At 44.6% G+C, this 141,928-nt stretch overlaps 2 protein-coding genes across 4 annotated transcripts; both read left to right on the top strand.

Moving 5' to 3' along the window:
- Nucleotides 1–11,841: 11,841 nt before the first annotated feature.
- Nucleotides 11,842–15,706, top strand: LOC139071742 (uncharacterized). The gene is made up of 2 exons (XM_070554707.1): nucleotides 11,842–13,521; nucleotides 13,606–15,706. The coding sequence occupies exon 2, from the start codon at nucleotides 14,357–14,359 to the stop codon at nucleotides 15,704–15,706; it is 1,350 nt and encodes a 449-aa protein (XP_070410808.1). The 5' UTR covers nucleotides 11,842–13,521; nucleotides 13,606–14,356.
- A 7,379-nt stretch (nucleotides 15,707–23,085) lies between these two features.
- On the top strand, nucleotides 23,086–129,070 carry lto1 (LTO1 maturation factor of ABCE1). 3 transcript variants are annotated; one of them, XM_054738455.2, is made up of 5 exons: nucleotides 23,086–23,345; nucleotides 59,016–59,121; nucleotides 59,215–59,285; nucleotides 119,897–120,014; nucleotides 128,721–129,070. In XM_054738455.2, the coding sequence occupies exons 1-5, from the start codon at nucleotides 23,161–23,163 to the stop codon at nucleotides 128,790–128,792; spliced, it is 552 nt and encodes a 183-aa protein (XP_054594430.2). In that variant the 5' UTR covers nucleotides 23,086–23,160; the 3' UTR covers nucleotides 128,793–129,070. The 3 variants fall into 3 exon arrangements, with proteins under 3 accessions (XP_054594430.2, XP_054594431.1, XP_070410811.1); XM_070554710.1 differs by lacking the exon at nucleotides 59,215–59,285 and adding an exon at nucleotides 25,415–25,574 and having other exon boundaries at nucleotides 23,246–23,345; XM_054738456.2 differs by lacking the exon at nucleotides 59,215–59,285 and having other exon boundaries at nucleotides 23,118–23,345.
- Nucleotides 129,071–141,928: the final 12,858 nt, after the last annotated feature.

Genomic DNA, 141,928 nt, shown 5'->3' with positions numbered 1-141,928 from the left:
ACCATGGTGTCCCTGTGGATCAGACATTACTGTTGCTGAATCAGGGTTTCCCACAACAACAGTAACCTGGGGTCTGTCTATAGTTTTGGATTCATCTCCACTCGTCCTTGTACACTCACAGCCAGGGTTGAATATTACAACAGAAGCAAGCTGGACCCGGGGCAGGTTTTCTCTGTCTAAAGAGCAAAACATAAATATTCACCGGCTTGTCAGAAACACAACCCGGACTTTAAACAACTCCTGGTAAAACCCCCAGACCCAGAATGCCAGGGCTGGATTCTGGTGAGCAGTAAGGCCATCTCACATGTTGACCAATGAGGGTTTCCATTGGTATGGACCAGGTGGGTTCTATGTGGCTCAAGCCTAATGGAAATAATATTATCTTTCTTTGAGAGTGAGAGAGAAGGAGGGAGGGCTTAACCCCTCCTCTGTGTCTGTTTATAGCTCAGCTAGCGTGAACCCTGGCCTCTCCTGCTGTCAGATGCACATGGCAACATTAGAGAGAGGAAACCTCTGTTACAAGATTTAAGTTTAGTATTTTGGAGTCTAGAGGAAGGTCAAAGGTCTGTAACAACCAACTTGGCTAAAGACTGGGCCTGCAAGTAAATCATCTAAACTCATTTGAGTTCAATTCAGTTTATTTATATAGTGCCAAATCTTGACGAGAGTCGTCATCACATAGTAAACATTCCAGTACAGTTCAGTCCATTTAAGCTGGTCAGTAAAAAGGTTCCTTTATAAGGAACCCTTTCACACCAAATTCGGTACGAGGCGGTCCGTTTGGCTTGTGACTGCCATTCACACTGACTACTGAACACTGTGAACCGCTATCTCCATCATTAACAATAAAACAACAGCTGGCAACAATAATGCACATTTTATTTTGAAATCAACTGGATGCACCTCGCTGTCTGACTCATGGAATTTCTTTAACTTCATGACAATCTGCAATGCAGCATCCAGAAAAAAATAGACACCATTCAGCAACTCTATGGAGCTTCACATCCATAACTGCACCGCAGCTGGTGTGAATGTACTGGTTGGACTCAATGATTTTAATTTATGCAGAAGGCATAAGAAACTTAACCTGGACTCCAGCATCTCTGACTGGCACTTTGGCCTGTGGTGAGCCAGAGTGGTGTTAGGTGGTGACATCAGAAGGAAGGGTCGCCCTGATGGTCCGTCACAGCCTGAATGCCTCTCAGCTACAGTGTCAGCCGGTGTCGGGTAGAGGTGTGTGTGTGTGTGTGTGTGTGTGTGGGGGGGGGGGTCAGCCAGTGTCGGGTGGAGGTGTGTGTGTGTGTGTGGGGGGGGGGGGTTCAGCCGGTGTCGGGGGGGTCAGCCGGTGTCGGGTGGAGGGTGTGTGTGTGTGTGTGTGTGTGTGTGTGTGTGGAGGTGGTGGTAGTCAGTAAAATCAAGGAGTACCGTCCCCAAGGTGAATCTTATGAAAGCGACATGGCGTAGCAGGAATTTTACTTCCACTCGTACCGCCATTCTTTGTAGGAATATTACCACAACGGCGTACTTGTGAATGCATTTTACAGCTGGGCGCAACAGAGGGAGGTGTCATGATCACATAGGCAGTTACTGCTGAGCTCCGGCCAGCAACTATATTGAAAATGAAAAGAAAAACAGGCTGTAAATTTAGCGTTTGTAAACAGAACCAGCTGATATGATAAACTGGAGCAATGCAGAGCTCCAGGAGCTTCTCTCCGTTACAGCTGGAGGTCGGATCACCAGAGACTGCACAGGGACTGTGGGGGACAGACACCTTTAGGAGCAGCTTGTTAAAAATTATAATGAGCGCGGCTTCGATCGCAATAAAAAGCAAGTTAAGTCCAAGATAAACAGAAGTCCGCGGCAGTGCAAAGACCACCCCCATACCCCCTTTATACCGCCATCGCATAATCTTTTGTAAAAAGAAAATGCATCAAGACATTTTCATCTTTTGCTCTATTGATTTAATGGTTTGTCCCATTCTCACTGCCTGCGATGTCCCTACCTGTCCAGGCTGTCATTGTCTTTCTGAGTTCTGTAGGGAACTACAGCTTGGCTCTGGTGGTCATGTCCCGATGCCTTACTCCTTTAATCTTGAAGGAATCGAAAATAAGGAGAAAGTATTTACTGACAACTCTACGTTAGAGCAAGTAACCCCATATTTTCTTTATATATTTACCAAATATAACCTCTTGGTAACTGAAGATGCCGGTATTCCTCTTGAGGGAGGGGAGTGAGGCTTCCTCCACAACCAACAGTCCTTCAGTTCAGCCTGTGAGGGTGTGTGTGAGGGTGAGTAACCAGCTCCTCTCTGACTGGAGTTTCTCTGGAAAATCAGGAGGCTGCACATGCTAGCTATGTAATTGCTAATGGCTTGAACAAATACCATGCAAAATGTTTTTCTTGTTGCTTAAAACCATGAATCCTGCAAACCAACATGGATACCCAGAATGGCCCAAGCTGTAAAGGCTGACTGCAGCAAACATGTTCAGCTGTCAAAGCTAGTGCAAAAGTTACTGTGTGCTGGCCCTGAAGCATCTCCTGTTACAGCCCGGCTGTCTGGGATTTCCTCTGCAGGGTGACTCATCCTTACTACAGTCGCATGCATGAGCTGCATGGCTTTACATAGGGCTCACAGTGGGGCTGTAGGGCTAGTTCCCTCCATTGACCCAGCGCCAGGCTCATTACCCAAATGCTCATTTGATTATTCCGCTGTAGTCTAATCATGGCATTAGCCGCCTCCAGAACCACAGCAGCATTGTGCCACGAACACAGTTGGTTCCCAATAGGCTGATGACACGTAGCTGCTGCACACTGACCTAAACCTAGGATTTTCAACATTTGACCTAGCTGAAGGAAGAAGGACCCTCATCTTCTGGAGTCTGAGGGTCAACACACACATAAGAATATGAAACCTGATATTGGGCCACAGTGGTTACAGTTAACTAAGAAAAGTTATGTTTTTTTTTTCTTTATCTTATAATCTTCCCTTGAACTCCTATTTTGTGGTCCAGCATCAGGTGTGCCTGTTTTTATTTTTGGACATGACTGATCGTCATGATGTTTCTCTGCTGTTGTCATTTAATCTGTTTCCTGGAAATCTGCATTCAGGGAGATAAACCTGAGTCCTGTGGTCTTACATGTTATCCTGTAGTTGTATACAGGTATTAAAACCCCTTATCAAGTCGAGTCACATGGCTGTAATTTGTTATGTCCCATGGGTGGGATGCTGGAATGCTAAAGGGTTATAAATTGTGACTGTATGTGCTGTGCACACGGCTGAAGCCTACCTTAATAAAACTCTCATTCCTGTCAGTGTGTGTGTGTTTTACTCGTGGGAATGTTTTTAGATAAAAAAGGACTAAATCTCACTAACAGTAATACCAGAAAGAAACATCATCGTCTCAACGATAACATGCTTTATTGGAAGATTTTATTGAAGTTATGGATGGATCTCACACAATGTTCAGGGCTTTTGTCGACATTTTCATGCAACAAAAACAAAGAAAGCAAACAAACGTTGGTATTCCACCTGAGGAGCTCGTGAAGGAGGCTATGAGTAGTTCCCTTGGGCCAGCTGCCTGCATACAGCTACTAGACGTCTGTGAAGAGTAGGTAGTCATTCAGCCTGGGCCCAATCTGTGAGGAAGACTTTCAACAAACAGAGCTAATAGTACCATGATGTTTCCCAAAGCCTGATATTCTGAAACTGGTCTATCAGAGTATACAGGTCCTTCTAAAAAAATTTGCATATTGTGATAAAGTTCATTATTTTCTGTAATGTACTGATAAATATTAGACTTTCATATATGTTAGATTCATTCCACACAACTGACGTAGTTCAAGCCTTTTATTGTTTCCAATATTGATGATTTTGGCATACAGCTCATGAAAACCCAAAATTCCTATCTCAAAAAATTAGCATATCATGAAAAGATTCTCTAAACGAGCTCTCGTCTCTCGTCTCTCGTCTTCCTCCGCTTATCCGGGTCCGGGTCGCGGGGGCAGCATCCCAACTAGGGAGCTCCAGGCCGTCCTCTCCCCGGCCTTGTCCACCAGCTCCTCCGGCAGGACCCCAAGGCGTTCCCGGACCAGATTGGAGATGTAACCTCTCCAACGTGTCCTGGGTCGACCCGGGGGCCTTCTGCCGGCAGGACATGCCCGAAACACCTCCCCGGGGAGGCGTCCAGGAGGCATCCTGACCAGATGCCCAAACCACCTCAACTGGCTCCTTTCGATCCGGAGGAGCAGCGGTTCTACTCCGAGTCCCTCCCGAATGTCCGAGCTCCTCACCCTATCTCTAAGGCTGAGCCCGGCCACCCTACGGAGGAAACTCATTTCGGCCGCTTGTATCCGCGATCTCGTTCTTTCGGTCATTACCCAAAGCTCATGACCATAGGTGAGGATAGGGACGTAGATCGACCGGTAAATCGAGAGCCTGGCTTTCTGGCTCAGCTCCCTCTTCCCCACGACAGATCGGCTCAGCGTCCACATCACTGCAGACGCCGAACCAATCCGCCTGTCGATCTCCCGATCCCTCCTACCCTCACTCGTGAACAAGACCCCGAGATACTTAAACTCCTCCACTTGAGGTAGGACCTCTCCCCCGACCCGGAGGTGGCAAGCCACCCTTTTCCGGTCGAGAACCAAACTAAACGAGCTATCAACCTAATTATCTGAATCAACTAATTAACTCTAAACACCTGCAAAAAATTCCTGAGGCTTTTAAAAACTCCCAGCCTGGTTTATAGACCCTTTTACTACCTACGTCATCAAAAGTTGCGCGTGCAGCCTGGCAGAAGACTGTGGGTAGCTTTTGGGCAGATACTACTGTAGGGTGCCCACAGAAATAAACACAGGTAACATTTCACAATGACTATGAGTCCCACTGTGGGCAACCCTTCATGGGCCACATTGTTGCCCAGAGAAATCTCACATGCACCCCCAAACAGGAATATTTGCTGGGCTGGCACACAGTAAAGCACACAAGTAAACCCTTCTGCTGCTGTTCTGCGCCGCTGCTGCCTCCAGCGTGAAGGAGGTGTAAAACCAGCAGTTTGTTTCAGGTCGTAGAGGATCTGAACTGGCTGGGGTTGTTCCTTTACCATATCTAGCAAGGGGAGCTTGTCAGCCATGGTAAATGTTAAATGGTCTGAATGTATGTAGCATCTTCAACAACAGGCTCTCCAACACTTTGCTCACGAGTGTAACGTGATGAAGGAGCCATTTCTCCCCTCTAACAGCTGTTCTTTTTGACACAGTGTCAGTGTGCATGAAACAGCCTCAAGGTCATGCATTCACTTCTAATTTGTTACATTGCAGCAGTGAAGACAAAAGAACGAAGAATGAATTCTTTTCTTTTAATTAATCAAAGATCTCTATTTTAATAAAGCTAATTAAAACAACTGTTAGTCAATAATAACCACGTGACCAATCTTTGAAATCACAATGTTATCATTAAGGTTTAATAAGTAAATGACGTATTCTAGCCACTAGTCACCTGATACACAAAGATAAACAATCATGACAGATTCCGGTCGCATATCCAATCAGAACCTTCACTCTGAAGTGTGGCAGAGTCTCTGTGGTGTTTATTTAATCTGTCAGCTGTGATTCGTCCAGAATCGTAAACATCAAGATTAATAAAACAGAACAACGCCATTTTGAGTTCAGTATTCAGCCAGCTCTCAAGATCCCCTGAAGTTCATCGCTAAGTGAAGTATGGACCGGCCACCTGTACTTTTTACTTTTAAGCTGAGAACTGCCAAGCTGGGAAATCCTGTCGTTGTTATCAACAAAACAACGGTTCCTTCAGAATAAAAGCTGAACTCGCTGACCAAAAGGGGGGTCCCTTTGACGCTGTGAAACACCTGCCGCTTTTTACCTGGAGACTATCCAAAGACTGGTTTGTCGTGCTGAGGACGCTGTTTCATCGGCTCCAGTACCAGAGGAGGGTCCGTGGACCTGGCAGCCTGATCTGTACGGGAGTCTCACTGACGAGTAATGTAGAGTGACACAGAATGGCATCTCATGTTGTTTTCTAACGACGGTTCAAACGTTGATCAGTTAGGAGCAAAACATCATCTCCCACTCAGACTCGCTTCTCCAGAACGGAGGTTCTGAACTGACATCGTACCAACACACACTCCATCTCACATTCCATTCCATGAGCATCCATCACTAGAGAGTTAGTCCTGTTAAACGTTTAAAATCATTTAGATAATACATTTTTCTTAAACGTTTGGAGGTCTCTCTCTCTTCTCTTGTTTCTCAGTTTATGCAAAGTGTTTATTTAATTTCCATGTAATAAAAAGAACCACTCTTCTGATTTAAAAGCCTAGTGTCCAGAGATGGGGTCCATACTAGATATGGATCATTAATATCTCTGGTCCTTAATTAAAATGTAACTCTTTAACATCCATTGCACGAGCTACCAGTAGTTCCCGACGCACAAGTTGCTTGCCTGGAAGCAGTAGCCTGAGACAGCTCAAATTTAAGCCTAAATTTAATGGCAAGCCATTCCCATTTTCTGTAATGTCTAACCTAAAATTTGCTTTTTGTTGAAGTAAAATAAAAATATAATTATTGCACAAATCATTTATCAAACTTATTCAAATCAGTACTACTGGTAATATGCAGATTCATTGCAGGAGTTGTAGCATGGATCCCCGTTTTCGTCAACTTTGAACACTGTGGTAAACTTGGGTTGGCTTTAAGAAGTCTGATGTTGAGCTGAAAACCATCCTCAGTAATATATATTGGGCGACTGTAAAGTTCTATCTGTGTTAAGAGCTCGTTTACGTAGATTAAATGTAGTTTATTAACACATGATGAACACACATTTACAAACTCTCAGGACACTTCTTGTGATTTAGTTTCAGCAAATATCCCTTTACAGTTTCAGCTGATTTCCCCATTTAGTAATAAAACATGATTGTGAACTCTCTCAATCTCTCATAGAGCAAGCATGAAATGATCATGAAAAGATCGTGAAAATGGCGGTAAGGGGTGGAGCCGAACCCGAATACGGTATTCGGAAAGACACAAATAACGTGTTTTTTTACAAATACTTATTTTGAACAAATACTTGAAAAAATATTTGTTCTCGGGAGCAAGAAAAACGTTCTATCAAAAAGTTGCATTTCTTCATGAGAACGCAGTGCTTCCCCGAATGAGTGAGTGACGTTCAGGAGTCGGCGGGGGGGTGTTACATAAGGTTGCGCTGGCTGACACAGCTTGACTGAGCGAGAAAAGACTTAACTGCATCACTATTTTTGTTGAGAAGATTTTTGTACTGTAACTGGGTTCGGGAGGCAGTTTATAACTTTCGGGAAGCGGAGTTTGATCCAGGGATTATTCTATTGTGCTGCATTATTGACGTCTGCAGTCGAGTGCTCTCATGTTCGCTCTGTTTACGTAGCTCTGTTAGCTCGGTAATTTAGACACCACAGAGTAATGTTAACGTTTAGTTATAAAGGTTAAAACAAAGCTTGTAGTTGTGCAAAACTGACTGGACTTGTGGGAGTTTTTTTGATAGATTTAAGATACTCTGTCTTGCAGACAGCAAGATGTAAGTTGTAGGCTAGTTAGCCTTAGCATAGCTTCGCGTCACTCATTAACTTAGCTGAAACTCTCCACATGGATTTGGGCAACCCAATAGAAACAAGCGTGGCTGCTGCTGAGCCATCACTTGGTCCTCCACCAGCCAAAAAAACGTGCTCAAGTTCTGTGTGGAAGCATTTCGCAGTCAGTGCTGCAGATAAAACCAAAGTCATATGTAATGTGTGCAAAAGTCAAATCAGCAGAGGCAGAGATATCAAACATCTGTCAACATCTGCTATGCATAATCACATGAGCTTAAAGCATCCTCTCCTGGTACTGTCTGCCAACATGAACCTTACGGAATTATGTAATCACGTTACGTTGTTATCACATTACGTTGGTCCAGGCAAATCTTTCTGTTGGAAAGATGGACAACTTTTACAAAGAAATCCATCATTACCTCTTTGAAAATACACTTTTAGCATAAAGCTGCATGTATATAAGGGCTGAACGATTAACTGCATGTGCAATTAAATTGTGATGTGACAAAAGGAGATTTTCTAATCGCAAAGGCTGCAATTTGGCAGCGAGTGGTTAGCGCAATGCTAATATACATGGAAAAACCCATAGAAATGCTAATGCTAACATCACTGATTACATTATTACAAATTATGAATTAGAAACGTGCCAAATGATTACATTTGGAGTCTAATAGCAAGTAAAACTACCATCAATCAAATAAGTACAGACAGGTATTTCAGTAAAGCCAGAAAACTTTTAACTCCAGAGTTTTGGCTAGCAGCTATGAGTGTAACTGAACTAGGCATGGACAAAACGTCAAAAACTAAATAGAAATTACTTCAATAAACGGGACACACTTCTTTCCTGCAAATACAATTTCACAGGTGTTGCTAATACCTATGATCCTTCAAGGTATGTGCTCAAAGAGGAGTTCAACATTATGAATACAATATAGTGTTTTATTTTACAAATACAATTATGAACACAAACTTACGTCTTAAGAAACATTATTTTAATAACGAAACTGCTAAATTCTTTCCAACAGTATAGATGTGTAGTGTATTTTGTCCGAGTGGGTTTGCCGTACTTTGACGTCATCGGCAGTCGAAGGACCCCGAGCCGATCTTGCACCCGAGCAGACCTTGTACCGGAGGGAGGCCAAGATGGCGCCACTGTAAGACGCTTTTTTACGGCGCTGGTGGAACTTTTCGTTCAAAGCTTGAATTCGCTTGCTTTAACCCCTAAAAAACTTTAACTAGTATCTTAGCTCTTGTGGGGGACTGTGAAGGGAACCTTTTGACCCACATTATTCCTTCCATTAACTTTTTGTTTTTCTCTCTTTGACTCCCGCTGTATTTATTGCTAGCTTACGAGCATGACGTGGCTTGCTAACTGAAAAAAGAGAAACTCCAACTGCCAAAGTTTCGATTTTTTTTTTTTGACGATACTAATACAGGTGAGGACATGGACACAATGGAGGTGACAACGGAGAGGAGCTTTAAACGATGCCATTCATATGCTAAACAGCAACCTGTGGATGACGACTCTCCCACCAGGAGCCCACAGAAAAAAAAGTCGCCTCGCAGCGAGTCGGAACCCTCAAACGCCGTCCTCCTGGCGGCAATTAACAAACTTACAGAGTCGCAGCTCGGGTTCAGAGAGAAGTTGGAATCCATAGAGGCATCCATTGCGAACAATTTAACGAGTATCCAAGCACTCTTTTCCTCAGTCCAAGCAGCAGAGAAGAACGTCGGGGAGCTCTCAGCCAGAGTGGACCCCCTGGAGCTTCAGATTAAAACGCTGACCGTGGAAAACAAGAAGCTGGTGGACAGGATGAACGACATGGATGCGTACTCCAGACGCTGGAATCTGAAGATCTCCGGGGTCCCAGAGTCCGACAGTGAAAACGTAAAGATGACGGTGATCAACATCTTCTCCCGGGTGTCACCGGGTCTGGCCGACTCTCTTCAGAAGACCGTGGGCGTCGCTCACAGGCTGGGTCCGCGTCCAAAGCTGGAAGATCAACGCCCCCCGCGCCGCATCCTAGTCCGGTTCTCGCTCCGGGCTCACCGTGATCAGGTCTGGGCGGATGCTAAAATTTCTCAGGTCCTCAAGCAGAAAAACATCAAAATATCGGAGAACCTAACTCAGCAGGTGAGGGATGCAAGAGCGAAACTGTGGCCGATGGTGGACGAGGCGAGACGGCAAAACAAGAGAGCAGGCTTCAGCGGTCCGTTTGCCATCATTGCTGGTAAGAAGTTCTCTGCTGAGGACTTGCCATAAAGGATTCCCCAAAAACAGATATTCTCATCTTTGGATGAACAGTGTTTAAAGTTGGTGTTTGTCAACCAAGCAATAAGCTTCGGATGTTCTATTCCTCTGGCTTTATCTTCTAAATAGACAAAATTAAAGAAACAACGTATGTGTTTTGTTTGGCACCTGTTTATACTGATTGGTTCCAATTCTTGAGTTTTGAGAGATAATAATAATAAATAAATAAAAAGTAATTAAAAAAATTAAAAACATTTTAAAAGGGAGAGAGGGAGAAATGTATGCTATTTAAAAATAGTTACATACCTACTATGGGTTTTTGAATTTGTAGTATGATCCTGCTTTATAGTTTACATGGGTCTGGTCCAATTTTGATCACTCAGTGTTAGGTTTTGGCTTGTGAGTTCAAGATTGGCACATTTCTCAACTTTTCGCATAACTTAATACAACTACTGTTCAAGTAGTTTTGTTCTTCTGTGTTCTATATGTCTGATTTTTGTTTGTCGTGTTTTTCTCTAAATGTACGGGGTGTTCGAGATTTAACCAAAAGAAAAGCTTTATTTTTATTTTGTATGCAGCAAAATAAGGATGTCTATTTTTTACAGGAGACTCATTCCTCTTCAAAAGATGTTACATTGTGGCATAATCAATGGGGGGGGGGGGGGGGTATTTTTTTCTCATGGTACTAATTTTTCAGGGGGTGTTTTAATTTTATTTAATCCTAAATTTAATGGTGAAGTCATATACACCGAGGTTTCAGAAGACGGCAGATGGATTCTGTTGGTCCTTAGATGTGGAGATAATTTTTTTATTTTAGTAAATGTTTATGGCTTTAATTCTAGGGTTTCTAACACCACGCTTCTCAACTCTTTATCTGATAAAATCCTCATGGAATTGGAACAAATTTCCTTCAGCATTTGTGGTTGTTGGCGGTGATTTTAACAAAGCTCCAAATTTATTTTCAGATAGATTTCCTGCAAAAGGTAGTCCAGATAATTTTAACCCTGTTATTTATGATTTCTGTGGTAAACTTTCCTTACTAGATGCCCTGAGAATTTTACACCCTTTGGAAAATAACCTCTTTACTTGGTTTAAAACCGACCTATCTCAAAAATCGCGTATGGATTTGTGGCTAATCTCTGATAATTTAGCTCCCTGGGTTCGAAGTTGTAATATTGCTATTGCTCCCTTAACTGATCATGCTGGGATAGATATATCTATATCAAGTTTATGATCCACTAATTGTAGCAAACCTGGATATTGGAAATTAAACTCTTCCTTGCTACAAAAAAATGATTACTGCTTGGGCATTAAAAAAATTGCTACTAAATTCAATTCAATGTCTGAAATTACACCTACCCTAAAATGGGAGCTTTTCAAATTTGAATGTCAGCGCTTCTCAATGTGCTTTGGAAAGCAACAAATAAGAGATCAGAATAAAGCTTATACTAATTATTTAAAAGAGTTTAATGAAATTTTAAGTATACCTGTTCTCAGTAAGGAAGATAAAGTGCGTTTGCACTCATTAAGGGGAAAATTAGACCTTTATTTCCAGAAAAAGGCAAGGGGAGCTTTTATAAGGTCTCGGGAGAGATGGTTGGAACACGGAGAGAAAAACTCATCCTTCTTTTTTAATCTGGAGAAAAAATGTGGAGAGGCAAGAAAAATATCTACTTTATTTATTAATGACAATCTCTCAAAAGATGAAAATGAAATTTCTTCCTTTATCTCTAACTTTTATCAGAAGCTGTACTCATCCTTGTTTGTGCCTCAAGCCTCTCAGGATTTTTTTGATTGTGTCTCCCCATTCATTCCTAAAATCTCCCGGGAGAATTGTGAGCTTTGTGAAAGTCCAATTACGCTTGATGAACTGAAGAAGACTATTACAAAAATGCCATCTAATAAAAGTCCAGGCCCCGATGGGTTGCCTTATGAATTTTTCCAAACCTTTTGGGATGACTTAATGTATGTTGTTAGAAGCCTTCATGGATTGTGCCAAAAATATGGAACTGACTGTCTCTATGAAGCATTGTGTAATATCCTTAATTCCTAAACCTGATAAATATCTACATTATTTGGATAATTGGCGTTACTAAATTCAGACTATAAAATACTTGCATCACTATATGCAAATAGATTAAAATTTTGCTTGGAAGAAATGATCTCTGTAACGCAGTCAGGATTTATGAAAGGTCGACACATCTCTAACAATATCAGGCTTGTTTTAGATATTTTAGATTATGGACATTTGTTTGATGAAAAGTCATTGATTTTATTTTTGGACTTCTACAAAGCTTTTGATACTGTGGAGCACTCATTTATTTTTGAGGCTTTACATTATTTTGGGTTCAAAGAAAACTTCAGAAACATAATAATCACTCTTTACACTAATATTAATAGCTGTGTATCCCTGGCACATGGTACCTCTCCTCGCTTTGATGTGAAGTGTGGAATAAGACAAGGGTGTCCTATTTCCCCTTTCTTATTCTTGATAGCTGCTGAACTTCTTAATCTTTACATTGTTAACTGTGTGAATGTAAAAGGTATTAAAATAGGTCAAGATGTTTTAACCATCAGTCAGCTGGCCGATGATACCTACCTTTTTCTTCAAAATGATCTTCAAGTCCCTGTTATTATTAAAGCTTTAAACAGGTTCTCGGATGCTTCTGGTCTCACAGTTAATAAGAGAAAATGTGAAATATTAGCCATACATGATTTAGACACCGTATCAATAGATGGCATAGAGGTAAAAAAAAAAAGAAGTTAAATATTTGGGTATCACATTAAGCAAATCCTCTAGTGAAAGAATTTCAAAAAACTTCAACCCAAAAATAGAAAAATCTAAATCTGTCTTTAATTGCTGGCTACAGAGGGATCTTACCATTATAGGTCGTGTTTTACTCTCCAAGGCTGAAGGATTATCCAGGTTAGTATACCCAGCTTTATCTTTATATGTTGATAGCAAAACCTGTGCAGCTATTGATTCACTCTTATTTAAGTTTATTTGGAAACATAAAAATGAATACGGAAAGAGGAAAACACTTATTAGACAGATTTCAGAGGGGGGGTCTTAATGTATTGGATTTCCAGACAATCAACAATAGATTCAAAATTAATTGGTTAAAACATTGTCTTTCACATAATAATGAACCATGGTTTTTTATTCCCAATTTTTTGTTTAACAAATGTGGCGGCTTAAAGTTCTTGCTTTCATGCAACTTTACCTCAGGTAAACTGCCTATTAAACAGGCCAACTTTCACAAACAAGCCCTGGACACTTGGAAAATGGCTTTCAAACACAACTTTTCCCCTCACACATGTACTTTATGGAACAATCAACATATTGCTCATGTAACAGAGTAAATAGTGTCATTCCACTTGCCATCAGTAAAACAGTTGAAACCGTTTACGTGCATTACGTACTAACGTGTCCAGCTGCGCTGGCGGTTAGTCAGTTTTAAGACGGAGCCGATCGAGGTAGGTCGGGTTCTATCAGCGCACGTATGTGAGGAAAACTTTCAAAGTTATTTAATACTTATGTCAGTATTTTTATTCCAACAGAGTGTGCTGTTTGATCCTACCAATCCTACCAAAAGCTAGGTTTCTGACCAGCATTCCTGTGTTGACAGGTAATTGTTAAAGTTATGTGTTTAACGGACGTTAGTCAGTTTTAAGACGGAGCCGATCGAGGTAGGTCGGGTTCTATCAGCGCACGTATGTGAGGAAAACTTTCAAAGTTATTTAATACTTATGTCAGTATTTTTATTCCAACAGAGTGTGCTGTTTGATCCTACCAATCCTACCAAAAGCTAGGTTTCTGACCAGCATTCCTGTGTTGACAGATTAAATGCTGGTGTCAGCTAAAACTTCGTCTCAAGACTCTTTGTACAACACAACGCAGAGTTAATAAAGAACTGAACCTACCAGTACCAGGGCTGGTATGGTTACACTGGCGCCGTGACCCGGATCCTTCGTCCATCGCCGGAGTGGGACGCGTCTATTGCCTGGTGCTGTCGCCGTGGTAACGGAGCTACGCTGCAGGAGGGGGGGCATCCGCTACGGGCGCAGTGGGGACCTTCATCAGAGCCTCGTCTGCCTGCTGCTTTGGACGGTGGCGGTGACGCAGCGGCCGTGTGGTGAACTGCAGCCTGCAGCTATTTGTGACTGAATACGGACGCCATCTTGGATGGGTGACCGGGACCTTGGTAGAGCTCTGGTTGCTAAGTGACGCAATATCCTTCTTGATGGCTGAGCTGACCTGTTTCTGAATGTGTTTTGACTGAAATGATCAGAAAGATTTGATTTGTCTTTTTATTTTATTTTTTTTGTTGTTGGGTGGCTAAAAAAAAAAAAACTATATGGTATGAAAGATTTATAAAAATTAGAAAGTGGCTTAATAAGATAAATAATTTATTTTTATTTTTCATCAGCCACTTCAATTTTCTTGCTGGGGAATTTTCAGATCTTTCATTGTATGTAGTAGTTGGGTGTTCATTTTTATTTTTATTTTTTTTTTTGGGTGCTCATGATGGACATTACCAGAGTTTTGGGACGTGGGAGGGGGACAGCAACATCTACTCCTCTCCCAGGGTTTGGCAGGGGCAGGGCCATGTTTTTGCCCTTTCAAGAGTCATCCACTCCAGGACCTGCAGTTAGGGATCTGGTGGAGGGTGTTGATACATCGGGGTGTGCTAGTCATGATGTGTGTCAAGCTCAGGTTTCACAAGAGGGAGGGGCTTCAGAAAGTTACATGGCTGATATGGCTGCCCGAATCGGCTTGTCCATTGGCGAGTCCATTGCCTCGTGTCTGGAATCTCGTTTAAGTACTGGGCTAGGGTCTATCTCCAGAAATCCTGCTGTTAACACAGTTGTAGATCCATCTCTACTAAATGTAGTGGTACGCTCTGAAGCTAAAGAGCCCACTGGGTTTAAAGGGGATGGGCAAGATGGTCTCACTGTGCAGGAGTGGGAGGAGCTGATGTTGGCATTTCTAAAAAGAAAAGGGGTTCCAGTTACTGAACAGGCTGAGGAAGTGCTGGTTAAACTTGGGGGGAGGGCAAGGGAAGTGGTTAAAGTGGGAATTCGTAGTAAACCAATGATATCTCTGTCTAGTGGCCCAGGTCCCATCTTTGAGATTTTAAAGCAGCACTTCAGTGATACAGTCTCTTCTGGCATGCCCTTGGCTGATTTTTATGCAACTTTACCAAAGGAAGGGGAGGACCCCTTTGATTATTGGCTGCGACTGAACAGAGCAATGGACATGACTGAGGATGGCCTTAAGAGACAAAGTAAGGCATTTGAGTACCTGTCACGCGACCTGACAGCCATGTTTATCAGACACTGCCCTGACCCAGAACTGTCATTGATTTTTAAATGCAAACCTTTGGCTCAGTGGTCGGTGACGGAGGTTCATGACCGACTAGTGGAGCACCGTGGGAGTGGTGCAAGGTTTCTTCAAGCGAAAACGTGTGCCCCACACACTGCCCAACAACCAAATGTGAAGTTGTGTATGCAGCAGGTGCCGTCGATGGTGGCCTCAGCGCAACTGCAAGAAGCACGGCCTGCTGATGTCTCTGCTGACCGGCTTGAGCGCATCATGTGCTTGTTGGAGCGGATGCTGGACCAGCAGCCATGGAGAGATGTGACATCAGGAAGAGGTGGAGCACATCCTCGCCAGACGCAAGCAATGAGAGGCAGGACTGTTACCCCCTGCGTCATCTGTGGTGATAAAGAACACACGACCCATTACCACTGTAAAATGAACCGGCTGTGCTTTGGATGCCACTCACCTGATCATACACGTGCTGCCTGTCCGGGAGCCCTGCAAAGTACCCAGACGACCACGGGTTCCGCGGCTCGGCAGATGGAAAACTAAACGGCCGACATTCAGAGGGGGACAGTGTTGGGCCGAAAAGTGATCCCCCAGTGTGCACTGAGAATGATGAGGATTTAGAATCGGTCTACCGGACTGTATGCGAAGAGAAAAATCTGGGACATAGACCGGCTCTCCAATACACGCAAAGGTTGAAATCACAAGATGAACTGTTTTATGAAACTGTATTGGTGGGGGGCAAATTACCGGTGAGAGCAATGATAGATAGTGGTTCCATGGTCTGCACATTAAGCTCTGTAGTTTTCTCCCAACTGTGTAACTGTAATGTTCTACCAGAAAATGTGTTGAGCCCCACTGATGTGGTACTTGTGGGCTGCGGTGGTTCCAAGACAGTTCCAGCTGGCATGTGTGAGTTGGAGGTGGAACTCTATGGGTGCAGGATGATTGTCCCGACTCTAGTGGTTGACAACCAGAATGATGACATCATCCTGGGGAGTAACATGCTGCGCCATTTAGTTCACCAGTTGAAAGCAAAGGGGAGTGTACGGACTGAGTGTCTCTCTAACCAAGCGGACAAATGCAGCAGAGAGGAAAAGCTTTTCTGTCTGTTGGCTGGTGTGGAGAAATGTGCAGAGGAACCATCACACTGAGTAGGAACTGTCAGAACAAAAAGAGCTGTGACGCTGGAGCCACTCACTGAACACCTGGTGTGGGGTAAACTGCAAGGGGCAAATGACACAATTGTCGGCAGCACAGTAATGACTGAACCAACCAGCACAAGAGGGGGTCCAAGATCAGTAATGGTGGGCAGGACAGTGACTGTACTGAGGAGTGACGGGTGGCTGCCGGTAAAAGTAGTCAACCCATTTAATAAATGCATGACCCTGAAAAGAAATGCCATACTTGCCGACGCATGTGTATGTGCAGCGCTAGAGAGCCTGAGCGATCCAGAAAAGTTGAGTGATACTACCTTCAGACAAAATGTGCAGATGCCAGTTGCAAGTTCAGAGGTGGATGTGGATGATCAGAGTCTGGTGTCGGATGCCTCCACTCTCCCTGATCGTCATGTCTCAAGAGGACTGGATAAACACACTGATCCATTGCATGTGTCCCTTCATGCACTTGGTCTGTCAGACATTGACATTGAATCGTGTGAGGCATCACAAGCTGGCCGTGAGGAGCTAGTTGGTCTCATCACAAAGTACCAAGCAATCTTTTCAAAAGACAAGCTCGACTGTGGGAAAGCTGCTGGCTATCTTCACCGGATCCGAGTGGTGGATGGAAAGCCGTTTAGGCTCCCATGCAGGCGTGTACCGCCCACACAGTATGAAAAGCTGCGGCAGGTGTTGGATGAAATGGAGGAGAAAGATATCATCCAGAAGTCCAGTAGCGAGTTTGCTTCTCCGCTCGTGCTGGTCTGGAAAAAGTCAGGGGAGCTAAGAGTTTGCAATGACTTTCGTTGGCTCAATGCAAGGACAGTCAAAGACGCACACCCACTACCTCATCCTGCAGATGCCCTCGCAGCACTGGGTGGCAACGCCTTTTTCTCAACTATGGATCTCACGTCAGGATATTACAACATTGAGGTGCATGAGGATGACAGGAAATACACCGCGTTCACGTCTCCTTTCGGGCTGTATGAGTACAACAGGATGCCGCAGGGTTTATGCAACAGCCCGGCGACGTTTATGAGGATGATGCTGAGCGTAGAACTTCCTTAGTCTCCTGTGCTACCTGGATGACGTGTTGGTGTTTGCCCCCACTGAGACTCTGGCGCTGGAAAGACTTGAGATGGTCTTCAGACGGCTCAGTATAAACAACTTAAAACTAGCCCCAAAGAAATGTCATTTTCTGAGGCGATCGGTGAAATTTCTGGGGCACGTTGTGACTGCAGATGGCATCACCTCAGATCCAGAGAAAGTAGCTGCGATCACATCGTTGACTGAAGCCGATGTGATGGAGGGCCAATCAAGCATCCCATCGCCACAAAAGATCAGGTCCTTTTTGGGAATGGTAGTGTTCTACCAGCAGTTTATTGAGGGGTGCTCTTCCCTGGCCAAGCCGCTCTTTGGGTTGGTTTCTGGTGTGAAAGGTCCCCGTGGAAGAGGAAGGAAACGTTGCAAAGAGCGGAAAGCACTACAAGCAAGTGACTGGACAGAGGAGTGTCGGCAGTCATTCGTTAAGCTGAAGCAGACTTTGTTGGACCAAGTCATTTTGGCGCATCCAGACTTCGAGAAGCCCTTCTTGTTGTCTGTAGATGCATCGACGAACGGTCTTGGGGCTGTATTATCACAAGTACCAGAAGAGGGCTCGACTGCCAGACCCATTGCTTTCGCAAGCAAGTCCCTCAGTCACGCACAGTCTAAATACCCAGCGCACAGGCTGGAGTTTTTTGCACTAAAGTGGGCGGTGTGTGATAAATTCCACCATTGGCTGAGAGGGCATCCCTTCACAGTCTGGACAGATAATAATCCCCTGACATATATCCTGTCTAAGCCCCGTCTAGATGCCTGTGAACAGCGGTGGATTGCAAAGCTGGCGCCTTTCAGTTTTGACATCAGGTACATCCCCGGTCCCCAAAACATTGTGGCTGATGCCCTCAGCCGGGAACCATTTGTTCACAGAACAATGTCTCGGAAGTTGATTAGGGTGGCATACAAAGATCTCTTGGCGGAAGCGGCAGCGGTGTGTGCTTATGGGGTGCAGGAAGCCTTTCGTTGTTCAGCCCATCCTGGAGACAATGGCATGGGGAAGGGCGACCCAGCAACATCAGGGAGTGTAGCTGCTGTGGTGACGGGATCGCTAGCAGCTGAGGAAGTCTCTGCAGTCCTCCAGGCATGTGAGCAGCAGGAGCCAAGGCTGTGCCGGCAAGCACTTCTCTTGCCCCATTTTCCACAAACAGTGCAGTTGCCAGATTGTTCAGGACAGACAGTAATCCCTCGTGAGGAGCTGCTGGAGAAGCAAGGTGCTGACAGTGTGTTGTGTAGACTGCTATATTATGTGCAGAGGGGACGGAGACCCTCTCGGAGAGAACGAGCCAAGGAACCAGCAGAGATCAGCAAACTTCTTAAGGATTGGGACAAACTGACCGTCAGGGACGGCATACTGTATCGGGTGGCGAAGAGTGGAATAACAAAGAACAAAACATTCCTGTATGTGGTGCCATCGTCGTTGCGACTGAGAGTCCTGAAAGGAGTTCATGATGAGGCGGGACACCAGGGCCAACAACGAACAGTGTATCTCGCACGCCAGAGGTTCTACTGGCTTGGACTGTACAGGGATGTGGTGGAGTATGTGCGCCGCTGTAAGCGATGTGTTGTGGCTAAGTCACCGGATCCAGAAGCCAAAGCTCCATTGGAGAGCATAAGGACATCTGAGCCACTGGAGTTGGTTTGTGTAGACTTCTGGTCCGCAGAAGACTCTTCCAATAGGTCACTGGATGTGTTGGTGGTCACCGATCACTTTACTAAGATGGCTCATGCATTTCTATGCCCCAATCAGTCAGCAAAAGCAGTGGCGTACCAGCTGTGGAACAACTTTTTCTCCATCTATGGGTTCCCCAAGAGGCTTCATTCAGACCAGGGAGCCAATTTTGAAAGTTCCCTCATTGCTGAACTATTGGAAGTTGCTGGGGTTGAGAAGTCACACACAACGCCTTATCACCCCATGGGCAATGGTTCCTGCGAAAGGATGAATCGAACTCTGGGGAATTTGATTCGAACCTTACCACCAAAGTCCAAGCAGAGATGGCCCACTGCGCTGAAGTCCCTCACATTCGCCTACAACTGTACAGTTCACGAGACCACAGGTTACCCACCCTTTCTGCTGATGTTCGGACGGGTCCCCAGGCTACCTGTGGATCTGATCTTTGGCTCTGTTCTGGATGTCCCAGATGTCAAAGATTATGACCGCTACATCCAGTCGTTGCGGTCAGACCTGAAAGAGGCCATTGACGTGGTACAGACAACGGCGTCAAAGCAATTACAGCGTCATGCTGAGCTGTACAATAGAAAAATAAGGGGCGCTCCCGTTGAGACTGGTGACAGAGTGTTGCTGGCAAACAAAGGAGAACGTGGTAAAAGAAAACTCGCTGACCGCTGGGAGGATGTGGTCTATGTGGTGACTGGAGTACAAGAGGAAAGCCACACGTTCAGGATCCAGGACCCATCCACTGGCCGAGAGAAGGTGGTCCACCGCAATTTGATCATGCCAGTAAACTTTCTCCCGTTGGATGTTCCGGTCCCAGAGGACGAGGTTGAGAACTTGTCTGTTACTGATCTGGATGAGGTATCTGTGGACATGTCAGTGGATTCGTCTGATTATAGGACCAGAATGTGGGTGTCTGGATTGCCATCTGTATCAACTGGACAGTCTGTAGCCGAAGAGCTGCACCCAGTCACTGCTAAGGTTCCATTGGGAGTTGGTGGTGACGTCCCCCAGCTTGATACGCCATCTGCGTCTGATGGCTTGGAGTCCATGGAGGAACCTGGACAGAGTCATGGATCTGTTGGATCTGCAGAGGAGGGGTCAGGTGGACCCAGAATGGAGGATAAGGATGCTGTTGGGATGGGCTTGGAGGCTGTGACTGTTCAAGAGACTAGGGGTCATGTGATGTCTCGAGCGGGCAGGTTGTTTAAGCCAGTCAATCGTTTGATAGAAATGATGCATCAGAGGTTGGAAATAGCATCATAAGATATATTTATGTATGTTATGTGAAATGATTTCAGTTGAAATGCTGTTTTGAACTAAAAAAAAAAAAAAAAAAAAAGCTTTAATTGTATTTTTTTTTTTTTTTTTTTTGGGAGGATGTTTTCATTTTTTTTGTTATATGTATGTCTTGCACGCTGGTTGTGTAGTTGTGCTGAGGTATCTTATGGGACATGGTATATGTTATATGTGTTCGGCATTTTTCGGCTCAATGTGTGGGTTGGGGTTTGGCCATCCTCTTCTTCATGCTATCCCTTGGGGGGTCTTTTTGACTGAGCAGCTGTGCCCATCTGTGTGTTACCTCAGTGATAAAAAGGTGCAAGGTTCTATGTAAAAAAAAATAAAAATTTTACATTGTTGGTTTTCTGTCTTGGTTATGTGAAAGGATGCTGGTCATGTTTGATTTTTTTTCTTTTTTTCTTTCTCCTCTTTTTGTTTTCATGGGCAAGTGGAATTTGGCAGGGGGGAATGTAACAGAGTAAATAGTGTCATTCCACTTGCCATCAGTAAAACAGTTGAAACCGTTTACGTGCATTACGTACTAACGTGTCCAGCTGCGCTGGCGGTTAGTCAGTTTTAAGACGGAGCCGATCGAGGTAGGTCGGGTTCTATCAGCGCACGTATGTGAGGAAAACTTTCAAAGTTATTTAATACTTATGTCAGTATTTTTATTCCAACAGAGTGTGCTGTTTGATCCTACCAATCCTACCAAAAGCTAGGTTTCTGACCAGCATTCCTGTGTTGACAGGTAATTGTTAAAGTTATGTGTTTAACGGACGTTAGTCAGTTTTAAGACGGAGCCGATCGAGAGTGTGCTGTTTGATCCTACCAATCCTACCAAAAGCTAGGTTTCTGACCAGCATTCCTGTGTTGACAGATTAAATGCTGGTGTCAGCTAAAACTTCGTCTCAAGACTCTTTGTACAACACAACGCAGAGTTAATAAAGAACTGAACCTACCAGTACCAGGGCTGGTATGGTTACACTCACAAGAACAAGACTCTGTTTTACAAAGACTGGTATGATCAAGGTGTTATGTTTGTGTTTGATCTTTTGAATGATAACGGGGACCTAGCTACCTATGATGAATTCATCCAACGAAAAGGGTTAAACACATCTCTCGCTATGCACTCTAGAATTCTCCAAAGTATTCCTGTTCATTTACTGTCTCTTGTCAGAGCTCCTGGTCAGTATACACCTTACACAGGAAGGATTACTGCACTGTGTCTTGGTGGAAAGCTTCTTGAAGAGCGCTCATGTAACAATGCTCACATTAGAGCAGTTTTCACCTCTCTATATAGTCAGGTTCCAAATTCATTACATCATTGGAGGGTAATGTTTCCTGACATCAGTAGCAATGCCTTTTCTGAGGTTCAGAAATTTTTTGTCCCCAATAAAGTTAAAGAAATACACTTGAAAATCTAACATAGATATTATCCGTGTAATGAATTTATTAATAGATTTAGACCTAATGTGTCCCCTTTATGTTCCTTTTGCAAAACAGGTGTTGAGTCTCTTACTCATTTGTTTTATGGTTGTCCTTTAGTTGTACAGTTTTGGAATCAATTGTCTTCATTAGTTTGGGATTCTCATAAAATATTGATTACTTTTAATGAAAGTATGGTCTTATTCTTAAACATTAAATGTAACAAGGAAGTTAACGATGTAATAAAATTGCTGTGTCTGTTGGGTAAATTTCACATTCATAAAGTCAGATTTCTACAGGCTATACCAAATGTAACTTTATTTTATATTGATCTTAATTTTTTTTATGACTCTGTAAGTAGAATTAGTAAAAACAAGAAAGCTGCGAAAATGTGCAACTTGATGAATTCTATTATGCCCCATATTACAAGGTAATGTATTAGTGGAATTTTATTTTATTTGTGTATAATTATTTGTTTATTTTTATTAACATTTTTTTCTCTTTCTTCTATGTTTGTCAATGTATCACACCCTGTACATTTGTCAATATGTTATGTCTTGTCTGCTGCAAATGTGTCAATAAAGATTGTAAAAAAAATCTTTCTGTTGGAAAGATGGAAAACTTTTACAAAGAAATCCATCATTACCTCTTTGAAAATTCACTTTTAGCATAGAGCTGCATGTATATTAGGGCTGAACTATTAACTGCATGTGCAATTAAATTGTGATGTGACAAAAGGAGATTTTCAAATCGCAAAGGCTGCAATTTGGCAGCGAGTGGTTAGCGCAATGCTAATATACGCAGAAAAACCCATAGAAATGCTAATGCTAACATCACCGATTACATTATTACAAATTATGAATTAGAAACGTGCCAAATGATTACATTTGGAGTCTAATAGCAAGTAAAACTACCATCAATCAAATAAGTACAGACATATATTTTAGTAAAGCCAGAAAACATTTAACTCCAGAGTTTTGGCTAGCAGCTATGAGTGTAACTGAACTAGGCATGGACAAGACGTCAACAACTAAACAGAAAACACTTCAATAAACGGGACAGACTTCTTTCCTGCAAATACAATTTCACAGGTGTTGCTAATACCTATGATCCTTCAAGGTATGTGCTCAAAGAGGAGTTCAACATTATGAATACAATATAGTGTTTTATTTTACAAATACCATTATAAACACAAACTTACGTCTTAAGAAACATTATTGTAATAACGAAACTGCTAAATTCTTTCCAACAGTATAGATGTGTAGTGTATTTTGTCCGAGTGGGTTTGCCGTACTTTGACGTCATCGGCAGTCGATGGACCCCGAGCCGATCTTGCACCCGAGCAGACTGCGGGAAGGTACCGTATGCATACCGCCAATAAACAAGCAGAAGTGATTCCGAACTTAAGCGGAACCACTCGCTCTCGTCGGTGTTTCACCTCGGATTTCCAGTGCAGTGGAACTGTCCCGGTACCGTTCGGTCAAGGGAGAGCGATGTCAGGAGGAGCAGACGAGGACCTGTTTGACAACATTTTGTTAGCGGATGAAAGGTGGGTTTTCCGGTCGGTTCCGGTTTGGATTATCTGCTCAGACTTTCAGATCTTTACTTTTCATTCAGCCATAACCCAGAGAGAACCGAGCCTGAACATCACATGGTGGTCTGTACCTCCATTCTGGAGGATTCTGGAACGTTTAGCTCATTTTAACTCATGTTTTCATTTGATTGTGTGGAAATGGTAAAATAACACTGTTCAGACATCCGAGTCACCAGGACACAAAGGTCCAGGTCGTGACTGAACGGAGAAGTGTGCTGTTTCAGAACCCACAGGGTTCCTCTGTTTGGACCTTTGAATAGTGTTTCTCTCAGATGGGACTCTGTTGTCCCCTATAAGATCATCCATTTGGCCTGATCTCCAACAATGAATTCACGTTGTACGGACGAACCGCCAGTGGCTCATCGGAGAAGCTGTGTAGATGCTGAAACATCTTAAATACTTGGACCATCACATCCGACCTTACATGGACTACTGACAACCAGCATCATTGAAGCTCCTAAAGATGGAACTTTTAAGGATAAAAAAATGCTGTCTCATTGCGGTTGAACCGCTTTTGACGAGAGAGAGAGAGAGAGAGAGAGAGAGAGAGAGAGAGAGAGAGAGAGAGAGAGAGAGAGAGAGAGAGAGAGAGAGAGAGAGAGAGAGAGAGAGAGAGAGAGAGAGAGAGAGAGAGAGAGAGAGAGAGAGAGAGTTCTGCACAGAGAAACCCTCTTTCTCTGGCAGGTCAGGCTACTGTAGAAGAGCTGCAGATGGCCTGGGTCTGCTGAAACCAATATCATACGGCCAGCCGCTAAAAGGGTCGTTTTGGTTTGTAAACGGGAACGCCTCTTTCTTCTTATTCGCTCCTGAAATGTTACTTCACCTCTGATATTTCAAAATAAGATAGTTTCTCTGCTCCTCTGTCTGTTGTCCGTTTTTAAATACAGTTATTGGTCATTTGTGCTCACCCTGCCCTACAAGTGCAGGCCGGCTGCACATGATTAGTGTTTTTATATTCAAATGACAGACCGCAACAGCTGATTTCCAGAGAAAAGGAACAAATACAGTTTGCTGTGGGTATGTCATGTTTTAGCTCATTAACAACAGCCCATGTCTTGTATAGCTCCATTTCATGTCGCTGTCTCTACATCTGACTACACACAAAAATCAGCTGACACATGTCAGTGTTCCAGACTAGGGGTTGATCGATTTATTGGGCCGATATTTAGCATTTTTTCATAATCGGCATCGGTCAATAAGCCTCTATAGTACAGCCAATTTAAAGTCAGGCACCTACACTGGCAGCCCGCTGCTGCTGGAAGCCGGTGTCTGTACAGGAACTTCTCGGGTGCAAGATCAGCTCGGGGTCCTTCGACTGCCGATGACGTCAAAGTACGGCAAACCCACTCGGACAAAATACACTACACATCTATACTGTTGGAAAGAATTTAGCAGTTTCATTATTAAAATAATGTTTCTTACGACGTAAGTTTGTGTTTATAATGGTATTTGTAAAATAAAACACTATATTGTATTCATAATGTTGAACTCCTCTTTGAGCACATACCTTGAAGGATCATAGGTATTAGCAACACCTGTGAAATTGTATTTGCAGGAAAGAAGTGTGTCCCGTTTATTGAAGTAATTTCTATTTAGTTTTTGACGTCTTGTCCATGCGTAGTTCAGGTACGCTCATAGCTGCTAGCCAAAACTCTGGAGTTAAAAGTTTTCTGGCTTTAATAAAATACCTGTCTGTACTTATTTGATTGATGGTAGTTTTACTTTATATTAGACTCCAAATGTAATAATTTGGCACGTTTCTAATTCATAATTTGTAATAATGTAATCGATGATATTAGCATTAGCATTTCTATGGGTTTTTCCACATATATTAGCATTGCGCTAACCACTCGCTACCAAATTGCAGCCTTTGCGATTAGAAAATCTCCTTTTGTCACATCACAATTTAATTGCACATGCAGTTAATCGTTCAGCCCTAATATACATGTAGCTCTATGCTAAAAGTGTATTTTCAAAGAGGTAATGATGGATTTCTTTGTAAAAGTTGTCCATCTTTCCAACAGAAAGATTTGCCTGGACCAATGTAACGTGATAACAACGTAACATGATTACGTAATTCCGTAAGGTTCATGTTCAGCCAATCAACTACTTTGACGTCATCGACAGTTGACGGACCCCGAGCCGATCTTGTACCGACACCGGTGAAGGACCCCAATCAAAAAGGTAAGGCTTCTCTTTGTTGTTTCAAACCCCTACAGCTGTGTATTTAGTGTGAATTAAAAGTAAAATAATAAAACTTAGCTTAGTGAAAGAAAAAACGAGCCGTAAGAACCACCGCTTACCGGCAGCAAGATGCTAATGCTAGGCTAGTTTGTTGTCAACTTTAGTGACCTTAAACGCTCAGCTGCTTTGCTGCTCAACGTGTTAGCTCCAGTTTTATAAGTTAAATTATTTTCCTGTATGGGAGTCGGAGAATTTCACTCTTGTGTACAGAAGAGGGGAGAGGAGACTCCAGCAGCGTCTGTCTGTACCCCCTCTCCCGGCCGTGTTTTGTGTTCAGAACTTTTCCTCCTGGTGGGAGGAGCTGAAGAACGTCACACGCATCTCCAAGTCTTACTTGGATGACACGGTGAATAGAAACACAGAAAAAGATCTGTGTATAAATGCAGCTCTTGTTTTTCTGTTTAGCGTGTAATCTGTGATCAGAAACAGCAGAGACGTGTTCTGACTTTTAATTTGTATGTAAAATCTAACATCCGCAGTCAGTAACACTAGTGAATAGTTAGGATTATTAATAAATGAGTGTGTCTCTAATATTTCTCATATACACTCTTACAGCAATCCTCATACTAAGCAAGCATTTAGCGACAGTGGAGAGGAAAACTCCCTTTTAACAGCCATCCACCACGACTCACTGGGGATGGAGAAGACAGAGCAGACACACACACACACACACACACACACACACACACACACACACACACACACACACACACACACACACACACACACACACACACACACACACACACACACACACACACACAACATATATACCAAGTAGTGTTTATGTAGTTACATTGTGATTTCTTAGTAAATATTCTATTTTGCGAGAGATAAACTTTATTGTATTTAACCTAGTGGATCTATAATTAAATGGGTAAACTAGTTGTAGCACATTCAGTGTCAAAGAAAGTAAAATGTTATCAGGTGAGGGAGAATGTTTAAGTGGGTATTGATATAGGCAGGTGTATGTTATGGACACTGGTGCATTTTATTGATGGAACAGGATTGGTGACAAGGGGCAGCCTTGGCGGAGTCCAACTCTCAATGGGATCGAGCCCGACTTACTGCCGGCAATGCGGACCGAGCTCTGACACCGGTCATTTAGGGACCTAACATCCCGTATCAGAGGGCCTGGTACCCCATACTCACGGAGTACCCCCCACTGGGCTCTCCGAGGGACACGGTCAAACGCCTTCTCCAAATCCACAAAACACATGTAGACTGGTTGGGCAAATTCCCACGAACCCTCCAGGATCCCCCTAAGGGTATAGAGCTGGTCCAGTGTTCCACGGCCAGGACAAACACCACATTGCTCCTCCTGAATCTGAGGTTCAACAATCCAACTAGGGTTGTCACGGTAACCGGTATAGCGGTAAACCCTGGTAAAAAAAGTTGACAATAAAAATAACCGTCCAGTTTTTAAAAAACTAAACTATCTCGGTGGGTTTACTGTGGCCGCGGTTTAGGCGCGGTGACCCTTACCAGCCACCATTGCTTCTGCTGAAGTTCCCGCGCACACGCACTTTTTACTTTGCAACCAAAACTTTGAAGCTGAAATAATGGCCGAAGGAGGAGACGGCAGCGCCCAGGACATCCACCAGCCCTCAAAGAAGACTAAATCGGAAGTATGGGCATACTTTGGATTTCTGAAAAATGCTGAGGGACAGTTAATAGAAGACTGCTATCTCGTTTGCAGAACGTGCAGGAAAAAAGTGTCTGCAAAAGGCAGAAACACTTCGAATCTAATGGCACATCTGCGTGACCATCATCCACGTCTCTACAGCCAGTGCAAGGTAAGTTAACATTAGCATTTTAGCTTAAATGCATGACGTGAGGACTTTTGGTTGAGGCAGAATGCAACGAGTCACTATATACTGCAGCCGCAGCGTCCTCTGCCAGCATTTAAACCGTGTCACGGACACCCTGTTGCTGGATGAAGCATCTTATTTGTTGATGATGAAGAGAAATATATGTAACCCACATATAAATGTGCCTGAGATATTTTAGAGTTCAGTCTCTTAAAACAATAAAAGAAGCAGCTACATTTTATTTTAATCTTTAAAAACAAGAAATAAGTTATTAGCTTAAGAGCTACGTTTAGTTTAATTTAATAACCCACGGTTCTAGTGTAAAAAGGGTTAAATCCGGGTGAGCTGAAGGCATCACTCTCAGCCAATGAGCTGCGGCTAAACGCTGCATGTCCCGCCCATCTTCTCTGTCTCGGACTGCAGGCCCTCGTTAGTTCTATTTCGTCTAGTCTTAGCCCTTAAGCTAGCTGCTATTGGAAGGATGATCTCCGCATCAGCCAATCATGAAGAGCTTAAATGTACGCCCACCAATAGTGGGCCCCCTCGTGGTATATAACCGCAGTGACCCCACTGCTCACCTCCTTTTTCTCTTCATGCCAAGCTTGAGAGCTTTATTAAAGAGCAAATATTATCTCAAAAGAGCAAATTATCCGAAGACGACTTACCAGCCATGTCCAGCGACACCAGACCCTGCCCGACCTGCCAGACGGGCTCCATTTCCAGCGGCGACCTGCACGCTAAGTGTGAGGTCTGTCTCGGGGCTCACCACGCTGGCCTGGCCTTGACCCCGCAGGCCTCGTGCCCGTTCTGTGCCGCTCTGCCCGTGGCGGAGAAGATTCGCCGGGTCGAGTACTTCACTCCCGCCGCCGACGAAGAATTTCCGGTGGCTGACTCCTACCCGCTGGACAAGGCTTTGGTTTTCTTCGACGCCGGTCAGGAGCCGGCTGGCTTCAACCGGCTGGATGACGTCACTGACAGCGAAAACTACGATGAGGCGGCGTCCCTCCTAGACATAACGGAGGTCGACGAGCTTCGCTCAGCGGGTCCTTCTGCCCCAGTGGCTTCTCGCTCCTCCCTGCCAGCAGTAAGAGCACTGCTCCAGGAGCTGCCCGCCATCATTTCTGCGTCAGCAGCCTGCAAGGGGCTAGCTGTGCCAGAACCGGCCCTGCCTGAAGCGGATGATTTGGCGGGAATTTTCGGGGCAACTCAGACACGCTGTCCAGACCCTGTCTGGCCGCGCTTCCCCGCTGCTATGAGCTGCTGGTCTGCCGCCTTCTCCGAGCCTGCCAAGCTCAAGGCGCCAGTCTCCACATATGCGCCCATCACCAAGGTCGAGGGGTTTTCCTACCAAGGCTGGCCGTCCGTTCCTCCACTAGAGCCGGATTTGGCCTCGCTGCTCGGCGCCAAGAACCACCTCGCTGGCCCGCAAGCTGTTCCCGCTTCAAAACATGACCAGCTGCTGACGCGGCTCACCGACCGCGCACATCAGTGTGCCTTTCAGACCGGCGCTGCAGGGAATAACATCGCCCTTCTTGCCTTCGGCGTCTCCAAGATGATGGAGGAGCTGGAAGCTCCCGAGGAGCCGTCATAACTAAGACTGCTGATGCCATAATCTGTGTGCTGCTGTGCTCACCGGTTCTGCTCGCATCGCTGCCTGGCAGACCCTCATCCAGCGAGCGATCTGGCTGAAGGCCCTGCCCTCCATTCCGGAACATCTGCAAAGGGAGATGCTGGATGGCCCCATCACCGCCGATGTTCTGTTTGGTCCCCATCTTAGGAGCGTCATTGAGAGGGCTCAGAAGACGGCCGAACTATCGGCTACGGTGCGAGACCTGGTCCACCCTCGGTCAGCCTCGCACTCCGGCCGTTCAGCCAGAGGATGGGACGAACGGCGCGGAAGCTTCAGACGTCCAGCTGCACCGCCCGCTCCACGGAGCCGGCCTCCCGCTTCGGCTCCACATCAGCGGGACCAGCGAGATGGCGGACAACGGTTCCGGCGGGGCCAGCAGACGCCGTCTTGGCAGTCCCAGGTGCAGGAGCCTCGCCGAAAGCAGCCACGGAAGTGACTCTTTGGGGGGAATGTGTGTGTTACTGATTGTTCTGATGTTGTTGGTTTTGAAATAAAACCCAAAAAACGTCACTCAAAGAGCTCAATCCTACAGTCCTCCGCAGAATCCTCTGCCGAGTTTTCACACATGTTCCCCACACCAAGCACTGCTGCACGCACACATGTTCCTGCAGGTAGTCATAATACACGGCCAGCCGTAAGGGTGCGCTCCATTTGCGCTCTGGCCCCAGCATCCGGCCAGGCCCGACTCGTCCCGCTCTCCCCACGCCATTGGGTGGGGCGGGATGTCATGTCGCTGTCTCGACCACGCGCGGCGGCACAGTGCGCGGCTCCATCCGCTAGCACTCTGTCGCCCCCGTGCACAGGTCCGGCTCCCACTCGTCCTTCACTCTCGGACTCCACGCTCCGCGGTGTGGACCAGCCTGTTCCAGCTGTTTCGCACTTGCCCTTTCGAGCGCAGCCCTCCATGGGTCGCCCCCAGTTCTCTGGTACGGGCGACGGCGGTAAGGGCGCATGCACAACCCTCAGAGGTTGTTCACGTGACCGCGCACACGCGTCCATTGTCGGAACGCGCGCACGAGTGGCGCCGCCTTTGCATCATGAGCAAATGGATTTCGGACACCATTCATTGCGGTCACACACTTCATTTTCAGGCCACTCCACCTCCCTTCAACGGGATCGTGGAGACGACGTTCACATCGCAAGTACAGTCTCAGGCGCTAGAGCTGGAGCTGCGGGAACTTCTGTCCAAAGACGCTATTTCCCGAGTCCCTCGCGGACAAGAACTCTCGGGTTTCTACTCCCGCTACTTCGTAGTACCGAAGAAGTCGGGAGGAATGAGGCCGATTCTCGACCTGTCCCTGTTCAACTGCTCCATAGCAGTAATGCATTTCCGCATGTTAACGATGAGACAAGTCCTGGAATATGTGCGCCCCGGGGATTGGTTCACATCAATCGACCTGAAAGATGCATACTTCCACATACCAGTAGTTCCAAACCACCGGAAGTTTCTGCGTTTTTCGTTCAAGGGAGTTCAATATCAGTTCAATCGCCTCCCTTTCGGCTACTCGCTAGCCCCGCGCACTTTCTCCAAATGTCTGGAGACCGCGCTGCAGCCACTGCGCACGGAGGGAATGAGGGTCTTATTTTACCTGGACGATCTTCTCCTGTGCGCTCGGTCCGAGGACGAGGCGTCACAGCAAACCAGGAGGTTGACAGAGCATCTGTCAACCCTAGGGTTTTCTATAAACTGGGAAAAGAGCTCCATCCTTCCATCCCAGTCGATTGTGTATCTCGGGGTGGAGTTGCACGCCTCCCTAATGAGAGCACGTTTGTCGCCTGCAAGAGCGGCAGATCTCTCCACGGTGATCTCCCGTGTTCAACCCCGCAAGATCGTGAGAGCCCGGTTAGTCATGAAACTCCTGGGCATGATGTCCGCAGCCCATTCAGTAGTGCCGAGGCTTCTGGGCTGCCGCATGATGTGGTGGCCACGATTCAGAGTGCGCGGGCGCCCTCTACCATTGCCTCTTACGCTGCTAAATGGGCAGCTTTCCAGAACTGGTGCGCAGAACGGAATGTTCAAGCGCTCTCCTGCCAGCTGGCGGATGTTCTATCGTTTTTGCAGATACTGATGGACAGGGGCCTCGCATTCAGCACTGTTAAGACATATGCTGCAGCTATCTCATCATGTCATCAGGGTTTTGGAGATAGATCTGTTTTCAATCATCCCCTCACAAAACGTTTTCTAAAAGGTGTCAGAAGGAACAGACCTGTGTCCCGCCCGCTTTTTCCCCAATGGGATCTAACGGTGGTTCTGCACGGCTTATCTGAAGCTCCATTTGAACCCTTGGACCAGGTCTCACTCAAGTTCCTGTCGCTTAAAACTGCATTGCTGCTGGCGCTAGCATCAGTTAAGAGAGTGAGTGACCTAACCGCCCTCTCAGTGGCTCCCGCATGCCTCAGGATCCGGGAGGATGGCGGGTCTGCTGTTTTATGCCCCAACCCAGCCTTTGTGCCCAAAAGCATTAATGCTTCCTTCAAATCCAGGTCAATTTCATTGGCTGGACTTTTTCCTCCTCCCCATAATTCTGAGGAGGAGGCGGCTTCTCACCTTCTCTGCCCGGTGCGCGCGCTTGCACGATATGTGTCACGCACTTCAGGGATTCGTCGCTCACAAAACCTGTTTGTGCACTACAGGGAGTCTTCCCTTGGTCAGGCGCTGTCGGCCCAGCGCCTTTCACGCTGGCTGTGTGACGCCATTTCCCTCGCTTACACATCATCAGGGCGGGATCCCCCTGAGGCACTCAGGGCTCACTCGGCCAGAGGGATTTCCTCTTCGATGGCGCTGCTCAGTGGTGTGTCAATGGAAGACATTTGTCAGGCTGCTTCATGGGCTTCACCCTGTTCCTTTACTCGTTATTATTTACGAGATGTGTCTTCAGGTTCCATCACTCGTTCAGTGCTTGGACCCCAGCAGGCTAAATGAATGCTTATGGCACCTCATTGGCCTTGCTGAGATGGATTTTATCCTCTTGTGGATGATGTTTTTTAGTGGGGGCCCCTCTCTTATCGTGCCTGCCTCAGTCTTTAGGCCTGGTCTGAGGCTGAACGTCCCCCACTAGAGGAGATTTGATTGGGTGTGTCCATTGGTTGTGTTAACCAGTGGGGCGTAAACCCATCCAGCTGCGCCTTATTCCAATAGCAGCTAGCTTAAGGGCTAAGACTAGACGAAATAGAACGTTGGTTACGTATTGTAACCCCAGATTCTATGAGTCTAGTCGCAGCCCTTAAGCCACTGGCCCCACTGGTTATGATGGGAATAAGAGCCATTGGAGGTGAGCAGTGGGGTCACTGCGGTTATATACCACGAGGGGGCCCACTATTGGTGGGCGTACATTTAAGCTCTTCATGATTGGCTGATGCGGAGATCATCCTTCCAATAGCAGCTAGCTTAAGGGCTGCGACTAGACTCATAGAATCTGGGGTTACAATACGTAACCAACGTTCTTTTCGGCTGCAGAACACGATCAGAACACCAGCGGAGAAAGTAGGCACGGCGTTTCGGGAAAAAAAGAGGTACAAAATGAAGTGTTAGATGTCTTTGCGAATGTTAAACATAATTTTATGCATGTTTACTCCTAAAGAGCCATAGGTTAAAAGATATTTATTAGTTTCGGTTCTTTTTACACTTCTAGTTGTAGAAGGCCAGAGCTTAGAGGCAGCGCCATTTTATGCTGTTGTGCTGCCCATTCGTGGAATCGGTGAGCTACTCATTCCATCTGTTAAAGGTTATTTGCACTTTTTATAGGTTTACTAAGAGTAATGGTTACTACAAGCAAGTGTTGAAGTTCTGTATGGAAAGAAATTGTATTTTATTATTCTGAAACTTTTGTTGTTTTTTTTAAGAAATTGATTACAAATGTGACTGTTTTAAAGGAAAACTGAAGAAACATTAGAAAGAAATGTAAAAAAAAATGTTCATTTCACCAATTCTGTTTATAGTAAACATGGTTAATGTTACAGGAAGCACTGGTATGTGTGAACAGACTGTGAATTGAATTGTAGTCAACAATTCATTTTGTTCATTGACGCTGTCGTTGACAGGTCAGGTTTTTTGTGACATATGAACATTCTGATGTTGATGGCGAGCCAGTCCCGTGGATGAACCAGATCAGCAGCGACTTCCTCCATCCTTGCTGCACGGTGGAGTGTGGTAGGAGTGAAAAAAAAAGAAAAAAACCAAAGGGATCCCACCACGCCAATTCCCTCTCCTTGCATCTTTTACGTACACCTACATATTCCCTTGGACTCTTGGACATCCCGCCTTATTATTTAGGACTATTTTCTTTTTGTTTTGGACTATCCACATCGTTACACGAGGACTGATTTGGTGTGTTTCAGGTCGGAGCCATTCCAACAAAAGTTGAGGTTTTGTTGCAGGAAGCTGAAAATTTTACCCTGTCAGACAGACATTGTATGTTGAACTGGTACTGATCCAATCTGAAAGATTGAGTTACTAAAAAGGGTGCACCCAGAGAAAAAAAAAAACAATTGTTGCGATTGTGAAAAGATATTGCCACTCCAAAATTGTTGGTATCAAAGGAAAAGACATATTTCGGACCGAAATAGTTTTATTTAATTTTTCTTTTAAATTTGCTTCATTAAATTTGTCCAGCTGGCATTTCTAAAATATTGGAAGTACTGTCCTGAGTCTCATTCCTTTTTCACCTCTTCTGTGAGTAGCCGAACCTACTGGTCCGAACCCTTTTTGAGTATAATTACTTTAGTGAGGTAAATCTGAAATCGAGTCACAAGTAATTCTGAGAGAGTGTTACAGGTGGCGAGCCGCCAGCCAGGAGATACTGTGAAACTGCATGAGACTCATTTATAGGGCTGCAGCTATCGAATATTTTTGTAATCGAGTACTCTATCGAATCTTTTTTTCGATTAATCGAGTACTCTAATAAATTACCCTTTTGTGTTTGTAAACCTTTATATCATATATTGATGAGCCAAGATGGCGCCGAGTATGGCTGCCTCGTCGCGAGCTCCACCAAGTTCCAACATTACACGCTCCATACTGTACATTAATGCCACTGTTTTGCACATACCAACCTCTGTACATTTTATATCTCTTATCCTATTGTTTACTTTATTCATTTGTATACTTAGATTAGCCATTTTTATATTTTACTTGTTTTTACATTACTGTATTTTTGCACAACTCTGTTGCTGTGAAGCTCGCACACAAGAATTTCACTCGCATGTACTGTGTACCTGCACATGTGACGTGACAATAAAAGTGATTTGATTTGATATCAAATAGCATGTTATAATTATGAAAGACCTCTTAAAATGAGCAAGCAATTGCCAGTTATTCAAGTTTTATTCAAAATTAGTTTGCATAACTTCAGCACTTCAACTTTACTTCACAGTAAACAAATGCCTGTGCAAAAAATAAGCAAACCTGAGCCGATTTTCCCCTCGTGCGAGAATCTGCTAGCCTGCAAGTCAGACAAAAACTAGGAGGATAACGCTGCGAGCGGCTGCGGCCCAAACAGAACCAGAACCGCTCACGGCGCAAACAGCTCGCCGGCTGTTTCCCTATTAACACACGTCCGTTTTAATTTCCACACTTTTTTTCTCACAATAACAAGGATTGTCGAGAGCATGTTTGCTGTGGTTTTGTCAAATTATACTGATCACAAAACATTTATTTACTTTCTTTCGTTTTCCTCCGCCACTCATAAATACCCGTGTCCTCCTGCAGAAACCCCGAGGGACAACAGACATCAATAACGCAATAAAAAGTCCAACGTGTTGTGTAAAAACTGCTATTTTTAGCACATTTTAAGTCCGACGTGTTGCTACCAGACGTACGGTGTGAGCTGAAACTGAGTGCTACAAACGAAAAAGTCGCAGAGTCCGCAGAATATATAGAAAAACAGGCTAAAATGCATTATCTTGTAGAGGCTCCGAGTCCGAGTCCGCTTGCAGAAGTGACATTTACAGGTGCTGCAGCACGGAGGATGTGGTGTTGTGCTAGGCTAAATCCGTTTTACAGTATTTACACTGGACTACGTTTTCCACCTTACGACGTGAAAAATGGTTCCACAACTTTGACATTTTCTGTCTTTTTCGCACTCCACCGGGGTTCAAGTTGTCCGCCATGGCTTAAGAGAAAGTTAAGTTATATTCGCTACTCGCGTGTGCATTCAGTCCAGTGGGCATGTGCGTCACTTATTTCGGTCCGGGTGAAACATGACCCCGGGCGATTGCAAAGCCATGAATTAATTAAATATGAATTAAATGAATCCTCGAGGCAGAGAATTTGACTCGAGGATTTTTTGTACTCGAATTATTCGAGGTACTCGAGGAATCGTTTCAGCTCTACTCATTTAATTTAACACGACAAAAGTAGAGCATAAAGCCAATTTTCAGCAAAATGGATATTGTAATTAAAGAATCAGTTATCATTCCAAATTCAGTAATTATAAATGGACTTACCAACACAAATCTTGATGAAGAAGTAGCAGCTTACCTTGGGAAACATGGCTCAGTAAACCGCCATATACGTATAGATGACCCCCATTCAGAGTTTCACAGGCAGATGATAGTGGAGTTCAGTCAGGCGAGTGCGATGCAGACTTTAAATCCCCTTTTGCCACTCACCATTCAAAGCTCTGCTCAGCCTGAAGTTTCATTCGAAATAAAAAGTTTAGGTGAGGTCTATGCAGAAAATGCACGGCATGTCACTAGAACATACATGAAACAACTTTCAGAACTGGTAAACCCGAGTGGATACTCACTAGAGGATATGCTAAAAGAGGAGCTAGCCAAGTTAACGGTGTCTCAGCCTTCAGTCTCCGCCCCTGATATTAGTGGTGAGACAGGCTCACATGCACAGGGTGGAAACTCCCCTGATCAGCCTTGCGTCGATTCTTCTCAGCCTAACGATCCGAACCCGATCATAAATCCAAACCTGACCGATCTAAATGTACCGATACAACGCTATCCCTCGCTCGATCTTAACCCACCAAGTGTCCAGCGAGTAGTAGTTGAACATGTGGTGCGAAGTGGTGAAATGCCTTCACACTCACTCATGCCGAGTAGATTTAGAGCATTCTCTGGGCGTGCTCCACGTCCAAACAATGAAGCCGACTATGATACATGGCGCACAAGCATTGAAGTGCTCATAAACGACCCCGTCGTTTCTGACTTAAGCTGCACACAAAGAATACTTGACAGCCTTTTACCACCAGCTACAGTCATCGCAAAGCATTTAGGCTCAGATGCTAAACCTTCGGAATACCTGAAAGTGCTAGACTCTGCTTATGGTGCTGTCGAAGATGGTGACGAGCTCTTCGCACGGTTTATGAACACACTTCAGAATGAAGGAGAAAACCCATCGGATTATTTGCAAAGATTACATGTTTGCCTGACAAAAGCTACGCGACGTGGTGGTGTTAGGGCGTCAGAGTTTGACAAGCAGTTGTTAAGACAGTTCCTTCGCGGGTGCTGGGAGAATAGTCTTATCACCAACCTCCAGTTAGGACAAAAAAAAGAGAGTCTGCCTTCTTTTCCAGAGTTACTCTTGCTATTACGAACTGAGGAAGACAAACAAGCATCAAAAGCAAGCCGGATGAGACAACACTTTGGTCAGAGCAAACTTGGTCCAAATAATCCAAAGCAACGGGCCATTTCTAACGTGCAAACGGTAAGCAGCAATGAGTCCGAGTTTGATGCGTTAAAAAGACAAATAGCTGAATTAAGTACACAACTTAACAGTTGGAAAACAGAAACTAAAAAACCAACCCAGCCCAGTCAGTCAAAGTCTAAAGCAGTCAATGCCAGAGTTGAAGCTCATCCCATGAGAAAAAAGCCTCCAACCACCACGCGGAGTCAACCCAAAATTAATGCAAAACCTCGCCCATGGTATTGCTTTCACTGTGGTGAGGACGGCCATATTGTCGCCTCATGCGAGAATGAACCCAATCCGTCCTTAGTCGCAGCTAAGAAAAAACAACTTAAAGAGCGACAAACCAGTTGGGAAGCTTCAGCCCGAGCCAATGACGAGCCCCATTTAAACTGATCCCAGCCTCCAGTGTGGGACAGGTGGGGGCTTCGGGTTATGATTCTCGTCCCAAAACACGTAGCGTCTCTTTAAAGAAGGCTAAGTCAAAAACACAGTCTTTAAATCTGCCAAAAGGTTTAGTTGGAACCAGAACTTCTGCTACTGTCATTATTGCTGGAAAAGAAACAAACTGTCTTTTGGACACAGGGTCACAAGTGACAACAGTGCCCCAGAGGTTTTATGAGCAGTACCTGTCAGACTTGTCTATAAATCCGCTGGGTGATCTTCTTGATGTGGAAGGCGCAAATGGCCAATCCGTTCCTTATCTAGGCTATGTGGAACTCTCCATCACTTTCCCAAACGAGTTTGTTGGCTCAGATATTAATGTCAACACTTTGGCATTAGTTATCCCTCCCCTGCGATCTGAAACACAAGAGCAGGTTTTGATAGGCACAAATACCTTAGACGCTCTTTATGCTGACTTTCATGAATCCAGTGCAAACTTTCAGCCAACCCCCTATGGCTATCGAGCGGTCCTCAAAATCCTTGGAATGCGTCAGAAATCGTCTAGTAGTGGCAGTATTGGTTGTGCAAAACTCACAGACAAACATCCAACAGTGGTGGGAGCAGGACAGACAACAGTTTTAGAAGCATCAGTTTACATCCCTAAGTGTGTTGATAACTGTGCAATAATTGAGCCATCATCAGCCTCTCCCTTGCCCAGTGGTCTGCTTGTGTTAACTGGTCTTGTTAGCCTGCCAGCAAAACAACCTTGTAAACTACCAGTTGTCATAAAAAATGAAACCAATCATGACATTATCGTTCCCTCAGGCCGTGTAATAGCCGACATTAATGCTATAACCCGAGTTCTACAAAAGAACAAACAGAGAAAGTCTCAAATCCAACAGATCGGCCTAAGGAGTCTACTCAGTCTAAAAACCTTAGTTTTGACTTTGGAAATACTTTACCTGAGGAATGGAAGGCACGTGCCTCAGAAATGCTTAACTCTATGCCAGAAGTGTTTTCACAGCATGAGTTGGATTTTGGGCACACAGATAAAGTGCAACACCACATCAAGCTCAGCGATGAAACCCCATTCAAATCCAGACCCCGACCAATACACCCTCTTGATGTCGAGGCGGTGAGAAAACACCTCCAAGAGCTTCTTGACACGGGAGTAATACGGGAATCTGAGTCGCCGTTCGCTTCTCCAATCGTAGTTGTCAGGAAGAAAGATGGTTCAGTTCGGTTGTGCATTGACTACAGGAGGCTCAACCTCCAAACCATTAAAGATGCTTATGCACTCCCCAATTTAGAAGAAGCGTTTTCAGCTCTCGCGGGGTCAAAATGGTTCTCGGTCCTGGACCTCAAGTCGGGATATTATCAAATAGAAATGTCGGAAGCAGACAAACAGAAAACAGCCTTCGTTTGCCCGTTGGGATTCTGGGAATTTAATAGAATGCCCCAGGGAATCACCAACGCACCCTCCACATTTCAGAGGCTTATGGAGCGGTGTATGGGTTCGATGAATCTGAAAGAGGTCCTTGTCTTTATTGACGATCTCATTATTTTTTCGTCATCCCTCGAGGAACATGAGCAGCGTCTGAAAAGAGTCCTGTTGCGGTTAAAAGAGTTTGGGTTGAAACTGGCACCCGAGAAATGCAAATTTTTTCAGAACACAGTTAAATATCTTGGCCACGTGGTATCAGAGCATGGCGTTGAAACAGATACCGAGAAAATAAAAGCCTTAACATCTTGGCCTGTCCCCACCACCCTTAAGGAATTAAGGTCGTTTTTGGGCTTTGCAGGGTATTACCGCCGATTCATTCAGGGTTACTCTAACATCGTGAAGCCATTAAATGAGTTAACTGCTGGTTACCCACCGCAAAACAAAGGCAAGAAAGCACCAACAAAGCAACAAAGCTCATTATACCACCACCCAAAAGATCCATTTGGCCAGAGATGGACTCAAAAATGTCAGGAAGCATTCGAAGAAATCATTGGTAAGCTTACCTCGGCTCCAGTGCTGGGTTTTGCAGACCCCAGACTACCGTACCTCCTTCATACGGACACGAGCACTGTTGGTCTTGGTGCAGCTTTGTACCAACTTCAGGATGGACATTTGAGGGCCATAGCATTTGCCAGCAGAGGACTTTCAAAAAGTGAGATGAGATATCCTGCCCACAAACTGGAATTCTTGGCCCTCAAGTGGGCTGTCACCGAGAAGTTCTCAGACTATTTGTATGGGACCCATTTTACAGTAGTGACGGACAGTAATCCGCTAACCTACATTCTAACAACTGCTAAGTTGGATGCAACAAGTTACCGTTGGCTCTCAGCCTTGTCCACATTTTCGTTCCAACTACAGTACAGGGCAGGTAGGCAAAATATAGATGCGGATGCATTATCCCGTCGTCCACATGTCCGTCCGGCTGCCGATCCTATATCGCAGAAAGAAAGTGAAAGAATCACAAAGTTTGCTCTAACTCACCTTAGCAGCGATGACACAGAAACCGTCCCTAGAGAAGTCATACAGGCCATCTGTGACAGGCATACAGTTACTACTGAAGACGTGGATCCAGACTCCATTTCTTTTCCATGCCTGGCCTTAGTTGAGTCTCTAGCCTTACATCCCACAGCTGTTCCCGACAGCTTTGAGGAAGAACAGTTAAGTGGTTTTCCTCTTGTTCCACCTATAACAGAGGACGAGTTGAGACAGAAACAGAGGTTGGATCCCACTCTTAATGCTGTAATTACTCAGCTAGAGACTGGTCAGACTCCATCCCCCAGACTTAGAGCAGAACTGTCAGAGCTTCCGCTATTACTACGTGAATTCAGTCGATTAGAACTTCAGAATGGAGTTTTGTATCGCAAAAGACAAACCGGTCCAGAGATCTCCTTGCAACTCGTGTTACCAGAGGAGTTGAGGTCCTTGGTTTTCCAACATCTCCACAATAACATGGGACATCTAGGAATTGACCGTACCATTGATTTGGTCCGAACCAGGTTTTATTGGCCGAAAATGTATGTGTCCGTTGAGAAAATGATCAGCACATGTGAACGCTGTGTTCGTCGGAAGAGTAAGCCTGAGAGGGCAGCCCCTCTAATGAACATACAGACGAATAGGCCCCTGGAGTTAGTCTGTATAGACTACTTATCTATTGAGCCAGACCAGTCTAACACAAAAGATGTATTAGTCATGACTGATCACTTTACAAAGTTTGCGGTAGCCATTCCTACACCTAATCAAAGAGCTCGAACCGTCGCAAAAGCTCTCTGGGAAAACTTTATAGTTCCTTATGGTGTCCCAGAGAGACTTTTAAGTGATCAAGGCACCGATTTTGAATCAAAAACCATTCGTGAGCTATGTGAAATTACTGGCATGAAGAAGATACGAACAACACCATATCACCCTAGAGCCAATCCAGTTGAGAGGTTTAATAGGACACTCCTCCAAATGCTTGGTACTCTGAGTGACGGTGAAAAGTTGCATTGGAAAGACCATGTAAAACCTTTAGTACATGCGTATAATTGTACTAAGAATGACGTAACCGGCTATTCACCCTATGAGCTAATGTTTGGAAGGCGGCCGAGACTCCCTATCGACTTAACATTTGGGTTGCCTGTTAATGCTGAAAAGAAGTCACACTCTCAGTATGTCAGTGACCTGAAACACAGATTGGAGGAAAGTTTTAAACTCGCAACTTCAAGCGCACAAAAGAACGCTGAGCGCAATAAAGTACGCTTTGACAAAAAAGTGGTTGACTCAACTCTCGACATAGGCGATAAGGTTCTCGTGCGTAATGTTAAACTCAGAGGAAAGCATAAGCTGGCAAACAGATGGGAGGATGATGTTTATGTAGTTCTGAGGAAAGCAGGCGATCTACCGGTTTATACAGTTAAGCCGGAAGGCAAAGAGAGACCAGTCCGAACACTCCACCGAGACTTACTTCTCCCCTGTAGTTTTATACATACCTCGGGTTCAAGAGAAAGCAGTGTTCAAAAGCCTCAGACTCGCCAGACGACCAGGCTGACCGTGGTGCAGGAGGATGAGGAGGATTGTGGCTCAGAGCCAGATTATGACTCAATACCTACCTTGTACCTACCTGTTCCCATGTCATTTTCCGCCTCTACCAAACCGCCTGAAATGTCATCAGCTTTTGCTGTGCCCAGCACTGAAAGTGTCCAAAGACAGGTTGTTACCGGTGATGAACTAGAATGTGGCAGTCAAACCGAACAAGTCCAGAAACCCGAACAAGACAATTCTGCTGAATGTTCAGATCCAACTGAACGTGACAATCCAACAAGCAGAGACGAACGAGAAAAACCGGAAACCAAGGGAAGTAAGAACTTACCTGAACCCGGTTTGTCGGAGCCCGACATTCAGCTAGATGAACCAGTGGAAACTAATTATCAAACTAGGGAACCAATGGTGCCTAGGGAAAAAGTGATATCATCAGCATCGCAAAATGAGCAAGAAGCCATTGTCACTGAGCAGCCTAGTTCACCTAATGTGCGGAGTAGTCTTCAAGAAGGTCAAGACATCCTTCGTCGATCCCAGAGGTCACATCCGAGACCAGAAAGGTTGCAATATTCAACATTAGGTAACCCGTTACTATATGTTGTTAATGCAGTATTTACTAGCCTAAATGAAGCTATCTCCAGTTCAATGCAGTTTAGCCATTTAGATGCACAGGGACGTGCATACCTTCGAAGTGGGGAGGGTGTAACCCACATATAAATGTGCCTGAGATATTTTAGAGTTCAGTCTCTTAAAACAATAAAAGAAGCAGCTACATTTTATTTTAATCTTTAAAAACAAGAAATAAGTTATTAGCTTAAGAGCTACGTTTAGTTTAATTTAATAACCCACGGTTCTAGTGTAAAAAGGGTTAAATCCCGGGTGAGCTGAAGGCATCACTCTCAGCCAATGAGCTGCGGCTAAACGCTGCATGTCCCGCCCATCTTCTCTGTCTCGGACTGCAGGCCCTTGTTAGTTCTTTTCGGCTGCAGAACACGATCAGAACACCAGCGGAGAAAGTAGGCACGGCGTTTCGGAAAAAAAAGAGGTACAAAATGAAGTGTTAGATGTCTTTGCGAATGTTAAACATAATTTTATGCATGTTTACTCCTAAAGAGCCATAGGTTAAAAGATATTTATTAGTTTCGGTTCTTTTTACACTTCTAGTTGTAGAAGGCCAGAGCTTAGAGGCGGCGCCATTTTATGCTGTTGTGCTGCCCATTCGTGGAATCGGTGAGCTACTCATTCCATCTGTTAAAGGTTATTTGCACTTTTTATAGGTTTACTAAGAGTAATGGTTACTACAAGCAAGTGTTGAAGTTCTGTATGGAAAGAAATTGTATTTTATTATTCTGAAACTTTTGTTGTTTTTTTTAAGAAATTGATTACAAATGTGACTGTTTGTTTTAAAGGAAAACTGAAGAAACATTAGAAAGAAATGTAAAAAAAAATGTTCATTTCACCAATTCTGTTTATAGTAAACATGGTTAATGTTACAGGAAGCACTGGTATGTGTGAACAGACTGTGAATTGAATTGTAGTCAACAATTCATTTTGTTCATTGACGCTGTCGTTGACAGGTCAGGTTTTTTGTGACATATGAACATTCTGATGTTGATGGCGAGCCAGTCCCGTGGATGAACCAGATCGGCAGCGACTTCCTCCATCCTTTCTGCACGGTGGAGTGTGGTAGGAGTGAAAAAAAAAGAAAAAAACCAAAGGGATCCCACCACGCCAATTCCCTCTCCTTGCATCTTTTACGTACACCTACATATTCCCTTGGACTCTTGGACATCCCGCCTTATTATTTAGGACTATTTTCTTTTTGTTTTGGACTATCCACATCGTTACACGAGGACTGATTTGGTGTGTTTCAGGTCGGAGCCATTCCAACAAAAGTTGAGGTTTTGTTGCAGGAAGCTGAAAATTTTACCCTGTCAGACAGACATTGTATGTTGAACTGGTACTGATCCAATCTGAAAGATTGAGTTACTAAAAAGGGTGCACCCAGAGGAAAAAAAAAAACAATTGTTGCGATTGTGAAAAGATATTGCCACTCCGAAATTGTTGGTATCAAAGGAAAAGACATATTTCGGACCGAAATAGTTTTATTTAATTTTTCTTTTAAATTTGCTTCATTAAATTTGTCCAGCTGGCATTTCTAAAATATTGGAAGTACTGTCCTGAGTCTCATTCCTTTTTCACCTCTTCTGTGAGTAGCCGAACCTACTGGTCCGAACCCTTTTTGAGTATAATTACTTTAGTGAGGTAAATCTGAAATCGAGTCACAAGTAATTCTGAGAGAGTGTTACATATACAATTAGTTCCTTGTCATTGATTTGTTTACTTATTCAATGCCATTTATACTTGAACATTTGGATTTGATTACATAGTCGTCGTCGTCTTCCTCCGCTTATCCGGGTCCGGGTCGCGGGGGCAGCATCCCAACTAGGGAGCTCCAGGCCGTCCTCTCCCCGGCCTTGTCCACCAGCTCCTCCGGCAGGACCCCAAGGCGTTCCCGGACCAGATTGGAGATGTAACCTCTCCAACGTGTCCTGGGTCGACCCGGGGGCCTTCTGCCGGCAGGACATGCCCGAAACACCTCCCCGGGGAGGCGTCCAGGAGGCATCCTGACCAGATGCCCAAACCACCTCAACTGGCTCCTTTCGATCCGGAGGAGCAGCGGTTCTACTCCGAGTCCCTCCCGAATGTCCGAGCTCCTCACCCTATCTCTAAGGCTGAGCCCGGCCACCCTACGGAGGAAACTCATTTCGGCCGCTTGTATCCGCGATCTCGTTCTTTCGGTCATTACCCAAGTTATTTTAGTAATTTGTTTAAAGTGGCTATTTATTTTAAATACATATTTTTTAAGGTTGACTTGTACAGTGCTCAAGTCAAGTGTGGACTGGAGTTTTAGATTTTCATTTTGATAATGAAGAAAACAAGTATATGAGAAAACAAGTGGTGTTTCTTTGATTTGTTTACATATTGTTTATGTTTTGAATGTTTGGATTTGTATAATTTAAACCTGCACTGACTACTATAACATGTTCCAGAAAAAGAAGCTATTTGTTCCTTTACTTGTGAAAAGTTGCACTTTTGCTAAGGCTTTGTGTTATTTAAAGTTTAATAAACACTGTTAAACCTTTTCAAAACTATTTCAGTTTGTGTAGAACAGGACTATCAATGCTTTCTGAACATATGCAACACCGTTTAAAAAATACCGCGATAATACCGAAAACCGTGATAATTTTGGCCACAATAACCGTGAGGTTAAATTTTCATACCGTGACAACCCTAAATCCAACGGACCCTCCTTTCCAGAACTCCTGAATAGACCTTACCAGGAAGGCTCAGGAGTGTGATCCCCCTGTAGTTGGAACACACCCTGCGGTCCCCCTTTTTAAATAAGGGGACCACCACCCCAGTCTGCCAGTCCAGTGGGACTGCCCCCGATGTCCATGCGATATTGCAGAGCCGCGTCAGCCAACACAGCCCCACAACATCCAGAGCCTTAAGGAACTCCGGGCGTATCTCATCCACCCCTGGAGCCTTGCCACAGAGGAGCTTTTTAACCACCTCAGTGACCTCAGCACCAGAGATCCAAAGTCCCCAGACTCTGCTCCCCCACTGGAAGATGTGTCGGTGGGATTGAGGAGGTCTTCAAAGTATTCTGCCCACCGATCCTAAGTAGAGGTCAGCAGCACACGTCCCCACTATTGTTAGTGTTGGTAGCGCACTGCTTTTCCCCCCCCGAGGCGCCGGATAGTGGACCAGAATCTCCTCAAAGCCGTATGGAAGTCTTGCTCCATGGTCTCACCAAACTCCTCCCATGCCTGGGCTTTTGCCTTGGCGACCACCCGAGCTGCGTTCCGCTTAGATTGCCGGTACCCGTCAGCTGCCTCTGGAGTCCCACAGGCCAAATAGACCTGATAGGACTCTTTCTTCTGCTTGACAGCATCCCTAACTGCATGTGTCCACCAGCGGGTTTGGGGGTTGCCACCATGACAGGCATGGAACAGGGTCCATTCAGACTCAATGTCCCCCGCCTCCCCCGGAACATTTTGGAAGTTCTGTCGGAGGTGGGAATTGAAGCTCCTTCTGACAGGAGACTCTGCCAGACGTTCCCAGCAGACCCTCGCGATACGTTTGGGCCTGCCTGGTCTGACCGGCATCCTCCCCCACCATCTGAGCCAACTTATCACCAGGTTGTGGTCAGTTGACAGCTCCGCCCCTCTTTTCACCCGAGTGTCCAAGACATGCGGCCACAGGTCAGACGAAACAACAACAAAGTCGATCATCGAGCTGCGGCCATATGGTGTCCTGGTGCCAAGAGCACATATGGACACCTTTATGTCTGAACATGGTGTTCATTATGGACAATCCTTGACTGACACAGAAGTCCAATAACAAAACACCACTAGAATTCAGATCAGGGGGCCGTTCTTCCCAACCACACCTCTCCAGGTCTCACTGTCGTTGCTCATGTGAGCGTTAAAGTCCCCCAGCAGAACGAGGGAGTCACCGGAAGGAGAACTTTCCAGTACCCCCTCCAAGGTCTCCAAAAAGGGTGGGTAGTCTGAACTTTGGTGCATAAGCACAGACCACAGTCATAACCCTACCCCCCCACACGTAGGCGGAGGGAGGCTACCCTCTCATTCACTGGGGTTAACCCCAACGTACAGGCACCAAGATGGGGGCAACTAGTATGCCCACCCCTGCTCGACGCCTCTCAGTGGGAGCAACTCCAGAGTAGTAGAAAGTCCAACCCCTCTCAAGGTAACTGGTTCCAGAGCCAGAGCCATGCATTGAGGTGAGTCCGGCTATATCTAGTTGGACCTCACACACCAACTCAGGCTCCTTCCCCACCAGAGAGATGACATTCCATGTGCCAAGAGCCAGCATCTGTGGCCGAGGATCAGACCGCCAAGGGCCTCACCCTCGACTACCACCCGTCACACACTTCACCCGACCCCTTTGGATATCTTAAGTCTTTTTTTGTAGGGCTGCACTTACAGCACATTTTTTCTTGCTGAAAAACCATTGGATAGCGGTTGCGTTCTTTCTTTTCGACATGGTCGACGGACACCTACTTTTCACCTACTCCAGCTTCTTAACTTTTTTTTTTTTAAATCAATGAATCCGGTAGTTCACGGACAACTAGGCTGTTGGAGTGTGGAGTTGTACAGAGAGTGGTGCCTGATATAAATATGAGTATTTTTCTCTGAAAATCTTATTATTTGACAGTCACAAATAATATAACAAGGATATACAATATACATTATTATTATTATTATTATTATTATAACAAAGATCTTTTTACAAGGCTAGCTATGATATGGATGTAATGATTCCATTACCAACTGATGAATACTTAAACATGCTAGCCTATTAAATTATTGTCCCCATCAATTTTTAAACCCCACTCAAGTGTATGGTTATTGTCCCCAGCAATTCTAAAAACAAACTGACGCCCTTGCTCGCTGTATTAGCCCAACATCTGGTCAGACATTTATAATTCTTATCAGGACTCACTGGGTTTGAGCACGTCATGATAAAATAGCTGCTAGATCTGTGTTCTAGATGATGAGATCACCTGTTCTTAACCATCTCACACCCCTATCACCTTTTCATTTTAGTTCTTTCTTCTTCTTTAACCTTCATAATTCTTTCCTTTCCTCTTTTTATCTGCTCGTGGACCTTTACTTCTGTATGGCACAACCACGCAACTTTCCAACACTGCGTCAGACTCAGCACGCACGTGTGTGTGCACACCATCGACATTAATATTATGGCCATCTTCTTTCTATAGGCTCCAATATCAGTTTTTTGAGGCCAAATGGGAGGTGGCCACCACCGCCATTTTGACCGTGTCACAGGTTCCATCAAGCCCAGACAATTCCAAAAAAGGGAAGAGAAGAGGAGCTGAGGGTGGCGCTGTAAGGCTGGGACCGACTGACGACACTCGGTCGAACTAGCTACAAGCTAACCTGAAGCTAACCCAAAGCTAATGCGGAGGTGGGAGCTAAGCTAACGGAGGTAGCAACCTAGCTACAACCAGAGTTAACTGTGCACAACACCAGAGCTTCTGAGTCAGAGATACGCCGGGCTGACCGCTGGGTAAAACCGGGTGGAACACAGAGGTCTCCCGAGACCTGGTCTCGGAGACCTCCATAACCCGGCAGCCGCACAGCACACAGAAGCCGCGATCAGACAGCGATGCGCCGAGCTGCTGGGAGAACCAGCCGTCAGCCCGCCCAGCTAAGGAGCCGCGATCAGACAGAGATGGACCGGGCTGCAGGGAGGGGAGAACCGAGTGGAAAACATCTGTGTCCCGAGAGCTCCACAAGCCGATCGTCGGAACCCAGCTCCACCAACATGTTATATTTCAACCCATTTTCTGAAGTGCAGCATTATGTTAAATGCACTGGGTTTTACCCTATTACATTTAAATTTCATGGTTAAACAGTACATTTTAAAATCAAAGCTCAGCTCGGCAGTGACCTAAAATGCATAAATATAATTTTACTTACCGAAAAAAATGAAGTGGAGACTCTTTGGACGCTCTATTAGTGCAATTAATGCCACAGCAAGTCATTTTGTCAAACAATTGCACAAAAAATATCCAAAAAAGAATACACAAACACAGAGACTCAAAATCCCAGAGCAGTTTCCAAGCCAGACCGAGGCTCTACTGAGGCCTTTCCACGGAGCTAGCTCTGCGGTCACGTGGGTCGGATGCTCATTAATTATACAGAATTTTAGGCTTTTAATACACTTAAACAGAAGAGTGAGAAAAAAATTCACCCCCCCCCTCAGAGTTGTCATGAGTGTAAACTAGATAATTTAAACAAAAAACATGTTCTGGTACCAGGCTGTAAACATGTTTATTTCTGCTGTGAAATTGGCATTTTTAACATGGGAGTCAATGAGGATTTGCGCGCTTCTGATACCAACCCCCAGCGGATGAGAGTGGAACTGCAATTTTTGGTACTTCCAGGTTTGACTGAATTTTAAAGCCGCATTGTGGGGGCCTGGTGCACACACAGGCACACATGCACACACGCACACACACACACAGGCACACACACACAAGCACACACACACAAGCGCACACACACACTCACACACGCAAACACATTAAATCTACAGCACAATATCACAATTTATGTGTCTCATAATACAACCACAAACACTGTTGGGTCTTTATTATTATTATTATTATTTAATATTTTCTGTTCTTTATTAACATATTATTTTATACATTTAGATACTTATTCCATCTTATTTACAGGAAGGCGTCATATTGTAGCTACTCACACACACATCTATGGGTGCACTAAAGTTTGTCTCATGGAACGTACATGGAGCTGGCTCCAGAGAGAAGAGATTAAAAATTTTTGATCAGTTAAAGAGAGTGCAAGCGGACGTAATATTGTTACAAGAGACTCATAGATCTGCCACATCTGCAAATGAACTTAAAACACCTGAGTTTCCCAGCATGTTCTCTGCCTGCTATAACTCTAGGCAAAGAGGTGTAGCTATTTTAATACACAAAAACATCAATTTCACAGTATTGGACACATCCAGAGGGTAGATTTATAATGTTAAAAATATCTCTACTGAACCAAATATTATGTATCGTCAGCATATACTGTCCAAATACTGATGACCCTTCATTCTTTCATAATGTTTTCTCTGCACTCTCTGAACACTTGGACTGTCCACTTATACTTGGAGGGGATTTTAATTTTTTGGATGGATACTTTAAAAGGTATCCACCAAGGTTAAACAGTACATGAGTGATTATGGGCTTTGTGATGCATGGCGATCTCTTCATCCTAACCGTAGAGAGTAAACTTTTTGCTCACACGTCCATCACGTTTGGATTATTTTCTAGTCAGCAGCTCATTGTTGGCTGACATTTCAGACTCTGAGATACACCCCATAGTTGTTAGCGACCATGCTCCGCTTTCTTTAACTCTGGTAAATAAGAAGACAATCCCACCAAGTAAAAACTGGAGGTTTAATACATCTCTGCTTAAAGATGAAGGTTTTATAGAATTTTTTTAAAAGGAGTGTGCTTTATATTTAGAACATCCTGACCTGCCTGGAACATCAGCTACTGTTCTCTGGGAGGCAGGGAAAGCAGTGATGAGAGGTAAAATAATCTCTTTATCATCACATAAGAAACAAAAAAAAACAACAACCAGAAAACAAGCAAATTTAGGAGTTAGAAGAAATCATTAAGCCTTTAGAGCAGGGATTCCCAAAGTGTGGTGCGCGCACCCCTGGGGGTGCGCGAGCTGCCGCTAAGGGGTGCGCGAGGTGAAAAGTGTAATGGCTGCGGAGCTCAGAGAAGTCTGTCATATGTCACCATTAGCGTAGAAACTCATTTGTGGGTGGGCCAAAGAAAAAGTAAGTGGGCACAATAAATGTAATTGAAAACAAGTATTTTTTTGCGCGCGTGTCCTCCGCATGTGCCCTAGCTTCATAATAACAATGCGCCGAGCTTCAGCACTCTGGCCTGCGCACGCTGATATGTTCCATATTTGATCATTTTTAACGGTGTTGGAGGAATCTGAAGGTGGCGAGTCATTCTGGCAGATTGTAATTAACACCCTGTCTCATGCAGGTGTTCTGACATTGTAAACCTCACACACAGAACATTGTGGATGTAACTAAATAACAAGAAATTATTCCCATTCAGGCTATTAACAGCGCGCTGACGATCTGAAGTTCAGGGTGCATCTGTCAGAGGTCAGACGCGTTCCGACTGAACCACGGCTCACGGGTGCACAAGTGAGCACATCTGGGCTGGGCAGAAGTCATTTTACAACATTGGTTTAAATAGCGCGAGACGCGGTGACTTGAGCGGCTGTGCCGCGCGCGTGCGCGCGCACACATGCACAGATTCAATAAGCGCACACGCTGCTTTAACTCCGGCGTGCAGTCAGACTGAAGGCAGAAATGAACGCTGCCTCCACCACGATAAAAACTTTTAAGAGGTTATTTTTCATTCAAGGTCAAATTAAGATATTAGCTTCTGGGATGAGTCGGGTCCGCTCCAGCCAGTGACTCCTCATGAACCTGACCACATCTCATGTTACTGCAGCATTTGTTATTCCAGTCAGTGTGACAGCGGATCACAGATTCAGCCACACCATAAAACAGCAATAAGTCGGTCTGAGGTAAAAGTGAACATCATGGCTATATCTTGTCCCCTATTGACATTTGATTACGCACAAGTAGGTGATCAGCTCAGGTTTACGCAGAGCAGAAGGAAGGAGAGCGCTCTGGCCGCACAGGTTAAACGTTCCTACTTTAAGAAAACCGTTAAATTGCATTGTTTATGTGCTACCCTGGCATATATATATATATATATATATATATATATATATATATATTTTTTTTTATAGAGCCATGCCCCGATGTGGGGGCTGGGGGGGGGTGCGTCGACATGGTCGGGACATAGAAGGGGGTGCGCGGCTAAATAAGTTTGGGAACCACTGCTTTAGAGGCATCCACAGAAGAAGAGTTACTGAGCAAATTACGTAAAGCTAAACTAGAACTTCATGGAATTATCGACAAAAAGACACAATTTTTAGCACAAAGACTACGAATAGAAAACTTTGAACATAGTAATAAATCAGGTAATTTTTAGCTAACCAATTAAGAATAAATAAAGAGAAAGCAACCATATCTGCAGTTAAAGACTCAACTGGGAATATAGTTTATGACCCTGAAAGCATAAACAACACCTTCAGAGACTTTTACCAAACTTTGTACTCACCACAGATAAACCCATCAGATAATGAGATCAATGAGTTCCTTGACAGGATAACACTTCGTAAATTATCAGACAGCCAAGTTACAGTCCTGGACTCGCTACTAACATCAGCGGAGCTCCAGGAAGCCCTTAAATCTATGCCTAATAGGGTAGCTCCAGGTCCAGATGGGTTCCCAGCAGAAATCTACAAAGAATTCTGGACCATTCTGGCTTCAACATTCTTCAGAATGGTGAGGGAAATCAAAGAGAGCAGCAGATTACAGCCAAACATGAATTCAGCCAATATTAGTCTCTTGTTAAAACCAGGCAAAGACCTTGCATTTCCTACCAGCTATCGCCCAATTTTTCTTAATAATGGTGATCTCAAAATAATTTGTAAAGCCCTGGCAAAAAGATTAGAAAAGGTAACCCCTTTCATAATACACCCTGACCAAACGGGTTTCATTAAGGGTAGACAGTCGTCCACAAACTCACGTAGATTACTTAATTTGATAGATTTCTCTCACAGTAGAAACATAGAAACTAGTATATCATCTCTAGATGCAGAAAAAGCTTTTGATAGAGTTAACTGGAAGTTCTTATTTGCAACTTTATATAAATTTGGTTTTGGGAACTTCTTCATAAACTGGCTACAAACATTATACAATTCACCAACAGCACGAGTCAGGACAAACGACCGAATATCAGCTAGCTTCTGTCTTCAGAGGGGGACCAGGCAGGGGTGCCCACTCTCCCCCTCACCGTTTGCTATCTTTATCGAACCACTAGCGGCAGCAATTAGGCAAACAACCGATATTAAAGGGATAAAGTGTAAGAAAATAGAACATAAGATCAGTGTTTATGCAGATGATGTTTTACTCTTTCTCCAGAATTCGCAATCCTCTCTCCCAAGCAATAGAATTCATGAAATCTTTTTCAAGAGTTTCAGATTACTCTATCCACAGTTCTACCGATTAATTTCTCTTTTGTCAATTTGCGTAATACACAATTGGAGTCAAGGAATATCACATACTTAATGTCTCTCCCAAGTTAGCAGATCTGACCAAACTAAACTACATCCCACTTTTAAAGAAAGTGGAAGATAATCTTGCAAGATGGAAATCCTTACCGATATCACTCATGGGGAGGGTTGCTACAATTAAAGTGATGGTCTTACCCAGAATAAATTACATATTTTCAATGATCCCAAACAAGCCACTAGCTGACTGGTTTAGATCTCTGGACTCCTCAATCAGTAAATTCCTTTGGCACGATAAACCTCCATGAATTAGCTTCAAAATGCTTCAGAAGACCAAAGACAGAGGATTGGATCTACCCATTTTTTATTATTATTTCTTAGCCAACAGGCTGCAATATATAACAAGATGGTTGCAAGATAACCCACTAGATAAGTCCTGGTTAGATATAGAACAGACACTTTGCATTACGATTGAGCTTTCAGACTTACCATTTATTAGCTCAAGCATAAGAAAACATGAAGGCTTCAAAAGTATTAGTATCAGCACCTCTCTGACAGCATGGTGGGAGTATCTTAAAATGACAGAGTCTTCACTAGTACCATGCAGACGCACACCTATCTGGATTAATCCTGATATTTTGCAAAATAACAAAATGATTAACTTTCCGGACTGGAAAAGTAAAGGAATCCTATACCTGGAACACATACATGAAGGATTGGACTTCATCCCATATTATAGAATATTCTCCTAATTTGGAATGGATAAGAATAGCTTTTTAGAATATCACCAAATTAAATCCGTAGTCAAACAAAAATGTAAGCTCAATAAAATAGAATTACAAACACCACCAAGGGTATCAGACTTCTATAATCTCAAACCCCCCAAACTACTGTCTAGAGTATATAAGACACAGTCCAAAATAGACGATAGAATAGCTATCCCTATTGAAAAATGGGAGGTGGACTATCAGTTAGCTTTGACCAGAACTTCTGGTCCCAAACTTGTTTTAAAAACTTTTAAAATGATCAGACACCCTAATTTACAATTAATTCAGTACACAATTCTACACAGAGTACACTATACAGGTCATCGGATGTTCAAGATGGGGTTTGTGTCATCTGACACATGTACACACTGCACAAACAACATTCCTGACAATTACATCCACACAATGTGGTCCTGTCCACCTGTCCAGGAATTTTGGGGTAGAGTGTGTGAAGACCTGTCAAAGTGTCTGAAATGTCATATCCCAACTTCCCCCTCTCTTTGTTTACTGGGAAACCTGGACGATGTCCCTATTGAAACATCTTTGGTTCACGTGGTTCTGACTGTCATATGCATTGCTAAGAAAACTATCCTCATGAGTTGGAAAAAGAGATACTCTGTGCATTAACCAGTATAGAAATCTTTTGTTAGATCATATTACACTTGATACAGCCTCTGCTTCCACTTCAAATCAATCTCGCAGGGCTCCTTTGATCGGTTCCATCACATAGCGATGATGAGGGATCATTGATATTGTCCTGCGGGATGATGTGGGTGATGGGGTGGAGGGTCTGAGTTTGGAGTATCCGGACGTTCCCTGGAGGTGGGTTCACTGGGGGTGTCTGGAACTGGGGGGCTGCTGCCCCCCTCTGGAGGTGCTTGGGTTGCCTTGGGGGGTGGACTACTGGCGGGTGTGAGTGGGGCCCCTTGGGGATCTTGGCGGTGGCCATGGGTCGCTGCCTGACAACTGCATGGCCCCTGAGCAGGTTTAGTTGGGGGCCTGGGGGCTCGGGGTGTGGGGGTGGTCTGCCCCGTGTGGGGATTGGGGTGGGGCATGGGGGTCGGGTCCTGACATATATGCTGCCGGGAAGAAGGCGGGAACAAGCGGCATTGCCTGGCCCGTGCTAAGGGGCCTCAGGTAGACCTTGGCTCCTCTGCTGTTCCATCACAGGGGAGGGGGATGTCCAGGAGGGGGAGGACCCAACCTTACCTGGATGTCCTATGTCTTATACAATCTGGAAGTTGTACAAATGCAGGGATGGGAGTAGATATTCTGCTGGGGTGGGGCTGAGTTTGTGTCCTCGGACTCCGCGTGGCTCTGTGATGCTGCTGCGTTGGGCCCTGGCAAGATGGGCTGGGGTCTCCATGCCCTGGGTGGCATTTTGGCAACAGAGTTGCCTATTGGGGCCAGTGGGGGAGTTGGCTCCCTGGAGGGCTTTTGTCCAACCAGCCACTCCTCCCCATCCCCACACATTTTTCTCCTCCTGCATCATCACACAAACATGCACATAGGACCTTGGGGGGTGGACAAGTCAGGGGGTGCGGGTATGGACCCCATTTACGCATTCCTGCGGCAACCTGCTCCCCAATTTTATTTGTACCTTAAACACTTCACCAACTTAATCCACACAAACACACACTTAGGGCATTGGGAGTGAGCACATTCAACGGCATTTGGCAGGGGGATTTTTCAGCCTCATCCCGAGTGCCAGTGACCCACTTTCAATTTTAAACTGCACTTAGACACTGAGAGCTGTGGGTGCAAGTGGGGTGGGGTGGTGGCATCAGCTGGCGTAGGCCAGACGATGCCCACACTGCCCGCTCACCACAGCCTTGGAATACACCTCATCAACATGCACTAACACTATATTGGAGCAGGTGGAGGGAGACTAGGGGTCTTAGCACACCTCTGTTTTCGCTTGGCTTCCCGGGGCTGGAGGCTAGGAGGGAGATCTGGCCGTCTGGTTGGGGTCTGAGGTGGTGGGTTGCTTTGCTCAGCATTGGGCGGGGGAGCCTGCTCATCAGCACCCCAGCAGAAAGGGTCAAACTCTGGTAACCGGTGATGGTTGTACCCAATGTGTAGCAGTACCGGGACCAGAGTGAATAGGGTGTGTATGGGGACCATGAGTGGGTGTCCGGCATGCATTTTTGTAAGTCTTTGGTTGTATGTGTATGTGTGAGCATGAGGGAGGGAGTGTGTGACTGTGTCTGTATATGACTTTATATGTCAGGTGGGGCCTTTGACTCCTCTCTTCTCCTGGGACTCCTTTTGATGCTATACATCTTCGCCTCCCCTCCCCCTGCCACACCTGGTGTGGAGTGCAGTGCCTTGGTCTGCCTGAGTGTTCGTGGCTCCCGGGTCAGAGGGTTTAAGATTTTTGGCATCTGCCTGATCAATCCCGGTAGCTGCCTGGTGGGATCTGGGTCCCTGGGCTCTGCTGGGTCCTCGGCGGGGGTGGTCGCCTCTGGGTCCTGGGCTTGGCCGGCTAGATGGTGGGAGGCTGCGGGCGGGACTGTGGGCTTGCCGCTGATGTCTCCCAGGACTCTGCTGGCTGCTGGTTGTGGCCCCCCGGGGACAATCCTCTGCACCTCTCAATGGGGGCAGGGGCTTTTCTGATTGCAGTCTCCTTGGGGCCCCTGTGCTCTGGGAAAGCTCCTGGATCTCTGGGACTTGGAGCTCCCTCCATCTCCTACACATCTTTGGGGGGGGGGGCAGATCTGTTGCCCCCCATACTCTCTATTGGACGCTCCTATAGAGAGACCTTGCATATGCAGCACATGTACAAACACAGGTGCTTACATGTGCTCTCATAAGTATGGACTTGGGCATTTGCAACACATGTCTTAAGGCTGTGGTTGGCACTAAATGCACTGTGATTTATTATCGTGTGATTGTTCAGTAAAACAATGTTGACTTTAAACATCCTCATCAGGTTGACGCAGTGATAGCTTGCTCCTGTTGTATTGTTGTGTGTCTGTTTTCTGCAGGTCTAGAAGCAGACTCTTGCTGATCATTGATTGTTTTGTTTATTCAGTTTTTATCCCCAACTGCAACTATCCTATCTTGCAACTCAGTATTCTTCTTCCTCCAATCACGACGAGTTGATTTTATACCAAAAAGTTCTACTTTGGTTTCATCTGATCACATTACATTCTCCCAATCCTCTGCTGTATCATCAATGTGCTCTCTGGCAAACTTCAGATGGGCCTGGACATGCACTGGCTTCAGCAGCGGAACACGTCTGGCACTGCAGGATTTGATTCCCTGCCATTACTGATGGTGACCTTTTTTACTGTGGTCCCAGCTAGGGCTGCAACAAACGATTATTTGGATAATCGATGAATCGGATGGGGTCCGACACGATTAATCGATTAATCGGATTACATAGGGACATTTTTAAAAACTGCTATGGAAACGTTATTTCTCTCCTTCACTTTATTAAACACAACATTATTAGAAAACAGTTCAATAGCAGAAAAACAACATGCCATCACCTAAATTGTCTTATAAGGTGTATAGACAGAGACCCTAAGCTACACCTATCTGTGACCTAAAATGCTTGGTCCAAGTTAAACAGCTTAAAGAGCAAGTCAACCCCTACCAGAGTCTAACTCCACTCCCACTTCATGTTTGAAAAATGCAACACATGCTGTTGCCTAAATACACATCAGAGCATACTTCTTAGCCAATAGCGGTGGCAGATTTAAATTAAAATACAGTGCAGAGTTTTTACCTGACAACGGCACAACACTGCCAGTTTTAGGCAGAATATTTAAATTTTAACTAAGATGCACTGAAGTGCCAAATTATTGACTACACGTGTCTGCAGCACGATTAGACACTCGTTTATTTAGTTTATTAGCAAAAAAAAGTTTGTTTGGGGGTGACTTGCTCTTTAAGGGCAATTCTCATCTGTTTTGTTTGATCTCATCTGTAGACATTTATTAATATTGGGGACGTCAAACAACTAATTTTTAAATGTAATTAAACATAGGCTGTGAATTAATCAAAATTAATCACTATTTCCAAAAATGACTGAAAAAATACCAAATAAAACAAAAGTAAATGAATGCCATCCTCCTTGCGATGATGCCCTGGGCAACTGCCATAAAGTCACATCAAGAAATGCTGCTGATCATTCCAATGATCCCAAATAGACTCACATTAGGCCACATGAAAGCAACTGAACTCAAAAATATATTAACCAGTATATAACTGCACTCGCACAACACGCCTGCAGCAACAGTTCCTCCCTTTTAAATGCGTTTTCGCTTCTGAGGACATTGTGGTTGTAAAGCCACATGTTATTAGTCTGGCCCCGGTGTGATCAACCAGTTTCTGGTTCGCAGCGGCGTCTTTTATACAGATAATGAGTTCAAACAGGTGCCATTAATATAGGTAACGAGTGGAGGACAGAAAAGCTTCTTAAAGAAGACGTTACAGGTCTGTGAGAGCCAGAGATTTTCCTTGTTTGAAGTGACCAAATACTTATTTTCCACCCTGATTTACAAATAAATTCTTTAAAAATCCTGCCATGTGAATTCATGGATTTTTTTCACATTCTGTCTCTCGCAGTTGAAGTGTACCTATGATGAAAATTACTGACCTCTGTCATCGTTTTAAGTGGGAGAACTTGCACAATCGTTGGCTGACTAAATACTTTTTGCCCCACTGTAGATGATTCTCCATTTTTGTCTTCTACAAAGAAATTCCAGTAATTGAGAAAGAAAAACAATTTATTTTTTACACAAGATTTAATAAAATAACAGAACACAGAGTGTCAGTACATTTGGAAAAAGGTAAAATAAAACAAGGGGCCCAGAGAGCTGGCGAGTGAGTGGAACGTGGGTTGTGAAGGAAGAACAGAGTTGTCAACATTGTTATCGCTATAGATAAATTATATCAACAACACATTAGCTATAACAGTCAAGGATATGTTTATCCTGTTTGCCTACATAAAAAACACTATAATCTATGTGAATTCATTGTTTTATGCTAAACTAAGAAAACCAACTGCTGCCAGATCATATTGGGCTGGTTATAAAATGCTTTTTCTGACTTGTCTAACTCTGGGGAATCTTAACAAGACACAATTTTACTGAGTGGTGGAATATTCCTTTAAGTTAAAATGTATTTGTGGAGACCACAGTTTACAAGAAAAACTTGAATGTTAGATTTATGCTGTGACTGAGTTTGTGTGTTCTGTTGTTGTTGAGATCCGCTAAATAAATCTTATTTGCATTACTTGGAAACCCTCGTGAGTTATTGAGACAGTTCTTTGGTGTGTAATAGAGGAATAAGTTTGCATCAAAAAGGCAGAGAATGAAAGGTTTAAGATATTTTTTCTTTCTTTTTTTTTGAGGGAGATATATTGGCCATTATATTGGCTATCGGCCTTTGTTAAAAGTTTTATATCAGTATTGGTCCCAAAAAAAGCATATCGGTCGGGCCCTAGTACTCAGAGTAGTTTCTGCTCGTTAAATATCAACAGACAGCTACAGCTTATAAACTTGACTCTCCCATTTTCCAGTTTAGAGTTGACAAAGCTCCTCAGATGAGAAGCAAAACAACTTCAAGACACCAAAGAAGTCCAGTTGCCTTCGTTTTAACCCTTTTGGATCTCCTTCACTAACTAGCTAACTACAAACTTGCCCTTTGGGACTTTTATTATTTCCTCGTGTCCATCGTGTCGCCGGAGGAGGAGAAAGGAAACAAGATCTTATTTAACTTAAAATAAACCTGAACTTCCTCCCAGTTTTCCTTCAAATTGAATCTAATTTATCATCATGAAAAAAAATAATAAAGTGTAACAAGAACTTTTATTTTCTATTTCTCTTTGACACTCTCTTGTATTAACTTCTCTGCATCCCTAAAGAGAAGAAACGGGTGATTAGATGCTGCAGCCGCTGTCACTCACCCCCTCCCAACACCAGATCTCCCGACATCACACCACTCAGTCTGATTGAGCCAGACTGAAGCTGAGTTTTTGAAGCGCTTCGAGGAGAAATAATAACGCATGTTTAGAGGTGCGTCCTCCGCTCCTCTCTGTAGTGTGAGCAGAGACACTCGCGCTTTTTGAGTGTGCAAATGTCGCTGTGTGACCCAACCTGACAAATTAACATAATTTATTGGCCCAAATCCAACTTGCTCTTTAAAACACCAGTGTTCCCTTGCTGCTACCTGCCTGACAAATGAATGAGTGATTAACAGGTATCTGCAGCACTTGATGTCCTCCTGAGGAGGCGATGCATATACGCAAATCAGGTGTGCTGAAGTAGAGACATGGAAGACATGCTGGATAGTGGGCCCCGAGGACCAGGGTTGGGGATAGCCTTACAACACCAACACTAGTCATTTTCTGGACACGACTGGATTGTAGTGTGTCGGTTACAGGTTCCGAGGTGAGGGCTTTCGGGACGGGTTTGAGAGGGGAACCCGTCGGGGGCTGCAGGATGGCCGCAGACATGGAACCTCTCATGGAGCCAGGCTTTCCTCAGAGGTGAGCAGGAGCCTGTACAGGCTATCTGGTGTTTGCTTGAATCTTGACCTGATGAACTCCCTCAAAGAACAACAGCCTCTTCTCCTCACATAGATTAGCTTCTATCATGGTTTTGCCATCACATGGAAGTGTCTGCTACACCACAACACCGACGAAAGGTCGAGGTACGTTTTACTAAAACCATGACGTATTCATTCTGCCGTCCTGCCTTTTTTAGATTGTTAGATGTACTAGCTGTAGAAGAGGGTACTATACAAAATGTTTTCTCTATTGATCACTGTTAATGACCAGTTGTCCCGTCAGCAGCAGAATGCCTTCATGTTTAAGCTCTCACGGCCTTGTCTGCTCTCTCGAGCCCTTTTCAGATTGACATTCCGGAATATGTGTGGACAATTCAGTCCGGTTTTTAACCAGAACTGTGTCTTCAGACACACCACTTTTGTACTGGAACTTGTCCTTTCGGCTGCCTTCACACAGCAGGGAAAAGTTCCAGATGTCTGGGGGGATCGGACTTATGTTAAGCATAATTCTGCGCACACGAAGACGCATAAGACCTGGATGATGGCGCTCAATGGTTAAAGGAATCACGGAAGCAGTGTGATGCGCTCCGTCGCTCGTCTAGACGGTACCGTAGGAGGCGAGCTGCCATGGTTTGCCGCATGCTACAGGAGCGAGCTATCTATGAGCGCACAGCGTCCCCCGATCCCCTCCTCCTCCCCCTCCTCCCTGTCCGGAACTCGACCTCACCAGTCTGAAGCAGCCACCTTGTCCGTAACAAGTCCGGACCTGTTACTAGGGGCATCGTCCGGTTTAATTACGGAAAACGTTATCCGGATGTTTGTATTCAGACACAAAGGTCTTACGGACAGAGTCCTGAACATTTCCGTTTTTCATGGCCTGTCTGAAGGGGGCTTCAAGTTGTTCAACCAACAGTCTGTAACCCTGAAATGACATAAAAGAGGGTACCCAGTGTCCTCCCCATACCCTGGACTAGAGCCCTACGCGGGACTGTTTTCTTCATCCCGCTCCTGCCCGCTCCCGCTGAATTTCTGACCATTACCGCCCGCAACCGCAATGTGTGTGTTACACTCCCGCCCGCACCCGCAGTGTGCATGTCCACTCCCGCCCGCAACCGCAAAGTGTATGTTACACTCCCGCCTGCACCCGCAGTGTGCATGTCCACTCCCGTCCGCAACCGCAAAACCCGGAGAAATTATTACCTCACAATAAAAGAGATGTATTGAGTTTGTGTCCTCTCTGGTTCTGGAGAAAACATGTCATTTTATTGGATACGGAAACCACATGATTCCTTGTTTCGTTTCTCAGGCCTGCATGTCTTGGTCAGGATTAACCATTTAACGCCGAGGTGTCACCAGGATCACCGGTGACACCTCGGCGCATGCGATTTCAAATAACTCCTCACTACTTCAATTATAAAATTCTTTAAAAAAATAAATAAATAAAGGAGCAACTGTGTGGTGCTTAAAGGAAAATCAAGGCCGTTTCATATTCTATTCTCCTCTGTAATCACGCAGTGATCGAGGCCTCTTTTCTAAGAGACCTGAATGAGAAATATTGACACAAGCGACATATAGACAACACAGCGCAGTGACTTTTAATAACTTCGTTTTTATACGTGTATAAAAAATTAACACAATCACATTGTACATAAAATAGACCGCTTTGCAAAACAAGTACCGTATAAACATGAAAAACAGCAGATTTAAAGTTTTTTGCCATATGTTGCATGTGTTCTGTTTGAAAAAATAAAATAAAAACGTTCAAACTTAGGCATGCCGCACAGTAACACAGGCACCTAATTAACAAATAGCAACAGATTGAGTGGCTCAAATAACACTAATAGATAACAAAGATAACTTATAAAAACCAAAAAATTTAATTTACTGATTAATCACTTGGTTGGAATATTGCTGTGAAGGAAGAGAATGTGGCTGACCAACTGCGGTCCCAATCCTGTGCGTCTCTCTTCCAAGATGCGCCCACAGACACTGAATGCGCGCTCTGAAGGCGCACTGGATGCAGGGATACTGAAAATGAAACGCGCCAGCTTTGAGAGCGCTTGGAAGCGCTCTTTGTTGAACTTCCACCATTGAAGCACGTTGTTTGGGTCTGGGTTGTCAGAGAGCCGGCAGGTGAGATATTCAGAAATTTCATCATCGACCGACTTTGGCGCTGATGCAAATGACGCGTCATCTTCCCAGTCTGCGAATCGTTCTGTGCTTTGCTTTTTGGCTGGTGGTGGCTCATCCTCTGCTGTGGCTGGGACCAGGTCAAACTGCATCTTCTGAATACTATCCTTTGCGCCTTTAAAAAAGGATTTTATTCATATATTAATTAATATTTATTTAAAAAATGGCTCATGTCATTCATTTAGCTATTATGCCTCTCATTCATTCTTATTTCTCCTTTATTTTTAAAATTCATTTTAAATATAATTTTAATTAAAGCTGCAAGCAGCGTCGTTCGGCCCTCGCAGCGAAGCTGCTCGCCCTCCTTCCGCACCCCCTCCGCTCCATCCCCGACGCTCTCCAAACCCAGCTCCGCGCTTGTCCATCCTGGCCGGCAGCCGGGGGCACCAGGGCACGTCTGGCAGAAGAGAAAGTCAAGCACCCCGACACCAGAAACCGTGAACGGCCTCCTCGTCCACACCTCACCCTGATTCAGCATCCCCTCTGAGCCCAGCATTACACGTCTCACCACTAGGAGATACTCTATCTTTACCACACTGGTGATGTGATGTTCAGTCTCGGGCAAATCGGAGGCTGTTTGTGGAAGTTACAGTCAAACGTAAGGTCACAGCGTCACGCCAGAAATCGCCATGGCATCAAAGCCCCTCCCTTTCTGAAAAGCTATAAGATCTGAATAGTCATTACAACATCATGAAGACAGTGCATGACCTTAGTGTCATGTTGACAAAATTAGAGGGGATAAATATGGGCATTTCACCATAAAACAGTAGACTTCCTGTAGTCAGGGGGCGGGGCTTAGGTGATGCCAGCTGTCCACATTGTCACTGTCTTCAGATGTGGTCAGTGATCACACAGACAAAGTTTGAAATTGATCTGATCATGCACAAGGGAGTTATTGAGTCAAGTAACATAATGGCGACTGGTCAAAGTTTGAGGCTTAGCCACGCCCACACCTTTATACTTATTTAAAATCTGACGGTTGAATTTTTTCCTCTATGTCTTAAGAGTATATAGCAGAAGTTTGAAGGTGATCGGTGGAAAGAGCGAGGAGATATCATTCTCCTAATAACGTGTGCGAAAACCACTAAATTGAGTACTTGGACCAAAATGGCCGACCTCCTGTGCGACATTGCGCTTGGCTCCCAGAGACTTTTTTGTAGGTCCTGATACACTACATTAGTGTGCCAAATTTTATGAACCTCAGTCAAAGCATGGCTTGGGGCTGACTGTTTTAATGGTCCTAGGGGGCGCTGTTTAAGAAAATAGGCCACGCCCACAAACTTCAGCTGTCCATTTCTATTAGGGGTCAGAGTAGGATCACTCATCAGAACTTGTGTGGCGATGTCACAATGACTGAAGAAATGAGAGACAAACGTATTTCCATGTCGTGATGGCGAATTTTGCCATGCTCCCAAAGCCCCGCCTTTATTCGAAACCTGCCAGTACTATAGACCAAGTGACCTCAAATTGTCTGCTGCTATTTGCCACTGTTTGGTGGTGATTGGTTAAAAGGAGTCCAATAGGGAGCTGTGAAAAAAAGAGTGGCGTGGCGACAGGTCAAAGTTTGAGGCTTAGCCACGCCCACACCTTTATACTTATTTAAAATCCGACGGTTGAATTTTTTCATCTATTTCTTAAGAGTATATAGCAGAAGTGTGAAGGCGATTGGTGAAAAGGGCGACGGAGCATCACTCTCCAAACAACGTGTGCGAAAACCACTAAATCGCGCACTTGGACCAAAATGGCCGACTTCCTGTGCGACATTGCACTTGGCTCCAAGAGACTTTTTTGTAGGTCCTGAGACACCACATTAGTGTACCAAATTTCGTAATCCTCAGTCAAAGCATGGCTTGGGGCTGTCAGTTTTAATGGTCCTAGAGGGCGCTATTTCAGAAAATAGACCACGCCCACCAGAATTTCACATCAGATCTTTTGGGGGGCCAGACTAGGATCACTCACAAGAAGTTTCGTGGCGATATCTCTAGAAATGACGAAATGGGAGGCAAACGTAAGGCCTAAGTGGTACGCCTGACTTCGCCGCGCCGCCACAGCCCCGCCTTCTGGAGAAAACTCCCATAAAGTGACGCCAAGCAACCCCAACTTGTCTTCAGTTAACCGCTACAAATTTGGGGTGATTATTGGAAAGGGCGAATTTTGGAAAATTTCCCAGTAAAACTTGACCTTTTAAGTCCTGAGGGGGCGGGGCTTATGTGACATCATCAATCGACCATTCATTTCTCTTCGGAGGGCGACGACGATTGTCCATAGAACATTTCTTTAACTGTAATTCTTTCATTTATGAATCTATAGCAATTTGAATTTTTTTGGCGAGTGCTCGAACTTTGAGGCCTAGTCCCGCCCCTTCAGTATTTACGAAAAGTCAATTTTATTTTCTCATTTTAATCGTCCATCGCTTCTGTTTGATCGAACACTATTTTTGAGACGATCGTGCAAAAAATGACCAAACTGTTCAACCAAATATAGACCCTAGAAAGGTTCAAAACGGGGTCAAAATGGCCACTTTAGTCCAAAATGGCCGACTTCCTGTTTGATATTGACCATGGGTGCAAGAGGCTTTTCTGTGCGTATTGTTGAGTTCTACAAGTGTACCAAATTTCATCACTCTACTATGAAAAAAGGTCAAAGCGGAGGGGTATTTTTAATTTTCCAGGGGGCGCTGTCGAAACACTTTTTTACTAACTTTCACATTGCCAGCGAAATACGTAAATTTCATGCACTTTCTATATTGGGCCAGAATTTGGTGACTTTTTGGATATGCTAAGACCCCCTAAAGGCCATCAAAAGACGCGGAAGAAAAAGAAAAAAAATTAAAGCTGCAAGCAGCGTCGTTCGGCCCTCGCAGCGAAGCTGCTCGCCCTCCGTCCGCACCCCCTCCGCTCCATCCCCGACGCTCTCCAAACCCAGCTCCCCGCCGCTCCGTCCTGGCCGGCAGCCCGGGGCACCAGGGCACGTCCACAGACTGAAACGTCCACCACACCGACACCAAGAACAGCTAAAGTTCACCTCGTCCACACCTCACCTTGACTCAGCATCCCCTCTGAGCCTACCATTATATTACATGTCTCACCACTAGGGCATACTCTATCTTTACCACACTGTTGGTGTGATGACACAGACCAACTTTAGTGCTTTTCTCCCCATGTTTATTAAAGTTATCGAAAGTTAAAGTTATCTAGGGGGCGCTGTGATCAAGTCCAGAAAAATCCCATTGAGGTCAGCTTTGGTTGACAAAGACAGTTTTCTGTTATTTTGGCATCAAACGGACGTTGTGTGTGTTATCTAAAGCCAGTGAGCTGAAAGGGGCGGAGCTACAGGGATTTGAACCAACAACCACATCAATGTGCTTGGTGCAGTCACGTGATGTCACAAGCCAAGTATAATGCCATTCTGACTTTAACTTTAGAAGTTAATAAAGTTTGAACCCTTCTAGGGGGCGTTCTGATCATTTACAACTAAATGCCATAGAGGTCATCTTTGGTCATCAAAGATGGTTTTCTGTTAATTTGGCATCAATCAAACGTTGCATGGGTCATCTAGAGACAAAAAGCTGTAAGTGGGCGGAGTTAAAGTGAATTGAACAATTGATCACATACATGTGTTGATTGCAGTTGTGTGATTACTCCCACAAAGTTTGATGTAGTTTGCAGCTTTTTTGCAGAAGTTACAAAGGTTTTTTGTATCTAGGGGGCGCTGTCCCAAATTTAGGAAATATTCCATGAAGAAGTTTGTAGGTTGATGACAGTCATTTGTGTGCAGTTTGGTGTGAATTGCATCATGCATGTGTTATTCAGGGCCTAATATCTGTCAGGGGGCGGAGCTAAAGCGATATCAACAACTTACCACAGGATTGTGGTGGGTGCCATTGTGTGAGTACACATAGCAAGTTTGGTGCAGTTACGACCTCATCTGTAGGAGTTATTACAGTTTTAATGGTGTGTAGGGGGCGCTGTGGTGACATTACACAACTTTCACCAACCGTGTGTGCCTCGTTGAATAAAGGGCATGATTGTTGATTGCCATGTTCAGTCTCGGGCAGATCGGAGACTGTTAGTGGAAGTTACAGTCAAACGTAAGGTCACAGCATCACGCCAGAATTCACCATGGCATCAAAGCCCCTCCCTTTCTGAAAAGCTATCAGATCTGAATGGTCATTACAACATCATGAAGACAGTGCATGACCTTAGTGTCATGTTGACTAAATTAGAGGGGACAAATATGGGCATTTCACCATAAAACAGTAGACTTCCTGTAGTCAGGGGGCGGGGCTTAGGTGATGCCAGCTGTCCACATTGTCACTGTCTTGAGATGTGGTCAGTGATCACACAAAGTTTGAAATTGATCTGATCATGCACATGGGAGTTATTAAGTCAAGTAACGTAATGGCGACTGGTCAAAGTTTGAGGCTTAGCCACGCCCACACCTTTATACTTATTTAAAATCCGACGGTTGAATGTTTTCCTCTATGTCTTAAGAGTATATAGCAGGAGTTTGAAGGTGATCGGTGGAAAGGGCGACGAGATATCATTCTCCTAATAACGTGTGCGAAAACCACTAAATCGCGTACTTGGACCAAAATGGCCGACCTCCTGTGCGACATTGCGCTTGGCTCCAAGAGACTTTTTTGTAGGTCCTGAGACACTACATTAGTGTGCCAAATTTCGTGATCCTCAGTCAAAGCATGGCTTGGGGCTGACAGTTTTAATGGTCCTAGGGGGCGCTATTTCAGAAAATAGGCCACACCCACAAACTTCAGCTGTCCAATTCTATTAGGGGTCAGAGTAGGATCACTCATCAGAAAGTGTGTGGCGATGTCACAATAATTGAAGAAATGAGAGACAAACATATATCCATGGCGTGATGGCGAATTTCGCCATGCTCCCAAAGCCCCGCCTTTACTCGAAACCTGCCAGTACTATAGACCAAGTGACCTCAACTTGTCTGCTGCTATTAGCCAGTGATTGCTGGTGATTGGTTAAAAGGAGCCCAATAGGGAGCTGTGAAAAAAAGAGTGGCGTGGCGACAGGTCAAAGTTTGAGGCTTAGCCACGCCCACACCTTTATACTTATTTAAAATCCGACGGTTGAATTTTTTCATCTATGTCTTAAGAGTGTATAACAGATGTTTGAAGGTGATTGGTGAAAAGGGTGATGGAGCATCCTTCTCCAAACAACGTGTGCAAAAACCACTAAATCGAGTACTTGGACCAAAATGGCCGACTTCCTGTGCGACTTCGCACTTAACTCCAAGAGACTTTTTTGTAGGTCCTGAGACACCACATTAGTGTACCAAATTTCGTACTCCTCAGTCAAAGCAAGGCTTGGGGCTGACAGTTTTAATGGTCCTAGGGGGCGCTATTTCAGAAAATAGGCCACGCCCACCGGATGTTCACATCAGATTCTTTTGGGGGCCGGACTAGGATCACTCCCAAGAAGTGTCGTGGCGATATCTCTAGAAATGACGAAATGGGAGGCAAACGTAAGGCCACGTCGGTACGCCTGATTTCGCTGCGCCGCCACAGCCCCGCCTTCTGCAGAAAACTCCCATAAAGTGACGCCAAGAAACCCCAACTTGTCTTCAGTTAGCTGCTACAAATTTGGGATGATTATTTGAAAGGGTGAATTTTGGAAAATTTCCCAGTAAAACTTGACCTTTTAAGTCCTGAGGGGGCGGAGCTTATGTGACATCATCAATCGACCATTCATTTGGCTTCGGGGGGCGATGACGATTGTCCATAGAACATTACTTTAACTGTAATTCTTTCATTTATGAAATTATAGCAATTTGAATTTTCTTGGCGAGTGCTCAAACTTTGAGGCCTGGCCCCGCCCCTTCAGTATTTACGAAAAGTCAATTTTATTTTCTCATTTGAATCATCCATCGCTTCTGTTCGATCGCACACTATTTTTGAGACGATCGTGCGAAAAATGACCAAACTGTTCAACCAAATATAGACCCTAGAAATGGCCAAAATGGCTAAAAATCGCCATTTCAACCTAAAATGGCCGACTTCCTGTTTGATATTGACCATGGTTGCAAGAGACTTTTCCGTGTGGACTGTTGAGTACTACAAGTATACCAAATTTCATAACTGTACGATAAACTAAGCTTTATGGAGAGGGGTATTTTTCACTTTCTAGGGGGCGCTGTTCAGCCACTTTTTTATGAACTTTCGCATTGCCAGTGAAATACGTAAATTTCACGCACTTTCTATATTGGGCCAGAATTTGGTGACTTTTTGGATATGCTAAGACCCCCTAAAGGCCAGCCAAAGACGCGGAAGAAAAAAGAAAGCGTAATAATAATTAAAGCTGCAAGCAGCGTCGTTCGGCCCTCGCAGCTCCGCGCCGCTCCGGCCTGGCCGGCAGCCCGGGGCACCAGGGCACGTCTGGCAGAACAGAAACGTCAACCACCCCGACACCAGAAACCGCAAATGGCCTCCTAGTCCGCACCTCACCCTGACTCAGCATCCCCTCTGAGCTCACCATTAAATTGAATTGTAAGGTCACGGCGTCATGCCAGAATTCGCCATGGCATCAAAGCCCCTCCCTTTCTGAAAAGCTAGCAGATCTGAATGGTCATTACAACATCATGAAGACAGTGCATGACCTTAGTGTCATGTTGACTAAATTAGAGGGGACAAATATGGGCATTTCACCATAAAACTAGACTTCCAATAGTCAGGGGGCGGGGCATAGGTGATGTCAGCTGTCCACATTATCATTGTCTTCAGATGTGGTCAGTGATCACACAGACAACGTTTGATATACGATCTGATCATGCACATGGGAGTTAAGTCAAGTAATGTAATGGCGAAAGGTCAAAGTTTGAGGCTTAGCCACGCCCACACCTTGATACTTATTTAAAATCCGACGGTTGAATTTTTTCCCCTTTGTCTTAAGAGCACATAGCAGATGTTTGAAGGTGATCGGTGAAAAGGGCGACGGGGCATCAAGGTCCAAACAACATGTGCGAAAACCACTAAATCAAGTACTTGGACCAAAATGGCCGACCTCCTGTGCGACTTTGCACTTGGCTCCAAGAGACTTTTTTGTAGGTCCTGAGACACTACATTAGTGTACCAAATTTCGTGATCCTCAGTCAAAGCTTGGCTTGGGGCTGACAGTTTTAATGGTCCTAGGGGGCGCTATTTCAGAAAATAGGCCACGCCCACAAACTTCAGCTGTCCAGTTCTATTGGGGGTCAGACTCAGATCACTCACCAGACATTTTGTGGCGATGTTACGATAATTGAAGAAATGAGAGGCAAACGTATTGCCATGGCGTGATGGCAAATTTCGCCATGCTCCCAAAGCCCTGCCTTTTTTCGAAACCTGCCAGTACTGCAGACCAAGTGACCTCAACTTGTCAGCTGCTATTTGCCAGAGATTGCTGTTGATTGGGTAAAAGGAATCCAATAGGGAGCTGTGAAAAAAAGAGTGGCGTGGCGACAGGTCAAAGTTTGAGGCTTAGCCACGCCCACACCTTTATACTTATTTAAAATCCGACGGTTGAAAATTTTCCTTTATGTCTTAAGAGTATATAGCAGAAGCTTGAAGGCGATTGGTGAAAAGGGCGATGGAGCATCACTCTCCAAACAACGTGTGCGAAAACCAGTAAATCGAGTACTTGGACCAAAATGGCTGACTTCCTGTGCAACTTTGCACTTGGCTCCAAGAGACTTTTTTGTAGGTCCTGAGACACCACATTAGTGTACCAAATTTCGAAATCCTCAGTCAAAGCATGGCTTGGGGCTGACAGTTTTAATGGTCCTAGGGGGCGCTATTTAAGAAAATAGGCCACGCCCACCGGATGTTCACATCAAATTTTTTTGGAGGCTGGACTAGGATCACTCACAAGAGGTTTTGTGGCGATATCTCTAGAAATGACGAAATGGTAGGCAAACGTAAGGCCACGTCGGTACGCCTGACTTCGCCGCGCCGCCACAGCCCCGCCTTCTGGAGAAAACTCCCATAACGTGACGCCAAGCAACCCCAACTTGTCTTCAGTTTCCTGCTAGAAATATGGGGTGATTAGTTGAAAGGGCGAATTTTGGACAATTTCCCAGTAAAACTTGACCTTTTAAGGCTTGAGGGGGCGGGGCTTATGTGACATCATCAATCAACCATTCATTTGTCTTCGGGGGGCGATGACGATTGTCCATAGAAAATTACTTTAACTGTAATTCTTTCATTTATGAAATTATAGCAATTTGAATTTTTTTGGCGAGTGCTCGAACTTTGAGGCCTGGCCCCGCCTCTTCAGTATTTACGAAAAGTCAGTTTTATTTTCTCATTTGATTCGTCCATCGCTTCTGTTCGATCGCACATTATTTTTGAGACAATCGTGCGAAAAATGACCAAACTGTTTAACCAAATATAGAGCCTAGAAATGGCCAAAATGGGGTAAAAATGGCCACTTTAGTCCAAAATGGCCGACTTCCTGTTTGATATTGACCATGGGTGCAAGAGGCTTTTCTGTGCGTATTGTTGAATTCTACAGGTGTACCAAATTTTATCACTCTACTATGAAAAAAGGTCAATGCGGAGGGGTATTTTTAATTTTCCAGGGGGCGCTGTTGAAACACTTTTATACCAACTTTCACATTGCCAGTGAAATACGTAAATTTCACGCACTTTCTATATTGGGCCAGAATTTGGTGAGTTTTTGGATATGCTAAGACCCCCTAAAGGCCGTCCAAAGACGCGGAAGAAAAAAAAAGAAAAAAAAAGAAGAAAGAAAGAAAAAAAAGAAACGGAGCAGATACAATAGGCCTTCGCAGCGCTTCGCTGCTCGGGCCTAATAAACGGAGCAGATACAATAGGCCTTCGCAGCTTCACTGCTCGGGCCTAATTAAAGCTGCAAGCAGCGTCGTTCAGCCCTCGCAGCGAAGCTGCTCGCCCTCCTTCCGCACCCCCTCCGCTCCATCCCCGACGCTCTCCAAACCCAGCTCCGCGCTTGTCCATCCTGGACGGCAGCCGGGGGCACCAGGGCACGTCTGGCAGAACAGAAAGTCAACCACCCCGACACCAGAAACCGTGAACGGCCTCCTCGTCCACACCTCACCCTGATTCAGCATCCCCTCTGAGCCCAGCATTACACGTCTCACCACTAGGAGATACTCTATCTTTACCACACTGGTGATGTGATGTTCAGTCTCTGGCAAATCGGAGGCTGTTTGTGGAAGTTACAGTCAAACGTAAGGTCACAGCGTCACGCCAGAAATCGCCATGGCATCAAAGCTCCTCCCTTTCTGAAAAGCTATCAGATCTGAATAGTCATTAGAACATCATGAAGACAGTGCATGACCTTAGTGTCATGTTGACTAAATTAGAGGGGACAAATATGGGCATTTCACCATAAAACAGAAGACTTCCTGTAGTCAGGGGGCGGGGCTTAGGTGATGCCAGCTGTCCACATTGTCACTGTCTTCAGATGTGGTCAGTGATCACACGGACAAAGTTTGAAATTGATCTGATCATGCACAAGGGAGTTATTGAGTCAAGTAACGTAATGGCGACTGGTCAAAGTTTGAGGCTTAGCCACGCCCACACCTTTATACTTATTTAAAATCCGACGGTTGAATCTTTTCCTCTATGTCTTAAGAGTATATAGCAAGAGTTTGAAGGTGATCGGTGGAAAGGGCGACGAGACATCATTCTCCTAATAACGTGTGCGAAAACCACTAAATCGAGTACTTGGACCAAAATGGCCGACCTCCTGTGCGACATTGCGCTTGGCTCCAAGAGACTTTTTTGTAGGTCCTGAGACACTACATTAGTGTGCCAAATTTCGTGATCCTCAGTCAAAGCACGGCTTGGGGCTGACAGTTTTAATGGTCCTAGGGGGCGCTATTTCAGAAAATAGGCCACGCCCACAAACTTCAGCTGTCCAATTCTATTAGGGGTCAGAGCAGGATCACTCATCAGAAATTGTGTGGCGATGTCACAATGATTGAAGAAATGAGAGACAAACGTATTTCCATGGCGTGATGGCGAATTTCGCCATGCTCCCAAAGCCCCGCCTTTATTCGAAACCTGCCAGTACTATAGACCAAGTGACCTCAACTTGTCTGCTGCTATTTGCCAGTGATTGCTGGTGATTGGTTAAAAGGAGTCCAATAGGGAGCTGTGAAAAAAAGAGTGGCGTGGCGACAGGTCAAAGTTTGAGGCTTAGCCACGCCCACACCTTTATACTTATTTAAAATCCGTAGGTTGAATTTTTTCCCCTTTGTCTTAAGAGTCTATAGCAGAAGTTTGAAGGTGATTGGTGAAAAGGGCAATGGTGTATCACTCTCCAAACAACGTGTGCGAAAACCACTAAATCGAGTACTTGGACCAAAATGGCCGACTTCCTGTGCGACTTTGCACTTGGCTCCAAGAGACTTTTTTGTAGGTCCGGAGACACCACATTAGTGTACCAGATTTCGTACTCCTCAGTCAAAGCATGGCTAGGGGCTGACAGTTTTAATGGTCCTAGGGGGCGCCATTTCAGAAAATAGGCCACGCCCACAAACTACAGCTGTCCAAATCTATTGGGGGTCAGACTAGGATCACTCACCAGACATTTTGTGGCGATGGCACGATAATTGAAGAAATGAGAGGCAAACTTATTGCCATGGCGTGATGGTGAATTTTGCCATGCTCCCAAAGCCCCGCCTTTTTTCAAAACCTGCCAGTACTGGAGACTAAGTGACCTCAACTTGTCAGCTGCTATTCGCCAGAGATTGCTGGCGATTGGGTAAAAGGAGTCCAATAGGTAGCTGTGAAAAAAAGAGTGGCGTGGTGACAGGTCAAAGTTTGAGGCTTAGCCACGCCCACACCTTTATACTTATTTAAAATCCGACGGTTGAATTTTTTCCTTTATGTCTTAAGAGTCTATAGCAGAAGTTTGAAGGCGATTGGTGAAAAGGGCGATGGAGCATCACTCTCCAAACAACGTGTGCGAAAACCACTAAATCGAGTACTTGGACCAAAATGGCCGACTTCCTGTGCGACTTTGCACTTGGCTCCAAGAGACTTTTTTGTAGGTCCTGAGACACCACATTAGTGTGCCAAATTTCATAATCCTCAGTCAAAGCATGACTTGGGGCTGACAGTTTTAATGGTCCTAGGGGGTGCTATTTCAGAAAATAGGCCACGCCCACCGGATGTTCACATCACATTTTGTGGGGGGCTGAACTAGGATCACTCCCAAGAGGTTTTGTGGCGATATCTCTAGAAATGACGAAATGGGAGGCAAACGTAAGGCCTAAGCGGTACGCCTGACTTCGCCGCGCCGCCACAGCCCCGCCTTCTGCAGAAAACTCCCATAAAGTGACGCCAAGCAACCCCAACTTGTCTTCAGTTACCTGCTACAAATTTGGGCTGATTATTTGAAAGGGCGAATTTTGGAAAATTTCCCAGTAAAACTTGACCTTTTAAGTCCTGAGGGGGCGGGGCTTATGTGACATCATCAATCGACCATTCATTTGTCTTCGGAGGGTGATGACGATTGTCCATAGAACATTTCTTTAACTGCAATTCTTTCATTTATGAAATTATAGCAATTTGAATTTTTTTGGCGAGTGCTCGAACTTTGAGGCCTGGTCCCGCCCCTTCAGTATTTACGAAAAGTCAATTTTATTGTCTCATTTTAATCGTCCATCGCTTCTGTTCGATCGCACACTATTTTTGAGACGATCGTGCGAAAAATGACCAAACTGTTCAACCAAATATAGACCCTAGAAATGGCCAAAACGGGGTCAAAATGGCCACTTTAGTCCAAAATGGCCGACTTCCTGTTTGATATTGACCATGGGTGCAAGAGGCTTTTCTGTGCGTATTGTTGAGTTCTACAAGTGTACCAAATTTCATCACTCTACTATGAAAAAAGGTCAAAGCGGAGGGGTATTTTTAATTTTCCAGGGGGCGCTGTTGAAACATTTTTTTATCAACTTTCACGTTGCCAGTGAAATACGTAAATTTCACGCACTTTCTATATTGGGCCAGAATTTGGTGACTTTTTGGATATGCTAAGACCCCCTAAAGGCCATCCAAAGACGCGGAAGAAAAAAAAAGAAAGAAAGAAAGAAAAAAAATTAAAGCTGCAAGCAGCGTCGTTCGGCCCTCGCAGTGAAGCTGCTCGTCCTCCGTCCGTACCCCCTTCGCTCCATCCCCGACGCTTTCCAAACCCTGCTCCGCGCCCCTTCCTGGCCGGCAGCCTGGGACACCAGGGCACGTCCGCGGAACAGAAACGTCCACCAGAACAGAATTCGCCGTCGCATCAAAGCCCCTCCCTTTCTGAAAAGCCATCAGGTCTGAATGGTCATTACAGAATCATGAAGACAGTGCATGACCTTAGTGTCATCTTGACTAAATTAGAGGGGACAAATATGGGCAGTTCACCATAAAACAATAGACTTCCTGTAGTCAGGGGGCGGGGCTTAGGTGATGTCAGCTGTCCACATTGTCACTGTCTTCAGATGTGGTCAGTGATCACACAGACAAAGTATGAAATTGATCTGATCATGCACATGGGAGTTGTTAAGTCAAATAAGGTAATGGCGACTGGTCAAAGTTTGAGGCTTAGCCACGCCCACACCTTTATACTTATTTAAAATCCGACGGTTGAATTTTTTCCTCTGTCTTAAGAGTATATAGCAGAAGTTTGAAGGTGATCGGTGGAAAGGGCGAGGAGATATCATTCTCCTAATAACGTGTGCGAAAACCACTAAATTGAGTACTTGGACCAAAATGGCCGACCTCCTGTGCGACATTGCGCTTGGCTCCAAGAGACTTTTTTGTAGGTCCTGATACACTACATTAGTGTGCCAAATTTTGTGAACCTCAGTCAAAGCATGGCTTGGGGCTGACTGTTTTAATGGTCCTAGGGGGCGCTGTTTCAGAAAATAGGCCACGCCCACAAACTTCAGCTATCCAATTCTATTAGGGGTCAGAGTAGGATCACTCATCAGAACTTGTGTGGCGATGTCACAATGATTGAAGAAATGAGAGACAAACGTATTTCCATGGCGTGATGGCGAATTTTGCCATGCTCTCAAAGCCCCGCCTTTATTCGAAACCTGCCAGTACTATAGACTAAGTGACCTCAACTTGTCTGCTGCTATTTGCCACTGTTTGGTGGTGATTGGTTAAAAGGAGTCCAATAGGGAGCTGTGAAAAAAAGAGTGGCGTGGCGACAGGTCAAAGTTTGAGGCTTAGCCACACCCACACCTTTATACTTATTTAAAATCCGACGGCTGAATTTTTTCATCTATGTCTTAAGAGTATATAGCAGAAGTGTGAAGGCAATTGGTGAAAAGGGCAACGGAGCATCACTCTCCAAACAACGTGTGCGAAAACCACTAAATCGCGCACTTGGACCAAAATGGCCGACTTCCTGTGCGACATTGCACTTGGCTCCAAGAGACTTTTTTGTAGGTCCTGAGACACCACATTAGTGTACCAAATTTTGTACTCGTCAGTCAAAGCATGGCTTGGGGCTGGCAGTTTTAATGGTCCTAGAGGGCGCTATTTCAGAAAATAGGCCACGCCCACCGGATGTTCACATCACATTTTTTGGGGGGGCCGGACTAGGATCACTCCCAAGACGTTTCGTGGCGATATCTCTAGAAATGACGAAATGGGAGGCAAACGTAAGGCCACGTCGGTACGCCTGACTTCGCCGCGCCGCCACAGCCCCGCCTTCTACAGAAAACTCCCATAAAGTGACGCCAAGCAACCCCAACTTGTCTTCAGTGACCTGCTACAAATTTGGGGTGATTATTTGAAAGGGCGAATTTTGGGAAATTTCCTAGTAAAACTTGACCTTTTAAGTCCTGAGGGGGCGGGGCTTATGTGACATCATCAATCGACCATTCATTTGTCTTCGGAGGGCGACGACAATTGTCCATAGAAGATTTCTTTAACTGTAATTCTTTCATTTATGAATCTATAGCAATTTGAATTTTTTTGGCGAGTGCTCGAACTTTGAGGCCTGGTCCCGCCCCTTCAGTATTTACGAAAAGTCAATTTTATTGTCTCATTTTAATCGTCCATCGCTTCTGTTCGATCGCACACTATTTTTGAGACGATCGTGCGAAAAATGACCAAACTGTTCAACCAAATATAGACCCTAGAAATGGCCAAAACGGTGTCAAAATGGCCACTTTAGTCCAAAATGGCCGACTTCCTGTTTGATATTGACCATGGGTGCAAGAGGCTTTTCTGTGCGTATTGTTGAGTTCTACAAGTGTACCAAATTTCATCACTCTACTATGAAAAAAGGTCAAAGCGGAGGGGTATTTTTAATTTTCCAGGGGGCGCTGTTGAAACAATTTTTTACCAACTTTCACGTTGCCAGTGAAATACGTAAATTTCACGCACTTTCTATATTGGGCCAGAATTTGGTGAGTTTTTGGATATGCTAAGACCCCCTAAAGGCCATCCAAAGACGCGGAAGAAAAAAAAAGAAAGAAAAAAAAAAAGAAAAAAAATAATAAACGGAGCAGATACAATAGGCCTTCGCAGCTTCACTGCTCGGGCCTAAAAATAATAAACGGAGCAGATACAATAGGCCTTCGCAGCTTCACTGCTCGGGCCTAATTAAAGCTGCAAGCAGCGTCGTTCGGCCCTCGCAGCTCCGCGCCGCTCCGGCCTGGCCGGCAGCCCTGGGCACCAGGGCACGTCCGCAGAACACAAACGTCGACCACCCCAACACCAGAAACGGCTAACGGCCACCTTGTCCGCACCTCACCCTGACTCAGCATCCCCTTTGAGCTCACCATTACATTTTATGTCTCACCACTAGGGAATCCTCTATCTTTACCACACTGGTGGTGTGATGACAGTGACCAACTTTAATGCTATTCTGACCATGTTTTTTAAAGTTATCGAAGGATAACGTTATCTAGGTGGCGCTGTGACCAACTACAGAAAAGTCCCATTGAGGTCAGCTTTGGTGACATTATATAACATTCACCAACCGTTTGTGCCTCATTGGCTAAAGGGCATGATTGTTCATTGCCATATTCAGTTTCGGGCAAATCGGAGGCCGTTTGTGGAAGTTACAGTCAAATGTAAGGTCATGGCGTCACGCCAGCATTCACCATGGCATCAAAGCCCCTCCCTTTCTGGAAAGCTATCAGATCTGAATGGTCATTAAAACATCATGAAGACAATGTATGACCTGAGTGTCATTTTCACTAAATTAGAGGGGACAAATATGGCCATTTCACCATAAAACAATAGACTTCCTGTTGTCAGGGGGCGGGGCTTAGGTGATGTCAGCTGTCCACATTGTCGTTGTCTTGAGATGTGGTCAGTGATCACACAGACAAAGTTTGAATTAGATCTGATCATGCACATGGGAGTTATTAAGTCAAGTAATGTCATGGCGAAAGGTCAAAGTTTGAGGCTTAGCCACGCCCACACCTTTATACTTATTTAAAATCCGACGGTTGAATTTTTTCCCCTTTGACTTAAAAGTACATAGCATAAGTTTGAAGGTGATCTGTGTAAAGGGCGACGGGCCATCAATGTCCAAACAACGTGTGCGAAAACCACTAAATCGAGTACTTGGACCAAAATGGCCGACCTCCTGTGCGAAATTTCGCTTGGCTCCAAGAGACTTTTTTGTCGGTCCAGAGACCCTACATGAGTGTACCAATTTTCGTAATCCTCAGTCAAACCTTGTCTTGGGGCTGACAGTTTTAAAGGTCCTAGGGGGCGATATTTCAGAATATAGGCCACGCCCACAAATCTCAGCTGCCCAATTCTATTGGGGGTCAGACTAGGATCACTCACCAGACATTTTGTGGCGATGTCACGATAATTGAAGAAATGAGAGGCAAACGTATTGCCATGGCGTGATGGCGAATTTCGCCATGCTCCCAAAGCCCCGCCTTTTTTCAAAACCTGCCAGTACTGTAGACCAAGTGACCTCAACTTGTCAGCTTTTATTTGCCAGAGATTGCTGGTGATTGCGTAAAAGGAGTCCAATAGGGAGCTGTGAAAAAAAGAGTGGCGTGGCGACAGGTCAAAGTTTGAGGCTTAGCCACGCCCACACCTTTATACTTATTTAAAATCCGACGGTTGAATTTTTTACTTTATGTCTTAAGAGTATATAGCAGATGTTTGAAGGCGATTGGTGAAAAGGGCGATGGAGCATCACTCTCCAAACAACGTGTGCGAAAACCAGTAAATCACGTACTTGGACCAAAATGGCTGACTTCCTGTGCAACTTTGCACTTGGCTCCAAGAGACTTTTTTGTAGGTCCTGAGACACCACATTAGTGTACCAAATTTCGAAATCCTCAGTCAAAGCATGGCTTGGGGCTGACAGTTTTAATGGTCCTAGGGGGCGCTATTTCATAAAATAGGCCACGCCCACCGGATGTTCACATCAAATTTTTTGGGGGGCTGGACTAGGATCACTCACAAGAGGTTTTGTGGCGATATCTTTAGAAATGACGAAATGGGAGGCAAACGTAAGGCCACGTCGGTACGCCTGACTTCGCCGCGCCGCCACAGCCCCGCCTTCTGGAGAAAACTCCCATAAAGTGACGCCAAGCAATCCCAACTTGTCTACAGTTACCTGCTACAAATATGGGGTGATTAGTTGAAAGGGCGAATTTTGGACAATTTCCCAGTAAAACTTGACCTTTTAAGGCCTGAGGGGGCGGGGCTTATGTGACATCATCAATCAACCATTCATTTGTCTTCGGGGGGCGATGACGATTGTCCATAGAAAATTATTTTAAATGTAATTCTTTTATTTATGAAATTAAAGATATTTGAATTTTTTTGGCGAGTGCTCGAACTTTGAGGCCTGGTCCCGCCCCTTCAGTATTTACGAAAAGTCAGTTTTATTTTCTCATTTTAATCGTCCATCGCTTCTGTTCGATCGCACACTATTTTTGAGACAATCGTGCGAAAAATGACCAAACTGTTCAACCAAATATAGAGCCTAGAAATGGCCAAAACGGGGTAAAAATGGCCACTTTAGTCCAAAATGGCCGACTTCCTGTTTGATATTGACCATGGGTGCAAGAGGCTTTTCTGTGCGTATTGTTGAGTTCTACAGGTGTACCAAATTTCATCACTCTACTATGAAAAAAGGTCAATGCGGAGGGGTATTTTTAATTTTCCAGGGGGCGCTGTTGAAACATTTTTATACCAACTTTCATGTTGACAGTGAAATACGTAAATTTCACGCACTTTCTATATTGGGCCAGAATTTGGTGACTTTTTGGATATGCTAAGACCCCCTAAAGGCCACCCAAAGACGCGGAAGAAAAAAAAAGAAAAAAAAAGAAAAATTAAAGCTGCAAGCAGCGTCGTTCGGCCCTCGCAGCGAAGCTGCTCGTCCTCCGTCCGCGCCCCCTCCGCTCCATCCCAGATGCTCTCCAAACCCAGCTCCGCGCTTCTATGTCCTGGCCGGCAGCCGGGGGCACCGGGGCACGTCTGGCGGAACAGAAAGTCAACCACCCCGACACCAGAAACCGTGAATGGCCTCCTCGTCCACACCTCACCCTGACTCAGCATCCCCTCTGAGCCCACCATTACACGTCTCACCACTAGGAGATACTCTATCTTTACCACACTGGTGATGTGATGTTCAGTCTCGGGCAAATCGGAGGCTGTTTGTGGAAGTTACAGTCAAACGTAAGGTCACATCGTCACGCCAGAAATCGCCATGGCATCAAAGCCCCTCCCTTTCTGAAAAGCTATCAGATCTGAATGGTCATTACAACATTATGAAGACAGTGCATGACCTTAGTGTCATGTTGACTAAATTAGAGGGGACAAATATGGGCATTTCACCATAAAACAGTAGACTTCCTGTAGTCAGGGGCGGGGCTTAGGTGATGTCAGCTGTCGACATTGTCACTGTCTTCAGATGTGGTCAGTGATCACACAGACAAAGTTTGAAATTGATCTGATCATGCACATGGGAGTTATTACGTCAAGTAACGTAATGGCGACTGGTCAAAGTTTGAGGCTTAGCCACGCCCACACCTTTATACTTATTTAAAATCCGACGGTTGAATTTTTTCCTCTATGTGTTAAGAGTATATAGCAGGAGTTTGAAGGTGATCGGTGGAAAGGACATCGAGACATCATTCTCCTAATAACGTGTGCGAAAACCACTAAATCGAGTACTTGGACCAAAATGGCCGACCTCCTGTGCGACATTGTACTTGGCTCCAAGAGACTTTTTTGTAGGTCCTGAGACACTATATTAGTGTGCCAAATTTCGTGATCCTCAGTCAAAGCATGGCTTGGGGCTGATAGTTTTAATGGTCCTAGGGGGCGCTATTTCAGAAAATAGGCCACGCCCACAAACTTCAGCTGTCCAATTCTATTAGGGGTCAGAGTAAGATCACTCATCAGAAATTGTGTGGTGATGTCACAATGATTGAAGAAATGAGAGACAAACGTATTTCCATGGCGTGATGGTGAATTTCGCCATGCTTCCAAAGCCCCGCCTTTATTCGAAACCTGCCAGTACTATAAACAAAGTGACCTCAACTTGTCTGCCTCTATTTGCCAGTGATTGCTGGTGATTGGTTAAAAGGAGTCCAATAGGGAGCTGTGAAAAAAAGAGTGGCGTGGCGACAGGTCAAAGTTTGAGGCTTAGCCACGCCCACACCTTTATACTTATTTAAAATCTGACGGTTGAATTTTTTCCTCTATGTCTTAAGAGTATATAGCAGAAGTTTGAAGGTGATCGGTGGAAAGGGCGAGGAGATATCATTCTCCTAATAACGTGTGCGAAAACCACTAAATTGAGTACTTGGACCAAAATGGCCGACCTCCTGTGCGACATTGCGCTTGGCTCCAAGAGACTTTTTTGTAGATCCTGATACACTACATTAGTGTGCCAAATTTTGTGAACCTCAGTCAAAGCATGGCTTGGGGCTGACTGTTTTAATGGTCCTAGGGGGCGCTGTTTCAGAAAATAGGCCACGCCCACAAACTTCAGCTGTCCAATTCTATTAGGGGTCAGAGTAGGATCACTCATCAGAACTTGTGTGGCGATGTCACAATGACTGAAGAAATGAGAGACAAACGTATTTCCATGTCGTGATGGCGAATTTTGCCATGCTCCCAAAGCCCCGCCTTTATTCGAAACCTGCCAGTACTATAGACCAAGTGACCTCAACTTGTCTGCTGCTATTTGCCACTGTTTGGTGGTGATTGGTTAAAAGGAGTCCAATAGGGAGCTGTGAAAAAAAGAGTGGCGTGGCGACAGGTCAAAGTTTGAGGCTTAGCCACGCCCACACCTTTATACTTATTTAAAATCCGACGGTTGAATTTTTTCATCTATGTCTTAAGAGTATATAGCAGAAGTGTGAAGGCGATTGGTGAAAAGGGCGACGGAGCATCACTCTCCAAACAACAGGTGCGAAAACCACTAAATCGCGCACTTGGACCAAAATGGCCGACTTCCTGTGCGATATTGCACTTGGCTCCAAGAGACTTTTTGGTAGGTCCTGAGACACCACATTAGTGTACCAAATTTCGTAATCCTCAGTCAAAGCATGGCTTGGGGCTGTCAGTTTTAATGGTCCTAGAGGGCGCTATTTCAGAAAATAGACCACGCCCACCAGAATTTCACATCAGATCTTTTGGGGGGCCAGACTAGGATCACTCACAAGAAGTTTCGTGGCGATATCTCTAGAAATGACGAAATGAGAGGCAAACGTAAGGCCTAAGCGGTACGCCTGACTTCGCCGCGCCGCCACAGCCCTGCCTTCTGGAGAAAACTCCCATAAAGTGACGCCAAGCAACCCCAACTTTTCTTCAGTTACCCGCTACAAATTTGGGGTGATTATTGGAAAGGGCGAATTTTGGAAAATTTCCCAGTAAAACTTGACCTTTTAAGTCCTGAGGGGGCGGGGCTTATGTGACATCATCAATCGACCATTCATTTGTCTTCGGAGGGTGACGACGATTGTCCATAGAACATTTCTTTAACTGTAATTCTTTCATTTATGAATCTATAGCAATTTGAATTTTTTTGGCGAGTGCTCGAACTTTGAGGCCTGGTCGCGCCCCTTCAGTATTTACGAAAAGTCAATTTTATTGTCTCATTTTAATCGTCCATCGCTTCTGTTCGATCGCACACTATTTTTGAGACGATCGTGCGAAAAATGACCAAACTGTTCAACCAAATATAGACCCTAGAAATGGCCAAAACGGGGTCAAAATGGCCACTTTAGTCCAAAATGGCCGACTTCCTGTTTGATATTGACCATGGGTGCAAGAGGCTTTTCTGTGCGTATTGTTGAGTTCTACAAGTGTACCAAATTTCATCACTCTACTATGAAAAAAGGTCAAAGCGGAGGGGTATTTTTAATTTTCCAGGGGACGCTGTTGAAACATTTTTTTACCAACTTTCACGTTGCCAGTGAAATACGTAAATTTCACGCACTTTCTATATTGGGCCAGAATTTGGTGACTTTTTGGATATGCTAAGACCCCCTAAAGGCCATCCAAAGACGCGGAAGAAAAAAAAAGAAAGAAAGAAAGAAAAAAAAAATAATAAACGGAGCAGATACAATAGGCCTTCGCAGCTTCACTGCTCGGGCCTAATTAAAGCTGCAAGCAGCGTCGTTCGGCCCTCGCAGCGAAGCTGCTCGCCCTCCTTCCGCACCCCCTCCTCTCCATCCCCTACGCTCTCCAAACCCAGCTCCGCGCTTCTCCGTCCTGGCCGGCAGCCGGGGGCACCAGGGCACGTCTGGCAGAACAGAAAGTCAACCACCCCGACACCAGAAACCGTGAACGGCCTCCTCGTCCACACCTCACCCTGACTCAGCATCCCCTCTGAGCCCACCATTACACATCTCACCACTAGGAGATACTCTATCTTTACCACACTGGTGATGTGATGTTCAGTCTCGGGCAAATCGGAGGCTGTTTGTGGAAGTTACAGTCAAACGTAAGGTCACAGCGTCACGCCAGAAATCGCCATGGCATCAAAGCCCCTCCCTTTCTGAAAAGCTATCAGATCTGAATGGTCATTACAACATCATGAAGACAGTGCATGACCTTAGTGTCATGTTGACTTAATTAGAGGGGACAAATATGGGCATTTCACCATAAAACAGTAGACTTCCTGTAGTCAGGGGGCGGGGCTTAGGTGATGTCAGCTGTCCACATTGTCACTGTCTTCACATGTGGTCAGTGATCACACAGACAAAGTTTGACATTGATCTGATCATTCACATGGGAGTTATTAAGTCATGTAACGTAATGGCGACTGGTCAAAGTTTGAGGCTTAGCCACGCCCACACCTTTATACTTATTTAAAATCCGACGGTTGAATTTTTTCCTCTATGTCTTAAGAGTATATAGAAGGAGTTTGAAGGTGATCGGTGGAAAGGACGACGAGACATCATTCTCCTAATAACGTGTGCAAAAACCACTAAATCGAGTACTTGGACCAAAATGGCCGACCTCCTGTGCGACATTGTACTTGGCTCCAAGAGACTTTTTTGTAGGTCCTGAGACACTACATTAGTGTGCCAAATTTCGTGATCCTCAGTCAAAGCATGGCTTGGGGCTGATAGTTTTAATGGTCCTAGGGGGCGCTATTTCAGAAAATAGGCCACGCCCACAAACTTCAGCTGTCCAATTCTATTAGGGGTCAGAGTAAGATCACTCATCAGAAATTGTGTGGTGATGTCACAATGATTGAAGAAATGAGACACAAACGTATTTCCATGGCGTGATGGTGAATTTCGCCATGATCCCAAAGCCCCGCCTTTATTCGAAACCTGCCAGTACTATAGACCAAGTGACCTCAACTGGTCTGCTGCTATTTGCCAGTGAATGGTGGTGATTGGTTAAAAGGAGTCCAATAGGGAGCGGTGAAAAAAAAGAGTGGCGTGGCGACAGGTCAAAGTTTGAGGCTTAGCCACGCCCACACCTTTATACTTATTTAAAATCCGTAGGTTGAATTTTTTCCCCTTTGTCTTAAGAGTCTATAGCAGAAGTTTGAAGGTGATTGGTGAAAAGGGCGATGGTGCAACACTCTCCAAACAACGTGTGCGAAAACCACTAAATCGAGTACTTGGACCAAAATGGCCGACTTCCTGTGCGACTTGGTTCTTGGCTCCAAGAGACTTTTTTGTAGGTCCTGAGACACCACATTAGTGTACCAAATTTCGTAATCCTCAGTCAAAGCATGGCTTGGGGCTGACAGTTTTAATGCTCCTAGGGGGCGCTATTTCAGAAAATAGGCCACGCCCACCGGATTTTCACATCACATTTTTTGGGGGGCAGGACTAGGATCACTCCCAAGAAGTTTCGTGGCGATATCTTTAGAAATGACGAAATGGGAGGCAAACGTAAGGCCTAAGTGGTACGCCTGACTTCGCCGTGCCGCCACAGCCCCGCCTTCTGCAGAAAACTCCCATAACGTGACGCCAAGCAACCCCAACTTGTCTTCAGTTAACTGGTACAAATTTGGGATGATTATTTGAAAGGGCGAATTTTAGAAAATTTCCCAGTAAAACTTGACCTTTTAAGTCCTGAGGGGGCGGGGCTTATGTGACATCATCAATCGACCATTCATTTGTCTTCGGGGGGCGATGACGATTGTCCACAGAAAGTTACTTTAACTGTAATTCTTTCATTTATGAAATTATAGCAATTTGAATTTTTTTGGCGAGTGCTCGAACTTTGAGGCCTGGCCCCGCCCCTTCAGTATTTACGAAAAGTCAATTTTATTTTCTCATTTGAATCGTCCATCGCTTCTGTTCGATTGCACACTATTTTTGAGACGATCGTGCGAAAAATGACCAAACTGTTCAACCAAATATAGACCCTAGAAATGGCCAAAATGGCTAAAATTCGCCATTTCAACCCAAAATGGCCGACTTCCTGTTTGATATTGACCATGGTTGCAAGAGACTTTTCTGTGCGGACTGTGGAGTACTACAAGTATACCAAATTTCATAACCGTACGATAAACTAAGCTTTATGGAGAGGGGTATTTTTCACTTTCTAGGGGGCGCTGTCCAGCCACTTTTTTACGAACTTTCACATCGCCAGTGAAATACGTAAATTTCACGCACTTTCTATATTGAGCCAGAATTTGGTGACTTTTTGAATATGCTAAGACCCCCTAAAGGCCATTCAAAGACGCGGAAGAAAAAAGAAAGAAAGAAAGAAAGAAAGAAAGAAAGAATAAACGGAGCAGATACAATAGGCCTTCGCAGCTTCACTGCTCGGGCCTAATTAAAGCTGCAAGCAGCGTCGTTCGGCCCTCGCAGCGAAGCTGCTCGCCCTCCTTCCGCAACCCCTCCGCTCCATCCGCGACGCTCTCCAAACCCAGCTCCGCGCTTCTCCATCCTGGCCGGCAGCCGGGGGCACCAGGGCACGTCTGGCAGAACAGAAAGTCAACCACCCCGACACCAGAAACCGTGAACGGCCTCCGCGTCCACACCTCACCCTGACTCAGCATCCCCTCTGAGCCCACCATTACACGTCTCACCACTAGCAGATACTCTATCTTTACTACACTGGTGATGTGATGTTCAGTCTCGGGCATATCGAAGGCTGTTTGTGGAAGTTACAGTCAAACGTAAGGTCACAGCGTCACGCCAGAAATCGCCATGGCATAAAAGCCCCCCCTTTCTGAAAAGCTATCAGATCTGAATGGTCATTACAACATCATGAAGACAGTGCATGACCTTAGTGTCATCTTGACTAAATTAGAGGGGACAAATATGGACATTTCACCATAAAACAGTAGACTTCCTGTAGTCAGGGGGCGGGCTTAGGTGATGTAAGCTGTCCACATTGTCACTGTCTTCAGATGGGGTCAGTGATCACACAGACAAAATTTGAAATTGATCTGATCATGCACATGGGAGTTATTAAGTCACGTAACATAATGGCGACTGGTCAAAGTTTGAGGCTTAGCCACGCCCACACCTTTATACTTATTTAAAATCCAACGGTTGAATTTTTTCCTCTATGTCTTAAGAGTATATAGCAGGAGTTTGAAGGTGATCGGTGGAAAGGACGACGAGACATCATTCTCCTAATAACGTGTGCGAAAACCACTAAATCGAGAACTTGGACAAAAATGGCCGACCTCCTGTGCGACATTGTACTTGGCTCCAAGAGACTTTTTTGTAGGTCCTGAGACACTACATTAGTGTGCCAAATTTCGTGATCCTCAGTCAAAGCATGGCTTGGGGCTGATTGTTTTAATGGTCCTAGGGGGGCGCTATTTCAGAAAATAGGCCACGCCCACAAACTTCAGCTGTCCATGTCTATTAGGGGTCAGAGTAAGAAATCGCCATGGCATCAAAGCCCCTCCCTTTCTGAAAAGCTAGCAGATCTGAATGGTCATTACAACATCATGAAGACAGTGCATGACCTTAGTGTCATGTTGACTAAATTAGAGGGGACAAATATGGGCATTTCACCATAAAAAATAGACTTCCTGTAGTCAGGGGGCGGGGCTTAGGTGATGTCAGCTGTCCACATTGTCATTGTCTTGAGATGTGGTCAATGATCACACAGACACAGTTTGATATAGATCTGATCATGCACATGGGAGTTAAGTCAAGTGATGTAATGGCGAAAGGTCAAAGTTTGAGGCTTAGCCACGCCCACACTTTTATACTTATATAAAATCCGATGGTTGAATTTTTCTCCCTTTGTCTTAAGAGTATATAGCAGAAGTTTGAAGGCGATTGGTGAAAAGGGCGATGGTGCAACACTCTCCAAACAACGTGTGCGAAAACCACTAAATCGAGTACTTGGACCAAAATGGCCGACTTCCTGTGCGACTTTGTACTTGGCTCCAAGAGACTTTTTTGTAGGTCCTGAGACCCCACATTAGTGTATCAAATTTCGTAATCCTCAGTCAAAGCATGGCTTGGGGCTGACAGTTTTAATGGTCCTAGGGGGCGCTATTTAAGAAAATAGGCCACGCCCACAAACTTCAGCTGTCCATTTCTATTGGGGGTCAGACTAGGATCACTCATCAGACATTTTGTTGTGATGTCACAATGATTGAAGAAATGAGAGACAAACGTATTTTCATGGCGTGATGGCGAATTTCGCCATGCTCCCAAAGCCCCGCCTTTATTCAAAACCTGCCAGTACTACAGATCAAGTGACCTCAACTTGTCTGCTGCCATTTGCCAGTGATTGCTGGTGATTGGTTAAAAGGAGTCCAATAGGGAGCTGTGAAAAAAAGAGTGGCGTGGCGACAGGTCAAAGTTTGAGGCTTAGCCACGCCCACACCTTTATACTTATATAAAATCCGACGGTTGAATTTTTTCATCTATGTCTTAAGAGTATATAGCAGATGTTTGAAGGCGATTGGTGAAAAGGGCAATGGTGCAACACTCTCCAAACAACGTGTGCGAATACCACTAAATCGAGTACTTGGACCAAAATGGCCGACTTCCTGCGCGACTTTGCACTTGGCTCCAAGAGACTTTTTTGTAGGTCCTGAGACCCCACATTAGTGTATCAAATTTCGTAATCCTCAGTCAAAGCATGGCTTGGGGCTGACAGTTTTAATGGTCCTAGGGGGCGCTATTTCATTAAATAGGCCACGCCCACAAACTTCAGCTGTGCAGTTCTATTAGGGGTCAGAGTAGGATCACTCATCAGAAATTGTGTGGCGATGTCACAATGATTGAAGAAATGAGAGACAAACGTATTTCCATGGCGTGATGGCGAATTTCGCCATGCTCCCAAAGCCCCGCCTTTATTCGAAACCTGCCAGTACTATAGACCAAGTGACCTCAACTTGTCTGCTGCTATTTGCCAGTGATTGCTGGTGATTGGTTAAAAGGAGTCCGATAGGGAGCTGTGAAAAAAAGAGTGGCGTGGCGACAGGTCAAAGTTTGAGGCTTAGCCACGCCCACACCTTTATACTTATATAAAATCCGACGGTTGAATTTTTTCATCTATGTCTTAAGAGTGTATAGCAGATGTTTGAAGGTGATTGGTGAAAAGGGTGATGGTGCAACACTCTCCAAACAACGTGTGCGAATACCACTAAATCGAGTACTTTGACCAAAATGGCCGACTTCCTGTGCGACTTTGCACTTGGCTCCAAGAGACTTTTTTGTAGGTCCTGAGACACCACATTAGTGTACCAAATTTCGTAATCCTCAGCCAAAGTATGGCTTGGGGCTGACAGTTTTAATGGTCCTAGGGGGCGCTATTTCAGAAAATAGGCCACGCCCACCGGATGTTCACATCAGATTCTATTTGGGGCTGGACTAGGATCACTCCCAAGAAGTGTTGTGGCGATATCTTTAGAAATGACGAAATGGGAGGCAAACCTAAGGCCTAAGCGGTACACCTGACTTCGCCGCACCGCCACATCCCCGCCTTCTGCAGAAAACTCCCATAAAGTGACGCCAAGCAACCCTAACTTGTCTTCAGTTACCTGCTACAAATCTGGGATGATTATTTGAAAGGGCGAATTTTGGAAAATTTCCCAGTAAAACTTCACCTTTTAAGTCCTGAGGGGGCGGGGCTTATGTGACATCATCAATCGACCATTCATTTGTCTTCGGAGGGCGACGTCGATTGTCCATAGAACATTTCTTTAACTGTAATTCTTTCATTTATGAATCTATAGCAATTTGAATTTTTTTGGCGAGTGCTCGAACTTTGAGGCCTGGTCCCGCCCCTTCAGTATTTACGAAAAGTCAATTTTATTGTCTCATTTTAATCGTCCATCACTTCTGTTCGATCGCACACTATTTTTGAGACGATCGTGCGAAAAATGACCAAACTGTTCAACCAAATATAGACCCTAGAAATGGCCAAAACGGGGTCAAAATGGCCACTTTAGTCCAAAATGGCCGACTTCCTGTTTGATATTGACCATGCGTGCAAGAGGCTTTTCTGTGCGTATTGTTGAGTTCTACAAGTGTACCAAATTTCATCACTCTACTATGAAAAAAGGTCAAAGCGGAGGGGTATTTTTAATTTTCCAGGGGGCGCTGTTGAAACATTTTTTTACCAACTTTCACGTTGCCAGTGAAATACGTAAATTTCACGCACTTTCTATATTGGGCCAGAATTTGGTGACTTTTTGGATATGCTAAGACCCCCTAAAGGCCATCCAAAGACGCGGAAGAAAAAAAAAGAAAGAAAAAAAAAAAAAAAAAATAAGAAACGGAGCAGATACAATAGGCCTTCGCAGCGCTTCGCTGCTCGGGCCTAATTAAAGCTGCAAGCAGCGTCGTTCGGCCCTCGCAGCGAAGCTGCTCGCCCTCCTTCCGCACCCCCTCCGCTCCATCCCCGACGCTCTCCAAACCCAGCTCCGCGCTTGTCCATCCTGGCCGGCAGCCGGGGGCACCAGGGCACGTCTGGCAGAACAGAAAGTCAACCGCCCCGACACCAGAAACCGTGAACGGCCTCCTCGTCCACACCTCACCCTGATTCAGCATCCCCTCTGAGCCCAGCATTACACGTCTCACCACTAGGAGATACTCTATCTTTACCACACTGGTGATGTGATGTTCAGTCTCGGGCAAATCGGAGGCTGTTTGTGGAAGTTACAGTCAAACGTAAGGTCACAGCGTCACGCCAGAAATCGCCATGGCATCAAAGCTCCTCCCTTTCTGAAAAGCTATCAGATCTGAATAGTCATTACAACATCATGAAGACAGTGCATGACCTTAGTGTCATGTTGACTAAATTAGAGGGGACAAATATGGGCATTTCACCATAAAACAGTAGACTTCCTGTAGTCAGGGGGCGGGGCTTAGGTGATGCCAGCTGTCCACATTGTCACTGTCTTCAGATGTGGTCAGTGATCACACAGACAAAGTTTGAAATTGATCTGATCATGCACATGGGAGTTATTAAGTCAAGTAACGTAATGGCGACTGGTCAAAGTTTGAGGCTTAGCCACGCCCACACCTTTATACTTATTTAAAATCCGACGGTTGAATTTTTTCCTCTATGTCTTAAGAGTATATAGCAGAGGTTTGAAGGTGATCGGTGGAAAGGGCGAGGAGATATCATTCTCCTAATAACGTGTGCGAAAACCACTAAATTGAGTACTTGGACCAAAATGGCCGACCTCCTGTGCGACATTGTGCTTGGCTCCAAGAGACTTTTTTGTAGGTCCTGGTACACTACATTAGTGTGCCAAATTTTGTGATCCTCAGTCAAAGCATGGCTTGGGGCTGACTGTTTTAATGGTCCTAGGGGGCGCTGTTTCAGAAAATAGGCCACGCCCACAAACTTCAGCTGTCCAATTCTATTAGGGGTCAGAGTAGGATCACTCATCAGAACTTGTATGGCGATGTCACAATGACTGAAGAAATGAGAGACAAACGTATTTCCATGTCGTGATGGCGAATTTCGCCATTCTCCCAAAGCCCCGCCTTTATTCGAAACCTGCCAGTACTATAGACCAAGTGACCTCAACTTGTCTGCTGCTATTCGCCACTGTTTGGTGGTGATTGGTTAAAAGGAGTCCAATAGGGAGCTGTGAAAAAAAAGAGTGGCGTGGCGACAGGTCAAAGTTTGAGGCTTAGCCACGCCCACACCTTTATACTTATTTAAAATCCGACGGTTGAATTTTTTCATCTATGTCTTAAGAGTATGTAGCCGAAGTGTGAAGGCAATTGGTGAAAAGGGCGACGGAGCATCACTCTCCAAACAACGTGTGCGAAAACCACTAAATTGCGCACTTGGACCAAAATGGCCGACTTCCTGTGCGACAATGCACTTGGCTCCAAGAGACTTTTTTGTAGGTCCTTAGACACCACATTAGTGTACCAAATTTCGTAATCCTCAGTCAAAGCATGGCTTGGGGCTGTCAGTTTTAATGGTCCTAGGGGGCGCTATTTCAGAAAATAGACCACGCCCACCGGAATTTCACATCAGATCTTTTGGGGGGCCGGACTAGGATCACTCACAAGAAGCTTCGTGGCGATATCTCTAGAAATGACGAAATGGGAGGCAAACGTAAGGCCTAAGCGGTACGCCTGAATTCGCCGCGCCGCCACAGCCCCGCCTTCTGCAGAAAACTCCCATAAAGTGAAGCCAAGCAACCCCAACTTGTCTTCAGTTTCCCGCTACAAATTTGGGGTGATTATTGGAAAGGGCGAATTTTGGAAAATTTCCCAGTAAAACTTGACCTTTTAAGTCCTGAGGGGGCGGGGCTTATGTGACATCATCAATCGACCATTCATTTGTCTTCGGAGGGCGATGACAATTGTCCACAGAACATTTCTTTAACTGTAATTCTTTCATTTATGAAATTATAGCAATTTGAATTTTTTTGGCGAGTGCTCGAACTTTGAGGCCTGGCCCCGCCCCTTCAGTATTTACGAAAAGTCAATTTTATTGTCTCATTTGAATCGTCCATCGCTTCTGTTCGATCTCGCACAATTTTTGAGACGATGGTGCGAAAAATGACCAAACTGTTCAACCAAATATAGACCCTAGAAATGGCCAAAACGGGGTCAAAATGGCCACTTTACTCCAAAATGGCAGACTTCCTGTTTGATATTGACCATGGTTGCAAGAGACTTTTCTGTGCGGACTGTTGAGTACTACAAGTATACCAAATTTCATAACTGTACGATAAACTAAGCTTTATGGAGAGGGGTATTTTTCACTTTCTAGGGGGCGCTGTTCAGTCACTTTTTGACGAACTTTCACATCGCCAGTGAAATACGTAACTTTCACGCACTTTCTATATTGGGCCAGAATTTGGTGACTTTTTGGATATGCTAAGACCCCCTAAAGGCCATTCAAAGACGCGGAAGAAAAAAGAATAATAATAATAATTAAAGCTGCAAGCAGCGTCGTTCGGCCCTCGCAGCTCCGCGCCGCTCCGGTCTGCCGTCGCACCAGTGCACGTCTGACAGAACAGAAACGTCAACCACCCCGACACCAGAAACCGCGAATGGCCTCCTAGTCTGCACCTCACCCTGACTCAGCATCCCCTCTGAGCTCACCATTAAATTGAATATTAAGATTACGGCGTTACGCCAGAATTCGCCATGGCATCAAAGCCCCTCCCTTTCTGGAAAGCTATCAGATCTGAATGGTCATTACAGCATCATGAAGACAGTGCATGACCTTAGGGTCATGTTGACTAAATTAGAGGGGACAAATATGGGCATTTCAGCATAAAAAATAAATTCCTGTAGTCAGGGGGCGGGGCTTAGGTGATGTCAGCTGTCCACATTGTCATTGTTTACAGATATGGTCAATGATCACACAAAGTTCGAAAAAGATCTGATCATGCACATGGGAGTTATTAAGTCAAGTAAAGTAATGGCGAAAGGTCAACGTTTGAGGCTTAGCCACGCCCACACCTTTCAACTTTTGAAAAATCCGACGGTTGAATTTTTTCCCCTATGTCTTAAGAGTGTATTGCAGAAGTTTGAAGGTGATTGGTGAAAAGGGCGACGGAGCATCACTCTCCAAACAATGTGTGCGAAAACCACTAAATCACGTACTTGCACCAAAATGGCCGACTTCCTGTGCGACTTTACGCTTGGCTCCAAGAGACTTTTTTGTAGGTCCTGAGACCCCACATTAGTGTACCAAATTTCGTAATCCTCAGTCAAAGCATGGCTTGGGGCTGAAAGTTTTAATGGCTCTAGGGGGCGCTATTTAAGAATATAGGCCACGCCCACAAACTTCAGCTGTCTATTTCTCTTGGAGCTCAGACTAGGATCACTCACCAGAAGTTTCGTAGCAATATCACGATAACTGAAGAAATGAGACAAACGTATTTCCATGGCGTGATGGCGATTTTCGCCATGGTCCCAAAGCCCCGCCTTTTTTCAAAACCTGCCAGTACTGGAGACCAAGTAACCTCAACTTGTCTACTGCTGTTTGCCACAGAATCCTGGTGATTGGGTAAAAGGAGTCCAGTAGGGAGCTGTGAAAAAAAGAGTAGCGTGGCGACAGGTCAAAGTTTGAGGCTTAGCCACGCCCACACCTTTCAACTTTTGAAAAATCCGACGGTTAAATTTTTTCCCCTATGTCTTAAGGGTATATAGCAGAAGTTTGAAGGAGATTGGTGAAAAGGGCGACGGAGCATCACTCTCCAAACAACGTGTGCGAAAACCACTAAATCGCGTACTTGATCCAAAATGGCCGACTTCCTGTGCGACTTTGAACTTGACTCCAAGAGACTTTTTTGTAGGTCCTGAGACACCACATTAGTGTACCAAATTTCGTAATCCTCAGTCAAAGCATGGCTTGGGGCTAATAGTTTAAATGGTCCTAGGGGGCGCTATTTCAAAACATAGGCCACGCCCACAAAATTCAGCTGTCTATTTCTCTTGGAGCTCAGACTAGGATCACTCACCAGAAGTTTCGTAGCAATATCACGATAACTGAAGAAATGAGAGACAAACGTATTTCCATGGCGTGATGGCGATTTTCGCCATGGTCCCAAAGCCCCGCCTTTTTTCAAAACCTGCCAGTACTGGAGACCAAGTAACCTCAACTTGTCTACTGCTGTTTGCCACAGAATCCTGGTGATTGGGTAAAAGGAGTCCAGTAGGGAGCTGTGAAAAAAAGAGTAGCGTGGCGACAGGTCAAAGTTTGAGGCTTAGCCACGCCCACACCTTTCAACTTTTGAAAAATCCGACGGTTGAATTTTTTCCCCTATGTCTTAAGGGTATATAGCAGAAGTTTGAAGGAGATTGGTGAAAAGGGCGACGGAGCATCACTCTCCAAACAACGTGTGCGAAAACCACTAAATCGCGTACTTGATCCAAAATGGCCGACTTCCTGTGCGACTTTGAACTTGACTCCAAGAGACTTTTTTGTAGGTCCTGAGACACCACATTAGTGTACCAAATTTCGTAATCCTCAGTCAAAGCATGGCTTGGGGCTAATAGTTTTAATGGTCCTAGGGGGCGCTATTTCAGAAAATAGGCCACGCCCACCAGATGTTCACATCAGATCTTTTGGGGGGCCGGACTAGGATCACTCACAAGAAGTTTCGTGACGATATCTTTGGAAATGACGAAATGGGAGGCAAACGTAAGGCCAAGGCGGTACGCCTGAATTCGCCGCGCCACCACAGCCCCGCCCTCTGCCGAAAACTCCCATAAAGTGACGCCAAGCAACCCCCACTTGTCTTGAGTTACCAGCTACAAATTTGTGGTGATTAAGTGAAATGGGGCAATTTGGGACCTTTCACAGTAAAACTTGATCTTTTTGGTCCTGAGGGGGCGGGGCTTGTGTGATGTCATCATCCGACCTTTCAATTTACTTTGTGGGTGGATGACGAATGACCACAGAAAGTTTGGTAACTCTATTCCATTCAGTTATGAAGTTATAGCAATTTAAATATTTTTGGCGAGTAGTCAAACTTCGAGGCCTGGCTCCGCCCCTTCAACATATACGAAAACTCAGAATCCTTATCTCATTTTGTTCGCCCATCCCTTCTGAGCAATTTTACACAATTTTTGAGACGATCGTGCGAAAAATGATCGAGCAATCCAATCAGAAACGGACCCTAAAAACGGCAAAAACGGCAAAAAATCGCCATTTCAACCCAAAATGGCCGACTTCCTGTTTGATATTGACCATGGTTGCAAGAGACTTTTCTGTGCGGACTGTTGAGTACTACAAGTGTACCAAATTTCATAACTGTACGATAAACTAAGCTTTATGGAGAGGGGTTTTTTTCACTTTGTAGGGGGCGCTGTTCAGCCATTTTCTTTGCGATTTTTTTGGGACCTTTAAAATATCAAATTTTTCACCAGGCCTGACAAGTGTGCAAAATATTGTGAGTTTTGGGGTATGTTAAGGTCCCCAAAAAGCTGTTCAAAGGGGGCACGGAATAACAAAAAATAATAATAATCAGAGCAAAAACAAGAGGCCTTCGCAGCGCTTTCGCTGCTCGGGCCTAATTAAAGCTGCAAGCAGCGTCGTTCGGCCCTCGCAGCTCCGCGCCGCTCCGGCCTGGCCGGCAGCCCGGGGCACCAGGGCACGTCCGCAGAACAAAAACGTCGACCACCCCAACACCAGAAACTGCTAACGGCCACCTTGTCCGCAACTCACCCTGACTCAGCATCCCCTTTGAGCCCACCATTATATTTTATGTCTCACCACTAGGGAATCCTCTATCTTTACCACACTGGTGGTGTGATGACAGTGACCAACTTTAATGCTATTCTGACCATGTTTTTTAAATTTATCGAAGGATAACGTTATCTAGGTGGCACTGTGACCAACTACAGAAAAGTCCCATTGAGGTCAGCTTTGGTGACATTATATAACATTCACCAACCGTTTGTGCCTCATTGGCTAAAGGGCATGATTGTTCATTGCCATATTCAGTTTCGGGCAAATCGGAGGCCGTTTGTGGAAGTTACAGTCAAATGTAAGGTCATGGCGTCACGCCAGCATTCACCATGGCATCAAAGCCCCTCCCTTTCTGGAAAGCTATCAGATCTGAATGGTCTTTAAAACATCATGAAGACACTGTATGACCTGAGTGTCATTTTCATTAAATTAGAGGGGACAAATATAGGCATTTCACCATAAAACAATAGACTTCCTGTTGTCAGGGGGCGGGGCTTAGGTGATGTCAGCTGTCCACATTGTCGTTATCTTGAGATGTGGTCAGTGATCACACAGACAAAGTTTGAATTAGATCTGATCATGCACATGGGAGTTATTAAGTCAAGTAATGTCATGGCGAAAGGTCAAAGTTTGAGGCTTAGCCACGCCCACACCTTTATACTTATTTAAAATCCGACGGTTGAATTTTTTCCCCTTTGACTTAAAAGTACATAGCATAAGTTTGAAGGTGATCGGTGTAAAGGGCAACGGGCCATCAATGTCCAAACAACGTGTGCGAAAACCACTAAATCGAGTACTTGGACCAAAATGGCCGACCTCCTGTGCGAAATTGCGCTTGGCTCCAAGAGACTTTTTTGTAGGGCCAGAGACCCTACATGAGTGTACCAATTTTCGTAATCCTCAGTCAAACCTTGTCTTGGGGCTGACAGTTTTAATGGTCCTAGGGGGCGCTATTTCAGAATATAGGCCACGCCCACAAATCTCAGATGCCCATTTCTATTGGGGGTTAGACTAGGATCACTCACCAGACATTTTGTGGCGATGTCACGATAATTGAAGAAATGAGAGGCAAACGTATTGCCATGACGTGATGGCGAATTTCGCCATGCTCCCAAAGCCTCGCCTTTTTTCAAAACCTGCCAGTACTGTAGACCAAGTGACCTCAACTTGTCAGCTGCTATTTACCAGAGATTCCAGGTGATTGGGTAAAAGGAGTCCAATAGGGAGCTGTGAAAAAAAGAGTGGCGTGGCGAAAGGTCAAAGTTTGAGGCTTAGCCACACCCACACCTTTTCTTATTTAAAATCCGACGGTTGAATTTTTTCCTCTATGTCTTAAGAGTATATAGCAGAAGCTCGAAGGCGATTGGTGAAAAGGGCGACGGAGCATCACTCTCCAAACAACGTGTGTGAAAACCACTAAATCGCGCACTTGGACCAAAATGGCCGACTTCCTGTGCGACTTTGCACTTGGCTCCAAGAGACTTTTTTGTAGGTCCTGAGACACCACATTATTGTACCAAATTTCGTAATCCTCAGTCAAAGCATGGCTTGGGGCTGACAGTTTTAATGGTCCTAGGGGGCGCTAATACAGAAAATAGGCCACGCCCACAAACTTAAGCTGACCTTTTCTATTGGGGGTCAGACTAGGATCACTCACAACAATGGTCGAGGTGATATCACGATAAATGAAGAAATGAGAGGCAAACGTATATCCATGGCGTGATGGCGAATTTCGCCATGCTCCCAAAGCCCCGCCTTTTTTCAAAACCTTCCAGTACTGGAGACCAAGTGACCTCAACTTGCCTGCTGCTATTTACCAGAGATTCCTGGTGATTGGGTAAAAGGAGTCCAATAAGGAGCTGTGAAAAAAAGAGTGGCGTGGCGAAAGGTCAAAGTTTGAGGCTTAGCCACGCCCACACCTTTATACTTATTTAAAATCCGACGGTTGAATTTTTTCCTCTATGTCTTAAGACTATATAGCAGAAGTTTGAAAGTGATTGGTGAAAAGGGCGACGGAGTATCACTCTCCAAACAACGTGTGTGAAAACCACTAAATCGCGCACTTGGACCAAAATGGCCGACTTCCTGTGCGACTTTGCACTTGGCTCCAAGAGACTTTTTTGTAGGTCCTGAGACACCACATTAGTGTACCAAATTTCGTAATCCTCAGTCAAAGCATGGCTTGGGGCTGACAGTTTTAATGGTCCTAGGGGGCGCTATTTCAGAAAATTGGCCACGCCCACCGGATGTTCACGTCAGATTTTTTGGGGGGCCAGACTAGGATCACTCACAAGAAGTTTCGTGACGACATCTTTAGAAATAAAGAAATGGGAGGCAAACGTAAGGCCACGGCGGTACGCCTTACTTCGCCGCGCCGCCACAGCCCCGCCCTCTGCCGAAAACTCCCATAAAGTGACGCCAAGCAACCCCCACTTGCCTTGAATTACCAGCTCCAAATTTGTGGTGATTAAGTGAAATGGGGCAATTTGGGATCTTTCACAGTAAAACTTGACCTTTTTGGTCCTGAGGGGGCGGGGCTTGTGTGATGTCATCAACCGACCATTCAATTTACTTTGTGGGTCGATGACAAATGACCACAGAAAGTTTGGTAACTCTATTCCATTCAATTATGAAGTTATAGCAATTTAAATTTTTTTGGCGAGTAGTCAAACTTTGAGGCCTGGCTCCGCCCCTTCAACATATACGAAAACTCAGAATCCTTATCTCATTTTGTTCGCCCATCCCTTCTGAGCAATTTTACACAATTTTTGAGACGATCGTGCGAAAAATGATCGAGCAATCCAATCAGAGACGGACCCTAAAAACGGCAAAAACGGCAAAAAATTGCCATTTCAACCCAAAATGGCCGACTTCCTGTTTGATATTGACCATGGTTGCAAGAGACTTTTCTGTGCGGACTGTTGAGTACTACAAGTGTACCAAATTTCATAACTGTACGATAAACTAAGCTTTATGGAGAGGGTTTTTTTTCACTTTGTAGGGGGCGCTGTTCAGCCATTTTCTTTGCGATTTTTTTGGGACCTTTAAAATATCAAATTTTTCACCAGGCCTGACAAGTGTGCAAAATATTGTGAGTTTTGGGGTATGTTAAGGTCCCCAAAAAGCTGTTCAAAGGGGGCACGGAATAACAAAAAATAATTAAAGCTGCAAGCAGCGTCGTTCGGCCCTCGCAGCGAAGCTGCTCGCCCTCCTTCCGCACCCCCTCCGCTCCATCCCCTACGCTCTCCAAACCCAGCTCCGCGCTTCTCCGTCCTGGCCGGCAGCCGGGGGCACCAGGGCACGTCTGGCAGAACAGAAAGTCAACCACCCCGACACCAGAAACCGTGAACGGCCTCCTCGTCCACACCTCACCCTGACTCAGCATCCCCTCTGAGCCCACCATTACACGTCTCACCACTAGGAGATACTCTATCTTTACCACACTGGTGATGTGATGTTCAGTCTCGGGCAAATCGGAGGCTGTTTGTGGAAGTTACAGTCAAACGTAAGGTCACAGCGTCACGCCAGAAATCGCCATGGCATCAAAGCCCCTCCCTTTCTGAAAAGCTATCAGATCTGAATGGTCATTACAACATCATGAAGACAGTGCATGACCTTAGTGTCATGTTGACTTAATTAGAGGGGACAAATATGGGCATTTCACCATAAAACAGTAGACTTCCTGTAGTCAGGGGGCGGGGCTTAGGTGATGTCAGCTGTCCACATTGTCACTGTCTTCACATGTGGTCAGTGATCACACAGACAAATTTTGACATTGATCTGATCATGCACATGGGAGTTATTAAGTCATGTAACGTAATGGCGACAGGTCAAAGTTTGAGGCTTAGCCACGCCCACACCTTTATACTTATTTAAAATCCGACGGTTGAATTTTTTCCTCTATGTCTTAAGAGTATATAGAAGGAGTTTGAAGGTGATCGGTGGAAAGGACGACGAGACATCATTCTCCTAATAACGTGTGCAAAAACCACTAAATCGAGTACTTGGACCAAAATGGCCGACCTCCTGTGCGACATTGTACTTGGCTCCAAGAGACTTTTTTGTAGGTCCTGAGACACTACATTAGTGTGCCAAATTTCGTGATCCTCAGTCAAAGCATGGCTTGGGGCTGATAGTTTTAATGGTCCTAGGGGGCGCTATTTCAGAAAATAGGCCACGCCCACAAACTTCAGCTGTCCAATTCTATTAGGGGTCAGAGTAAGATCACTCATCAGAAATTGTGTGGTGATGTCACAATGATTGAAGAAATGAGACACAAACGTATTTCCATGGCGTGATGGTGAATTTCGCCATGATCCCAAAGCCCCGCCTTTATTCGAAACCTGCCAGTACTATAGACCAAGTGACCTCAACTTGTCTGCTGCTATTTGCCAGTGAATGGTGGTGATTGGTTAAAAGGAGTCCAATAGGGAGCGGTGAAAAAAAAGAGTGGCGTGGCGACAGGTCAAAGTTTGAGGCTTAGCCACGCCCACACCTTTATACTTATTTAAAATCCGTAGGTTGAATTTTTTCCCCTTTGTCTTAAGAGTCTATAGCAGAAGTTTGAAGGTGATTGGTGAAAAGGGCGATGGTGCAACACTCTCCAAACAACGTGTGCGAAAACCACTAAATCGAGTACTTGGACCAAAATGGCCGACTTCCTGTGCGACTTGGTTCTTGGCTCCAAGAGACTTTTTTGTAGGTCCTGAGACACCACATTAGTGTACCAAATTTCGTAATCCTCAGTCAAAGCATGGCTTGGGGCTGACAGTTTTAATGCTCCTAGGGGGCGCTATTTCAGAAAATAGGCCACGCCCACCGGATTTTCACATCACATTTTTTGGGGGGCAGGACTAGGATCACTCCCAAGAAGTTTCGTGGCGATATCTTTAGAAATGACGAAATGGGAGGCAAACGTAAGGCCTAAGTGGTACGCCTGACTTCGCCGTGCCGCCACAGCCCCGCCTTCTGCAGAAAACTCCCATAAAGTGACGCCAAGCAACCCCAACTTGTCTTCAGTTAACTGGTACAAATTTGGGATGATTATTTGAAAGGGCGAATTTTAGAAAATTTCCCAGTAAAACTTGACCTTTTAAGTCCTGAGGGGGCGGGGCTTATGTGACATCATCAATCGACCATTCATTTGTCTTCGGGGGGCGATGACGATTGTCCACAGAAAGTTACTTTAACTGTAATTCTTTCATTTATGAAATTATAGCAATTTGAATTTTTTTGGCGAGTGCTCGAACTTTGAGGCCTGGCCCCGCCCCTTCAGTATTTACGAAAAGTCAATTTTATTTTCTCATTTGAATCGTCCATCGCTTCTGTTCGATTGCACACTATTTTTGAGACGATCGTGCGAAAAATGACCAAACTGTTCAACCAAATATAGACCCTAGAAATGGCCAAAATGGCTAAAATTCGCCATTTCAACCCAAAATGGCCGACTTCCTGTTTGATATTGACCATGGTTGCAAGAGACTTTTCTGTGCGGACTGTGGAGTACTACAAGTATACCAAATTTCATAACCGTACGATAAACTAAGCTTTATGGAGAGGGGTATTTTTCACTTTCTAGGGGGCGCTGTCCAGCCACTTTTTTACGAACTTTCACATCGCCAGTGAAATACGTAAATTTCACGCACTTTCTATATTGAGCCAGAATTTGGTGACTTTTTGAATATGCTAAGACCCCCTAAAGGCCATTCAAAGACGCGGAAGAAAAAAGAAAGAAAGAAAGAAAGAAAGAAAGAATAAACGGAGCAGATACAATAGGCCTTCGCAGCTTCACTGCTCGGGCCTAATAATAATCAGAGCAAAAACAAGAGGCCTTCGCAGCGCTTTCGCTGCTCGGGCCTAATTAAAGCTGCAAGCAGCGTCGTTCGGCCCTCGCAGCGAAGCAGCTCGCCCTCCTTCCGCACCCCCTCCGCTCCATCCCCGACGCTCTCCAAACCCAGCTCTGCGCTTCTCCATCCTGGCCGGCAGCCGGGAGCACCAGGGCACGTCTGGCAGAACAGACAGTCAACCACCCCGACACCAGAAACCGTGAATGGCCTCCTCGTCCACACCTCACCCTGACTCAGCATCCCCTCTGAGCCCACCATTACACGTCTCACCACTAGGAGATACTCTATCTTTACCACACTGGTGATGTGATGTTCAGTCTCGGGCAAATCGGAGGCTGTTTGTGGAAGTTACAGTCAAACGTAAGGTCACAGCTTCACGCCAGAAATCGCCATGGCATCAAAGCCCCTCCCTTTCTGAAAAGCTATCAGATCTGAATGGTCATTACAACATCATGAAGACAGTGCATGACCTTAGTGTCATGTTGACTAAATTAGAGGGGACAAATATGGGCATTTCACCATAAAACAGTAGACTTCCTGTAGTCAGGGGGCGGGGCTTAGGTGATGTCAGCTGTCCACATTGTCACTGTCTTCAGATGTGGTCAGTGATCACACAGACAAAGTTTGAAATTGATCTGATCATGCACATGGGAGTTATTAAGTCAAGTAACGTAATGGCGACTGGTCAAAGTTTGAGGCTTAGCCACGCCCACACCTTTATACTTATTTAAAATCCGACGGTTGAATTTTTTCCTCTATGTCTTAAGAGTATATAGCAGGAGTTTGAAGGTGATCGGTGGAAAGGACGACGAGACATCATTCTCCTAATAAAGTGTGGGAAAACCACTAAATCGAGTACTTGGACCAAAATGGCCGACCTCCTGTGCGACATTGGACTTGGCTCCAAGAGACTTTTTTGTAGGTCCTGAGACACTACATTAGTGTGCCAAATTTCGTGATCCTCAGTCAAAGCATGGCTTGGGGCTGATAGTTTTAATGGTCCTAGGGGGCGCTATTTCAGAAAATAGGCCACGCCCACAAACTTCAGCTGTCCAATTCTATTAGGGGTCAGAGTAAGATCACTCATCAGAAATTGTGTGGTGATGTAACAATGATTGAAGAAATGAGAGACAAACGTATTTCCATGGCGTGATGGTGAATTTCGCCATGCTCCCAAAGCCCCGCCTTTATTCGAAACCTGCCAGTACTATAAACCAAGTGACCTCAACTTGTCTGCTGCTATTTGCCAGTGATTGCTGGTGATTGGTTAAAAGGAGTCCAATAGGGAGCTGTGAAAAAAAGAGTGGCGTGGCGACAGGTCAAAGTTTGAGGCTTAGCCACGCCCACACCTTTATACTTATTTAAAATCCGACGGTTGAATTTTTTCATCTATGTCTTAAGAGTGTATAGCAGAAGTTTGAAGGTGATTGGTGAAAAGGGCGATGGTGCAACACTCTCCAAACAACGTGTGCGAAAACCACTAAATCGAGTACTTGGACCAAAATGGCCGACTTCCTGTGCGACTTGGTGCTTGGCTCCAAGAGACTTTTTTGTAGGTCCTGAGACACCACATTAGTGTACCAAATTTCGTAATCCTCAGTCAAAGCCTGGCTTGGGGCTGACAGTTTTAATGGTCCTAGAGGGCGCTATTTCAGAAAATAGGCCACGCCCACAGGATTTTCACATCACATTTTTTGGGGGGCAGGACTAGGATCACTCCCAAGAAGTTTTGTGGCGATATCTTTAGAAATGACGAAATGGGAGGCAAACGTAAGGCCTAAGCGGTACGCCTGACTTCGCCGCGCCGCCACAGCCCCGCCTTCTGCAGAAAACTCCCATAAAGTGACGCCAAGCAACCCCAACTTGTCTTCAGTCACCTGCTACAAATTTGGGGATGATTATTTGAAAGGGCGAATTTTGGAAAATTTCCCAGTAAAACTTGACCTTTTAAGTCCTGAGGGGGCGGGGCTTGTGTGACATCATCTATCGACCATTCATTTGTCTTCGGGGGGCGATGGCAATTGTCCTTAGAAATTGTTTTAACTGTAATTCTTTCATTTGTGAAATTATAGCAATTTGAATTTTTTTGGCGAGTGCTCGAACTTTGAGGCCTGGCCCCGCCCCTTCAGTATTTACGAAAAGTCAATTTTATTGTCTCATTTGAATCGTCCATCGCTTCTGTTCGATCTCGCACTATTTTTGAGACGATGGTGCGAAAAATGACCAAACTGTTCAACCAAATATAGACCCTAGAATTGGCCAAAACGGCTAAAAATCCTCATTTCAACCCAAAATGGCCGACTTCCTGTTTTATATTGACCATGGTTGCAAGAGGCTTTTCTGTGCGGACTGTTGAGTATTATCAGTATACCAAATTTCATAACTGTACGATAAACTAAGCTTTATGGAGAGGGGTATTTTTCACTTTCTAGGGGGCACTGTCGAGCCACTTTTTTATGAACTTTCACATCGCCAGTGAAATACGTAAATTTCACGCACTTTCTATATTGAGCCAGAATTTGGTGACTTTTTGGATATGCTAAGACCCCCTAAAGGCCACCCAAAGACGCGGAAGAAAAAAGAATAATAATAATAATTAAAGCTGCAAGCAGCGTCGTTCGGCCCTCGCAGCTCCGCGCCGCTCCGGTCTGGACGGCAGCCCGGGGCACCAGTGCACGTCTGACAGAACAGAAACGTCAACCACCCCGACACCAGAAACCGCGAATGGCCTCCTAGTCTGCACCTCACCCTGACTCAGCATCCCCTCTGAGCTCACCATTAAATTGAATATTAAGATTACGGCGTTACGCCAGAATTCGCCATGGCATCAAAGCCCCTCCCTTTCTGGAAAGCTATCAGATCTGAATGGTCATTACAGCATCATGAAGACAGTGCATGACCTTAGGGTCATGTTGACTAAATTAGAGGGGACAAATATGGGCATTTCAGCATAAAAAATAAATTCCTGTAGTCAGGGGGCGGGGCTTAGGTGATGTCAGCTGTCCACATTGTCATTGTTTACAGATATGGTCAATGATCACACAGACAAAGTTCGAAAAAGATCTGATCATGCACATGGGAGTTATTAAGTCAAGTAAAGTAATGGCGAAAGGTCAACGTTTGAGGCTTAGCCACGCCCACACCTTTCAACTTTTGAAAAATCCGACGGTTGAATTTTTTCCCCTATGTCTTAAGAGTGTATTGCAGAAGTTTGAAGGTGATTGGTGAAAAGGGCGACGGAGCATCACTCTCCAAACAATGTGTGCGAAAACCACTAAATCACGTACTTGCACCAAAATGGCCGACTTCCTGTGCGACTTTACGCTTGGCTCCAAGAGACTTTTTTGTAGGTCCTGAGACCCCACATTAGTGTACCAAATTTCGTAATCCTCAGTCAAAGCATGGCTTGGGGCTGAAAGTTTTAATGGCTCTAGGGGGCGCTATTTAAGAATATAGGCCACGCCCACAAACTTCAGCTGTCTATTTCTCTTGGAGCTCAGACTAGGATCACTCACCAGAAGTTTCGTAGCAATATCACGATAACTGAAGAAATGAGACAAACGTATTTCCATGGCGTGATGGCGATTTTCGCCATGGTCCCAAAGCCCCGCCTTTTTTCAAAACCTGCCAGTACTGGAGACCAAGTAACCTCAACTTGTCTACTGCTGTTTGCCACAGAATCCTGGTGATTGGGTAAAAGGAGTCCAGTAGGGAGCTGTGAAAAAAAGAGTAGCGTGGCGACAGGTCAAAGTTTGAGGCTTAGCCACGCCCACACCTTTCAACTTTTGAAAAATCCGACGGTTAAATTTTTTCCCCTATGTCTTAAGGGTATATAGCAGAAGTTTGAAGGAGATTGGTGAAAAGGGCGACGGAGCATCACTCTCCAAACAACGTGTGCGAAAACCACTAAATCGCGTACTTGATCCAAAATGGCCGACTTCCTGTGCGACTTTGAACTTGACTCCAAGAGACTTTTTTGTAGGTCCTGAGACACCACATTAGTGTACCAAATTTCGTAATCCTCAGTCAAAGCATGGCTTGGGGCTAATAGTTTAAATGGTCCTAGGGGGCGCTATTTCAAAACATAGGCCACGCCCACAAAATTCAGCTGTCTATTTCTCTTGGAGCTCAGACTAGGATCACTCACCAGAAGTTTCGTAGCAATATCACGATAACTGAAGAAATGAGAGACAAACGTATTTCCATGGCGTGATGGCGATTTTCGCCATGGTCCCAAAGCCCCGCCTTTTTTCAAAACCTGCCAGTACTGGAGACCAAGTAACCTCAACTTGTCTACTGCTGTTTGCCACAGAATCCTGGTGATTGGGTAAAAGGAGTCCAGTAGGGAGCTGTGAAAAAAAGAGTAGCGTGGCGACAGGTCAAAGTTTGAGGCTTAGCCACGCCCACACCTTTCAACTTTTGAAAAATCCGACGGTTGAATTTTTTCCCCTATGTCTTAAGGGTATATAGCAGAAGTTTGAAGGAGATTGGTGAAAAGGGCGACGGAGCATCACTCTCCAAACAACGTGTGCGAAAACCACTAAATCGCGTACTTGATCCAAAATGGCCGACTTCCTGTGCGACTTTGAACTTGACTCCAAGAGACTTTTTTGTAGGTCCTGAGACACCACATTAGTGTACCAAATTTCGTAATCCTCAGTCAAAGCATGGCTTGGGGCTAATAGTTTTAATGGTCCTAGGGGGCGCTATTTCAGAAAATAGGCCACGCCCACCAGATGTTCACATCAGATCTTTTGGGGGGCCGGACTAGGATCACTCACAAGAAGTTTCGTGACGATATCTTTGGAAATGACGAAATGGGAGGCAAACGTAAGGCCAAGGCGGTACGCCTGAATTCGCCGCGCCACCACAGCCCCGCCCTCTGCCGAAAACTCCCATAAAGTGACGCCAAGCAACCCCCACTTGTCTTGAGTTACCAGCTACAAATTTGTGGTGATTAAGTGAAATGGGGCAATTTGGGACCTTTCACAGTAAAACTTGATCTTTTTGGTCCTGAGGGGGCGGGGCTTGTGTGATGTCATCATCCGACCTTTCAATTTACTTTGTGGGTGGATGACGAATGACCACAGAAAGTTTGGTAACTCTATTCCATTCAGTTATGAAGTTATAGCAATTTAAATATTTTTGGCGAGTAGTCAAACTTCGAGGCCTGGCTCCGCCCCTTCAACATATACGAAAACTCAGAATCCTTATCTCATTTTGTTCGCCCATCCCTTCTGAGCAATTTTACACAATTTTTGAGACGATCGTGCGAAAAATGATCGAGCAATCCAATCAGAAACGGACCCTAAAAACGGCAAAAACGGCAAAAAATCGCCATTTCAACCCAAAATGGCCGACTTCCTGTTTGATATTGACCATGGTTGCAAGAGACTTTTCTGTGCGGACTGTTGAGTACTACAAGTGTACCAAATTTCATAACTGTACGATAAACTAAGCTTTATGGAGAGGGTTTTTTTTCACTTTGTAGGGGGCGCTGTTCAGCCATTTTCTTTGCGATTTTTTTGGGACCTTTAAAATATCAAATTTTTCACCAGGCCTGACAAGTGTGCAAAATATTGTGAGTTTTGGGGTATGTTAAGGTCCCCAAAAAGCTGTTCAAAGGGGGCACGGAATAACAAAAAATAATAATAATCAGAGCAAAAACAAGAGGCCTTCGCAGCGCTTTCGCTGCTCGGGCCTAATTAAAGCTGCAAGCAGCGTCGTTCGGCCCTCGCAGCTCCGCGCCGCTCCGGCCTGGCCGGCAGCCCGGGGCACCAGGGCATGTCTGGCAGAACAGAAACGTCAATCATCCCGTCACCGGAAACAGCAAATGGCCTCCTAGTCCGCACCTCACCCTGACTAAGCATCCCCTCTGAGCTCACCATTAAATTGAATTGTAAGGTTACGGCGTTACGCCAGAATTCGCCATGGCATTAAAGCCCCTCCCTTTCTGGAAAGCTATCAGATTTGAATGGCCATTACAGCATCATGAAGACAGTGCATGACCTAGGTGTCATGTTGACTAAATTAGAGGGGACAAATATGGGCATTTCAGCATAAAATAATAACTTCCTTTAGTCAGGGGGCGGGGCTTAGATGATGTCAGCTGTCCACATTGTCATTGTTTACAGATATGGTCAATGATCACACAGACAAAGTTCGAAAAAGATCTGATCATGCACATGGGAGTTATTAAGTCAAGTAATGGCGAAAGGTCAAAGTTTGAGGCTTAGCCACGCCTACACCTTTCAACTTTTGAAAAATCCGACGGTTGACTTTTTTCCCCTATGCCTTAAGAGTATATAGCAGAAGTTTGAAGGCGATTGGTAAAAAGGGCGAAGGAGCATCACTCTCCAAACAACGTGTGCGAAAACCACTAAATCGCGTACTTGGACCAAAATGGCCGACTTCCTGTGCAATTTTGTGCTTGGCTCCAAGAGACTTTTTTGTAGGTCCTGGGACACCACATTAGTGTACCAAATTTCGTAATCCTCAGTGAAAGCATGGCTTGGGGCTAATAAATTAAATGGTCCTAGGGGGCGCTATTTCAGAAATTAGGCCACGCCCACATATTTCAGGTGTCTATGTCTCTTTGGGGTCAGACTAGGATCACTCACCAGAAGTTTCGTAACAATATCACGATAAATGAAGAAATGAGAGGCAAACGTATTTCCATGGCGTGATGGCGATTTTCGACATGCTCCCAAAGCCCCGCCTTTTTTTGAAACCTTCCAGTACTGGATACCAAGTGACCTCAAGTTGTCTACTGCTATTTGCCAGAGACTCCTGCCGATTGGGTAAAAGGAGTCCAGTAGGGAGCTGTGAAAAAAAGAGTGGCGCGGCGACAGGTCAAAGTTTGAGGCTTAGCCACGCCCACACCTTTCAACTTTTGAAAAATCCGACGGTTGAATTTTTTCCCCTATGCCTTAAGAGTATACAGCAGAAGTTTGAAGGCGATTGGTGAAAAGGGCGACGGAGCATCACTCTCCAAACAACGTGTGCGAAAACCACTAAATCGCGTACTTGGACCAAAATGGCCGACTTCCTGTGCAATTTTGTGATTGGCTCCAAGAGACTTTTTTGTAGGTCCAGGGACACCACATTAGTGTACCAAATTTCGTAATCCTCAGTCAAAGCATGGCTTGGGGCTATTAGTTTAAATGGTCCTAGGGGGCGCTATTTCAGAAATTAGGCCACGCCCACATATTTCAGCTGTCTATGTCTCTTTGTGGTCAGACTAGGATCACTCACCAGAAGTTTCGTAACGATATCACGATAAATGAAGAAATGAGAGGCAAACGTATTTCCATGGCGTGATGGCGATTTTCGCCATGCTCCCAAAGCCCTGCCTTTTTTTGAAACCTTCCAGTACTGGATACCAAGTGACCTCAAGTTGTCTACTGCTATTTGCCAGAGACTCCTGCTGATTGGGTAAAAGGAGTCCAGTAGGGAGCTGTGAAAAAAAGAGTGGTGCGGCGACAGGTCAAAGTTTGAGGCTTAGCCACGCCCACACCTTTCAACTTTTGAAAAATCCGACGGTTGAATTTTTTCCTCTATGTCTTAAGAGCAGATGGCAGAAGTTTGAAGCAGATTGGTGAAAATGGCGACGGAGCATCACTCTCCAAACAACGTGTGCGAAAACCACTAAATTGCGTACTTGGACCAAAATGGCCGACTTCCTGTGCAACTTTGCACTTGGCTCCAAGAGACTTTTTTGTAGGTCCTGAGACACCACATTAGTGTACCAAATTTCGTACTCCTCAGTCAAAGCATGGCTTGGGGCTGACAGTTTTAATGGTCCTAGGGGGCCCTATTTCAGAAAATAGGCCACGCCCACCGGATGTTCACATCAGATCTTTTGAGGGGCCGGACTAGGATCACTCACAACAAGTTTCGTGACGATATCTTTAGAAATGACGAAATGGAAGGCAAACGTAAGGCCATGGCGGTACGCCTGACTTCGCCGCGCCGCCACAGCCCCGCCTTCTGCCGAAAACTCCCATAAAGTGACGCCAAGCAACCTCCACTTGTCTTGAGTTACCAGCTACAAGTTTGTGGTGATTAAGTGAAATGGGGCAATTTGGGACCTTTCACAGTAAAACTTGACCTTTTTGGTCCTGAGGGGGCGGGGCTTGTGTGATGTCATCATCCGACCATTCAATTTACTTTGTGGCTGGATGACGAATGACCACAGAAAGTTTGGTAATTCTATTCCTTTCAGTTATTAAGTTATAGCAATTTTAAATTTTTTGGCGAGTAGTCAAACTTCGAGGCCTGGCCCCGCCCCTTCAACATATACGAAAACTCAGAATCCTTGTCTCATTTTGTTCGCCCATTCCTTCTGAGCAATTTTACACAAGTTTTGAGACGATCGTGCGAAAAATGATCGAGCAATCCAATCAGAAACGGACCCTAAAAACGGCAAAAACGGCTAAAAATCGCCATTTCAACCCAAAATGGCCGACTTCCTGTTTGATATTGACCATGCTTGCAAGAGACTTTTCTGTGCGGACTGTTGAGTTCTACAAGTGTACCAAATTTCATAACTGTACGATAAACTAAGCTTTATGGAGAGGGTTTTTTTTCACTTTGTAGGGGGCGCTGTTCAGCCATTTTCTTTGCGATTTTTTTGGGACCTTTAAAATATCAAATTTTTCACCAGGCCTGAGAAGTTTGCAAAATATTGTGAGTTTTGGGGTATGTTAAGGTCCCCAAAAAGCCGTTCAAAGGGGGCACGGAATAACAAAAAATAATAATAATCAGAGCAAAAACAAGAGGCCTTCGCAGCGCTTTCGCTGCTCGGGCCTAATTAAAGCTGCAAGCAGCGTCGTTCGGCCCTCGCAGTGAAGCTGCTCGCCCTCCGTCCGCACCCCCTCCGCTCCATCCCCGACACTCTCCAAACCCAGCTCCGCGCTTCTCCATCCTGGCCGGCAGCCGGGGGCACCAGGGCACGTCTGGCAGAACAGAAAGTCAACCACCCCGACACCAGAAACCGTGAACTGCCTCCTCGTCCACACCTCACCCTGACTCAGCTTCCCCTCTGAGACCACCATTACACGTCTCACCACTAGGAGATACTATATCTTTACCACACTGGTGATGTGATGTTCAGTCTCGGGCAAATCGCAGGCTGTTTGTGGAAGTTACAGTCAAACGTAAGGTCACAGCGTCACACCAGAAATCGCCATGGCATCAAACCCCCCCCTTTCTGAAAATCTATTAGATCTGAATGGTCATTACAACATCATGAAGACAGTGCATGACCTTAGTGTCATGTTGACTAAATTAGAGGGGACAAATATGGGCATTTCACCATAAAACAGTAGACTTCCTGTAGTCAGGGGGCGGGGCTTAGGTGATGTCCACATTGTCACTGTCTTTATATGTGGTCAGTGATCACACAGACAAAATTTGAAATTGATCTGATCATGCACATGGGAGTTATTAAGTCAAGTAACATAATGGTGACTGGTCAAAGTTTCAGGCTTAGCCACGCCCACACCTTTATACTTATTTAAAATCCGACGGTTGAATTTTTCCCTCTATGTCTTAAGAGTATATAGCAGGAGATTGAAGGTGATCGGTGGAAAGGGCGACGAGATATCATTCTCCTAATAACGTGTGCGAAAACCACAAAATCACGTACTTGGAACAAAATGGCCGACCTCCTGTGCGAAATTACGCTTAGCTCCAAGAGACTTTTTTTTAGGTCCAGAGACCCTACATGAGTGTACCAATTTTCGTAATCCTCAGTCAAACCTTGTCTTGGGGCTGACAGTTTTAATGGTCCTAGGGGGCGCTATTTCAGAAAATAGGCCACGCCCACAAATCTCAGCTGCCCAATTCTATTGGGGGTCAGAGTAGGATCACTCACCAGACATTTTGTGGCGATGTCACGATAATTGAAGAAATGAGAGGCAAACGTATTGCCATGGCGTGATGGCGAATTTCGCCATGCTCCCAAAGCCCCGCCTTTTTTCAAAACCTTCCAGTACTGTAGAACAAGTGACCTCAACTTGTCAGCTGCTATTTGCCAGAGATTGCTGGTGATTGGGTAAAAGGAGTCCAATAGGGAGCTGTGAAAAAAAGAGTGGCAAGGCGACAGGTCAAAGTTTGAGGCTTAGCCACGCCCACACCTTTATACATATTTAAAATCCGACGGTTGAATTTTTTCCTTTATGTCTTACGAGTATACAGCAGAAGTTTGAAGGCGATTGGTGAAAAGGGCGATGGAGCATCACTCTCCAAACAACGTGTGCGAAAACCAGTAAATCGCGTACTTGGACCAAAATGGCCGACTTCCTGTGCAACTTTGCACTTGGCTCCAAGAGACTTTTCTGTAGGTCCTGAGACAACACATTAGTGTACCAAATTTCGTAATCCTCAGTCAAAGCATGGCTTGGGGCTGACAGTTTTAATGGTCCTAGGGGGCGCCATTTCATAAAATAGGCCACGCCCACAAACTACAGCTGTCCAATTCTATTGGTGGTCGGACTAGGTTCACTCCCAAGAAGTTTCGTGGCGATATCTCCAGAAATGACGAAATGGGAGGCAAACGTAAGGCCACGTCAGTACGCCTGAATTCGCCGCGCCGTCACACCCCCGCCTTCTGCAGAAAACTCCCATAAAGTGAGGCCAAGCAACCCCGACTTGTCTTCAGTTACTTGCTACAAATTTGGGGTGAATATTTGAAAGGGCTAATTTTGGAAAATATCCCAGTAAAACTTGACCTTTTAAGTCCTGAGGGGGCGGGGCTTATGTGACATCATAAATTGACCATTCATTTGTCTTCGCAGGGCAACGGCGATTGTCCATAGAACATTTCTTTAACTGTAATTCTTTCATTTATGACATTATAGCAATTTGAATTTTTTTGGCGAGTGCTCGAACTTTGAGGCCTGGCCCCGCCCCTTCAGCATTTACGAAAAGTCAATTTTATTTTCTCATTTGAATCGTCCATCGCTTCTGTTCGATTGCACACTATTTTTCAGACCATCGTGCGAAAAATGACCAAACTGTTCAACCAAATATAGACCCTAGAAATGGCCAAAATGGGGTCAAAATGGCCACTTTAGTCCAAAATGACCGACTTCCTGTTTGATATTGACCATGGGTGCAAGAGGCTTTTCTGTGCGTATTGTTGAGTTCTACAAGTGTACCAAATTTGATCACTCTACTATGAAAAAAGGTCAAAGCGGAGGGGTATTTTTAATTTTCCAGGGGGCGCTGTTGAAACATTTTTTTACCAACTTTCACGTTGCCATTGAAATACGTAAATTTCACGCACTTTCTATATTGGGCCAGAATTTGGTGACTTTTTGGATATGCTAAGACCCCCTAAAGGCCACCCAAAGACGCGGAAGAAAAAAAATAATAATAATAATAATTAAAGCTGCAAGCAGCGTCGTTCGGCCCTCGCAGCGAAGCTGCTCGCCCTCCTTCCGCACCCCCTCCGCTCCATCCCAGACGCTCTCCAAACCCAGCTACGCGCTTCTCCATCCTGGCCGGCAGCCGGGGGCACCAGGGCACGTCTGGCAGAACAGAAAGTCAACCACCCCGACACCAGAAACCGTGAACGGCCTCCTCGTCCACACCTCACCCTGACTCAGCATCCCCTCTTAGCCCACCATTACACGTCTCACCACTAGGAGATACTCTATCTTTACCACACTGGTGATGTGATGTTCAGTCTCGGTACAAATCGGAGGCTGTTTGTGGAAGTTACAGTCAAACGTAAGGTCACAGCGTCACGCCAGAAATCGCCATGGCATCAAAGCCCCTCCCTTTCTGAAAAGCTATCAGATCTGAATGGTCATTACAACATCATGAAGACAGTGCATGACCTTAGTGTCATGTTGACTAAATTAGAGGGGACAAATATGAGCATTTCACCATAAAACAGTAGACTTCCTGTAGTCAGGGGGCGGGGCTTAGGTGATGTCAGCTGTCCACATTGTCACTGTCTTCAGATGTGGTCAGTGATCACACAGACAAAGTTTGAAATTGATCTGATCATGCACATGGGAGTTATTAAGTCAAGTAACGTAAAGGCGACTGGTCAAAGTTTGAGGCTTAGCCACGCCCACACCTTTATACTTATTTAAAATCCGACGGTTGAATTTTTTCCTCTATGTCTTAAGAGTATATAGCAGGAGTTTGAAGGTGATCGGTGGAAAGGACGACGAGACATCATTCTCCTAATAACGTGTGCAAAAACCACTAAATCGAGTACTTGGACCAAAATGGCCGACCTCCTGTGCGACATTGTAATTGGCTCAAAGAGACTTTTTTGTAGGTCCTGAGACACTACATTAGTGTGCCAAATTTCGTGATCCTCAGTCAAAGCATGGCTTGGGGCTGATAGTTTTAATGGTCCTAGGGGGCGCTATTTCAGAAAATAGGCCACGCCCACAAACTTCAGCTGTCCAATTCTATTAGGGGTCAGAGTAAGATCACTCATCAGAAATTGTGTGGTGATGTCACAATGATTGAAGAAATGAGAGACAAACGTATTTCCATGGCGTGATGGTGAATTTCGCCATGATCCCAAAGCCCCGCCTTTATTCGAAACCTGCCAGTACTATAGACCAAGTGACCTCAACTTGTCTGCTGCTATTTACCAGTGATTGCTGGTGATTGGTTAAAAGGAGTCCAATAGGGAGCTGTGAAAAAAAGAGTGGCGTGGCGACAGGTCAAAGTTTGAGGCTTAGCCACGCCCACACCTTTATACTTATTTAAAATCCGTAGGTTGAATTTTTTCCCCTTTGTCTTAAGAGTCTATAGCAGAAGTTTGAAGGTGATTGGTGAAAAGGGCGATGGTGCAACATTCTCCAAACAACATGTGCGAAAACCACTAAATCGAGTACTTGGACCAAAATGGCCGACTTCCTGTGCGACTTGGTTCTTGGCTCCAAGAGACTTTTTTGTAGGTCCTGAGACACCACATTAGTGTACCAAATTTCGTAATCCTCAGTCAAAGCATGGCTTGGGGCTGACAGTTTTAATGGTCCTAGGGGGCGCTAATTCAGAAAATAGGCCACGCCCACAAACTTAAACTGACCATTTCTATTGGGGGTCAGACTAGGATCACTCACAACAAATTTTGAGGTGATATCACGATAAATGAAGAAATGAGAGGCAAACGTATTTCCATGGCGTGATGGCGAATTTCGCCATGCTCCCAAAGCCCCGCCTTTTTTCAAAACCTTCCAGTACTGGAGACCAAGTGACCTCAACTTGTCTGCTGCTATTTACCAGAGATTCCTGGTGATTGGGTAAAAGGAGTCCAATAGGGAGCTGTGAAAAAAAGAGTGGCATGGCGAAAGGTCAAAGTTTGAGGCTTAGCCACGCCCACACCTTTATACTTATTTAAAATCCGACGGTTGAATCTTTTCCTCTTTGTCTTAAGAGTATATAGCAGAAGTTTGAAGGCGTTTGGTGAAAAGGGCGACGGAGCATCACTCTCCAAACAACGTGTGTGAAAACCACTAAATCGCGCACTTGGACCAAAATGGCCGACTTCCTGTGCGACTTTGCACTTGGCTCCAAGAGACTTTTTTGTAGGTCCTGAGACACCACATTAGTGTACCAAATTTCGTAATCCTCAGTCAAAGCATGGCTTGGGGCTGACAGTTTTAATGGTCCTAGAGGGCGCTATTTCAGAAAATAGGCCACGCCCACCGGATGTTCACATCAGATCTTTTGGGGGGCCGGACTAGGATCACTCACAAGAAGTTTCGTGACGATATCTTTAGAAATGACGAAATGGGAGGCAAACGTAAGGCCACGGTGGTATGCCTGACTTCGCCGCGCCGCCACAGCCCCGCCCTCTGCCGAAAACTCCTATAAAGTGACGCCAAGCAACCCCCACTTGTCTTGAGTTACCAGCTACAAATTCGTGGTGATTAAGTGAAATGGGGCAATTTGGGACCTTTCACAGTAAAACTTGATCTTTTTGGTCCTGAGGGGGCGGGGCTTGTGTGATGTCATCATCTGACCATTCAATTTACTTTGTGGGTGGATGACGAATGACCACAGAAAGTTTGGTAACTCTATTCCATTCAGTTATGAAGTTATAGCAATTTAAATATTTTTGGCGAGTAGTCAAACTTCGAGGCCTGGCCCCGCCCCTTCAGTATTTACAAAAAGTCAATTTTATTGTCTCATTTTGTTCGCCCATCCCTTCTGAGCAATTGTACACCATTTTTGAGACGATCGTGCGAAAAATGATCAAGCAATCCAATCAGAAACGGACCCTAAAAACGGCCAAAACGCCAAAAAATCGCCATTTCAACCCAAAATGGCCGACTTCCTGTTTGATATTGACCATGCTTGCAAGAGACTTTTCTGTGCGGACTGTTGAGTACTACAAGTGTACCAAATTTCATAACTGTACAATAAACTAAGCTTTATGGAGAGGGTTTTTTTTTCACTTTCTAGGGGGCGCTGTTCAGCCATTTTCTTTGCGATTTTTTTGGGACCTTTAAAATATCAAATTTTTCACCAGGCCTGACAAGTGTGCAAAATATTGTGAGTTTTGGGGTATGTTAAGGTCCCCAAAAAGCCGTTCAAAGCGGACACGGAATAATAAAAAATTAAAGCTGCAAGCAGCGTCGTTCGGCCCTCGCAGCTCCGCGCCGCTCCGGCCTGGCCGGCAGCCCAGGGCACCAGGGCATGTCCGCGGACCAGAGACGTTGACCACCCCGACACCAGAAACCGCTAACGATCACCTCGTCCTCACCTCACCCTGACTCAGCATCCCCTCTGAGCCCACCAAGTTTGGTGCATTTACGACCTCGTCTCTAGGAGTTAGTACAGTTTTAATGGTGTGTAGGGGGCGCTGTGGTGACAATATACAAATCTCACCAACCATTTGTGTCTCATTCGATAAAGGGCATGATTGTTGATTGCCATGTTCAGTCTCGTGCAGATGGGAGGCTGTTTGTGGAAGTTACGATCAAACGTAAGGTCACGGCGTCATGCCAGAATTCGCCATGGCATCAAAGCCCCTCCCTATCTGGAAAGCTATCAGATCTGAATGGTCATTACAACGTCATGAAGACAGTGCATGACCTTAGTGTCATGTTGACTAAATTAGAGGGGACAAATATGGGCATTTCACCATTAAACAATAGACTTCCTGTATTCAGGGGGCGGGGCTTAGGTGATGTCACCTGTCCACAATGACGTTGTCTTGAGATGTGGTCAGTGATCACACAGACAAAGGTTGATATAGATCTGATCATGCACATTGGAGTTGTTAAGTCAAGTAATGTAATGGCGAAAGGTCAAAGTTTGAGGCTTAGCCACGCCCACACCTTGATACTTATTTAAAATCGACGGTTGAATTTTTTCCCCTTTGTCTTAAGAGCACATAGCAGATGTTTGAAGGTGATCGGTGAAAAGAGCGACGGGGCATCAAGGTCCAAACAACATGTGCGAAAACCACTAAATCAAGTACTTGGACCAAAATGGCCGACCTCCTGTGCGACTTTGCGCTTGGCTCCAGGAGACTTTTTTGTAGGTCCTGAGACACTACATTAGTGTACCAAATTTCGTGATCCTCAGTCAAAGCTTGGCTTGGGGCTGACAGTTTTAATGGTCCTAGGGGGCGCTATTTCAGAAAATAGGCCACGCCCACAAACTTCAGCTGTCCAGTTCTATTGGGGGTCAGACTCGGATCACTCACCAGACATTTTGTGGCGATGTCATGATAATTGAAGAAATGAGAGGCAAACGTATTGCCATGGCGTGATGGCGAATTTCGCCATGCTCCCAAAGCCCCGCCTTTTTTTGAAACCTGCCAGTACTGGAGACCAAGTGACCTCAACTTGTCAACTGCTATTTGCTAGAGATTGCTGGTGATTGGGTAAAAGGAGTCCAATAGGGAGCTGTGAAAAAAAGAGTGGCGTGGCGACAGGTCAAAGTTTTAGGCTTAGCCACGCCCACACCTTTATACTTATTTAAAATCCGACGGTTGAATTTTTTCCTTTCTGTCTTAAGAGTATATAGCAGAAGTTTGAAGGCGATTGGTGAAAAGGGCGATGGAGCATCACTCTCCAAACAACGTGTGCGAAAACCAGTAAATCACGTACTTGGACCAAAATGGCTGACTTCCTGTGCAACTTTGCACTTGGCTCCAAGAGACTTTTTGTAGGTCCTGAGACACCACATTAGTGTACCAAATTTCGTACTCCTCAGTCAAAGCATGGCTTGGGGCTGACAGTTTTAATGGTCCTAGGGGGCGCTATTTCAGAAAATAGGCCACGCCCACCAGATGTTCACATCAGATTCTTTTGGGGGCCGGACTAGGATCACTCCCAAGAAGTGTCGTGGCGATATCTCTAGAAATGGCGAAATGGAAGGCAAACGTAAGGCCACGTCGGTACGCCTGACTTCGCCGCGCCGCCACAGCCCCGCCTTCTGCAGAAAACTCCCATAAAGTGACGCGAAGCACCCCCAACTTGTCTTCAGTTATCTGCTACAAGTTTGGGATGATTATTTGAAAGGGCGAATTTTTGAAAATTTCCCAGTAAAACTTGACCTTTTAAGTCCTGAGGGGGCGGGGCTTATGTGACATCATCAATCGACCATTCATTTGTCTTCGGGGGGCTATGACGATTGTCCACAGAAAGTTACTTTAACTGTAATTCTTTCATTTATGAAATTATAGCAATTAGAATTTTTTGGCTAGTGCTCAAACTTTGAGGACTCGCCCTGCCCCTTCAGTATTTACGAAAAGTCAATTTTATTGTCTCATTTGAATCGTCCATCGCTTCTGTTCGATCTCGCACTATTTTTGAGACGATGGTGCGAAAAATGACCAAACTCTTCAACCAAATATAGACCCTAGAAATGGCCAAAACGGGGTCAAAATGGCCACTTTAGTCCAAAATGGCCGACTTCCTGTTTGATATTGACCATGGGTGCAAGAGGCTTTTCTGTGCGTATTGTTGAGTTCTACAAGTGTACCAAATTTCATCATTCTACTATGAAAAAAGTTCAAAGCGGAGGGGTATTTTTCACTTTCTAGGGGGCGCTGTTGAAACATTTTTTCACCAACTTTCACGTTGCCAGTGAAATACGTAAATTTCACGCACTTTCTATATTGGGCCAGAATTTGGTGAGTTTTGGGATATGCTAAGACCCCCTAAAGGCCACCCAAAGACGCGGAAGAAAAAGAAAAAAAAAAAAAAAAAAGAATAAACGGAGCAGATACAATAGGCCTTCGCAGCTTCACTGCTCGGGCCTAATAATAAACAGAGCAAAAACAAGAGGCCTTCGCAGCGCTTTCGCTGCTCGGGCCTAATAAACGGAGCAGATACAATAGGCCTTCGCAGCGCTTCGCTGCTCGGGCCTAATAATAATAATAAACGGAGCAGATACAATAGGCCTTCGCAGCTTCACTGCTCGGGCCTAATTATAACTGCATTGCATGCCATTTTCTGTTTTTATAAAAAGCTAGGCAGCATACCTTTAATTACATCTTCTCTTGCATCTGAGGGCAGCATCCGTAGCAGTCGCATTTTAGGAGTCAGCAGTGTTGCAATCCTGTACATCATGTGGAGAGGGGATGCAGATGTGTCACTGGTGCCCATAAGTTCTTCCAGACGTGAGGCACACACATTGGCGACTTTAGAGAGCAAGGGCTCGTGGGATGCAGCTTGGCAGTGTTCAATGAGTCTCACAGACCACGGCAGTGGAAGTGATGCGCTGGGAGTGGAGTTGTCGGATTCTAGGTCATTAGTAGCATCCTTAAATAACTTAAGAAATGCAACTACTGTTTTCAGAGTGTTTCCATTGATCTGCACAATTCTTTCATATTGGTTATTGCTCAGCAGTAATGTGGAGATTTCCTCATGCTGTTGAAGTATGGAATCCAACATGTCATAATTTCAATTCCATCGGGTCTCGACTGACTGCTTGAGAGATTTTTTCAAGTTGTTTTGCAGACCTGAATGTTTGAAATATTTCACCAGTTTTTTTGCATTGGTCAACAGTTCAGACAGCTCAGCAGTTTCATCCAACACGCCTGGTGAAAATGCACTAGACAGAGTGACGTTCAGGATGTGCGCGTTGCAGTTCAGCCTTGTGTATCCACGCAGGGCAGCAACTATGTTGGCTCCACGGTCGGTGACAAACACAACACGGCCAGACAGAAGTGTCGCATCTATTCCAAACTTACAGAGTTTCTGGAAGAGCAGGTTCCTGATATTCTCCCCTGTTTGTGACACACCACTCTCGAACGGAGCAGCAAATAACACCCTGGAAACTAGGTTGAAGTCGTTGTTTGCATAATGGATGGTGCCGGATATAAATGACGTTTTATGATAATCCTCCGTCCAGATATCTGTTATGATGGCGCATCCGTATGTTTCAATGATGGGCCTTATCTCCGCTGCCACTGACTCCTGCAGCGCTGTTGCTCGCCCCTCGACATGTCTGGATACAGTGGTTGGATGAGGCAACATATCTTTTACATCAAGTTTGCCATATTTAGCGGCAACATTAACAAAATGTTGCGCTATGTCAACAAAGCCTTTCCCGGCAACAAAATCATACGGCCGTATGTCTGCGCAGCACACTTCCACACATTTCTCAGCAGTTTCTTGTTTAATTTGTGCAGGGAGAAGTGGTTTATCCTTGAAAAGCAGCTTACTTTGACCGGGGAGAACAGAGCAGGTGTGCCGCCTCAACCCAGAGGTGCCGGATTTGTGTCCGTTGTAGACGAGTATTTTCGCGCATTTGTCGCAACTGGCAAAGTCCAATTCGTTTCCAGCTTTGTCACAAACAATTGAGAAACTCCTCCAAATGTCTGACTTGCCTTGCTTGATTTTCGTGTCATAAAGACCTTGTTTTAGCTTCCTTTCAACGTCAGTTGCCGACTCCATCATGCTTATCCCGATCCCGCACTGTTTTTTTTAACCGACCGTTCCCACCCGCAGCAAAATTCAAACCGCCCGCTCCCGCGAGATTTGTGTTGGGTCCCGCGGGACCCGGCAGGACCCAATCCCAATGCAGCCCTCTACCCTGGACTATCGGACCCACCACAAAAGAGAAACAAAGCTGCTGCTGTAGAGGCTGGTGGAACAAAAGGAAGCTTGTAGAAAGCCATTTCTGTTGAATAATGTGGAATCAGCATGTGGTTTCACTGCAAACAAGCCAGTTAGCACCATTAGCAACAATGTTTATGCATTTAGCAGACGCTTTTGTCCAAAGCGACTTACAAGTGAGACACAACAGCCATATGTTACCTACTCAAACTGGAGCAAGCCATACAGATCCGCCCAGCGAGCCACACCAAACATCCACTGGTCTAAGCTCCGCTCTAGTGGGGATTTGAGCCAAAACAAGACGTGTAGAAAGATGTTTCACACTCCAAATCTTACTATAAAACTAACAATTGCTGCATTAAGCACAATTACTGTAGAGGTATAAAGAGAACGGCCTCCCATTTCTGTTTAAATAATTAGAAAAGTCATATAATCCAGAATAAGGATTTAGCTCTTTGAAAATGAGTCTGAATGACTGGATTGTTTTCGTTCAGTCTTCTGTCCCAGGGGAACGTGCTAGGTTGTGACCTGCTCTGGGTTAATGTTAGGTTTAGCTGAAGAAAGTTCACCTTGCGTTGTGGATGTTTCCAGGAAGCGAGTGAAGGCTCTGGAGTCTCTCCTGGCTGTGATCCAAACCGTTCCTCTTGCTGATCCTCAGTCTGTGGAGCTCCAGGATGGCACAGAGAAGCTCCGCTCCAAGTTCCGACAGGTATGTAGCCTCAAGGCTCAGTTATCCTGGTTTTTGGTTCACTGAAGCTGCACTTTTGTGCTCCACGAAGCGGTCTGAAGCCAAAAACATTCCAAAACATGCTTAATATTCACCAATATATGCAAAATATTCCCGTTTTTGGTTCATGGTCTTAATAATCCTTGTTATAATAATAAAATCCACTTTTTTATCTGCTGGAGAGTGTTTATAAGTCTCTGATACCACATTCCATCATTTTTCAGTTCTTCATAATAAAAACTCAATGAGGTGTGCTGAGCTGCTCAACAAACACAAAGGACAGTGAACTGTGGAGAAGTTCTGGTTCTGTCCTGACCTGAGTGGAGACTCTGCCCTGCTGGTCTTTTGTGCCTGTAGTCGTGGTGCTGGAGCCTGTTGGGGAAGCACTTCCATATATCGATGCATCACAATTAGTTCACATGGATTTGTTTTCATCGATAAATAGAAGATGTCAGATATTTGCTTTTTTTTTATCACAAACTTGTCTGACATAATATGCCATCCCCCCAAAAGCTCTTCAGTCACAACAGTCCTTTGGACAACGTAAAAGTGAAAACATTTTAAACATTTAAGAAAAAAAATCAGTTTTCTCATTCAACATCTCGGGCTGGGAAAAACATGCTCTGCTGAAAACCTGTAGGACATGTCCAATTCTTGCCTTTAATTTAGGGAATAAAATCCACATATATTAGCTTTTAATGTCTTTGACCAGCTTTAGAGTCAAATACTTATGCTGCAGTTCAAGGGCGTAAGAAATAAATAACACAAAATGAAATCTTTGGCTTAGTTTGAACCCAATGGCTGTTGCCGTGGCTGACTAAATACTGCTGGCACCTGTGTATATGTCAGGTGGGGCCTTTGACTCCTCCCCTCTCCTGGAACTTCTCTTGATGATATAGATCTTTGTCCCCCCTCCCCCTGCCACACCCGGTGTGAGGGGTTTTGCCCTGGTCTTCCTGAGTGTTCGTGGCAACCGGGTCTGGGGGTTTAAGATTTTTGCATCTGCCTGATAGATCCCGGTGGCTGCCTGGTGGGGTCTGGGTCCCTGGGCTCTGCTGGGTCCCCGGCGGGGGTGGTTGCCCCTGGGTCCCGGGTTGCTGGGTCCCGGGCTCGGCCGGCTAGGGGGTGTGAGGCTGCGGGCGGGCCTGTGGGCTTGCCGCTGATGTCTCCCGGGACTCTGCCGGCTGCTGGTTGTGGCCCCCCGGGGCGATCCTCTGTGCCTCTCGAGGGGGGCGGGGGCCTTTCTGGTTGCAGTCTCCTTGGGGTTCCTGTGTTCTGGGGCAGCGCCTGGATCTCTGGGACTTGGAGCTCCCCCCGTCTCCTGCGCATCTTTGGGGGGCGGATCTGTGGTCCCTCACACTCTCTGTTGGACGCTCCTATAGAGAAACCTTACATAAACAAGCGCGTGTACACACACAGGTGCTCACATGGTGCTCTCATAAGTATGGGCTTGGGCACGTTCAACACATGTCTTAAGACTATGGTGGGCACTTAATGCACTGTGATTTATTATCGTGATTCTTCAGTTAAGCAATGTTGATTATATATTTTTTCATCAAGTTGACGCAGTGATAGCTAGATCTTGTTGTATTGTTGTTGTGTCCCATTTTTTCTTTTTGTCCTTTTGCCTTTTTTTTTGTCTTTTTCTGCAGGTCTAGAAGCAGACTCTTGTTCGTTGTTTATTTTTGTGGGGAACCCCCCCCCTCTTCTCTCCCCACCTTTTCCTTTCTCTTTCACCTCTGTCTCCGTGTCTGGTCGGGATTACAAAGCATTCAACAACAATAACAATAAAGTTTTAAGTATCAGGCGTGACATTAAAAGCAAACGCTTTGATGCTCCACCTGAGAGTAAATCTGTAAGGCTTGTTACCAGCATTCAGACATCAATTCTGCTTGCTTCACAGCCAGACAGGACACGGTAAAAAAAAAAAAAAAAGTTTGAACCCAATAGTCTTAATTTCAGAAATGTTGGAGCCTGAACCAAATTCTGTTTAATGCAGAAAATAATAAAACATAAAATGATCAGTGCAGTTTCTGATGTCACAAGCACACAGCAAGGGCATGGGAGTGACGGGTTGGAAAACAGTAAGCGGGACCAGAAGCACTCGTCAGAAATTCTCGCCTGTGAACAGAGGAGCAAAAAGTGTCGCGCAAATCTAGTGAGCGATCCGTTTCGCGGCGCTTTGCAGCTGGTGTGTTCCGGGCGTTGGTCAGTCCTTTTATGGGGACGGCTTTTAGGGATGCATGTAACTGCCCTCGACAGTCCATAATAAACGAATAGAATCTTGATGGGATCCAGCCATTTATTTATTATGCAGCTCATGATTAGTGATCAAAAACAGTGACTTCCATATGGCAGAGTTTTTTCCTGGTTTAAATTTAGGCCAAGGTGGTACCATCCTGACCCTGCGCCAGCATACTCATGTATTCAACTGCTTCACTTTTTTAAAGGCAAAATATTTTTTCGTTAAGTGTTCTAATCTAAGCTTCTTTTGATTAATAGAATATTCCATTTGATGTTTCAAGTTAAACAAAATGGTTTGCTACTAAAAAAATATGAAAACAACAAAATGACCAGGCTGAAATAACAGACTCTTATTATGAAAGGCTCAATAATATGCATTAGATTGGTGTTTAGTTTCCCTTTTTCCCATCCCATATTTTTAAATATTTGACCCACATTTCAGTAATATTTTAGGTTTGTAGTAATAACACTCATCTTAGTCAAAATAACACATAAATATATCCAGTAAAATGTAATGCATTTCATTAACATGCATTTGTATTGGAAATGAAGAAGAAAATATAATTTCTATAGCGCCTCAAGATAAAAATCACGAGTCACTTCACAAAAACAAAAAATGTTAAAATATAAAAAAGAATTTAGAAAATGGTTAAAAATATATTTAAAATGAGCAAAAATAGACAATTGTGATTAAAATATGTTGAGAAAGTGAGAGTGAATAGGAAAGAGGGAAATCAGTGGATCCTTAGGAAGGTGGGGAGAGCAGAACAAGGAGAGGGTGAAGAAGATCATACAAAAGCCAGCTTGAACAGGTGAGTCTTCAGCTGCTTTTTAAAGGAGACCACTGAGTCCACTGATCTCAGACTCAGGGGGAGAGAGGTCCAGAGTCTGGGGGCCACAGCAGCAAATGATCTGTCACCTTTGGTCTTTAGCCTGGTGCTGCACAACTAGTAGGCTTTGATCACTGGACCTCAGGGACCTGCTGGGGGTGTAGGGACTGAGAGGATCACCAATGTAAGATGGTGCTTGTCCATGTAAGGCCCTATAGACCAGAACCAGGATCTTGAAATGAACCCTGAAGTTGACTGGCAGCCAGTGAAGCTGGGGGAGAAGCGGGGTGATAGGGTGTGTTTGGAGGACTTGGTCAGAAGCCGAGCACAGGCATTCTGAACCACCTGTAGACGGTTCAGGGAGGTTTTGCTCAGACATGTGAAAAGAAAATCTCAGATTGAGGAGGAGCAATGTGGTTTTCGTCCTGGCCGTGGAACTGTGGACCAGCTCTATACCCTTGCAAGAGTGATGGAGGGTGCATGGGAGTTTGCCCAACCAATCCACATGTGTTTTGTGGATTTGGGGAAGGCTTATGACCATGTCCCCAGGGGCACCCTGTGGGGGATGCTCCAAGAGTATGGGGTGGGTGGCTTTCTGTTAAGGGCCATTCAGTCCGTTTACCAGAGGAGTGTGAGTTTGGTCCGCATAGCCGGTAGTAAGTCGGACCTGTTCCTGGTGAGGGTTGGACTCCGCCAGGCTGCCCTTTGTCACCAGTTCTGTTCATTACCTTTATGGGCAGAATTTCTAGGTGCAGCCGTGGTGTGGAGTGTGTCGAGTTTGGTGGCAGGAGAATCTCGTCTCTGCTTTTTGCTGATGATGTGGTCCTCCTAGCTTCATCCAGCTCTGACCTTCAGCTCTTGCTGGGTAGGTTTGCGGCCGAGTGTGAAGCGGCTGGGATGGGGATCACCACCTCCAAATCTGAGACCATGGTTCTCGACCAGAAAAGGGTGGCTTGCCTACTCCAGGTCGGGAGAGAGGTCCTACCTGAAGTGGAGGAGTTTAAGTATCTCGGGGTCTTGTTCACAAGTGAGGGTAGGAGGGATCGGGAGATCGACAGGCGGATTGGTTCAGCGTCTGCAGTGATGCGGACGCTGAACCGATCTGTCGTGGTGAAGAGGGAGCTGAGCCAGAAAGCCAGGCTCTCGATTTACCGGTCGATCTACGTCCCAATCCTCACCTATGGTCATGAGCTTTGGGTAATGACCGAAAGAACGAGATCGCGGATACAAGCGGCTGAAATGAGTTTCCTCCGTAGGGTGGCCGGGCTCAGCCTTAGAGATAGGGTGAAGAGCTCGGACATTCGGGAGGGGCTCGGAGTAGAACCGCTGCTCCTCTGGATCGAAAGGAGTCAGTTGAGGTGGTTTGGGCATCTGGTCAGGATGCCTCCTGGATGCCTCCCTGGAGAGGTGTTTCGGGCGTGACCTGCTGGCTGGAGGCTCGCGGGTCGACCCAGGACACATTGGAGAGGTTACATCTCCAATCTGGTCCTGGAACGCCTTGGGGTCCTGCCAGAAGAGCTGGTGGAGGTGGCCTGGGAGAGGACAGTCTGGAGCTCCCTAGTTGGGATGCTGCCCCCGCGACCCGGACCCGGATAAGCAGAGGAAGATGACGACGACGTGAAAAGAGAGTTACAGTAGTCTAAGCGTGAGGAGATGAAGGTGTGGATAACTGTCTCAAGTTCAGAGTGGGACAGAATGGGACTCGGCTTAGCAATGTTCCTGAGATGGAAGAAGGAAGAGCGAACAAGAGAACTGACATGAGAGTTCAGGGTGAGAGCTGGGTCAAAGGTCACGCCAAGATTACTGACGGAGGGTTTGGCCATCCAGGTTTTAATAGTCTAAGCAGGTGTGTAACAGCTGCAGCTTAGACATCTCATGGGGCTTAAAGGAGATGTACAGTTGGATGTCATCTGCATAAAGATGGTAGGAGATTCATTTGAAAGAGCTCAGGATGTGCTGAAGAGGAAGCAGATAGAGGAGGAAGAGCAGAGGCCCCAGCACAGAACCTTGTGGGACACCATGGGTAAGGGAGGTGGTGGGTGGAGGACCTAAACTTGGAGATGACCATAAAGAAGGAACACTCAGAAAGATAAGAGGAGAACTACTCCAGAGCAGTTCCTGATATGCCTACCCAGTTTCTCAGCCTCTCCAGTAGCAGGTGATGGTCAACAGTGTCAAAGGCTGCAGTCATGTTCAGCAGGACCAGAACAGAACAGTCCCCTGCATCACTGTGAGTCAGAAGGTCATTAGAGACCCTAAGAAGAGCTGTTTCAGTAGAATGAGCTCTACGAAAACCTGACTGTAAGCTATCGTAGATGTTATGTTCATCAAGAGCGGCTGTGAGTTGTTTAGCCACAACCTTTTCCAAGATCTTGGAGGTGAATGGGAGTTTAGAGATGGGTCTGAAGCTGCTATGGAAAGAGGCCTCAAGACTCGTTTTTTTTAAGAAGCGGGTGGATTACAGCGTTCTTAAAGTAAGCAGGGATCTGACCAGAAACCAGAGAAGCATTAATTATAGAGAGCACGCTGGGACCGATGGACTGATAAGAAATTTAAACAAAGATGAGGGTAAGATGTTGAGGGGGCATGCAGAGGTCTTCATAGAGTTAACTAGTTTGGTTAACTCAGGCAAAGAAACAGGAGCAAAGCTATCTAGAATGATGGGCCTGGTTGGAGTCGGGAGAGGCAGAGATAAGGCTGAAGGAGAGATGCTAGATCTAACCTTATTGACTTTGTCCACAAAAAAAAGACAAAGTTCTCACAGTCTGTATCAGAGTGGATGGAGGCTCTAGGAGAAGCAAGAGAGACAATGCTGCTGATGGTGTTAAACAGCACCTTGGGGTTCCATTTGCTCTGGGACACCAGGTTGGAAAAATAGGAAACCCTAGCGTCTCTGACTGCAGAGTTAAAGGATGTCAGAAGATCCTTTAGGTGCAGCAGATGGACGTGGAGATGGGTTTTCTTCCACAAACGCTCAATTTTTCTGCATTGGCGCTTCAGGCTGCGAAGGCTGTCATTAAACCAGGGAGTAGGGTTCACTGCAGGAACTGATCTGGTTCTGACAGGACAGATGTTGTCCAGAATGGAGAGGCAGTACTCATTAAAGTGAGAAGTTAAGGAATCTGGGTCATTATCAGAAAAACAGGGTGGATCAAAAGCAGCAGAAGAATTGCTAGCTGTGCTCTCATTAAGAAAACAAGAACTAACCATACGGCGAGCAGGAGGTGGGGACGCAGAAACTGACAAGTTAAAGAAAATGCAATGGTGATCTGAAATATAAACGTCCTCAGGACAAACACTGCCAGCATTTAGACCAGGGGTGTCAAACATGTGGCCCACGGGCCGGATGCGGCCCGCAAGCGGGTTAAATCCGGCCCCATGATGGTTGTGTAAACTTTGTTTTCATACTTTACAATGTAGAGTGAAAATAAACTTATCTTTGTGAGCAAGTTTCCTCTGTAATGAGTATAAATAAAACAAAGCTGCGCTCAAGGCTCACACAAGAACTTGAATCACATCCTGAAGTTGGCTGCCACTCAGGATGTGACTTCTGATATTGATGTGCTGGTGAAAGCTAAAAGATGTTAAGTTAAATGAGTCAAATATACTTTAAGTGCTGCATGAAACTGATCTTGCCATGTGATCTGTAAGCTCTTTGAATCACTAAGGAATGTTTTTTTATTTGTTGATTTATTTTATTTTTTCCAAATTTTCAAGTACACTTCAGGTGTTGTACTTGTACTACACTGTCCTCAGGCTCCAGCCTTGTTTTATATTGATTGTATTAAAACAAAGAAAACAATCTGAAGTTTTTTTTTTTATTTACCGGTGCGGCCCACTTGGAACTAGATTTCCCTCAATGTGGCCCCTGAGCTAAAATGAGTTTGACACCCCTGATTTAGACCCAAGGTAAAAACAAGATCTAGAGTGTGCCCCCTGGTGTGTGTGTGGCCAGAAACATGCTGGATAAATGGTAATAACATTTAATTTCTGCTGCTAACAATGTACGGTGGCATGTCTATTATGTACGGGAAGGCAATAATCCAGTTTAAATTGTGTTCAAAGATGGAAGCGTTTGTGAATTATATACTACAACGACTTGCCGTACACTTGTAGCAGTAATGTGACTGGTATGTGCAGCGGTTCTGATTCTGCAAGATGCAGAATAAACAGGATGGTGGGGACTTTTCACCTGTTTGTAGAGTTTAGTCTTTCTTAGTTTTACGATAATCATCATATATTTTTCTGTGCGCCACTTGATCGTGAGACTGCTACCCGTTAGCTTTAGCATTAGCTAATCTGCGTGTAGCTGCACTTTTGATCCCAAACTTTTGACCAGTTCTGCCGTTGTGCCTTTGCTGGTTCCTTTATTTTCCTTCACTGCATCCAGATTTCCACACTGCGCTCCAGTAAAAAGCATTTTTCTTATACATAACTTACTTTTGTTCAATAAGGTTCTGGGGAAAATAGTAATTGAAAGATGTTGCACCTGTGCTACGTTTAAAAATAGACAGACACGCACAGACAGTTTTTTTCGTTGCACTGTACAGCCCTGCTCTGATATGGAAGAGCCTGGGGGAAAATCAGGATGTCAATAGCACCAACCATAGGTATGTACCAACTAGCGAGAAAAGCTATTTTTGATCTTCTTTTTCTGCAGCGGTTTTAGCGCTTTTCGGTGCACCGCTGCTAATATAGCGCCCCTGTAGTGACGCAATGCTGTAACTGCAGTTAAAATAACATCCATGTAGCTGGGGGCAGAGTAAAATCAGGCTGGGGCGGCACAAAATTAGCTGGAGGCGGCCACCACGCAAGTTTGAATGCAGGAAAAACCCTGCCATATGGACAAAACAAAACATACAAATTATTTTAAACCTATGCTGGGTTTCACTCACGTGACGTCTGCAGCCGCACAAAACTCAGATAGAGGCAGGACGTGTTTTGCTCCACAACAAAACACAGATAAAACAGCGCGATGGATGAAAGTGATTTGGGCTTTAAATGAGCAGGCACAGACGATATATCGCGAAAAAATACATCTGCTTTTAGGTTATGACCTAAATAGTTTGAAAAGTAGCACTTTTCACACACTGTGGAGGATTTACCCAGCGCTGAAGCGATCTGCAACAAACTACCTTGTGCTGCCTTCCTTATAAGCCTTTGAAGATGGAAGCCTACAGCTGTTTTATTTCAGGTTAGTTAAAAGTTGACTATGGAACACAAACCATCTGGTGAGCCCTGGTGTTCAGAGGTTGTACTGGTAGGTTAGTAGTTGTAGTGTATAATAACACTCTACTCAGCTGCCTTCAGAAGTCACCTGAATAAAAGGGGGCTCAATAAAAATGTACACCACACCACCCACCAAGAACCGTGTTTCCCTTTAATTCCGCTTCACAATTATGTGCTACTTTGTGTTGGGCTACCAAAGAATTGCAAGGCAAAAGTGAAAGGTACTTTACCTAAATCAGAACGAAAATGGGAAGTGGTTCTGGGACACACCACTCCAGATGGAGAGTTGGATTTTACTCTGGCTCAAGCCTCCTGCCTACAAAACAGAAAGACCGTATTACAGTCCTGGTAAAACCACACTCACCTTATCTCTGCTGCTCCGCAGGTCTGCTCCCTCCTGAATGTCCCCATGGACTTTAAGGAACACTTCAGAAGTGCTGAAGATATGTCGTTTTGAGTCTGAAGAGCGAGTCTACGGGGGTTTTGGTAAACTGGTATTTGTTAATGATATCAGGTTCTAATGAACATGTGGGAGTGATTGGAGGCAGACCGGAGACTCCACAGACCTGACACACCATAGGTCTGTGGTGGGGCAGCGTTAAACTTCCATCCTTGTGGTTCTGCTGTGGAGAAGCTAAAGAACCAGACTGATGGAACTAGATGTTCTGTAACTCCTGTGGTGTTGGTGTCCGGGAGAAAATAATATGATATAATAAAAGTCTTGAATAAAACCAAGTCTTTTGTGTGTGTGTGTGTGTGTGTGTGTGTGTGTGTGTGTGTGTGTGTGTGTGTGTGTGTGTGTGTGTGTGTGTGTGTGTGTGCGCGTGTGTGCGTGTGTGTGTGTGTGTGTGTGAGAGAAACTGACCTTTAACCCCAGAACTTCCTCCACTTTCTGTGGTAAACTTAGTTCTTTATTATTAAAGTTGAGGAATCTAAAAGTTTGATCTCATGTCTCAAATTAATCTGGGTTTTCTTGTTTAAGAATCGGCCAGCTTGGTTGTCTGAGGGTTTGATTTCAAGGATTAGTTAATTAAATGTTTAATACAGGGCGTTCTAGCTAGTGGGTCAGTATCACGAATAGAACACAAACGGCAGCTTTCATAACAAGAACAGTTCTAATTTCTCAAGCAAAATGAAGAAGACTTATTTAGTATTTCATGTTGGATGCCATGTTTGTTTATTTCCTGTCTAGTGTTGATTTCAGTAACACAACCTTCAGGCACGAAAGGACGTCTGGTTCTGTCCTGCTCGGAGAGACCGTCCTGGATCTGGACTACAGAAGGGTCGTTATTCCCACCTGCTTCACAACAAACTCAGGAAACAGTTACAGAACCTGGTCATAATCTTATGGTTCCTGCAGGAACTTAAAAGTCAGCATTTTGTGCCCAAACTAAACAGACTGAATAAACGCCACCACGAGGGAATGAAACGTCTGGTTGACTGCAGCTGGACCAGACCGAGCCTGGCGTTGTGCTACAGAACAATGTGACTACTGATATCTGATGTTAATGGTGGACAACCAGTGGATGTTATTTCTAACGACAATAAGAACTTTAAATACACTTAAATCTGATTCCTCATGGAAGTATGGGGGGCCATTTGTAAAGTCAGTCTTAATAGTCCAGCGATATTTGTTGTTATTTAGCCGATCATAAGAAAAAAATATAGTAGTTCATTTTCTAAAATCAAGTTTTAACCATGTTATCCACATGACTACAAATGTTAAAATTCCCAACTTAATATTCAGTTGGCAAGCAAAATATTTCATTTGGAGTTAAATATTAATTTTAATTTAGGTCAAATCCATGTATCTCATTCTTTCTATTTTCGAATATGGAAAGCAAATGTAACATGATTTAGGTAGTTCCTTTTACAGAATGATCAATAAGATGTGATATTCCATATAAATATGAATTATCAATATTATTGGTCTTTCGCTATTTGATTTAAGATGAAACCAGGTCTTTTTAGTAGTCCAATGAACGAAATGATGGAATGTAAGCTTAAATGTTATGCTAATAAAACCTAATTAAGTGTCTTAGAACATTGTGATGTCTGGGTTGTAAACAATTCTGATTGTGTGGGTTAAACTATAAATTAATACAACCATCCCACGCCAGTTGTGTAGAATCTACGAACCGTTGTGGTGAAGGCTCCCGGCGATCCAGGGGTCGGACAAGACGGCAGACTGCCGATGGTGTTGACTTCTGGGGTATTCGAAGCTCGTAGGTCCACCTTGAACACTACCGCTGGTCTGAGATACCTTCAGGGTGACTGCTGGTGGTCAGATGAAGTTTTGCATCTGATGGAGCTTTGGAGTTTTGCAAAGAAAGTTTGACCTTGAAGAATGGTTCCTTATGCATTACTGACTCAGCTAGGCCGGGCTGAGCAGGTGGCTGAACAGACTTTAGAGGAAGTGTCAACTCTTAACTGCTGTTTATCAATTTGCGCAAATCAAAAGCTTACAAGTTTGATGTCCTCAGACCCCCCTTCCTCAAACACTTAGAGGTTATCTCCCTTAATGTGATGTAAATATGTTAAACATAATATACCAATATTAATGTGTGAGTATACTGATAAAGAAATCATTAAATTCTACAAGTAGACTCCTTCAGTGTCATTTAAAATCTAACGATCATACAGATAGTTATGTGGATTCATTCATTACGGTGATACAGTCAGGCATTCCTAAACACTTTAGATTTAAAGCATATTGTAGATCCAACAGACTGATTGTAAATAACGTAAAGTTAGAAAGTCATGTTATGAGCCAGAATAAAATAACTTTTAAGGGATTAGATAAAAAGTCTTGTGTTCTCACAGGTGCCTGGTTGTCTTTGATGTGAATAATGCACAAGATAAGAGATATTCATAATCGACCTCCTGGTGTCAGGGCGGCCCAACCTGTATCTTGAAGTCAACCCTCGGTCATTTGATGAAACACGTGGCCTTGGCCACGCTACACCGACAAACCCTGAAAAAGTGAAACAGATTTGTTGTTTTATTTGTTTTTAAAATGAAATTTTAAAAATGTCATGTTTTCCGTATTTTTGATTTTAGTCTCGGATAAAAAAAATGAAATGGAAAAATGGCCACTTGGTGGGGGAGGGGGGTACTTTTTTATAGTGCTTGCCAATTTTGTCAGTCAAAATGTATTTAAAACAGTGCAAATGATTATTTTTCCAAACCAACAAAATATTTCTTATAAAATAAAGTATTTTTATATTTATTTCGAACATGTGCTGTCACAAATCTCAAAAGTGCATATCTGTATAAACAAATTTGTTCGAAACAGGAAGTAGGTTAAAGCAGTAGCTTATGTGTTCCTACTCATTTTTTTTAATAAAAAAAAGAAACAACAAAAAAGCTTCCACCAAAGAAACAAACACTGTCCTCCTGTGTAGTTATAACACCTACTACATAAGTCATTGTAGGCTCTAAGACTAGCAATAAGCTACATGTGGACTCATATCCATATTAATATTCACAAATATTTGTGTACCAACCCTTATGAATATATACATGCACGCACACCCTTGTATGTACATCAGTATATACCCTCATGTACACACATTCACATCCATTCCTAAACAATACCTCCACATACATATATATACAAACACATGCACCACTGTATATGTACCTATATACTATTTTTAAAACACAGATGTAGAGGTACAGATATTATAAATTCTCAGCCTGCATATAGTTAGTGAAAATAAATTTTTTGTACTGATTTTTGAACCATGGTGTGAACATTACTTTAATACTGGACTCAATCTGTTCCATAAATTTACTCTAGAAACTGAAATACACCAACTTTTCATTGTAGTTCTAACAGCAGGTTGTTTAAAATGGACCTTACCTCAAAACTGGTATCCTCAATCTCTGATGAAAAATAATTTATGAATATTATGAGGGAGATTATTTATAGCTTTGAACATAATCACTGCTGTTTGAAACTGCACCAGACCTATGAATTAGACCAATTTTGAGTTTAAAAAAAGAGGATTTGTTTGATCTCTGTAACCAGTGTTGTGATTTGTCCTTAACGCTATTTTTTGTAGAACAGTTAATGAAGATGAAGTGCTTTTACAGGTGTTACCCCATACCTCCACACCATAGTTTAAATATGGCAGAATAAGAGAGGAGTAAAGAATATGGAGTGAATTGTAGGGGCTGCATGATTTAAATTTTTTTTACGTCAACTCAATCAATCAATCAATCAAAGCTTTATTTATAAAGCGCCTTCCGCAACCCTGTCAGGAAGCCCAAAGCGCTGAACATGGTACAGTTGTAAGTAATTATACTGAATAAATCAACAATAAAAGAAATTCAAATTACAAAATACAAAATGGAAATAACAAGATAGATGAAACATTCCGGTAAAATACAAATGTGTGAAACACAATTGGATTGAGTGGATGGATTGAGTGTACCAATGAAAACTGTGGAATGGATTCAACATAGTAGAGGGCCATAATCAAACATGTTCTGGAAACGCCAAGCGGAGGAGGTGTGTTTTTAGGTGATTCTTAAAGACTGGCAGAGAAGGGGACAGCCTAACTGAGGGTGGCAACTGGTTCCAGAGTAACGGTGCTAGGACTGAGAAAGCCTGGTCCCCACGGGTACGACACCTAGACCGAGGGACAGCGAGCAGGCCTTGGTCAGAGGAGCGCAGAGCGCGTGATGGGGAATGTCTGTTCAGGAGTGTGGCCAGATAGGGGGGAGCACCACCCTGGAAGAAATGATAAACAAAGACGAGTATTTTGAATTGTGAGCGATAGGAAATCGGAAGCCAGTGCAGGGAGGCCAGAACTGGACTGATGTGGTCCCGTTTCCTGGTCCCAGTCAGGAACCTGGCAGCGCTGTTCTGCACAACCTGTAGGCGACGCAGTGTTGACTGACACAACCCTGCGTAGAGAGAGCTGCAGTAGTCAAGCCGAGAAATTACAAAGGCATGCAGTACCCGCTCCAGGTGGGCTCTCGACAGCATATGCTTGATTTTAGCAAGGCGTCTCAGGTGAAAGAAACTGGACCGGATCACAGAATTGATGTGAGCATCAAATTTAAGTCCTACATCAAGGTTCACCCCCAAACTGGTAACAACTGGTTTTGAGTATGGAGAAAGAGGGCCAAGATCAGCATAACGATCCACATTCCTGCTGTTGGGGTGAAAAACAATGAACTCTGTCTTTCCCTCATTCAGATGTAGATAGTTGGACATTAGCCAAGACTTCACCTCATTAACACAGGAGACAAAGGACTGAATAGAGTGACCTTTCTCCTGACACAATGGAGAGTAAATCTGGCAATCGTCAGCATACAGATGGAATGATAGGCCATGTTTACGAAAGATTGACCCCAGAGGTAGCAGATAAATGGCAAACAAAAGAGGACCAAGGATCGACCCCTGCGGGACCCCCCACCGGAGCCCCTCCCAAGAAGAAAAAACATCACCCAGTTTAACACAGAATGTCCTGTTTTGGAGATACGATCTAAACCAGTCCAGAGCTGACCCTTTGATCCCAACCCATCGTTCCAAGCGATCGAGTAGAATCACGTGGTCAACTGTGTCGAAGGCTGCTGTCAGGTCTAATAACAGAAGCAGCACAGATGTTCCCTGATCTAGTGATAGATAGATGTCATTTAGGACCCTCAGTAGAGCAGACTCTGTGCTATGGCCAGACCTGAACCCTGATTGGAAAACCTCAAACAGATCAGAGTCAGCTAAATGTGAGACCAGCTGCTGATAAATGACTTTCTCAAGCAGTTTAGATGTAAAGGGCAGGGTAGAGATAGGCCTGTAATTTTCGATCACAGAGACATCAGCACCAGGTTTCTTCAGGGTCGGCCGAATAACTGCTGCTTTCAAAGCAGCTGGGACCACACCTGTGCTGAGGCTCCCATTGATAATCTGACCAAGTGAAGGGCCAAGGCACGGAAAGGCAGCCTTCCAGAGACGAGTCGGTAGAACATCAAGTGGAGAGCCAGATGGCTTCTGCCTCGCAACTAGCTTACTCAGCTCAGAGTATGAAACTGTATTTATTTATTTTATTTATTTATTGAGAACCTCATTAGCTCACACCATAGTGTGGAGCTATTCTTCCTGAGGTCTCTTTCAATTTCATTACAAATATTTAACAAAACACCCCCATCCCCACACACACACACCCAGCCTCAACAAACTCCAGGAGCTCATTATAATCGTACCACCTCAATTGCTATAATAATATACCAATAAGTTACCACACACTTCAGAGTTCATGAAAAATCTAAATAGGTGAAAACGGAGAGTTTACACAGAGCAATAAATAACTATATTCAAGAATCAAAAATCATATCGCATCACATCCATAACAAACAAAAATTATAGAAGCTGTCATATCAGTCACATTTACAATTCACTGTGCAAAATTTACTGTTGTGTGAACAAGAAAAGCTTTAACTTCTTTTGAAAACATCTTCTGTTGTTCTCTAATAACAAAAATCTCGGTATGGCATTCCATGCAACCATGGCTCTGTAATAAACTGCTCTTTGCCTTTGATTAGTTCTGCAGCGCGGTAGTGCGCACCTTATGTCACTTGTCTGTCTCGTCGTGTAATCATGATTGTCTGAAAAAAATGATAATTTGTCATAAATTATTTTAGGTATTTTTGTAGTTATTATATTTCTTATAAATGTGATCAGTGAATATTTTAATCTACATTTCACTGTTAACCAGGCCAACCTATCGTGCATTATACTTACATTTGTTCTATAATTACAACCCAGAACAATTCGTGCAGCTTTATTTTGTGCCACTTGTAACTTATTTAAATTCATTTCACTTGTATTAGACCAAATAACTGATGCGTAATCTAAATGAGTCAGTACTAATGTTTGAACTAAAGTTTTTATCTGCAAACGAGGAATAAATTTACAACAATATTTGATCGTGCCCATACTTCTTCCAAGTTTCAGCAGGACATGATTTATGTGACTAGTCCATGACAATCTAGAATCCACAATTACCCCCAACAGTCTTGCTTCTTCTACCTGCTCTATCGCTATGTTACCTAGCTTCAAATGCAGTCTAGGTGTCATCTGTAGTGTATATGTATTCCCCACTATCATGCATTTAGTTTTTTCTGCATTGATTTCTAGTTTGTTCATTCTAAACCATTGTGTAACTAAATCCAACTCCTTTTTTAAAATATCATTTAATTGGCCTTCTGTTTGTGCTGATGCAAATAATTTTGTGTCATCTGCATATATAGCCATGGTTGCATGTTTTAAAATCAAAGGTAAGTCATTAATAAAAATAGAAAACAAAAGAGGGCCCAAACAACTGCCCTGTGGCACTCCACAATCTAACTGACCCGTTTCAGAATAACTGCCATTAAAATAGAAGTTGAATTTGCGATTCGTTAAATAACTTTCTGTCCACTTAATGGCGGACGACTGAAATTTATAACGTTCTAATTTTTTTAATAAGATTTTATGATCAATCACATCAAAAGCTGCACTCAAATCTAAAAATATAGTACCAACTAACTTTTTATCATCTATTTCTTCTAACCAATGATCAGTAATCTGAGCAAGTGCAGTAGTAGTGGAGTGACCCGCCTTATATGCATGTTGATAAATTGTGTTTAATCTATTTGTTATAAAATATTCTTGTATTTGTTCATATGCTACTCTTTCCAAAAGTTTGCTTAATGCTGGTAGCAAACTTATTGGCCGACTATTTTTACCAGACAGTGGTTCTCGGTTATTTTTGATTAATGGAATTACTTTAGCCTTTTTCCATTGGGCTGGAAAAATACTTTGATTAAAACTTATGTTAATAATATGTGAAACTGGCAGTAAAATAAAATCTGCCACCAATTTTAGCAATTTTATATCAATATCATCCATTCCAGGGGGTTTATCTTTACTATTTAAGATTAATTTTTTAATGTAATCCTCTGATACCTCCATAAACTTAAACTCACAATCTTTCATTTGCATGATATCGTCCTTAATTCTTTGATAAGATGTATTTTCTTCTTTTCTCTCCTCCCTGGTATTATTCAATGTTTTAATTTTATTGATAAAAAACAGTTTTAAATAATCAGCTATTTCTTTTGGTTTGGTTAAAAAAACTCCATCTGCCTCTAGAACAGTAGGTGCCTTCCTTTTTTTAACCCCCAAAAGTTCATTTAATGTACCCCACACCTTTGCATGATCTAATTTAGCTTCTATGATTCTTCTATGATAATATAATTGTTTTTTGTTTTTATTCAGTTTGGTTACAATGTTCCGTATTTTGCAATATTCGCACCATGTTTCCAATTGATTTGTTTTTATTGCTTCTAATTTTAATTTGTCCCTCTGCCTCATACGTTCCTTAAGTTCTTTATCCAGCCATGGAGAAGCTACATTTCTTACTGCCTGTTTCCTCATCGGTGCATGTTTATTCATCACCTTTGTTAACAAATTGTCAAAGATCTCTACAGCTTTACCCGGATCCTGCTCCTTTGTTACATCTTTCCAATGTATGTTTCTTATTTCTTCTACAAAATCACTCTCTTTAAAGTTTTTAAAAATTCTTTTATATATAAAGTGTTGACCTTTTGGCACCTTGACTTTTCTTTTAATAGCAACCAAATTATGGTCACTGCATCCAACTGGAACAGAAATTGCCTCAGAACATAATTCAGCCATATTAGTAAAAATTAAATCAATACACGTTTTAGAGCAGACACCATTATTTTTAACCTGCACTCTTGTGAAATCTTTTACAACTTGTGACAAATTAAAAGTATTAGCAAATGAGGTTAATTTGCTCTTTATTGAGCAATTTCTTGATTTCCAATCAATGTTTAAGTCCCCTAATAGGTAAATCTCATTTCCTGTGTCACAAACCATATCTAACATTTCACCTATTTGATGGAGATACATTATAGCAGCATCCGGCGGTCTGTAGCAACATCCAACTAAAACAGATTTCAAATGAGGAAATTGTAACTGTAACCAGAGTGCTTCCACGCCTGTAATTGTGAACTCTGTTCTTACCTTAACAGGAATATGATTTTGAATATAAAAAGCAACACCACCTCCATGTAAAGTTCTATCCAATCTAAAGAGACTGTACCCATTTATGTCTAATAAAGAACTATTTATTGTCAAATCCAAATGTGTTTCTGTTATTGCCATTACCTGTAAATTATACTTTTCTACAATATCTTGAATATCATCTATTTTATTCCTTAAACTACACACATTCAAATGAGCTAATTTAAACCCTCCTTTTTGCAACAACATTTTATCAGCCATTGAAGATTCGTTTAGAACTTCTTCTACCGGTATTTATAATTTCACACTGAGCTTCCATTATTGCCTTTATCCCAACACCAACCACATTCACACACACACACACACACAGTCACAAAAATCTTTAACGTTGTAATGAAAATACATTTCTGCTTCGTTCTGCCAGCTCATGACATAATCTTTCAAAAATAAATCATTATGTGGGTTCAAACAAAATTAACCATAGCGAGATCTACAATAGTGCTCTCAGTCCAATTCTTGAAACGTCATCTTCACGCCTTTTAGCTCTTATTTAATTGGTATCAATTGTCATTATTTCTTAAGTCCAGGCTCAATCACAGTTTTATAGTACATCTCAGCCTCACTTCGTTCCTGAAATTTTTTTGTCTCTCCTTTAAAAGTTAGGATCAGCGTAGCTGGAAAGACCATACCGTGTCTCACTCCTGCGTTCTTCAGTTTAGCTCTGATCTCCCAGAAACCGGCCCGTTTCTTTGCCATCTCCCTTGTCAGATCCGGAAAAATCTTTATCTTCGTTCCTCGTACTTGTAAGACACGTTCCTTTTTCATCACTTCTATGATCTTCTCCTTCATTGACAACTTTTGCAGGTGCACAACCATCCCTCTTCCACCCGCTTTGTTCTCTTGTCCAATCCGGTGCGCCCATTCCACTTCAGGCTCAGACGCAAGCTTTCCTTGAAATAAATCTTTAAATAGTTCATTCATATAAGCTGTTGGCTTGCCTTTTTCCACCTCATCTGGTAATCCAAATACACGGAGATTGTTTTTACGGCTATCCATTTCAAGCCGCTCAACTTTCCCCATCAGCTCTGCATTTTTCCTCTCCAGTGTTCCGCACTCCGCTTCCAACTTTATTATTCGGGTATCCATATCAGACAAGGTTCCATCTACTTCGCCCAGTCTCCTTACACAAGTTGAAATGTCATTTGTGATGGTATTAAGTTTTTCAACCACCACACTCATCTCCTCCCTTATTAATCGTATCAGTTCTGACAGCTCTTTGCTTTCTTGCGCACCTGCCATGTCACTTTGCACCTGCGGACACACTTCCACTTCGTAATTTTCATTTTGTTGGCACGGCAGTTTCGTTTTTTTCGAGGGCATGACACTGCCAACAGTCTTATCTTTCAGATCCACCAACCTTTAAGTCGCCTTTTCCAGATTAAACACCACAATTTGAACAAATTGTCAGAGCTCGGCGTTTCCCCGTCCTTAATCCTGACGCATGCGCATCACCCTTATTATGCCTGGTCATATTGAGGGAGCTCAGGGTGGGTGGTAATGGAGGAACTGGAACAGGGTCAACAGAGTTACCAGAAATGACTGCTCTAATGCCCGACACTTTATCAACAAAGAATTTGTGAAAAGCTTCAGAGTTTCCAGCAGCTGTAGGAGACATGGTGCTAGGCTCCTGATACACCAGAACTGAGTTTAGCGTTTTGAAGAGAATCTTAGGATTATTGGAGTTTGTCTCAATGATGTCTGCAAAATAGGCCATTCTGGCGGCCCTCACTGCATCCTGATAAGCAACCAGAGATGCTCTGAACAACTCACGCGAGACCTGTAGGCCATCCTTTTTCCACTTTCTCTCAGAGGATCTACACGCCCGCCTGCAAGCCCGTGTGACATCAGAGAGCCAAGGCTCCCTCCTAGGCCGAGACTTGCAAAGCTTGAGAGGGGCAACCACGTCCAGGACCTGATTACAAAGTACATCAAAGTGTTGTGAATAGTGATCAATGTTAGATGGATCAGGGTTAAAGGTCTCTAACCTTACAGACATACAGTCCACAAACTTTGCAACAGTTTCTGCATCCAGGGCTCTGAACCTAGTAGCTGGAGCTTCACACACAGGGACAGGACATGGCAACGTAACATCACAGAGTATTGGAGAGTGGTCAGAGAACACAGGAGGCAAAGTCACAAGGTTCATGATGGGTAGACCATAAGAGATAACCAGGTCCAGGGTGTGACCCCTGGCATGAGTTGGGGATGATACCCATTGAGTTAGATTGAATGACTCTAGCAAATTAAAAAAACCTTTAGCAAGCACATTATCAGGACAGCAGATATGGATGTTAAAATCACCAAAAAATAGGACATAATCATATTTTAGGATGCAGTCTGCCACAAGATCACAGAAATCATTAAGGAAGTTAGAGTCAGTCTTTGGAGGCCGATAAATCAGCATAACGAGCAGGCGGGGGGAGATGCACAGTTCAAATAAGCACAGTTCAAAGGAAGAAAATTACATGGTGGGTGTAAGCTGTTTACAAGGAAAGCTGGATTTAAAAACAACAACCAGCCCTCCACCTCTGCCCCGTGACCTGGGGATATTAAAACACGAGCAGCCAGGTGGTATGAGCTCGAGTAGGGAACTTGTGTCGCCAAACGGGATCCAGGACTCACAGATGCAGAGAAAACCCAGGTCATGCTGAATAAAAAAGTCACGAAGAATAAAAGTTTTGGATTACTGTCAATTAATGAAAATCTAGTTGACTTTGACTAGTCGTTGATGACGTCATACACCTGAAGCGGGTTGGTTCGCTGGAGTTTTTGACAATTAAAATTGTCGCGAGCACGTCCCATTTGTCGGTTCCGTTAAAACCCAGTTCCATTAGAACTTATAAGACTGTGCTACTTTCTCAGGGTTCGTGGGGATGTCGGTGAGTTTTATTGTATTAGACCCTGGTTTGGACTTCCTAATTAGAATCTGTCTTCTATTTTAAGGTAAAATGATATGCAATACTTGTTTCTTTGCGAGAGCACACTTCCTTTTTAATTAATCCCGTTATCTAGTGATTTAGAGACTAGGGCGAAGCCCAGCGGGTGGCCGTCCTTCGCTGGCAATTTTTTGGGTTATTAGGATTAATTGCGCCCCTGTCAGTTTATGTGGGAGGTTGGTAACTATAAAATGATTCTTGTTAGTTGATCAGGCTAACATAGATTTATCAATTTATCTAATTAATCCAACCTCCCAGCGCTGGCTGAGACTTTTTCACACTTGCAATCAGAGCCAAAAATAACCTACTAATGCTTTGGTTTTATCATCCTTAAGACATCTCGTTACTGGCGGGAGAGGAGGAGACAAGCTCCTTTATCTTAAGGTTTCTTTTATTAATCTGTCACAAACCGTAAAGTAAATCCTGATAATTCAGGAACCTATAATTAATGTGCTTACCTCTCCTTAATATGGCCAGGGCTCCAATCTTAAGCTTTAAAAAAGAACCTGAAAGAATCAGGAATGTGAATCTTTTTTCCAAAAATTTATTACAAGATCAAAAAATACAAAAATGAGTAAATATAAAACTAACCACTTCCCCCAAGGAGAAATTACTCCTAATGATCAATTAAGAATAATGAGTTGGCTTACACCAACTTTGTCTTCAAGATCTACTGTGTCTGTCGACTGCCCCAACTGTGTCTCCTGTCAGCCTCCGTCCAGAGGACGGAGGCCGACCTCTTATATCCTCAATCTGCTCTGTCTCTTCTGTCGTCTGCCCCAACTCTTGTTTTTTAGCTCTGCTTCTTAGCTGCTCTTTTATACTCTTCTTGGGAACATTCTAGACAAGGTAAAAAGTATTCAATTAAAGGCCGGGTCTCCAATTTTGGCCGGTGCCGGCGTCAGCGGAGGTGAATAGTGGCCGGTCTCTTATTGTGGCCGGGTGGGATGTGGTAACAAGCAAATATGAGCATCTCAGCGGCAAGGTTATAGTTCCCAAATCAACCAGCAGGAGGCAGTAGAGGTTCACGCAGACCTTTCTTGAATGCTTAGTAACGCTACAGACACCGATCCTCTATCACGCTCCTACCACACAGAGTCACGGTGTCAGTTAACCATGCTAATTCAACCCACTCCACAGAACACACATCACCTTCCCTGCGGCTTACATAACACTCACACAACACGCAAATCAACACATAGGAACTAGCAAAACGATAGGAAACACATATAACACAATACCCAGAATGCACCTGGCTTACAACCCCAGCCAGGTCATTACACTATCAAGTTCAAAGAGAACGTGCTGATTATGCTGCAGAACACTCTGGAGAGCAGCAGTAGGGGGTGTATGAACTAGTCGACTTCACTATAGTGACTTTTTATGCCTGTCGTCGACTAGTCGCTGTCACGTGATAATGACCGGCAAGATGCAGCCCTCGGAAAAGACAGCAGCCTGCTGTCAGCAGGTGACAAGCTCCTGCGCTCAGGGGGGCAACGCGCTGTGTCAGCGTACGTACTGACACGCGATCGTTCATGTCGGTTCATTTCCTTTAAT

The sequence above is a fragment of the Nothobranchius furzeri genome, chromosome 9, assembly GCF_043380555.1.
Source record: "Nothobranchius furzeri strain GRZ-AD chromosome 9, NfurGRZ-RIMD1, whole genome shotgun sequence".
NCBI lineage: Eukaryota > Metazoa > Chordata > Actinopteri > Cyprinodontiformes > Nothobranchiidae > Nothobranchius > Nothobranchius furzeri.
This window is presented reverse-complemented; position numbering and strand designations above follow the sequence as displayed.

Excerpts from the sequence above, each read along its gene's own strand:
- LOC139071742 (XM_070554707.1), top strand. The coding sequence starts at position 14,357 with ATGATGGACATTACCAGAGTTTTGGGACGTGGGAGGGGGACAGCAACA.
- lto1 (XM_054738455.2), top strand. The coding sequence starts at position 23,161 with ATGCATACCGCCAATAAACAAGCAGAAGTGATTCCGAACTTAAGCGGA. Across the intron at positions 23,346-59,015 it reads ATTTTGTTAGCGGATGAAAG|GTTCCGAGGTGAGGGCTTTC; the intron begins GTGGGTTTTCCG and ends TGTCGGTTACAG. Across the intron at positions 59,122-59,214 it reads GAGCCAGGCTTTCCTCAGAG|ATTAGCTTCTATCATGGTTT; the intron begins GTGAGCAGGAGC and ends CTCCTCACATAG.